At 43.8% G+C, this 119,721-nt stretch overlaps 3 protein-coding genes across 10 annotated transcripts in view; all 3 read left to right on the top strand.

The window, feature by feature from the left end:
* The first annotated feature begins 3,388 nt into the window (after positions 1-3,388).
* CAPN5 (calpain 5) lies at positions 3,389-87,520 on the top strand. Of its 4 annotated transcripts, none has more exons than XM_087895748.1 (13): positions 3,389-3,405; positions 24,846-25,022; positions 43,267-43,398; positions 63,276-63,484; positions 66,016-66,208; positions 66,782-66,975; positions 67,885-67,962; positions 69,957-70,152; positions 71,546-71,668; positions 73,055-73,251; positions 76,723-76,844; positions 79,292-79,428; positions 82,072-85,688. In XM_087895748.1, the coding sequence occupies exons 2-13, from the start codon at positions 24,861-24,863 to the stop codon at positions 82,252-82,254; spliced, it is 1,926 nt and encodes a 641-aa protein (XP_087751874.1). In that variant the 5' UTR covers positions 3,389-3,405; positions 24,846-24,860; the 3' UTR covers positions 82,255-85,688. The 4 variants fall into 4 exon arrangements, with proteins under 4 accessions (XP_087751874.1, XP_087751875.1, XP_087751872.1 ...); XM_087895749.1 differs by lacking the exons at positions 3,389-3,405; positions 82,072-85,688 and adding exons at positions 7,979-8,067; positions 87,399-87,520; XM_087895746.1 differs by lacking the exon at positions 3,389-3,405 and adding an exon at positions 7,979-8,067.
* OMP (olfactory marker protein) lies at positions 51,086-59,545 on the top strand. The gene has a single exon (XM_087894579.1). It carries the CDS (start codon positions 52,950-52,952, stop codon positions 53,604-53,606), a length of 657 nt encoding a protein of 218 aa, XP_087750705.1. The 5' UTR covers positions 51,086-52,949; the 3' UTR covers positions 53,607-59,545.
* An 18,075-nt stretch (positions 87,521-105,595) lies between the features above and the next one.
* MYO7A (myosin VIIA) overlaps positions 105,596-119,721 on the top strand; it is a 113,689-nt gene continuing 99,563 nt past the window's right edge. For 4 of the 5 annotated variants that reach the window (XM_087895744.1, XM_087895742.1, XM_087895743.1 and 1 more), the window contains exon 1: positions 116,569-116,787. In XM_087895744.1, coding sequence (XP_087751870.1) covers positions 116,683-116,787 — 105 coding nt within the window. In that variant the 5' untranslated portion in view covers positions 116,569-116,682. Of the gene's footprint in view, positions 105,913-116,568; positions 116,788-119,721 lie in introns of those variants that run through there. The other variant, XM_087895745.1, reaches the window with a different exon arrangement.

The following is a 119,721-nucleotide window of genomic DNA, read 5'->3' as shown; positions in this document are numbered from 1 at the left end:
GTTTTTTTGGTTCCCAGTGTTTACTTCGGGTTTACGGCCGTGGAGTAAAATGGAGTCACTTAAAGACAACGGCGTTCGCTTAGTAAACCCAGTGTTAGCTTAACAACTGAAGCGTTCATTTAACGGCCACTGCAGAAATGTCCCCCAAAAATTGGATCTGGTTTACGTTATGCTTCAACTTACGACCACAATAATGTATGGCTCAATTATGGTTGTAAATTGAGGACTACCTATATGTACATAAAATATATATCTAGACACAACAGCACGACCGGGGGGGGGGGAGATGGACGGACGGACATGGAGGTTAGTACAGAAAAGCACTACAGATAATGCTCGACTTACAACAGTTCGTTTAATGACTTCGAAGTTACAACGGCACTTAAAAAGGGACTTAACCGTTTTTCAAGTCATAAAACGAGGCAAAATTCACTTAACAAATGTTTCGCTTAACGACAGAACTTTGGGCCACAATTGCAGTCATTAAATCCAGGACTATCTGTATATTCAGTTTCCTGGTTTTACTCCAGGAGTAAAACATTCTTAAGTGAAGGCTGCCATCTGCTGGGAAGAAAGTTTGAATTTTGCCATCCTAAAGGCGTGGTAGTGCCAAGCTTGGATCTGCTCACACCAATGCTGCTAGTCCTCAACATACAGCCTCAACTTCAGTGGTGAAATCTAAAATTTGTTACTACCGGTTCTGTGGGCGTGGCTTGGTGGGGGGGAGGGGTAATGTGACCAGGTGGGCATGGCCAACTTTTTTTTTTTACTTTTAAAAGCATTTTTTTACAATCTCTTCGGCCTTAGAGGTTGTAGAAAAAATGGTTTTAAAAGAAAAAAAGCCTCTGCCGATCTGGCAACTCAGCCGGGATCGTCAGAGGTTTTTAAAAGCATTTTTTTTCCTACAACCTCTTCGGCCGAACGATCCGAGCCGCACGATCATCAGAGGTTTTTTTTTTTACTTTTAAAAGCATTTTTTCTGCTGAAAAGGTTGTAGAAAATATGCTTTTAAAAGCCTCTGACGATCCCAGCTGAGCTGCGTGATCGTCAGAGGCTTTTTTTTTTTTTTTTACTTTTAAAAGCATTTTTTCTGCCGAAGAGGTTGTAGAAAAAATGCTTTTAAAAATAATTTTAAAAAGCTTCTGATGATCGCACGGCTCAGCTGGGCATCGTCAGAGGCTTTTAAAAGCATTTTAAATTTTTTTTAAAATGGGCAGGGATTTTTGCTACTGGTTCTCCGAACCACCTGCCTCCATTGCTACCGGATCGGGCAATCCGGTCCGAACCGGGAGCATTTCACCCCTGCTCAACTTAACACGTGAAGTACTAGTACTGTTTTACAAAACCCTAGTAAGGCCACACCTGGAATACTGCAACCAATTTTGGTCACCATGCTGCAAAAAAAGATGTTGAGACTTTGGAAAAAAGTGCAGAGAAGAGCAACTAAGAGGATCAAAGGCCTGGAAACTAAAACATACGAAGAACGGCTGCAGGATTTGTATTTGGCCGATCTAAAGAAAAGAAGGACAATATTCCAGTATTTGAGGGTCAAAATATTCTCCAAAGCACCTGAGGGCAGGACAAGAAGCAACAGGTGGAAACTAACCAAGGAGAGAAGCAACCTGGAATTAAGGAGAAACTTCCTAACAGTGAGGACAATTAACCAGTGGAACAACTTGCCACCAGAAGTTGTGGGCACTCCTATCACTGGAGGTTTTTAAGAAGAAATTGGACAGCCATTTGTCTTGGAATGGTAGCGGGTTTCCTGCCCGAGCAGGGGGGTTGGACTAGAAGACCTCCAAGGTCCCCTCCAACTCTGGTATTCTGTTCCGTTCTGATTCATATTTATGACGGTCGCAGTGTCCCAAGGGTCATGTGATCCTTGGGACACTGGGGTTGGGCTAGGGGTTTTAAATTGGGGCGGCCGTTTAATTTAATGTATTTTTAATTATTTTAACTTTTATATTGTATGTTATTTTAATTCTCGGCTCTTCACCGCCCTGAGTCCCTTCGGGGAGAAGGGCAGGATATAAATTTAATAAATAATAATAATAATAATAATAATAATAATAATAATAATAATAATAATAATAATAATCCCCTTTTGCGACCTTCTGACAAGCAAAATCAATGGGGAAGCCAGATTCATTTAACAACCGTGTTCCTAACTTAACGACTGCAGAGATTCACTTGTGGCAAGAAATACCGTAAAATGGGACAATAATCCAGTGGTGAAATCTAAAATTTGTTACTACTGGTTCTGTGGCCATGGCTTGGTTGGTGGGGGTGGGTAATGTGACTGGGTGGGCGTGGCCATTTGTTTTTTTACTTTTAAAACCATTTTTTCTACAACCTCTTCGGCGAAGAGGTTGTAGAAAAAATGCTTTTAAAAGCCTCTGACGATCCCAGCTGAGCCGTGAGATCATCAGAGCCTTTTTTTTTACTTTTAAAAGCATTTTTTAAAAGTATTTTAAAAATTTTCAGGGTTGTTTTTGGTGTCATTGATCTGAACTTTGGAAATGGCCGTTCCAAAGAAGTGGCTCTGGTGACCTTCCAGAAACTTCTTATAATAAAGATTTTTTTTTCTAGAGAGTGTTTGGCAGATTGAATTTTAAAAGTTGTAGAAGCTCAAGGCTGCAATTCTTCACCCTGATCAGAATCTCTAGTGGCCAGGAGGGGGCAGTAGGAGATCCTTCATAGCTCTCTATACGGTGCCTTGCATCTTTTCTTTTCTTTTCTTTTCTTTTCTTTTCTTTTTCTTTCTTTTCTTTTCTCTTTTCTTTTCTTTTCTTTTTCTTTCTTTTTTTCTTTCTTTTTCTTTCTTTCTTCCCTCCATCCCTCTCTCCCTTCCTTCCCTTCTTCCCTTCCTTCCTTCTTTTCGTTCTTTCTTCTTTCCCTCCCTTTTTTCTTTCCTTCCAAAATCCACCTCATTTACTTACTTCTTCTCACTTTCTTTAGCTCTTCTTCCCTTCCTTCCTTCCTTCCTTCCTTCCCTTTTATCTCTCTCTTCCACCCATCTCCTTCTTTCCTTTCTCTCTCTCTTTTTCTGTCTTTCCTTCCACTTCTTTCCTTCTTTTGTTCCTCCCTCCCTCCCTCCCTCTTTATCTCTCTTTCCTTCTTTCACCCATCTCCTTCCTCTCTCTCTCACTCCTTTTCTTTTTCTTTTTTTCTGTCTCTTTCATTTTCCTTCCTCCCTCCTCTTCCTTCCTTCTTTCCCTTCTTTCCTTTCTCCCTCCCTCCCTCCCTCCCTCCCTCTGCCTTTTTGCTCATCTGTGATTATTCTGTTTTTTTGTTCAGGTGAGGAAATATCTCTGTAACAATGACCCAATGGCCAGGTAACTGAGCCAGACCCTCCTGCTTATCAGTGATCGTTGCGGGGTAAATACCAGGAGGAAGAAATATTAGGTATGTTTGCTGCCTTGAATTATTTATAAAAATAACTATAAAAATGAATAAATAATACTCACTGATTTTTTTTTTATTTGATTTATATGCCGCCCTTCTCCGGAGACTCAGGGCGGCTTACAATGCGTTAAGCAATAGCCTTCATCCTTTTTGTATATTTATACGAAGTCAGCTTATGGCCCCCACAAACTGGGTCCTCAATTTACCTACCTTAGAAAGGATGGAAGGCTGAGTCAACCTTGAGCCTGGGGAGATTCGAACTTACAGTAATTGCAGACAGCTGGTGTTAATCACAATGCTATCAGTCTGCTGAGCCACCAGGCCCCTTGGATTTGAACCTTATAACTTATCTTTCCTCCCACGAGTATACTTGGGAAAGTGTCTCATCCTGGAATTGTGGCGTTTCCTTCCGAGTAAACACCCAAAAACAGGACTGAGACGAAACTCACTTAAAATTGATTTTTTGCATTGCCAGCTTCTTAAATTCTAGACTTTTTGGTTGTTGTTGGTTGATTTCCTGCAAGAAAATGATAGTTTTCATGCCCCAAAAAGCAAGCATCTTTCCAAGCAGAATTTCTTCAAAACTATCTGGGAACGAGCGGGATTATTTTTCCCCAGTTAATTAGCAAATTCTGGGAATTGGAAGTCCACAAATTATTAAATTGCCAAGTTCAAGACCCCTGATGCCCAACGATGTTTTTCAAGCTTTGTGATTGTAAGATGTCTGAACTTCAACTCCCAGAATTGCCACCTTGGTGTGTAACACAATTTTTTTTTTTCGGAATCTCCCAAGTGTGAGATTTTAAAACATCCAAAATTTATACTCACTAATTCGACAGACAACTCTGATGTTGTCAAACGAAGAAGGTTTATTGAATTGGGTTTGCAAAGCCTTCACGTCCCTTCCTGGTGTGGACTGAAATCGTGAAGCACGCTTTTCAAGTTTCACACCATGCATTTATACATTTCCACACAATATACGTCACGCCTAAGATCCCTTACATTCTGTGTTTATGACAAACGTAATTACCCCTGTCTTGTTACAACAAGATCTGTTTTATCTTGTCTTTTACCATTTGTCCGGAGTGCGGGCTTACTTCCTTGAACATTCAGGTAGAGCTGACACACAGTGATTGTCTCTTTATCATTTGTGGTTTTTAATTTGGCCTTGCTACTGAGGCTTGCAGTAAGAGTTATTGACTTAAAGTCTTTTAGAATTCTTCTGATACATTTTATAAAAGACTAACTTTCCATCCATTCTCACATAAGTGAGCAGTAAATAAAAATTGCACGGTTCAAAAAATTGGCTTAAAAATTTAATTATTTTTTTTTTATTTCATTTATATGCCGCCCTTCTCTGGAGACTCAGGGCGGCTTACAATGCGTTAAGCAATAGCCTTCATCCTTTTGTATATTTATACAAAGTCAGCTTATTGCCCCCACAACTGGGTCCTCAATTTACCTCCCTTAGAAAGGATGGAAGGCTGAGTCAACCTTGAGCCTGGCGAGATTCGATCTTACTTTAATTGCAGACAGCTGGTGTTAAATTACAGTGCTCTGTCTGTTGAGCTATCCAGGCTCTATATTAACTATGGCATCCTCTTATAAAGAGAATATTTATAAGATGCGTTTATCGATGGCACCTACCTCCAGCAAGATTAGCTAAAATGTTCCCCGGGACATCTTCACAGTGCTGGAAATGTGGGCATAGCAATGGAACTTACTTCCACCAATGGTGGACATGCCCGCTAGCAGCTAAATATTGGATGAAAATACGGTGATGGTTATTTGAAATTACATACTGTAGAGTGGAACTGAAACTGGAAACTTTTTTGTTGGGGGTTAGACCCGCAAATATTGCATTGACTAAATGGTATTTGACGCTGCACATAATTACTGAAGGGAGACTGGCATTCGCACAAGAATGGAAGAACGAGGACTTACCAACAGACTCAAAAATAATTTATAAAATCATGGAATGTGCAGAGTCCGACAGACTTACAAAACTGATCAAGGGTAAAAGAGACTTAGACTTTTATGGTAGTTGGAATATGTGGTATGATTGGACCCAGAAACGATGGGAAAGACAAAGGATAATGTTGGATTATAATTATAGATGATGATTCATATTTATGATGGTTGCAACTTCCCAAGATCCCCTCTGGCGATCTTCTGAGAAGCCAAGTCAATGAGGAAGCCAGATTCAATTTAACGACACCACCATTCACTTATGGTAACTGCAGTGATTTATTTAACAACCGTCTTGCTTAGCCACAGATGCTTTGGCCCTAATTGTGTTTGTAAATCAAGCGCTACCTGTACTATGAATTTTTATTGTACTGTATATTTACCAATCCGAGAAAGTTGTCTAGGATATTTTAAGAGTACGTGATCAGTTATTAAAATTATTTATGCCTGTGATGAAGGGAACAATCATTTCTTGATCTGTTTTTCTGTTTCTTTAGCATATTCTTTTTTTCTTCTTTCCTATTTTCCACTTTTTTTTCCTTTTTATTCTTCCCCTTACGTTTCTTTTGTACGAACGTCCATCTTTTTCTTTGTAATTTTTCATAAAATTACTATTGAAACAAGATACAATCTCTACGGTTAATGGCTGTGTTTCTCTCAGTCCACAGTGCAACCAAAAGATAAGAAATGGCAGTTCAAACCACGATAAACTTTACTTCCCGGTGTGCCACAGATTAGAGGAAGGCAAATCCAACATAACATTAACCTGAAACTGCTTGGCAAATCATGCAAGCCATGTAAATAGGATTCCGCCTTGATTTCTCACAGCGATATCTCTACACCACCTCTTGTGCAATGAATATTTGAATACTTAAAACGCTTTTCTTCAATAGCGTCACTTTAGATCAGGAAACTAAAAGTGCTATTAGGCCTAAGGTTAAGTTCATTTCTAACCCCCACACAAGTTATGGGGATTCCCTGTTCATTTATTTGTGCACCACAACTCTCTTTGCAAACTCATGATGTGCAATCGGGTATTTGCAAAGAGAGTTGCAAAGCACCCAATCTATTCTAATTATTATTCTATTCTATTCTCTATTCTATTCTATTCTATTCTATTCTATTCTATTCTCTATTCTATTCTATTCTATTCTATTCTATTCTATTCTATCTTCTCTTCTCTTTTATCTTCTATCTTCTCTACTGTTCTATTCTAATTCTATTCTATATTCTCTTCTCTTCTATATTCTCTTCTATATTCTATATTCTTCTCTTCTCTTCTCTTTTCTCCTCTCTTCTCTTCTCTTCTCTTCTCTTCTACAACTAGACACAAGAACAGTTTTTCCCGAATGCCATCACTCTGCTAAACAAATACTTCCCTCAACACTGTCAAACTATTTACTAAATCTGCACTACTATTAATCTTCTTATCGTTCCCGCCACCCATCTCCTTCCACTTATGACTGTATGACTGTAATTTTGTTGCTTGTATCCTTAAGATTTATATTGATTGTTTCCTGGTATGATTCGATTGCTTCTTTGTACTCTGTGACTATCATTAAGTGTTGTCCCTTATGATTCTTGACAAATGTATCTTTTCTTTTTATGTACACTGAGAGCGTATGCACCAAAGAAAAATTCCTTGTGTGTCCAATCACACTTGGCCAATAAAGTATTCTATTTCTATTCCTATTCCCATTCCCATTCCCATTCCCTTTCCCTTTCCTATCCCATTCCATTCTATTTCTATTTCTATTTCTATTTCTATTTCTATTTCTATTTCTATTCTTCTTGTAATCTATTTTATTCTGTAATCTGTTCTGGATTCAGTATTCTATTCTATTCCTATTCCTATTCCTATTCCTATTCCTATTCCTATTCCTATTCTTATCCTATCCTATCCTATCCTATCCTATCCTATCCTATCCTATCCTATCCTATCCCATTTCTATTTCTATTTCTATTTCTATTTCTATTTCTATTCTTCTTGTAATCTATTTTATTCTGTAATCTGTTCTGGATTCAGTATTCTATTCTATTCCTATTCCTATTCCTATTCCTATTCTTATCCTATCCTATCCTATCCTATCCTATCCTATCCTATCCTATCCTATCCTATCCTATCCTATCCTATCCTATCTCATTTCTATTTCTATTTCTATTCTTCTTGTAATCTATTTTATTCTGTAATCTGTTCTGGATTCAGTATTCTATTCCTATTCCTATTCCTATCCTATTCTATTTCTATTCTTCTTGTAATCTACTTTATTCTGTAATCTGTTTTGGGTTCAGTATTCTATTCTATTCTATTCTATTCTATTCTATTCTATTCTATTCTATTCTATTCTATTCTATTCTATTCCCAATCCCAATCCCAATCCCAATCCCAATCCTATCCTATCCTATCCTATTTCTATTTCTATTTCTATTTCTATTTCTATTTCTATTCTTCTTGTAATCTATTTTATTCTGTAATCTGTTCTGGGTTCACTATCCTATCCTATCCTATTCTATTCTATTCTATTCTATTCTAATTAATTCCTTCCCTCCCACCCCACCCCCAGTGGAAAGAGACGCGCAAGCGCGGGCTCTCGCCCCTCCCTCTGAGCCAAGCCCCTCCCCTTTAAAAATTCACAGCTGGCGGTGGGAACTGTAAGGTGGCTGGGAGCCGGAGAGCGGCTGCTGGCGAGCGAGGTGAGGCTGGGGGGGGAGGCAAGGATCGCCGGAGCAGCGTCGGCCGTGGATGGGTGGGAGGCTTGCGGCGACCGCGGGCGCCGTCTTGCAAAGCCAGAGCTCCCCTCCGCCGTTCCCTGGTGCAGGAGACGCGGGTTTAAAAGCTCGCAGACCGATCGGGGTGTGTGTGTGTGTGTGTGTGTGTGTGTGTGTGCAGGGATCCCCGGAGATCTACTCGATCCTCCTCGCTTTCCTCCTCCTCCTCCCTTGCTTGCTTTTCTTGGGGGGGGGGTCTTTCATCTTGCAACAATGGGGTCTTTTCGTTGCTTCTTTTGAAGGGTCTTTGCTCCGGGCAGAGGTTGGTGCAATTGTGCAATGGTGGCTTGCAAAATCAGGGGCAATCTTGGTTTGCAAAGAAGCCACCTTGGGGCTTCCGGGGCAAAAAGAGGGTGGAGAGATCGCAGCTTGCAGGTGTAAGCGACCCGAGGCTAAAGAAAGAAAACGGGATTTGTGGGGGGGGGGAGAGAGACATTGGCTTCTGCCTTTAGTTTAAAGGAATATGTACCCCCCCCTTTTTTTTTAGCTTCCACTCTTCTCTTTGCCCCTTACTTTTTTTCATTCAAGTTTCTAGTCCCTGGGGCAAAGGAGGTGGGAATGGGGTGCTGTTTGGCCAGGAGGAACAAGGAACCTGTTGGAACTAGCCTCCTCCTCCTCCTCCTGAAGCAGCCTAATTCCAAGAAGTTTCTTCTGGCCAAACTCCTCTTTTCCACACACCCCTTTGCCCCAGGGACTAGAAACTTGAATGAAAAAGTAAGGAAAAGCCAAGAAGTCACTGGATTGGAGCTTGGGGGCGCAGTGGATTTAAGTGCTGTTAAAGTACTACTTAGCTGCCAGCTGACTGCAATTAGTGCGAGTTCAAATCTCACCAGGCTCAAGGTTGACTCAGCCTTCCATCCTTCCGAGGTAGGTAAAATGAGGACCCGGTTTGTGGGGGCAATAAGCTGATTTTGTATTAAAAAGAACACTGCTTGGGGGGGTGGCAAAACCCCTACTAAGCAGGTATATACAAAAAGTATGAAGGCTATTGCTTAACGCATTGTAAGCCGCCCTGAGTCTCCGGAGAAGGGCGGCATATAAATCGAACTAATAAATAAATAATTTTTTTTTTTAAAAAAAAAAGACCCCTTCCTTAAGCTTAGGTCTGGCTTGGGCTGGACTGATTAACAGTAACAGAGTTGGAAGGGACCTTGGAGGTCATTTAGTCCAACCCCCCGCTCACGCAGGAGATCTGCACTAGGGATTCGAACCGCCAAACTGCCCATCTTTCTGATCGACCAGCTCTTTGCACCAATGATAAACTGTGGTTTACGAACCCGTGGTAACCAGCTTTAGCCTTCACACTGTCTCTAAGCCCATAGCTGGAAAGTCACAATGGGGCTTGGTGCGTTGTGTGGAATCAGTTGTGGAGTTGTGTTTTGATGTTAAAACAGGGAGTGGAGTGCCTAACTTCCCAATTCAACTGTTTTTGTAACATAGTTCCTCTTCGACAAAGGCCATTGCTTCGTTGTTTCGTTTCTCTGCCCCTTCCCTAAAATCTTGCCAAGTTCCTAGAACTCATGAGATAAAATATCAAGGATGTAAATAAAAGTCTGTTTGAGCAGGGGAAGTTGGACTATAGAAAACCTCCGAAGTCCCTTCCGATTTTATTATTCTATGTTTTCAGCCTTGGCCACTTGAAGATGGGTGGACTTCAATTCCCAGAATTCCCCAGCCAGCTTTGCTCCCAGGGGAATTCTGGGAGTTGAAGTCCACTCATCTTCAAAATGGCCAAAGTTGAGAAACACTGATGTAGATAAGTGTTAATTATCACTGATGATAATTAAGAAAGACCTTGTAAAAGACTTGTCAATCAAAGGAATGGGAGGTTTTTACACAAAGGTTGGCTATTCAACTGTCAGGGATTCTGTTAGGGAATCCTGTATGCAAGGGGCTGGACTTGATGACCTTTGAGGTCCTTCCCACTCTTGAGTTTCTGGGAGAAATTTGAAAGAGCTTTGCCCAAAAAGTGGTGATGAAAAAAAAAATAGGATCAACCACTCCAGGTATCTGAAGCAGGTGAGAGAGAAAGGAAGATCAAAAGCTAATATCAATATGAAATATAAATAAATAAATTTTATTTTATTTCTGTTGGCAGATTCCAACAATGTTCTTTTCTTCAAAAAAATAAATAAATACTGGCCAAAGGGTGTGGTGGACTGTCCAATTTTTTAATAGATGTCTCTGTGCAGAAGCTGGACAGGGAATTTGATGGGCAGCCATTCAAATTTGATTCCTGTTGAGCAGAAGGGTGGATTAAATGGCCTCTCGGAACCCATTCGGGCTGAAGATTCTGTGTTTCTCAGGCATGCAATCTCTTCTGCATAAAACATCATATTTTGCATTGTTGAATGTGTCTTGGAAGAAGACGGCTGGTGGCACGAATAAATAGGGACACAATTTTGAATAAATTGGGGTTGAAATAGTGCTGCCTCATCCTGAGTTCGCTACAGAAAATCCTTGAGTTGGGACCAGAAGTTTTGACACTAGACAGGGTGGTTATTAAGTGAGCTATGCCTGATTTTACAACCGTTTTGCCATGGTTGTTAAGCGAATCGCTGCACTTAAGTGATTTATGTGCCTGTTAAGCGAGTCCACTTCCCCCATTGACTTTGTTTCAGTAAGTGAATCATCCGGACGTTAACCGAATCTTAATTTTCCCCAATTGATTTTGCTTGTCAGAAGCCAGCTGGGAAGTTCACAAATTGTGATTACAGGACTCCAGGATGTTGCAACCGTTGTGAATATATGTTGGTTTCCAAGCGCCCAAATTTTGGTCACGTGGCTGTGAGGATGAAGAATGGTCATAAGTGCGAGGACTGATGATAAACCCCTTTTTTTCAGTGCCGTTGTAACTTTGAATTGTCACTAAGCAAATAATTATAAGCCAAGGACTACCTGTGCACAGTATGGGGGCTAAAACTTAATTTTTCATTATTATTTTTTAATATAAATCAGCTAAACATATTTCTCTTGGTACATCAAACTCGGTGATAGTTTGTTGATGATACATGTAGGATGTGATGTGACATACAGCTAGTCTTCGACTTACGACCACAGTGGAGCCCAACATTTCTGTTGTTAAGTGAGACATAAGGGCCTTGGTAGTACAGTGGTTTAAAGCACCCTGTTATTAAGAACAGCTGCCTGCAATTACTGCAGGTTTGAATCTCGCCAAGGCTCAAGGTTGACTCAGCCTTCCATCCTTTCTAAGGTAGGTTAAATGAGGACCCAGATTGTGGGGGCAATAAGCTGACTTTGTATAAATATACAAAAGGATGAAGGCTATTGCTTAACGCATTGTAAGCCGCCCTGAGTCTCCGGAGAAGGGCGGCATATAAATCAAATTTAAAAAAAAATAAATTGTTAAGTGAGTTTTGCCCCATTTTACGACCTTTTTTGTCAGCGTCGGTAAGTGAATCACAGCAGTTGATAAGTCAGTAACCTGGTTGTTAAGTGAGTCTGGCTTCCCCATTGGCTTTGCTGGTTACAAGGTCGCAAAAGGGGATCACGTGATCTTAGGACACAAGCCACGGTCATAAGTATGAACCAGTTGCCAAGCATTTTGATTGCACAATCATGGGGATTTTGATCACACAATCATAGGGATGCTACAAAGCTGGTAACTGCGAAAAACGATCATAAATAACTTTTTTTCAGTCCTGTTGTAACTTTGAACTAAATCAGGAGTCAGCAACCTGCAGCTCTGGAGCCGCATGTGGCTCTTTCACCCCTCTGCTGCGGCTCCCTGTGACTCAAAATATGTGTCACAACCGCCAATGTGCAACACCCGCCGGCACGCGATTTATTGAGCTTTTCAACCCCCGGTAGGCCAACCGTGGATAAATCCAAGAAAAGAAAAGTTTCAGAAGAAAACAGAAGGTTTAATTCAACTACATTTGCTCGTTTTGTGGCTGCTCAAGAAATAGTCAGGCACGGGGAGGGTTTTGTGGCTCCCGGAGTTTTCTTTTCTGTGGGAAACGGGTCCAGATGGCTCTTTGAGTGTTTAAGGTTGCAGACCCCAGAACTAAATGAACTGCTGTAAGTGGAGGACTATCTGTAGTCCTTGGTTTTTCTGAAAACTTGACTTTCGTTAGGCTGGGTGAGCTTTTTTGCTTTCCCCTTGGTAAATCCAATTGTCATACAAACGACTTCACAGGTCAGCCCTGTATTTATGGCTGTGGCGTTCGATAAATATTTATGGCTTTAGTAATGGAACAGCAGGGAAATTTATTGTTCCAGCTTATCACATCACATTCAACCTAGTAGTTCCTAATCCTTATTTGTAAATCCTGCTCAGGACATTAGCTTGCAACTGAGAGAAATTGAGCTACAATCGGTGGTAGATTGTATTCAGTGGTATTTTTTATTTTATTTTATTTTATTTTATTTTATTTTATTTTATTTTATTTTATTTTATTTTATTTTATTTTATTTTATTTTATTTTATTTTATTATTTCATTTTATTTTATTTTATTATTTTATTTTATTTTATTATTTTATTTTATTTTATTATTTTATTTTATTTTATTATTTTATTTTATTTTATTTTATTTTATTTTATTTTATTTTATTTTATTTTATTATTTTATTATATTTTATTATATTTTATTTTATTATATTATTATTTATTTTATTTTATTATTTTATTTTATTTTTATACTGCCCTACTCCCGAAGGACTCAGGGCAGTGAACAGCCACAAGATAAAAATACATCATACAAAAGTTAAAAACCATTTAAAAGTACATTAAATAATTTTGGCCCAAAAAACGAATTTAAAAACACCCAATTTGTATAAAACTTAAAAACAAATTAAAAGGGAGAGTCAAGCCAGACCAGCCTGCTGGAATAAAAATGTTTTGAGGGCACGGCGGAAAGTGCGTAAATCTGGGATCCTCCATATCTCTGGGGGGAGCTCATTCCAGATGGCAGGTGCCCCCACAGAGAAGGCTCTCCCCCTGGGGGCCGCCAGTCGACTGTTTGGCTGACGGCACCCTGAGGAGGCCCTCTCTATGGGAGCGTACTGGTCGGTGAGAAGCTACTGGTGGCAGAAAGCGGTCTCGTAAGTACCCGGGTCCTAAGCTATGGAGCGCTCTAAAGGTGGTGACCAAAACCTTGAAGCACGCGGAAGACCACCGGGAGCCAGTGCAGCTCGCGCAGGAGGGGAGTCACATGGGAGCGTCACGTCGCTTCCATAACCACCCGCACGGCTGCATTCTGGACCAGCTGGAGCCTCCGGGTGCTCCTCAAGGGAAGCCCCATGTAGAGAACATTACAGTAGTCCAGGCGCGAGGTGACGAGGGCATGAGTGACCGTACGTAACGAGTCCCGATCCAGAAAGGGACGCAACTGGCGAATCCGGCGGACCTGATAAAAAGTCCGCCTGATTCTGCTGTATTCAGGCTGTTCGTACCGGTTCAGGCAAACCGGTAGTGGAGATTGCAGGTGGGTCCCCGCTCACCCTCCCCGGCTCTATGCCGTCCTATTTAGGCACGGTTTTGAAGCCGGGCGCATACGCGGAAGACGTGCGTGCGAGCAAAGTGCATGCGCGGAAGGCCGATAGCAATAAAATGTGAAACCCACCACTGGCTACAATCTTGAATTACAACCACCTGAGCTCAAAATTTCAGTGGCTAACTGGGTGTTGCTCCATTTTATGACCTTTCTTGCCACAGTTGTTAAGCGAACCACTGCCGTTGTTAAGTTAGTAACATGGTTGTTAAGTGAATCTAGCTTCTCCGTTTTTTATTTTTTGCTCGTCAGAAGGTCTCAAATGGGGATCGTGTGACTCCGGGATGCGACCGTCATAAATACGAGTCAGGTGCCAAGTATCTGGATTTTGATCATGTAACCATGGAGATGATGCAATGGGCATTAAGTATGAAAAACAGAAGTTTTTCAGTGCTGTTGTAACTTGGAACAGTCACTAAACGAATGGTTGTAGGACTACCTCTACAGGGAAAGGACTAATAGGATTAATCTAGATAGTTCTCAATTTACAACGGTCATGTGATTAAAATTTGGATGCTTGGCAACTATATTTATGACAGTCGCAGTGTCCCAGGGTCGTGTGATTCCCTTCTGCGACCTTCTGACAAGAAAAGTCAATAGGTAAGGTGGATTCACTTAACAGCCGTGTTACTATCAATCATTCAAAATAGAGCTGGAAGGGACCTTGGAGGTCTACTAGTCCAACCCTCTGTTCAAGCAGGAGACCCTATACTAGTCTTTTCCAATCTTTTCTTAAAAACCTCCAGTGATTGAGCGCCCACAACTTCTGGTGGCAAGCTGTTCCGCTGGTTAATTGTTCTCACTGTTAGGAAGTTTCTCCTTAATTCCAGATTAATTTAACAACTGCAGTGATTCCCTGAACAACTGTGACAAGAAAGTTCGCAAAATGGGGCAAAAGTTACTTTACAAATGTTTCACTTAGCAACATCAATTTTGGGCTCCATTGTTGTGGTTGTAAGTCGAGGACTACCCGTAATTAAATTCCATTTCCCATAGGAGATGTATCGCGTCCCAGGTATATCTGCGTGAGGATTTTTTTCAACCTTTAATTTAATTTAAGGCATCTGTCGGATTTAATTAGGGCATCCATCAGAACCCAGACACTTGGCAGTTTTAAGATGGATGCACTTCAACTCCCAGAATTGAGTTGGCTGGCGGATTCTGGGTGTTGAAGTGGGCTGGGGGATTCTGGGAGTTGAAGTGGGCTGGGGGATTCTGGGAGTTGAAGTCAGCAGAGGGATTCTGGGCATTGAAGTGGGCTGGGGGATTCTTGGCGTTGAAGTGGGCTGGGGGATTCTGGGAGTTGAAGTCGGCTGGGGGATTCTGGGAGTTGAAGTGGGCTGGGGGATTCTGAGTGCTGAAGTGGGCTGGGGGATTCTGGGCGTTGAAGTGGGCTGGGGGATTCTGGGCGTTGAAGTCAGCAGAGGGATTCTGAGTGCTGAAGTGGGCTGGGGGATTCTGGGCGTTGAAGTGGGCTGGGGGATTCTGAGAATTGAAGTCAGCAGAGGGATTCTGGGTGTTGAAGTGGGCTGGGGGATTCTGGGAGTTGAAGTCGGCTGGGGGATTCTGGGCGTTGAAGTGAGCTGGGGGATTCTGGGAGTTGAAGTCCACCCATTTTAAAGCTGCCCAGGTTGAGCAACCCTGGTGCAGATACTGACGAAACGTGAGCAAGGCAATGAGCTTGACGTCTGGGCAACCTTTACAAGGTCAGATGTGGTCTGCACTTGGACTGGATTCAAATATGCTAGGTTTCTATAACAATGCTTTGTTGAATAAGCCACAGTTGACTGGATTCCCTGGATTCCATTGCATAAGCCATAAGTTACGCTTCGCAAGCCACAAGCGGAAAGCCTGTTTAGACTTTGGAACTAAAACAAAGTCAACCCCAGGAGAGCTGAATGCAGTGTGTGAACGAACTGCCCTATAATTCCTCTTGGTTTGAAAAATCTCACTTGCAAAAGAATAGCATAGAATAACAGAGTTGGAAGGGACCTTGGAGGTCCTCTAGTCCAACCCCCTGTTTAGGCAGGAAACCATTTCAGACTAATGGTTATCCAATCTGTTTTTTAAAAACGTCCAGTTTTTAAAGCTATAAGGACAGGGCAGTTGACATCATGTACAGGTCGTCCTCGACTTTCAACCATTTATTTAGTGACCGCCCAAAGTTATAACGGCACTGAAAAAAGTGACTTACGACCGTTTTTCACACTTAAATCCATTGCAGCATCCCCGTGGTTACATGATCAAAATTCAGTCACATGATCATTGGCAACTGACTTGTATTTATGACGGTTGCAGTGTCCTGGGATCATGTGATCCCCTTTTGCGACCTTTTGACAAACCAAGTCAATATGGAAGCCAGATTCACTTAACAACCCATGCGGCTCACTTAACAACTGCAGTGGTTCACTTAACAGCTATGGTCAAAATTCAGACGCTTGGCAACTGACTCGTATTTATGACGGTTGCAGTGTCCCCGGGGTCACTTGATCCCCTTTTGCGACCTTCGGACAAGCAAAATCAAATGGGGAAGCCTGATTCACTTAACAAGCATGCGACTTGCTTAACAACTGCAGGGATTCACTTAACAGCTGTGGCAAGAAACGTCATAAAATGGGGCAAAACTCACTTAGCCAATTCTCACTTAACAACAGGAATGTTAGGCTCAATTGTGGTCGTAACTTAACAACTGTGGCAAGAAATGCTGTAAAATGGGACACTTCGCGAATGTCTCACTTAGCAACAGGAATGTTGGGCTGTATTGTCATAAGTCAAGGACTAACTTCATTGCATGGTGATGTTATGACCCGTGACATAACAGGCCTGGGTAGATATTTTGAGTGGCTGCTTTTAATAAATGGAATCAGCCTGAAAGCACAATCCTTCTTTTCAACCAAGATAATTTTATTTTTGAGCTTGCGTGCAGCGTTTCCTCCTTAAAATTTCTTTGGGCTGAGTTGATTGATAATGATTTATGTTCACACATTAGGCTAAGATATGTTGGCTTGAATTGGAGTTGAACGCAGCCATTCTGGTTTAGGGATCAAGGCTTATACCTTGGTCGGATTCACACACAGAAGGTGGCTTAATTCAGTAACCAGGTTAAGGGTGTTGTGTGAATGCAGCAGCTAAAATGGGACCAGACTGATGTGTTTTGCTAAAAATTTCCTGACAATGAGAACAATTAAATCAGTGGAACGAGTTGCCTTCAGAAGTTGTGGATCCTCCATCATTTGACGGGGATGGTGCTATAGAGTCTCCTGCTTGAGCAGGGGGTCAGACTAGAGGACCTCTAAGGTCCCTTCCAAACTCTTGATATTGTGTATTCTTTCTGGTTTGCTCAGCTCCCCGTGGTTACTGTCAGGGACTTGTGCAGCGAACGACACAAACTTGTGTTTTTATATAAATAAATGTATTTTTACATTTATATTTTGCATCAAACAAGATAATCAGGGAGATCACTACATTGTGAGGTAAATCACAGAACAGCATACAGAGCGCACGGAAGAAAAAGGCGGGAAAAAAGGGAACCTCCCCCTTTAGACCGTTCAACCAATCAGAACGTAGATTGCCTCATGCAGGAGCCGGCCCTCCCCCATCAATCAACTACAACTTGTGTGTTCTGGCCCATTATACACTTTACTCTTCCAACTATTAAATTAAATATCTTTAACAGTTATTCAAACCCCAGTTAACCTGATTCATCCATTAATATTGAAACCAAGCAAACCATCTTTTGGCCTTGTATGATGTGCAAATTGACCCCAGAGTCAAACCGCTGCCTTGCTGCTTTTTCCTCAGGAGCGTTTTTAAAAATCTGGAGATCATGAGGACTAGAAGCTTTTTTAGCCCAGCTATTGTTTCCTTGTGGTTGAAAACCGATGACAGTTTGTTCAGTGGAGGCTTTTCGTTTACCCGGATCTGCCCTGACACACCTTTGTGTGTGTGCGGTTTTTTTTCTGCCAAAAGAGTTTCTCTAGAATTGTTTGATTCATTGTTTTATTATTTGCAAAGCTTTGCAAAGTATCGGGGAGGAACCTCATCCTTTTTTAGGGAGAAGGAGACACATCCGTGTGCCTCGCCTTTATTGACATGTGTTTACATTTTACACATGTAGTCCTCAATTTACAACTGTTCCATTTAGTGACAGTTCAAAGTGACAGTGGCGCTGAAAAAAAAGGAACATGACCATTTTTCACAGTTACATGTGAAATGTACATGTAGTTACACACAGTTAACATGTGTAGCATCCTCGTGATCACATGATCCACATTCAGACGCTTGACAAGTGACTCATATTTATGGCCATTGCATTGCTGTGTCCCAAGGTCATGAGATCCCTTTTTTGCGACCACCTGACCAGCGATTCACTTAACAACTGTGGCAAGAAAGGTCATAAAATGGAACAAAACTCACATAATGAGTGTCTCGCTTCACAACAGAAATGTTGGGCTCGATTGTGGTTGTACGTCGAGGACACCTGTAGTCCTCCACTTACAACCGTTCATTTAGCGACCGTTCAAAGTGACAATGGCATTGTTAAAAGTGACTTATGACCCTTTTTCACACTTGGGACTGTCACACTTGTGACCGTTTTGTCACACTTGGGACTGTCGCGGCATCCCCACAATCACAAGATCAAAATTCGACACGGATTTATGACTGTTGCAAGTGTTGAGTGATCCCCTTTTGCGACTTTCCGACAGGCAAAGCCATAGTAAGGGGAAGCCGGATTCACTTAACGACTTTGTGCTTCATTTAAGAACTGCAAATGATTTGCTTAACAACAACACTGGCCAAAAGGTCCTAAAATCAGGCGCAACTCACTTAACGACCGTCTTGCTTAGCGATGGAAATTGTGGTTGCAGGTCAAAGACTACCCGTATTCCATAGTGTGAGATACAGGAGAATTATCTTCTCTCTACAGTTTTTTCCGACCAAGTCAGTGTTTTATTATGTTATAAGATGTAAATCAATACATTGCAAAGTTCAGATTTCTCTCTTATCATCGTGACTCGGGAGATTTTTTCTTCTGCTGCTGGAGCAACATTATTTCAGCAAAGTATTTTGATAAAACTGTTGGATTAGAAAGAAGCAAAAGAGCCCCACCGTTTCAGAAACCGGTAGAGCGAGAGGGATTTGCAGACAAAACTATTTTATTTTTTTAGTGCTTATTGCATTTATTTTACAGTGTTTAATGTCCACCCTGTTCCAAAGAGACTCTGGGTGTGGTGCAGGGAAAAGATGCTAACCATCATCGCAAAAATCAACAATGCAAATGTAGGTACTGCAGAAGGAGAGCTGGGTCGCAGATAGTCCTCATTTTACAACCAGAGTTGGGAACAGAATTTCCATGGCTGAGCAGTGCGGTTGTTAAGTGAACGAAAGGCCAGATTTTACAACCTCTTTTTGCCACAGTTAAGCAAATAGCTCACTTGTTAAATCAGTCATCGGGTTGTTAAGTAAATCTGATTTTTGCCAATGATTCTGCTTGTTGGAAGTCAGCTGGGAAGGTGACTGTGGTCTGTCGGCCACCGGCCTCCCCAGCAGCCAAATCAGAGGAGGAAGCGGAGTGGACATGGGAGTCAGGATCAGCATCAGGGCAACCTGAGAGCTCCGAGGAGGAAGAGGGAATGGAGCAGTCACAGAGAGAGAGAGAGACAAAAAGTGGAGCCTAGGCCGTCCGTCAGCCCTCCGATGGAGAGTCAACAGCCCCCAGGTCTGGAGGTGGCTGATGAGGAAGAGGAGGAACAGCTGGGTCCAGTGCCTGACGCATGGATGCACAGAAAGCAGAGGAGAGGAGAGCAGTGGAAATCTATGGGCCGGTCCTTGGTACGGAAGGCCACCGCTGCTAGCAAAGCCCCACCCTAACTCTGGGGATAAAAGGCAGGGGCCGGAGACGAGTAAATGTGGCAGACAACTATTCATCTCCCTGCCGGACGGACTTGTTAGCCTGCGGTGAGAGAGAAACATTTTGCCAGGGGTGCTGGCGCTCCTAATAAAGGAATAATTGAGTTCGTTTCAGAGGGGTTTGTCGTGTTTAGGGAGCGGGATCAGAATAGAAGGTTGCAAATGGCCTCGCATAGCTCTGCAACCACTGTACATGCATGTCGGTTTCCAGACGCCCAAATTATGATCACGTGCTTGTAATGGTTGTAAGTGTGAGGATAAGTCGTAAGTCCCTTTTTTCGGTGCTGCTGTAACTTCGAACAATCGCTAAGGAAATGGTCGTAAGTTAAGAACTACCTCTCTACAGAGTGTCCTGGGCATATAATATAACCACAATGGAACCTGCCCATTATGGTGTACAGGAAGTCTTCAACTTAACAACAGTTCATTTAGTGACCAGTCAAAGTTAACGACGCTGGGGAAAAAAAAGACAACCATTTTTCACACTTATGTCCATTGCAGCATCCCCATGGTCATGTGATCAAAATTTGGCCGCTTTGCAACTGGTTCATATTTATGACGGTTGCAGTGTCCTTTTGCAACCTCCGGACAAGGAAAGTCAATGGGGAAGCCAGATTCACTTAACAACCGTGTTACTAACTTAACAAGTGCAGTGATTCGCTTAACAACCATGGCAAGAAAGGTTGTAAAATGGGGCAAAATTAATTTAACAAACATTTTGCTTAGCAACAGTAATGTTGGGCTCAATTGTGGTCGTAAGTCCAAGGACTGCATGTATGTTTTAATAGTTGTAAGACAGACTGGTCACATGACCAATCTGATGGCTGGCTGGGGTATTGTGGGAGTTGAAGTCCGCACATCTTAACCACACGTCTTAACTCTGCTCTAGGAAGCAATAGAGTGAAGAAATGGGCCACCACATCTATTGTTCATTGTTGCAGGGTGCACATTTTTGGAGTGGGGGGGGGTAGAGAGCAGGGGTGAAATCCAGCAGGTTCTGACAGGTTCTGGAGAACCAGTAGCGGAAATTTTGAGTAGTTCAGAGAACCGGCAAATACCACCTCTGGCTGGCCCCAGAATGGGGTGGGAATGGAGATTTTGCAATATCCTTCCCCCAGGAGTGGGGAGGGAATGGGGATTTTGCAGTATCCTTCCCCTGCCACGCCCACCAAGCCACACCTTGCCCACCAAGCCACGCCCAAAGAACCGGTAGTAAAAAAATTTGGATTTGAAACCCACCGAGAGTTAGAAAGGTGGACCATTGACCACTTAGAAATGGATGGTGCCAGGGCAAACTTAACTCACCCCTGCAACGTTTTAATTAATGTTACTTTTAAAAGTTAACGTAGGCAATTAACAATGAATAATGCCCCAATTATAATTACCTAGCAATTTTTGCAAGGGCCTGCAGCCAACTTTTTTTTAACCATCTGCAAGTAGATAATGAGAGTCCAAAAAAAAATCCATTTAGCTGAGAGTGTCTGCGCAGCTGCTGACAAGGAGATTAACATACATTTTGCATGTATTATTTAGGTTGTCCAATTTTACAAGGATATGGGGTCTGCTTCTATTTTGCCCCCAATATGTAAATTTCCTGGCAGCACAGACCATGTCAGGAGTGAACGGTCTTCTAGAAGATTGCAAATCCTTTTATCGCTTGCACAGGAGACAAAATTCTTTGTAGCTGCATTGAAAATAAAGCCCAGGAATAATTGCTTCTGTTCTGTTCATCTCTTCGCGCTTAATATGTGCTTAGCTACCTTGTTTTAGGTAATATGTATTTTTACTTCATAATGTAATATTTTAAATTTACACGGGCACAGGGAATTAACACTACCTTCCAATTCCATTTTTTCTATTAATAACATTATAGTAACACATGTTACATTTTGTTACTTTATTTTTGTTACATCTTGTTTTATTTCCTCTGTTCCATTACTTTTTTTGTTGCAATTTAAAAAAAAAATATTGCTGGTCATTAACTGAATAAACAGTACAGGTAGTTCTCGACTTAACGACCGGTCGCTTAGCAAAGCATAATTCAGCCCAAAATTTCTGTTGCTAAGCAAGACAGTTGTTAAGTGAGTTGTGCCCAGTTTTACAATTCTTTTTTTGCCACAGATGTTAAACCAATCACTGCCAGTTGTTAATGATCTCACTGAGGGGTGGAGAAAGTTTTACGTGTCCTTGTGAAGCCATTTCCTGCTGGGAAAAAGTAATCTATCAGGAAACCTTTGGCTTAGATCCAAGCAGCCTAATTAATTAAATCAAGGGAAAAGGAAGAGAATTAAATCGCGAAAGAGCTGATTCAATCCTAAAAAATGATGGCAATCTGCAAATTCCCTGAATTTGCCCAGTACTCTTTTCAAATTATCCATATAGGTGGGCAAATCTTTGCCACCCAATGGCGGTCAATCAAATAAATGTTCTGTGCTTTCTGTAAAGAACATATATCAAGAGTGGGAAGGGACCTTGGAGGTCCTGTAGTCTAACCCCTTCTCATAAAAGAAACCCTACATCATTTCAGAGAAATGGCTATCCAGTCTCTTTTTAAGAGCCTCCAGTATTGGAGCACTCACAACTTCTGGTAGCAAGTAGTTCCACTGGTTAATTGTTCTCACTGTCTGGAAATTTCTCCTTAGTTCTAGGTTGCTTCTCTCCTTGATTAGTTTCCACCCGTTGCTTCTTGTCCTGCCTTCAGGTGCTTTGGAGAATAGCTTGACTCCCTCTTCTTTGTGGCAGCCCCTCAAATATTGGAAGACTGCTATCATGTCTCCCCTAGTCCTTTTCATTAGATTATTAGACATAGCATGTATCTGTTAAAACTTATCTGTTTCATCTTCTTTTTCCTTTGTGGTTTTGTCTTGTTGTGATTCCGCTACGAAGGAGGTCCAAGCAAGAAATGGGTTTTTTTCTTCCTTGAAAGGGACATTCTGTCGGCCAACAATTGAGATTGCTGGATTTCATCCAGGATGGGGAAGAAGCGATTAGGAATCACTAATGCCCTTTGTTGAATCAGGAAACATTGCTGATTCCAACTTTTAGAAAAGCAGCTCTTATGTCTTCTAATATTGTTTTGTTCCTTTCTCCTAAATTAGGTTACTGGGAAAGAGCATCATGGCTGCAGGCATAGAACAAAATTAATCATGCAGAGGTAGTCAGAAGGGAAGGGAAGGGAAGGGAAGAGAGAAGAGAAGAGAAGAGAAGAGAAGAGATGAGATGAGATGAGATGAGATGAGATGAGATGAGATGAGATGAGATGAGATGAGATGAGATGAGATGAGATGGTTGGAAGGAACCTTGGAGGTCTTCTCATCCAATCCCCTACTGAAGCCATTTCAGACTGTTAGTTTTGCAAATGAAAGCTTTGTTGTAGCTGTGTTTCTGATATTCTGCCTTCGTTATTTGCCCCTCTTTCCACTTTTTATACTTGTCCTTCTTGTCTTTCAATTTGTCAGAGAGTTCTTTATGCAGCCATGCTGGTTTCTTTTGAGAGCTGTTATTTTTCTTCTTCATTGGTATTGTGCTAGACTGGGCTTTTATAATCTCACTTTTCAAAATTTTCCACTGATTAATTGTTCTAACTGTCAGGAAATTTCTCCTTAGTTCCAGGTTGCTTCTTTCCATGATTAGTTTCCACCCATAGCTTCTTGATCTACCCTCAGGTGCTTTGAAGAATAGTTTGACTCCCTCTTCTTTGTGGCAACCCCTGAGATATTGGAACACTGCTATCATGTCACCCCAGTCCTTCTTTTCATTAAGGTAGACATACCCAATTCCTGCAACCATTCTTTGTATGTTTTATCCCCTAATCATCTTTGTTGCTCTTCTCTGCACTCTTTTTTACATCGTGGCGACCAAAATTGGATGCAGGATTCCAAGTGTGGCCTTACCAAGGCATTATAAAGTGGTATTAATACTTCATGTGATCTTGATTTTATCCCTCTATTTATGCAGCCCAGAACTGTGTTGGCTTTTTTGGCAGCTGCTGCACAGTCCTGGCTCATGTTTGGGAAGGCTTTAGTTGATTTGTGTGCTACAGGTGTTGGCTCTAGCTTAGTTTGCTTAGCTGCTGTGAGAATATCAAAGCATACATGAATGAAAGAATGAGGAAACTATTTGCGGTTTAACAGGAGGGAGGAATTGGTGGTTAAGAAGCTGGCATTGGTCCCTGGAAGTAAGAATTAATGATTTTATTTTGCCAGCATATAAAGTTCAAAGCCCTTATTGTCACTGTACATCATGTACACAACAAAATTGGTTATATGGAGCTCAGGGGTGGGTTCTGCTTACCTTTACTACCGATTCGCTCGCTCGCGCACTTCTGTGCATGCACAGAAGCTTGCTGATGACGTCGGGGTCGGTGGGCGGAGCCTCCCACCAGTTTTACTACCGGTTCTATAGAACCAGTCCGAACTGAGCGCAACCCACCACTGATGGAGCTGTTCTGATAATTCTATCCTCCCAGATGTTTGCTCAGTGGAGATCATCATTTGAAGTCATCGCTGACCAGAGGCCAACTCTGGCAGCCAAAAATCTTCCTGTTTTAAATCAATCTTCTCCAAGCTGGTTCCTCCAGTTGTCATCCTAGCATTTGTGGGCATCATGGCCAGATCCGTGAACTTCTGGCTTGCCTAGCAATACAAATTTTACATGAATAACAGAGTTGGAAGGAACCTTGGAGGTCTTCTAGTCCAACCCCCTGCTGAAGCCATTTCAGACTGTTAGTTTTGCAAATGAAAGCTTTGTTGTAGCTGTGTTACTGGCCATTTTCTTTTATTCTGTTGCAGTCTTAGTTCTCTTTCTGTATCATGCACTTATTTGCTGTAGCCGGCTATGACTGGGCCCATAAGCTGTTAGAAATTCTGCACGAACAGTGCACAGTTCACATATGCTTTCCTTCTCGCAGTTAAGCAGAAAAGCACATGTTGACAGTGCAGTGTTTGTTCTGTAGGCCAAATACAGAATTTCTAACACAGATAAATGGCTGTCCAATCTCTTCTTAAAAACCTCCAGTGTTGGAGCACCCACAACTTCTAGAGGTCCTAGAAGTCCTCTTGATAAATTTTTCTCACTATCAAGAAATTATAACTCTAGTTTGGTGTCCAAAATCGTCTTAACTTAATCGTCTTAATTAATTGTCTTAATTCGTCATGGTTGGCTAGAATCTTCTCCAACCTTCTGGACATGCTTGGAGTGCAGCGTCCAAGGTTGGATCAGGGTTTTTTGTCTGTTGCCTGTGAGTCTTCTTGTTGAGGTTTTGCCTTCTGTCCTTCTAGGGGTGACCGGGAAGAATGTTCTCATCAGTGAAGCCATATGAAAACCAGCGCTACTCAACTTTGAAGAAGGACTGTCAGAGGAAGAAAATCTTGTTTGAAGATCCGCTCTTTCCAGCCAACGATGACTCGCTCTTCTACAAGTCTCGGATTCAGGGGATCCAATGGAAGCGACCCAAAGTAAGGCCAAGTGGGAAGACAGGTCCTGAAATTTATTGGGGTTCTCCGTATTCAGAGATGAATTTGAAAGTTCTACCATGCTTGATGGGATAGTACCACTGAGACATTTAAACTTATCTTCTTTCTCTCCCTCTCTTCTTATTTCTGATTACCTAATCAAAGGGGCTTGATCATAATCAATAGAAGAGAATATTTGTAGCTCAGGGTTGAACTGTGGGGTCCTTGGTGTTCTCTTGCAGACATTTCATGACCCAACTAGGTAACATCATCAGTGTTAGGAGGGAGAGGGGTTTGTAGAGAGGAGGAAGTGAACAGTGGGCTCCGTGGCGCTCTCTGAGCTTCATTACCTGACCAGGCAACACCCATCAGTGATAGAAGGGAGAAGGGTTTATAGAGAGGAGGAAGAAGACTATGGGGTCCGTGTGTTCTGTGCCCGTCCCACACACGCACCCCCACAGACGGCCTGGAGTTAATAAGCCACATGACAAAACTCTTTGAAGATAAAGCTGGCAGCAACCCAGTGGCTAGCTGCCAATTCAGACTTTACTCACACAAAACAAAGATTAGACTGCCAGCATTCCGATAAAGCAGGCAAAGTTTCCGCAATACAGGGATTAGTTCAAATGCAGTCCGACAAGGCAGGCAGAAGTCCAGTAACGCAGAGATCATGGATTATTTCTAGTTTTTGCTCGTCACAAACTGAACTGGCCACCACACCCACATTTATACCCTGTGGGGTGTGGTCCAGTGACTCAGCTAATCTCTGGCACGCCTTCCCCTCTGCTGCGCACGCTTCTCCCTGCGCCTCTGCCGAGGGTCCAGTCAGCACTTATCTCCTTCGTCGCTGTCCACCTGTGGCTGCAGGGACATGCTTGGCTCTGGGCCTATCTCTTGGCCTTCGGTGTCCTCCAGAGGCATTGCCAGAGAGGAGGGTCCTGGAGAGGGAGGCCTTGCCAACTCCTCTCCCTTACTCTCAGAGTCTGCATCTGTCGATAGCCCAGGCTTAGGCAACGGAGACACAACACCGTGGTCTCTCTGAGCTTGGTTGTTTTCCTGCAGTTGTTTCATGACCCAGCTAGGTAACAGCATCAATGCTGGTGAATGTGTGGTTTGCTCCCTGTTTATACCTAGCAGCTTGTCCTGCCCGTGTTGGCAGGGGTGTGGTTTTCTTCTTGGTTGTTTTCTGCTTGATTGTTTGTCTGGTGTTAATCCCTGCTTCTCTGGGCGTTGGCTGCTAGAGAGGACGTGTTCTGGTCTTTTGGTTTCCTTCTTAGCTTGTTCATGATCTGTTTGGAAGGTCGCCAATAGTGATCACCTGATCCCAGGACACTACACCCATTGTAAAAACCATGCCAGTTGCCAAGCGACCCAAATTTTGATCCTGTGACCCTGGGGATGGTACATCAATTGTAAGCGCCAGGAACAGTTGTCAGTAACATTTTCAGTCTCATAGTAACTTTGAACGGTCACTAAACGAGTGGTTGTAAGTCAACAACTACAGAAATTTTCTGCATAGCTATTCAGGTAATCCTCAATTTAATGACCACAGTAGAGGCCAAAATTTCTGTTGCTAAGCAAGTTTTTTTTTAAAAAAATTATTTTTATAGGCCGCCCTTCTCCGGAGACTCAGGGCGGCTTACAATGCGTTAAGCAATAGCCGTCATACTTTTGCATATTTTATACAAAGTCAGCTTATTGTCCCCACAAACCGGGTCCTCATTTTACCCACTTTAGAAAGGACGGAAGGCTGAGTCGACCTTGAGCCTGGTGAGAATTGAACTCGCAGTAATTGCAGGCAGCTGGATGTTAAATGCTGCCTTAGTAGGAGGCATTAGCCTCCTACGCCACTCAGGCTCCTAAATTAAGTGAATTTTGCCCCATTCCTTGCCAAAATTGTTAAGGGAGTCACTGCAGTTGTTAAAAGTCAGTAACACAAATGATTAAGTGACTTTGCTTGTTGGAAGGTCACAAAAGTGTGCCATCAGTTAAGTGTGTTTCGTCCCATTTTACGACCTTCCTGGCCACATTCGTTAAATGAATCACTGCCTTTGATAAGCGAGTAACCTGATTGTTAAGTGAATCTGGCTTCCCCCATTTGATCACATGACCCCAGAACACTGCCACCGTCATAAATATGAGTCAGTTGCCAAGCATCCAAATTTTGATCACATATGACCATGGGGAAGCTGCAACAGTCGTAAATGGGAAGAATGTTTGTAAGTCTCTTCCATGCTGTTGTAGCTTTAAACAGTCACTAAATGAGTCATCGTAAATCGAGGATTCCCTGTAATAGAAGACCATTCCCAGATGCAGGTTATTTTTCAAGCTTCATGGGAGAACTAGATCTCCTCTTACCATGGATCCTGCTGTTCTGATCTTTTTGGGAATCTCCCAGCCTTTGAATTACACAGCATTTCTGTTTCCAAAAAATGATGCAATTGTCCATCTGCAAAGAGAAATGTCATTTATCTCAGCTGCACCCTCCAGACAAAAATCATTTGAATTTCAGAGAGAGAGAACAAAACAGGCCTTGTCTGTTTTTTGTTGGAGAACGTGGGGGAACAGAAAGTCCCCCATGAACAGACCGTGGTTTGATGTCAGTTTTAATTTAAGGAGTTTAATGCATCATTGGAACTGAGAAAGGTTTTCTCTTGTTTGTTTATTGTTCCTGCTATTATCACGTTTTTAGTGTTTTTATATTCTTTTTTTTTTTTTGGAAAAAAGTTTTTATTTTTTTAAAACACAAACATAAAACACATCTTTTCCAAAACGAAGCATTGATCTGGTCACAAATTAGTACAAATCACTAACAATGCTTAACTTCCAATTGACACAACTTAATATTTTACTCGGTTATTTCTCTAAATTCTATCAACTTAACTATGCCATCGTCCCAAAAACCCATTACTTAAACCTTAGATCCTAACCAAATATCATTCCATTTTTCTCTTCCTTTTTGCTTAGATGGATATATTTTAACAATATAAATCATTACAGTTATTGTAATCATTTAAAAAAATATTTTAACTATTATTAGTGTTTTTTATATTCTTGTTCTTAACATATGAAGAACGGATTCAGACTTTTACGTAATATGGGAGAAATGGTATAATTGAAGATAGGAAAAAAAGGGAAATAACAGTGGATTTTGTAAAGTTATATAGAGTATAGGAGAACATTAGTGTGATGATATGTAAATGGTCACAGGCATGCATAAGAATTGAATAAGAATTGTTTAATTGTTAAAACCCAATTAAAACTCAAAGAAAAAAAGAAGAACGGTTGCAGGAACTGGGAATGTCTATTTTAATGAAAAGAAGGATATCGGGTGAAACGATAGCATCTTCCAATAGTTGAGGGGCTGCCACAAAAAAGAGGGGCTCAAGCTATTCTCCAAAGCACCAGAAGGCAGGACAAGAAGCAACGGATGGAAACTAATCAAGGAGAGAAGCAACCTGGAACTAAGGAGTAACTTACTGACAGTGAGAACAATTAACCAGCGGAACAGCTTGCCACCAGAAATTGTGGGTGCTCCATCACTGGAGGATTTAAGGAAAAGACTGGGCAATCATTTGTCTGGAATGGCATAGGGACTCCTGCTTGAGCAGAGGGTTGGACTAGAAGATCTTATTTAATAAATAAATAAAAATGTAATATTTCCTTCCCTTCCACCTCCCCTCCTTCCTATCAGATACTCTCTTGGGAATCCAGAAAACAACCCATCCCTAAGTAGAATGACAATGAGAAAGGGTCTTGATGATGATTTTACAAGATAATTTTGCACCTCCTTAGCTGTCCAAAAGAAATGCAGGAACTCCTCGACTTACAACAGCTCATTTAGTGACCGTTTCAAAGTTACAACGGCACTGGAAAAAAAAAGACTTGTGACTGTTATTCACACTTAATGACTGTTTCGGCATCCCCGTGGTCACATGATCAAAATTCTTGGCTCATATTTATGACGGTCGCAGTGTCCCGAGGTCACGCGATCCACTTCTGCGACCTCCTGTCAAATGGGGGAAGCCAGATTCACTTTAACAACCAGGTTACTTGCTTATCAACGGCAGTGATTCATTTAGCGAACGTGGCCAGAAAGGTCGCAAAGTGGGACGAAACACACTTAACGGACGTCACACTTAACCACGGAAATGTTGGGCTCCCTTGTGATCGTAAGTTGAGGACTACCCGTAGTGGGGAAGAAAAAAACGGGAAGGAGTTCAGAAGGAAGGCTGTATAGAGAGAGATTTCGGATTTTTGTGTTGCTTCTCCGCCTTCACATATCAAATTCCACAACCTCATTAGAGCCCACAATCGTTGGCTGTGATTGTGAGGCACTGTGTGGTTAATGAATGGTGATGGATGCCAGCAGGGAAATTGGCTTGGCAGACAAATAAATACGGAGCGACTTGCCACTGTTACTCCAGAGGCGGCTCTCCAGATGCTCAACAGATGCTACTCTGTTCCAAACCTTTTTATATTTTAAATATTGAATGTCTGAGGCCTGAGGCAAGGTTTCATTTCCCAGGATGGCTTGGTATGAAATTCTAGCAAATGAAAAACATTTTGTAGGCAGATAGAGAGAAAAAGGGAGGGAGGGAGGAGGGAGGGGAAGAAGGAAAGGATTGACGGAGAAAAGGAAAGGAAGGGAGGGAGGGAGAAAAGGAAGGAAGGAAAGGATGGAGAAAAGGACAGGAAGGAAGGAATTGGATGGGAAGAAGGGAGGGAGGGAGGGTAGGAAAAGAGGGAGAAAAGGATGGAGAAGAAGACAGGAAGGAAGGAATTGGATGGGAAGAAGGGAGGGAGGGAAGGAAAAGAGAGAGAAAAGGAAGGAAAGGATAAAGAAGAGGACAGGAAGGAAGGAATTGGATGGGAGGAAGGGAGGGAGGGAAGGAAGGAAGGGAGGGAGGAAGAATAGGAAGGAAAGGATAGAGAAAAGGACAGGAAGGAAGGAATTGGGAAGAAGGGAGGGAGGGTAGGAAAAGAGGAAGAAAAGGAAGGAAGGAAAGGATGGAGAAGAAGACAGGAAGGAAGGAATTGGATGGGAAGAAGGAAGGGAGGGAGGGAAGGAAAAGAGGGAGAAAAGGAAGGAAAGCATGAAGAGGACAGGAAGGAAGGAATTGGATGGGAGGAAGGGAGGGAGGGAAGGAAGGGAGGGAGGGAGGAAGAATAGGAAGGAAAGGATAGAGAAAAGGACAGGAAGGAAGGAATTGGGAAGAAGGGAGGGAGGGTAGGAAAAGAGGGAGAAAAGGAAGGAAGGAAAGGATGGAGAAGAAGACAGAAAGGAAGGAATTGGATGGGAAGTAGGAAGGGAGGGAGGGAGGGAGAAAAGGAAGGAAGGAAGGAATAGGATGGGAATAAGGGAGGGAGGGAGGAAGGAAGGAAGAGAGGGAGTAGGAAGGAAGGACAGGATGGAGAAAAGGACAGGAAGGAAGAAATGAATGGGAAGAAGGGAGGGAGGGAGGGAAGAGAGGGAGAAAAGGAAGGAAGGAATAGATGGGTGGGGGAAGGACAGGAAGGAAGGAATGGATGGGAAGAGGGAAGGAAGTAAAGGAAGAAAGAAAGGAAGGGAAGGAAACAAGGAGTGGATGGACAGAAGGATAAGAAGAGAGGAAGGAAAAGGGAGGGAGGGAAGAAAAGAAGGAATCTACTCTTATTGTATTTGCCAAACAGAAAAGTTTGAATAGACTTCCAGAATGGAAAAAAGAATGCATGGTGAAGTCAAAGAGAGAAGGGGAGGGAAGAGGAGCAGGAAATTTGGATCAAATCAGCAAAATTAAAACCATCTCCAGCTTTGAGACACTCCAGTCTTCCTCCAAACAATCTCGAGAGTCTCCATAGCAGATGCTAGGAAGAGTTTGACACATGGAAAGCTGCCAGTTGCAGGGAGCAGTTTGAAGCTTGGAAGAGCCCAAACAAGGAAATTCAGGGTCGAGTGGAAAAAACAGCCCAGGAACTGTTAACAATTTGCAACAGATTGACTAAAACGTTTGACCTTGTTCCTTTTTTTTTCTAAGAAGGGAACAACGATGCATTCTAAGTAAAGCTGCCTTTAAACCACCTTGGATCCTGATTACTTCTTTCATGCACCCATCTGGGCAGCTTTTCTTCTCAGAATTAGCAAAATTAGTTTCCGTTGGCCAGGATGTTTTTTCCAGCTTGGATGGAAACTCATCAAGGAGAGAAGCAACCGAGAACTAAGGAGAAATTTCCTGACAGTTAGAACAATTAATCAGTGGAACTGCTTGCCACCAGAAGTTGTGAATGCTCCAACACTGGAAGTTTTAAAGACGATGTTGGACAACCATTTGTCTGAAATGGTGTAGAGTTTCCTGCTCAAGCAGAGGGTTGGACTAGAAGACCTCCAAGGTCCTTTCCAATTCTGTTATTCTATTCTGTTACTTGTCCTGTTGTAGCTGCCTCTCTGAGATCTCCTCGTGGTCTCCAGTCCAAATAGTAACCAAATAGTAAAAGTGAAGCCCTGCTTCACTTTTTAAAATCAGTCAAAATCCACTCACACTGAATTAGCCCACAAAATCAACTGCTGACTTCTGTTGTTGAGTTAAAAATCAACAACAATGTAGGTATGGAGTAAATTATTAGTTGGTTAGTACAGAATGCTTTAACCTTTTGAATTACAATTTGCTTTAGAGTGTAATGCAGGTTGTGAATCATGGTTTATGGCTTGGCAGCTGGCTGGGGAATTCTGGGAGTTGAAGTCCACCCATGCTGACTGGAGAATTCTGGGAGTTGAAGTCCACCCATGCTGGGGAATTCTGGGAGTTGAAGTCAACCGTGCTGAGGAATTCTGGGAGTTGAAGTCCATTGCACTAGCTGGTAGATCTAATCAAGAAAAAAAGTGGGTTCAAATTGCTGTGTTTCCTCCAGCAATTTTAGAAAAAGATCCACAGCGGAAGACTTATTATTCTTAAATCCTTTCTTACTACGACAAAAGCAAGGTTGAGTTTTAATGCTGCTTCTTCAACGATTGCTTTAGCTTCACTGTCTCAGGTATGCAGAAAATCCGGTTGGACCTGGAGCCAAAGACTGTAAAGAGAAAATCGATTGCTAGAAACGATCCCCTGGAGAGATTCAGCTGCCTTTCCCAACGGTTGCCAAATCCTTTTTTTCTGAGTTCCAACTAGAAGTAAAGTGCACCTGTTGTCTCTAAGAGATTGCAGTTCTACATTATGTTCAGTAAGGAGTAAACTGGCTCCATTAGACAACAAGGGAGGTTCTCGGATGAAATGTGATGATAAAGTGGCTTCCAAGGGCAGAGTGAGCTTCCTGGAAGTCCCTTCATTTCAGCTGGTTTACCAAATCTAGAATGATCTTCTTGGAAGTGAGTTGAGCTTCTAGCAACTCCTTATTTTAACTGGGCTACCAAATCCAGAATGAGCTTCTAGCAACTCCTTATTTTAACTGGACTACCAAATCCAGAATGAGCTTCTTGGAAGCTCCTTATTTTAGCTGAGCCTTGATAGTACAGTGGTTTAGTGCACCCTGTTATTAACACAGCTGCCTGCAATTTCTGCTGGTTCGAATCTCTCCAAGGCTCAAGGTTGACTCAGCCTTCCATCCTTTCTAAGGTAGGTGAAATGAGGACCCAGTTTGTGGGGGCAATAAGCTGACTTTGTATAAATATACAAAAGAATGAAGGCTATTGCTTAACGCATTGTAAGCCGCCCTGAGTCTCCGGAGAAGGGCGGCATATAAATCAAATAAAAAATAAATAAAAAATAAAAAAAATCCAGAATGAGCTTCTTGGAAGCTCCTTAGTTTAGCTGCGCTACCAAATCCAGAATCAGCTTCTTGGAAGCTCCTTATTGCCAGTCTACCAAGTCCAGAAGGAGCTCCTTGCAAACTGACACTTTTTAGCAGAGTTACCAAAGCCAGAATTTATAGCTTTAATTCAGAAGTTCTGGGGAAAAAAAAGTAATGTAAAGTAAAAAATATATAAAAATAAAACCCGAGTGCGGAATGAAAGCGGAGAAAATATGATTCTGTCTGGCTTCCTCAAATTAGTTTTCTTCTCTCGTTCCAATTTGGGCTGAATTCCAAACAAGGCCTCTTATGGCATTTAAAGCTGTTTATGGATTCAGCTCATTGCTTTAGAGACTGGCAAAGATTTTACTGGTAGAAAACTATGGATAGGGTGTGGTTTTTTGAAGCAAACACACTGCATTTAGTCCTCGGCTTACAACCGTTCGTTTAGCGACCGTTCCCAGTTACAACGGCGCTGGAAAAAAAATGACGGACGATCAGTCCTCGCACTTACGACCGGCGCAGCATCCCCAGGACCACGTGACCAAATTTTGGGTTGCTTGGCAACATGCAGTTATTTATTGCAGGGGGTCCTAAGGTCATGTGGTCACCATTTGTGACCTTCCCAGTCAGTTTCCGACAAGCAGATTGTGTTAACGACTGCGTGATTCACTTAAGAACTGCAGCGGTTCGCTTAACAACCGTGGCACAAAAAGGTCATAAAATAAGTGGCACGAGCCACTGAACCATCTTCGCGCCCCAAATGTATTTATTTTATTTACAAAATTTATCACAGTTGACTCTAGGCGCCTTACCATCTCAGCATAGAATAAAATAATAAAAATAGAAAAGAATATTTTTTTTGGCTGAGTTTTGCCCCATTTTACGACTTTCCTTGACACAGTTGTTAAGTGAATCGTTGCAGTTGTTAAATTAATAACTTAGTTGTTAAGTGAATCTGGCTTCCCCATCGACTTGGCTTGTCCAGAAGGTCGCAGAAGGGCAGCGCGTGTTAGGGGGACACTGCTACCGTCCTAAGTACACGTCAGTTGCCAAGCATTCAACCACGAAGATGCTGCATTGGTCGTAAGTGTGAAAAACGGTCACAAGTCGCTTTTTTTCAGCGACGTCATCACTTCGAACGGTCACTAAATGAACTGTTGCAAGTTGAGGACTACCGGTAGTTTGTGAGTCTGCTTGGCCCAGCGCTTTCTTCAGCAATGTTGGGTTGCCTTCAAACCTGGCTGCTTCCAGGTTTACCTTGAGGCCCCTGAATGGAAAACATCCAGCTCGCTTTGTGGACTTAACTTGGGTGTAGTCAACTTTCCCTTCATTTCTCCTAGCAAATGTTGCTTACGATTTATGATCCGTGAAACCGGTTAGCTGAATGAGGGAGTGACCAGTGTTGTTGTTGTTAGTTGCGAAGTCATGTCCGACCCATCGCAACCCCATGGACAACGTTCCTCCAGGCCTCCCTGTCTCTACCATCCTCTGGAGTCCATTGAAGCTCCCGCCGACTGCTTCAGTGACTCCATCCAGCCACCTCGTTCTCTTCCGTCCCCTTCTTCTTTTGCCCTCCATCGTTCCCAGCATTGGGCTCTTCTCCAGGGAGTCCTTCCTTCTCATCAGGTGGCCAAAGGATTTGAGTTTCCTCTTCAGGATCTGGCCTTTTAAAGAGCAGTCAGGGTTGATCTCCTCTAGGACCGACCAGTTGGATCGCCTTGCAAGTCCAAGGGACTCACAGGAGTCACTTGGTCTATCTATCTATCTATCTATCTATCTATCTATCTATCTATCTATCTATCTGTTGTTGTTGTTGTTATTAGTTGTGAAGTTGTGTCTGATCCATTGTGACCTCATGGACCACGTTCCTCCAGGCCTTCCTGTCCTCTACCATCCTCTGGAGTCCATTTAAGCTCCCGCCGACTGCTTCAGGGACTCCATCCAGCCACCTCGTTCTCTTCCATCCCCTTCTTCTTTTGCCCTCCATCGTTCCCAGCATTTGGCTCTTCTCCAGGGAGTCCTTCCTTCTCATTAGGTGGCCAAAGGATTTTGAGTTTCCTCTTCAGGATCTGGTCTTCTAGAGAGCAGTCAGGGTTGATCTCCTCTAGGACCGACCAGTTGGATCGCCTTGCAAGTCCAAGGGACTCGCAGGAGTCTTCTCCAGCACCAGAGCTCAAAGGCCTCCATTCTTTGGCCTTCTCAGCCTTCCTTATGGTCCAACTTTCACAGCCATCCATTGCAACTGGGAAAACCATCGCCTTGACTATACGCACTTTTGTTGGCAGGGCGATGTCTCTGCTTTTTAGTACGCTGTCTTGATTTGCCATTGCTTTCCTCCCCAGGAGCAAGCGCCTTTTAATTTCTTGGCTGCAGTCCCCATCTGCGGCGATCTTGGAGCCCAGGAAAATAAAATCTGTCACTACCTCCATTTCTTCCCCGTCTATTTGCCAGGAATTGAGAGGGCCGGATGCCACGATCTTAGTTTTCTTGATGTTGAGTTTCAAGCCAATTTTTGCACTCTCCTTCTTCACCCACATCAAGGAAACATCCAGCTCATTTTGTGGACTTAACTTGGATGTAATCAACTTAGCAAATGTTGCTTATGACCCGTGAAACGGATTAGCTCAACGCGGGAGGGACCGACCGACCGACCGTAAGCAAACACAATTGATTGCTTCCAACCAAGTGGAGGGGACCCTAAACAACTCTTTGGAAAGTCAAGGAGACAGATAAGCTGCCTGTCCTTGTAACTTCCTCTTCAAAATAACTTGAGGAAAGCACTGACAGTTATTCATTAATTAAATTTGTTTGCCGCCCAGGGCCGTTTACGGTATTAAAATGAAATCATAAATAAGTTATAAGGTTTTGATAATCTGAACCAAGAAGATCAATAATTGGTCTCTCTCTCTCTCTCTCTCTCTCTCTCTCTCTCTCTCTCTTTCTCTCATTCTCTCTCTCATTCTCTCTCTTTATATATATAATATAATATATGTATTTCTCTTTAGCCAGGTTCTTCCTACGTAAACCAAGATTTTTATGCAGCCCTAGTTCAGTGAAATCACAATCCACAATTCACTGAACTAGGGCTGCATAAAATTCTTGGTTTACGTAGGAAGAACCTGGCTAAAGAGAAATACACATAAAGGCCTACGAAAAGAAAACAAATTTTATATATATATATATATATATTCATTCTCAGGTTTTCACGGGTGTTTGTATGTAGGTCTTTGGTTATTCGGGTCTTCTCCCACGTAAAATTGGAAGTGTCTTGGCGACGTTTCGACGAAGTCTCATTCGTCATCTTCAGGCTGGTGTTTTCGGCTTCGTGCTTCTAGGAGCAATGTGTGATCGCAGCTGTTTCTTCCTTTTAAGCCCCCACCCCCACTGGCAGTTAAAAGGAAGAAACAGCTGCAATCACACATTGCTTCTAGAAGCACGAAGCCGAAAACATCAACCTGAAGATGACGAATGAGACTTCGTCGAAACGTCGCCAAGACACTTCCAATTTTACGTGGGAGAAGACCCGAATAACCAAAGACCTATATATATGTGTGTGTGTGTGTGTTTTCCTCTAGCCAGGTTTTTCCTACGTAACCAAGGTTTTTCTGCAGCCCTAGCTCAGTAGAATCACATCCACTCAATTCTGGGCTTTTTTCTTTCTGGCAGCCAGCAAGTTCTTGCTGCCAGATGAGAGACTTCGAGTGGATGTGATTCTACTGAGCTAGGGCTGCAGAAAAACCTTGGTTACGTAGGAAAAACCTGGCTAGAGGGAAAACACACATAAATCCTACGAAGAAGTAGGAATATATATATTCCTTGACTGACTGACTATCAATAAAGGCTAGCTGTAGATTAAGAGCCAGTTGAGGTAACCAACTTTGGCTGATCTCAGAAAAAAAAAATAGAGGAAAAAAAAATCACATTTTGTGTCCGTGTAATTGCCAAGAAAACAATATGACTAAGGAGGACAGAAGAACCCGGCTTGTCTCAAACAAATGTAATCTTATCATCATGACCCGAGAGATTTGTACTTGAGCGACTCCCGCAGAATAAACAAATACAGCAAAAGAAAAATCATTTCCTGCTTAGGAAAAAAAAACCTGGCTGAAATACAGTCTGGTAGTGGAAAAAGAGTCCCATTTTCCAAGCATCTGGGTTTCATTTGCGTTTTGCATTTTGTTTTTAAATTTTAGGGATTAAGTTACTGGCCCTTATTGGGGTATAGATTTGCTCAAACATGTAAGGGGCTAGAGCCTTGGGTGAGATGTGCAAACCGCCCCTCCCTGTTATGTTAAAATATAATATAATATAAAAGAAGGGGAAATAAGGAGATAATTGCTGATAGATCAAGATAAGAACCACAAAGATTAAACTTCCGCCTCCTTGTTCCTGGTTCAATTTATTTTCTCTTTAACTTTATTCAGGCACTCTTAAAGGCACACCAGTGAGGTCTTGTTATAGATAGTAATGGAGCCTGCATGCACGCTGGGGAATTCTGGGAGTGGAAGTCCATGCAAGCTTGGTTGGGGGATTCTGGGAGTGAAATCCATAAATATTTGTAGCTCAGGGTTGAACTGAGGGCTCCTTGGTGTTCTCTGAGCTTGGTGGTTTTCTTGCAGACGTTTAGCAACCCAACTAGGGAACATCATCAGTGCTAGAAGGGGATGGGGTTTGTGGAGAGGAGGAGGAGGAGGAGAGGAGAGTAAAGGAGAGGAGAGAGGAGAGCGGGAGAACTGTCTTTGGTGCCCTCTGAGCCTGTTTTCTTGCAGAAATTTCATTACCCAACTAGATAAATATCAGTGCTAGAAGGGAGTGGGGTGTGGGGGGGGAGGAGGAGGAGGAGGAGGAGGAAAAGAAGATGACGAGATGGAGGAAAGAAGTAGAAGTAGAAGGAGGAGGAAGAGAAAGAGTGAAGAGGAGAAGCAAGGTCAGAGAAAGGGAAGAAGGGAATGGAGAAGAAGGAGGGAGAAGAGAAGGAGAAGCAAGAGGAGAGGAGGAAGAAAAAGGAAGAGAGAAAGAGGTGGAAGAAAGAAGTAGAAGGAGGAGGAAGAGAAAGAGTGAAGAGGAGAAGCAAGGTCAGAGAAAGGGAAGAATGGAACGGAGAAGGAGGAGGGAGAAGAGGAGGAGGAGCAAGAGGAGAGGAGGAAGAATGAGAGAGGAGGAGGAGGAAGAAGAAAAAAAGAGGAAGATGAGAAGGAGGTGGAGGAAAGAAAACAGGAGGAGGAGAAAAAGAAAAGAGGAGAAGGATACAAAGAAAGCGAAGGAGAAGAGAATGGAGAAGAAGGAGGGAAAAGAAGGGAAAGAAGAGAAGGATGATATAGGAGGAGGAGGAGGATGGATGGAAAGAAGAAAGAAGGAGAAGAAAGAAGAAGTGGAAGGGGAAGAGGAGGAGGAGGACGATGACTCTGGGATCCTTGGTGTTCTCCAAGCTGGGTTGTTTACTTGTAGACGTTTCACGACCCAACTAGGTAACACCATCAGTGCTGCAAGGGAGTGTGGTTTGCTTTTTGTTTATATACAAGTGGCTTCCTTACAGAAAACAAACTCCACTTCCTTCTGGCACTGATGATGTTACCTAGTTGGGTTATGAGACATCTGCAAGAAAACAACCCAGCTCAGAGAGCACCCAATGAAATCCATGCATGCTGGGTGGGGTGGGGGAATTCTGGGAGTTGAAGTCCACCCCCCCTTAACGTTGCTGGGCTGCCCCCAGACTGCCTTTTCCTGATTTATGAGGATCCTGGAGGAGATTTTTAGCTTTGGCACAGCCTCATTTGAAAGATCGTACTCTGCTCATGTGTCTCCTTAATGAAAAACAGACTTTCCTGGCTGAGCCTCCCAAATTGAATTTCTCCTCCACTTGTTTTGCTGTGGGATTTTTTTGGCTTGACGTGAAAACCAGCAAAGCTTTAATCGAATGAAATGGGGAGCTTTTTGGTTATTTTTGCCCAATGGATCCCAGGCCAGGGTGGGATAAAACTCAATGATTTTTTTTTTTTAAAAAATAAAAATAAATAAATCAGATTTTAAAAATTTAAATTGGATTTTTATTTTTTATTTTTAATCAAATTTATTTTAATAAAATGCTTTTGGAGTAAAAAAAAATCTAGCTAAAGATAGTTTTCTATTTAAGATACATTCACAGTTTAGTTTTATTCAGCACGAAATGGAGCTTAGTTCGGTAGCATATCAGGCTGTAGATTCGGCAATATTGGGACTGTCGGTGAGCTAAACAGATGATCAGAGGAGGCGCCGCTGAGGAACAGAGATGATTATTTAAATCAAGTGGATTTAAATCAAGCCTTTTTACGTGATTTGAATCATGGTTTAAATCGTGATTTAAATCATGGTTTAAATTGTGATTTAAATCATGGTTTAAATTGTGATTTAAATCATGGTTTAAATCATGGTTTAAATCTTGATTTAAATCATGATTTAAATCAACTTGATTTAAATCAAATCCACCCTGTCCCAGGCGCAGGAGGACACCTCTTGACAATTAGCATCCACTCCTTTCCATCCCCCCAAAAATAGAGGTAGTCTTCGACTTAACGACCGTTGCAGCATCCCCTTTTGCGACCTTCTCACAAGCAAACTCAATGGGGAAGCCAGATTCACGTAACAACCATGTCCCTAACTTAACTGCAGTGATTCACTTAACAGCTGTGGCAAGGAAGGTTGTAAAATGGGGCCAAATTCACTGCCTCGCTTAGCAGCAGAGATTCTGGGCTCAATTGTGGTCGTATAGTCGAGGACTTCCTGTAGTTAGATTTTTGCTTATTTTAATGGGTTTTAATATATGTTTAAATTATATATTTGTACATTTATGTGTTTTATGTGTGCACGTTTATGTATTTTATGTTTTATTGGGCTTGTTTTTATTTGTTGAGTCCTACGGAGATAGGGCGGCATACAAATTATATTAAATAAATTAAATAAATAAGTTAATTTGGTGGATAGAGGCTGATACTTCTTCACTTGCAGGATATTCTTAAGTGTGGTTGTGTGTCTGGTTGTGTATTTGTGTGTCAGCAATATCCTTCGGTATCTGCCACCACTTCTGTGGTTTTTGCCAAGCTGCCAGTGCTAATTGGTTCGCTGTAAAGTGAATACTTCATTAAGAGGGAATGCACGAACGATTCTATAAGTCCTCCAATTTCTCCTTTTTCCTACTTGCTAAATGTCAGATTCACACGGCAGCAGCGGGAAACCCCGGTTAGCTTTTGCAAAGCGCCGCATTTCTAAACGGAGGACGTTGGTTGGTTTATTTCTCTCCTGAAACACAAAAAGGAAACAAATCCAATAAAACCATCCAGTCCCTTTAATCCGGTTTCATCCTGGTTCGCTTTGCTTCAGATAGTTGGTTTCAGATCCTCCGTGGATTTGGAAGGTGGTTTTCGTGATACATTTCATGATATGAAAGGGACGCGGTGGCTCGGTGGCTAAGACGCTGAGCTTGTCGATCGAAAGGTCGGCAGTTCAGCGGTTCGAATCCCTGGTGCCGTGTAACGGGGTGAGCTCCCGATACCTGTCCCAGCTTCTGCCAATCTAGCAGTTCGAAAGCACGTAAAAAATGCAAGTGGGAAAAATAGGGACCACCTTTGGTGGGAAGGGAACAGCGTTCCGTGTGCCTTTGGCGTTGAGTCATGCCGGCCACATGACCACGGAGATGTCTTCGGACAGCGCTGGCTCTTCGGCTTTGAAATGGAGATGAGCACCGTCCCCTAGAGTCGGGAACGAGTAGCACCATCACTGCCTTATACTATTCTGGCCAAGTGGCTGTTAAATCTCTTCTTAAAAACCTCCAGGGATGTAGCATCTACAACTTCTGGTGGCCAGCCGTTCCACTGGTTAATTGTTCTCACAGTCAGGAAAATCCTCCTTAGTTCTAAGTTGCTTCTCTCCTTGGTTGATTTCCACCCATTGCTTCTTCTCCTGCCCTCAGGTGCTTTGGAGAATAGCTTGACTCCCTCTTCTTTGGGGCAGCCCCTGAGATATTGGAAGACTGCTATCATGTCTCCCCTGGTCCTTCTCTTTTTTAAAAAAAGACATACCTGGTTCCTTTAGCAATTCATCCCACAGTTCCAACCCCCAGACCACTAATTATTTTTGTGGCTCTGCTCTGTGGGTCAAAGTTTGAAGGGCTGAATTAGCAAGAGAAGGACATTTTGGATGACTCACTCGTTTTTGGATGCATCTGGAGAAGTTTGGAAACCTTCGGTGTCCTAGTGAAAAGTGGACTTTCTCAACATTCCTCTCCTAAATGAATGGAGATTTTCCAGATGAGAAAAAACAACAACACAATAACTTGAGATTCTACATTGTCGGTTCCCCCCAAAGCAGATATTCTGCATTCTTGCCAATGCAGTTCATGATTTTCAAAGTGAAGAACAAAATTAGGGGTGTTTTTTTTTTTTTTTTACTGCTATGCAACTTTTCTGAAAAATGATTTATGACAGGACAGAGGTCACTTGGTGTTGGACAGAGAAGGCATTGTTCTCCAGTGCGTCACCAGTCGCTAAATTGCAAAACTGCATTCATTTCTGTTCTCTCTACCCATTTAGCTTCTCTGTATGCGCAATTAATAATTATTCCTCCCTCCCCCATACAACGATAGAAATTTAGAGGAATTTAGGATTTAGGCCATGAAGATGGTTTTAAGGAGGGCTGAGGGGTCTCTGCTAAGGAGAGGGACCCTATTTTTGCAGTGTGCCGAGTCCGAGAAAGAAATAAAAGTCAAAAAAAGCCAACACAATCCTAGGCTGCATTAACAGAGGAATAGAATCAAGATCACGTGAAGTGTTAATACCACTTTATAAGGCCACACTTGGAATCCTGCATCCAGTTTTGGTCGCCACGATGTAAAAAAAACGATGTTGAGACTCTAGAAAGAGTGCAGAGAAGAGCAACAAAGAGGATTAGGGGACTGGAGGCTAAAATATTTGACAAACAATTGCAGAAATTAGGTATATCTAGTCTAAGGAGGGAGGAGAAGGATTAGGGATGATGTGATGGCAGTCTACCACTATTTGAAGGGCTGCCACAGAGAAGAGAGGGCCAAGCTATTTTCCAAAGCACCTGAAGGCAGGACAAGAAGCAACGAATGGAAATGTCTATAGAGGTTCTCCATCATCCAGGTCATGGTTGTCCCATAGGTGTTTTTTTTTCAAGTGGCAACTGGACTTTCTTATTTTTTTCTTTGAACTCGTTTCGCTTCTCATCCAAGAAGCTTTTCCAGCTCTGAGCTGGCAAGACGGAGTTTCTAGCCACCAGCTGGACGTCTCTACAATGCACAAAAACAGAGATGCATCCATTACATCACAGGTTGAGATGGGAGACAGATAATCTGTAGATGTCTGGCTTCAATTTAAATGCAAGACATCATTGATCCAGTTGAGTTCATTTTTGGAACAGGACCATATCTCTTGGCCCAGTTGAGTTGGTTCTTGGAACAGGAGCCAGCATCAACCCAGTTGAGTTGGTTCTTGGAACAGGACCACGTCTCTTGGCCCAGTTGAGTTGGTTGTCGGAACAGGAGCCAGCATTGACTCAGTTGAGTTGGTTCTTGGAACAGGACCATATCTCTTGGCCCAGTTGAGTTGGTTGTCGGAACAGGAGCCAGCATTGACTCAGTTGAGTTGGTTGTTGGAATAGGACCATATCTCTTGGCCCAGTTGAGTTGGTTGTCGGAACAGGAGCCAGCATTGACTCAGTTGAGTTGGTTCTTGGAACAGGACCATATCTCTTGGCCCAGTTGAGTTGGTTGTCGGAACAGGAGCCAGCATTGACTCAGTTGAGTTGGTTGTTGGAACAGGACCATATCTCTTGGCCCAGTTGAGTTGGATGTTGGAACAGAACCACGTCTCTTGGCCCAGTTGAGTTGCTTGTTGGAATAGAACCATGTCATTGATCCACTTGAGTTGCTTGTTGGAGGAGGGCCATATCTCTTGGTCCACTTGAGTTGCTTGTTGGAATAGGACCACATCTCTTGGCCCAGTTGAGTTGGTTGTTGGAATAGGACATGTCATTGATCCAGTTGAGTTGGTTCTTGGAACAGGACCCACCATTAACCCAGTTGAGTTGGTTCTTGGAATAGGATCATGTCTCTTGGCCCAGTTGAGTTGGTTCTTGGAAAAGGACCCAGCATTGACCCAGTTGAGTTGGTTGTTGGAACTGAACCACATTCTTGACTCAGTTGTTTGTGGGAATAGAGCCACAGTCCAATCTTACTTTGCATGGTTGCTGTTGGGAGGGAGTGTTCAAAATTGAGAGGGCTTTTATGTTTCCATGAACCAGAACAAAATCCCGGCACAAACTTCTAGCCAGCAAAGAAATCCATAAGGCTTCTTTCCCAGGTTCACGTACCAAAGATGAAGATTGGGACAGAAACGGCCTTAAGATCGTCTTGAACTTCTGCATCCACATTTTCCCTCCTGGCCTTGACCAAGAAATCTGTTTTGTCTCTCTCTCTCTCTTGCAGGACATCTGTGAAGACCCCCATCTCTTTGTGGATGGAATCAGCTCCCATGACTTACATCAGGGGCAGGTGGGCAACTGCTGGTTCGTGGCTGCCTGCTCAGCGTTGGCATCCAGAGAGGCCCTATGGCAGAAGGTAACCAGTTTGGAAATTGTCAGAAAAAAAATAATCTTATTTGCTCCTATGGCTGTGCTGAAACAACATACAGTAGTGGCCAAAATTATGGAAACCTTTTGGGAAAAGTGTATTTTTGAGGTTTGATGGCTAATAACACCACTTTTTTTTGTGGAGTTTCAAGATTCCACTGCTGGAATGGCCTGGGAATAGCCCAGATCTTCACCCAATGGAAAATCTATGGAGCCGACTAAAGAAACTTGTTAGTCAGAAGCGACCCAGCAATAAAACCCAGTTAACAGAAGCCATCATTCCATCTTGGTTTCACATTAAAACAGCTGCAGAACTCAAAGACTTGGTTCACTCCATGGGAAGACGTTGTAAGGCCGTCATTCATGCTAAAGGTTACCCAACTAAGTATTAACTGACATGATGATAATTTTTGCATATCTCGTGTTTTCCATGGTGATCATTTTTGTATATCTCGTTTTTTCTACGTGTTTCACTTTTCTTCTTTATACTGTAACTGCTATTCTAATAGCAAATCCTTCACAAAACTGATTGCATGACATTCTTGATTAAATTATCTTTCCATTGATATATAATTTTATGGTACTACTACTTCAAAAAAAAGTGGTGTTATTAGCTAGTTTTAGAAAATACACTTTTCCCAAAAGGTTTCCACAATTTTGGCCACTACGGTACTTAGCTGTCGTGTGAACTGGGCTCGTAACAGGTCGTCTTCAACTTACGACCACAATTGAGCCCAGAATCTCTGTTGCTAAGCGAGACAGTTATTAAGTGAGCTTTATCCCATTTTGCAACCGTCGTTAACCGAATCACTGCAATGGTTAAGTTAGTCACACCGTTATTCAGTGAATCTGGCTTCTCCATTGACTTTGCTTGTGAGAAGGTCAACAAAAGTTGGTTCCATGATCCTGGGGACACTGCCACCGTCATAAACATGAGTCGGTTGCCAAGTGTCTGAATTTTGATCACGTGCAGATGCTGTAACGGTCGTAAAGTGTGAAAAACCGTCGTGTGTCACTTTTTTCAGTGACGTCGTAACTTCCAACGGTCAGTAAATGAACTGTTCTACGTCAAGGACTCCCTGTAGAAGTAACTTAAGGTGGCAAATATTCTTAATATTCCTTCCTTCTTCCCCCCCCCACCGCAACAACAACCCAGTGAGGTGGGTTAGGCTGAGAGAGGGGGACTGGCTTAGGATCAATGTGTTCTGTCCCTGTCTCACACATGCACACAAACAGATATCCAGGTGTTAAATAAAACTGGCAGACAACAAATTCTTTCGATAAGAGGATTGGCAGCAACCCAGTAGCTGCTTGCCAAGAACTTTACTCATTGAGGGAGGGGTTGTTCCTCCGACAGATAAACCCGAACAAGATACACACAGTTCAAGAATTGTCAAGTCCAGTCTGTATTAAATCCAAGGCACATAACATTGTTTCAAAGATACAATGTGACTCGCTAGTAGTTAGTTTTGTCCGTCACAGAGTCTGAATGGCCACCTCACCCCCTTTTATCCCCTGTGGGGTGTGGTCCAGTGACTCAGCCTAATCTCTGGCACGCCTCCTTTTCTGCTGCGTGCGCTTGTCTCTCCGACGCTGGCGTGGATCCAGCCAAGACTTATCTCCGTCACTGTCCGACTGTGAGGAGATACCTGGCTCCTGGCTAATCTCTTCTCCCTCGGGAGACACCTGAGGCATTGCCAGAGAGGAGGGTCCTGGAGAGGGAGGCCTGGCCAACTCCTCTCCTTCATGTTCGGAGCCTTCTCCCTCCGATAAGTCTGCCTCGGGGGTCGGAGTCACAACACAATGTGATGCAAACAAAAAACTGCAGGTATATTTTATTTGGGTGTGCACATTTTCTAATATCTATAACATGGCTAACCTTTTTGCCATTGCGTGCCAAAAGTGAGGGGGAAGCATGGGGGGGTAGAGCGTGCACATGCCGACACCCATAATTCAATGCGCCCTGCCCTGTACGACCCCGTTTTTGGCACACAATGGCCCAGTGGGCCCGGTAGGCCCATTTCTTTGCCCTCCCCAGGCTCCAGAGTCTTTCTAGGAGCCTGGGGAGGGCGAAAACAGCCTTCCCCACTCCCCCGGAGGCCCTCTGGAGGCCAGAAACGGCCCGTTTCCAGACTTCCAGTGGGCCCAAAACACCCAAAAATCAGCTGGCTAGCGCACACATGCGGGCTGGAGCTGAGCTAGGGCAATGCTCGCGTGCCCACAGATATGGCTCCGTGAGTCACCTGTGGCTACGCGTGCCATAGGTTCGCCATCACGGATCTATAGATTTGCAAGCAATTTCCCCCCCGTGGGATGCAATTTCGTGCTCCTTTTCCGATTGGGAAGCTTGTTGGAAAAAAAGATGGATAATTAGTTGTATTGTATTTTGCGAGTCAGTTGAGGATCATACCCAGGAGAGAAAAAAATTGCTTTCATTTTACTGTATTCCCTTCCTTACCTGGAGGGAGGTGTCGCCCTCTGGTGGACACCTGGTGAAATTCTACCTCTTCAAAAGAGGGTACCGTTCGTGGTTCTAACTATATCGATATACAGGTAGTAGTCCTCGACTTATGACCACAATTTACGTTGCTAAGAAAGACAGCGGTTAAATGAGTTTTGCTCTGTTTCGTGACCTTTCTCACCGCAGTTGTTAAGTGAGTCACTGCAGTTGTTAAGACAGTATCACGGTCCCTGTTGATTTTGCTTGTCAAAAAGTCGCAAAAGGGGATCACAGGACCCCGTCATAAATATGAGTCCATTGCCAAGCGTCCAAATTTTGATCACCATAGGGATGCTGCAACGGTCATAAGTGTGAAAAACTTGTCACACGTCACTTTTTTTTTTCCAGTGCCGTTGTAAGTTTGAACAGTCACTAAAAGAATGGTTGTAAATCAAGGACCCAGATTGACTCTGTAAACCGCTTAGAGAGGGCTGGAAAAGCACCGTGAAGTGGTATATACAGCGTAATCCTCGATTTACGGCCACAATTGAGTCCAAAATGTTTGTGGTTAAGTGAGACGTTTGTTCAGTGAGTTTTGACCCGTTTTACAATCTTTCTTGCCACGGTTGTTAAGTGAGTGCCTGCAGTTGATAAGTGAGTCACACGGCTGTTGAGCGAATGTGGCTTCCCGCATTGAATTTGTTTGTCAGAGGGTCTCAAAAGGGGATGTCATAAATATGAGCCAGTTGCCGATACTGTCAACGGTTATAAGTGTGAAAAACAATCAAAAGTCACTGTTTTCAGTGCCATTGTAAGTTTGAATTGTCACTAAACAAAACTGTTGTAAGTTGAGGATTACCTGTACCTGTATTTCGTTTCACACAAACACAGAGACACACAACCGACATCCTCAAGCCTCCCTCTTTGCTCCTGTGGGATGTTATTCAAGCCGAGGAGGAAGGCTCACTCGAGTCCTATTATTTGAAATCTTCCTCTTCCTCTCTGGACTCCCAAAATCCCTCCTGGCTTGTTTGCTCAACGCTGATTTTTTTCCACCGTGGCCTTTTGCGCCGAAAGGCGTTTGAAACTTCTCCTTGTGCTCGTCGCCCTGAAAGGAAAAGCTTGCAGAATATTTACAAATATGGATGTTTTAGAAATGGATGGTTAGAACAGGCAGGCCTCCACTTACAAGCGTTCGTTTAGTGACCGTTCAAAGTTACGACGGCACTGGGGGAAAAAAAATAACAAAAAAATGAACATTTGTCACACTTATTTATTTTATTTTTATTTATTTTATTAGTTCAATTTATATGCCGCCCTCCTCGGAAGACTCAGGGCAGCTTAGAATGCATTCATTTATTTATTTATTTATTTATTTATTTATTTATTTATTTATTTATTTATTTATTTATTTATTTATTTGTTTATTTATTTATTTATTTATTTGTTTATTTATTTATTTATTTATTTAAATTTCTATACCGCCCTTCTCCCGAAGGACTCGGGGCGGTGAACAGCCAGAGGATAAAACACAGAAATACAAAAATTTAAAATAGATTAAAAACGAATTAAATAATTTGGCTGAATTTAAAATACCCCATTATACCCACTTATAGCAATAGCCTTCATTCTTTTGTATATACCTGCTTATTAGGGCGTTTGGCCTCCCTTAAGCGGTGTTTCTACAAAGTCAGTTTATTGCCCCCACAATCCGGGTCCTCATTTTACCTACCTCGGAAGGATGGAAGGCTGAGTCAACCTTGAGCCTGGTGAGATTTGAACTCGCAGTAATTGCAGGCAGCTGGTGCTACTTAACAGCACTTTAGTCCGCTGCGCCACCAAGGCTCTTCTAAGGCTATTGCCCTTCCTTCCTTCCTTCCTTCCTTCCTTCCTTCCTTCCTTCCTTCCTTCCTTCCTTCCTTCCTTCCTTCCTTCCTTCCTTCCTTCCTTCTTTCCTTCCTTCTCTCCCAGTGGTTAGAATACAGTATTGCAGGCTAACTCTGCCCATTGCCAGGAGTTGACTTCCATCCTTCCAAGGTTGCTAAAATGAGGACCCAGATTGTTGGGGGAAAGAAGCTGACTCTGTAAACCGCTTAGAGAGGGCTGGAAAGCACTGTGAAGCGGTATATACATCTTAAGTGCTATTTATTGTTTGTTTATTTATTTATTGGTTCGATTTATATGCAGCCCTTCTCCGGAGACTCAGGGCGGCTTACAATGTGTTAAGCAATAGCCTTCATACTTTTGTATATACCTGCTTAGTAGAGCTTTCGGGGCCCCCCTAAGCGATGTTCTTTTTTATACAAAGTCAGCTTATTGCCCCCACAATCCGGGTCCTCATTTTACCTCCCTCGGAAGGATGGAAGGCTGAGTCAACCTTGAGCCTGGTGAGATTTGAACTCGCAGTAATTGCAGGCAGCTGGCAGCTAAGTGCTACTTAACAGCATTTTAATCCGCTGCACCACCAAGGCTCCACCACTTATGACCCTTGCAGCATTCCCAGCATCACGTGATCAAAATTCAGACCCTTGGCAATTGACTCATATTTTGTCATAAATTTTGTCACAGCCGGAGGGCCACATTTTGTGAAATTCTGACAAGCGAAGTCAATGGGGGAAAGCCAGATTCTGAGCTAAAATAGAAACTACCCATTAAAATGCTATTTTAATGGGGGGGTTCTATTTTAGCTCTTTTGGCCAAATTATTTAATATTTTTAAATTGTCTTTTAACTTTCATATAGTTGTGGGTTTTATTTTTGGCTGTACACCGCCCTGAGTCCTTTGGGAGAAGGGCGGTATAAAAATTTAATAAAATAAATAAATAAAATAAATAAATTCATCTAAGAACTGTGTTGCTAACTTTAACAACCGCAATGACTCACTTAACAACTGTGGCGAGAAAGGTCACGAAACAGAGCAAAACTCGCTTAACCACTGTCTTTCTTAGCAACATAAATTGTGGTCCTAAGTCAAGGACTACCTGTATATCGATATAGTTAGAACCACAAACGGGTACCAACTGCAATGGTTCGCTTACCAACTGTGGCAAGAAAAGTTGTAAAGTGGGGCAAAGCTCACTTAACAACCATCTGGCTTAGCGACAGAAATCTTGGGCTCAATGGTGGTCGTAAGACGAGGTCTTCTGTATTTTGAAATGCTGGTATTATTAATATACCTAAATGGAGAAGAGAGGCTGCTGACGTGTTATTATCGAGGGACTTGAAAGGAAAAAGGAGGCCATCTTCGTTGTAAATTGGATGTACTTTGTGGTCACTTTTAAATTGTTTTTCTCTTTTTATGTTAGTTTGAATTTTAACGTTTTCCTTTGAAATTGAATTGAATGAGCCTTGGTGGCGCAGCAGACTGAAGTGCTGTTAAGTAGCACCAGCTGCCTGCAATTACTGCAAGTTCGAATCTCACCAGGCTCAAGGTTGACTCAGCCTTCCATCCTTCCGAGGTAGGTAAAATGAGGACCCAGATTGTGGGGGCAATAAACTGACTTTGTATAAAAAAGAACATTGCTTTGGGGGGGGCCCAAAAAGCCCTACTAAGCAAGTATATACAAAAGTATGAAGGCTATTGCTTAACGCATTGTAAGCAGCCCTGAGTCTCCGGAGAAGGGCGGCATATAAAATTGAACCAATAAATAAACAATAAATAAATAAATTCAAATTATATTAAAGGGAGGAAAAAAGAGGTTGGAATTCGGACACTAGTTCCGTAGACATATCTGAATTCTCTATACAGCCCCGAATAACACAAAAGTGTGAAACAATTTTCTCAACTGAACAAGCACTAAAAAAAGTGCTTAAAGTTTAGTCTTAAAGTTGCTGAACTTGAGAAATTCAACTTTAATGCAAAGGTTGTCCTCTACGTACGACCACAACTGAGCCCAAAATTCCCACTGCTAAGCAAGACACTTGGTTAAATGCATTTTGCCCCATTTTATGACCGTTCTGGCCACGGGTTGCTAAGTGAATCATTGTTGCTAAGTGAATCACTGCAGTTGTTAAGATAAGCAACACGGTTGTTAAGTGAATCTGGCTCCCCCTTTGACTTTTGCTTGTCAGAAGGTCGCAAAAGGGGGACACTGGGACCGTCATAAATATGAGCCAGTTGCCAAGCGTCCACATTTTGATCACGTGACTTATGGGGATGCAACGGTCGTAAGTGGGAGGACGGGTCTCAAGTCACTTTTTTCAGTGCCATTGTCATTTCAAACGGTCACTACATGAACGGTTGCAAATCGAGGGCGACTTGTGATTAAAATCATCATAAATAACCAAATTCCGGAGCTTCCAGGTTTCCTAAATATCAGGGAAGTTTGACTAGATGCCACTGACTAGCTGGAACCGCAACATCCATTGTGTCCCATGCAACTTAGAATGCGTTGTTGTGGTGCTACAGCTGTGTTGTAATCCTCCGTTCGACGCCATTGCCTACATCTCCAGAGAACCTCCTAATGAATGAAACTCGGAAGGTGGCACACCGAGGGACTGTCCTCTTTCCATGATCACATTCGCCGTGGGCTGCGTCACATGCCCTCCATTCATGAGATCCTTAACCAGATTAACAAATTAACACAGTTGGAAGGGACCTTGGAGGTCATCTAGTCCAACCCCCCCCACCCAAGCAGGAGACCCTACACCATTTCTGACAGATGGCAGTCCAGTCTCTTCTTGAAAGCCTCCAGGGATGAAGTTCCCACAACTTCTGAAGGCAACTTCTGTTCCATGGGTTGATTGTTCTCACTGTCAGAAAATTTCTCCTTATTTCCAGGTTGAATCAGTTTCCTTGATCAGTTTCCATCCATTATTCCTTGTCTGGCGTTCGGGGACCTTGGAAAATAGCTTGACCCCCTTCCTCCTCTCTGTGGCAGCCCCTCAAATATTGGAAGACTGCTATCCTGTCTCCCCTGGTCCTTCTCTTCACTAGACTAGCCATGCCCAGTTCCTGCAACCGTTCATCGTATGTTTTAGCCTCCAGTCAGAGAACCGAGTTCTGCTTTTCCTAAGGGAAGGTTTAGAACATAGAATAATAGAGTTGGAAGGGACTTTGGAGATCTTCTAGTCCAACCCTCTGCTCGAGCAGAGCCGTGGATCAAAGCATCCAATCCTGACCCCCCATTTTGGCAAAGCCGAAAGCGTTTTTGCCAGTCAAATCCCAGAGTGGAATTGCAAAGTGCATTGTTTTCTGTAAACCATCTTTAAATCCTGAAAGAATCTGGAACCCAGAATCATTTGGCAGACTTCCTGAATGGAATCACCATTAGGAAAAAGGTTTGCAATTAACCCTTATAAAAAGCCTTCTTCAACATCTCTCCTTTCCCTCCACCCTTTGACCACAAAGTTGAATTTTAGCCCATCTTGGGAATGCTATTCAGTTGGACGGCTCTTCCGAGAGATAGGATCAAGATCACAGGAAGTGTTTAGTGCTGCTTTATAACATCCTTGGAATCCTACATCCAGTTTTGGTCATCACACTATAAAAAAGATGTCGAGACTCTGGAAAAGAGCGCAGAGAAGAGCAACCAGGATAAATAGAGAGGACTGGAGGCTAAAACATACGATGAACAGTTGCAGGAACTGGGTATGCCTAGTTTAATAAAAAGAAAGACTAGGGGAGACATGATGGCAGTCTTCTAATATTTAAGGGGTGCCACAGAGAAGAACGGGGGTCAACCTATTCTCCAAAGCCCCTGAAGCTAGGACAAGAAGCAATGGATGGAAACTAATCATGGAGCCTTGGTAGTACAGTGGTTTAAAGCACCCTGTTATTAACACAGCTGCCTCAATTACTGCAGGTTCGAATCTTACCAGGCTCAAGGTTGACTCAGCCTTCCATCCTTTCTAAGGTAGGTGAAATGAGGACCCAGTTTGTAGGGGCAATAAGCTGACTTTGTATAAATATACAAAAGGATGAAGGCTATTGCTTAACGCATTGTAAGCCGCCCTGAGTCTCCGGAGAAGGGCGGCATATAAATCAAATAAAAAATAAAAAATAAAATAAAAAAATGGAGAGAAGTAAGACCACACCTAGAATACTGCATCCAGTTTTGGTCACCACACTATAAAAAAGGATGTGGAGACTCTGGAAAGAGTGCAGAGAAGAGCAACCAAGATGATGAGGGGACTGGAGGCTAAAACATACGATGAACGGTTGCAGGAACTGGGCATGGCTAGTCTAGTGAAGAGAAGGACCAGGGGAGACATGAGAGCATCTTCCAATATTTGAGGGGCTGCTACAGAGAGGAGGAAGGGGGTCAAGCTATTCTCCAAAGCACCTGAAGGCCAGACAAGGAATAATGGATGGAAACTGACCAAGGAGAGATTCAACCTGGAAATAAGGAGAAACTTTCTAACAGTGAGAACAATCAACCAGTGGAACAGAAGTTGCCTTTGGAAGTTGTAGGAGCTTCATCCCTGGAGGCTTTCAAGAAGAGACTGGACTGCCATCTGTCAAAAATAGTGTAGGGTCTCCTGCTTGGGAGGGCGGGGGTTGGACTAGATGGCCTCCAAGGTCCCTTCCAACTCTGTTCATCTGTATCATCTGTAGAAGCAACTGAGAACTAAGGTAGAAATTTCCTGACAGGGAGAACAATTAATCCGTGGAACGGCTTGTCTCCAGAAGTTGTAAAGCAGCATTTAACATCCAGCTGCCTGCAATTACTGCGAGTTCAATTCTCACCAGGCTCAAGGTCGACTCAGCCTTCCATCCTTTCTAAGGTGGGTAAAATGAGGACCCGGTTTGTGGGGGGCAATAAGCTGACTTTGTATAAAATATGCAAAAAGTATGAAGGCTATTGCTTAACGCATTGTAAGCCTCCCTGAGTCTCCGGAGAAGGGCGGCATATAAAAATAAATAAATTTTAAAAAATGCTCCATCACTTTTAATAAGAGACTGGACAGACTAATCCAGAATGGTAGAGGGTCTGCTATTTAAGCAGGGGGTTGGACTAGAAGACCTCCAAGGTCCCTTCCAACTCTGTTATTCTGTTAAACGTGTTCTTGCTTGGGAACGGTTGTTAACCCAGGTTGTTAAGGCAGCCGATATCAAGAGACTTGTACCATCGATGATCGTGTCCCTCCCTGGAAAATGAGATGCCCAGAGGAAAACCCCCTCGGGCTTCCCGCTTCCCCAGGCCAGGTTGCTTAGCATCACTGGGGTACCAGCCAGCGAGCGAAGACACACACAAGGAAGTTTCCTTTTGCCTGCCAGACAACCTCGGTCGCTCGTCAAACCGTGCAGAATCTCCCCCCAAAGAAAGGAGAATTATGAGTTCCGAGGAAGCCGAGTTGGAGCTGCATTTGGTCCAAGATGTCCAGCTGACGGAGGTGATGAGGATTCGAGTGACGACCCTCCAGCAGAAAAACGAGAAGCCTCAAGACGGCGAGAAGCTCCTTCAGGATAACGAATTCGTGTTCCGTCTGGACTTCTCCCATCAACACGGTCTCTGTTTCCAGAACTGGAAAGTGATTCTGGACCAGCCGGGCAAGGCCACCATTATCGGGACATCTCAACACTGGACGCCGGACTTGACTAACCTCATGAGAAGGCAGCTCTTAGATCCGGTGGGAGTGTTTTGGAAGAAGCCGGACGCGCCCGATGTGGTAGACTGCAACGAAGCCGATGCCCTGGAGTTTGGAGAAAGGTTGGTGGAGCTGGCCAAAATCCGGAAAGTGATGTATTTCCTAGTGGCCTTCAGCGAGGGTCTGGAGCCAGCTCACCTGAAATGCTCCGTGATATTCAAAATCTGAATTCTGGTGGTCCTACCACGTCTCCTCGGTGGCTTTTTTCCCCTCCCTCTGAAATAGTCTTTTCTTTTGTTTTGGGCTCTGCAACACCAACTGTGACTTTAGTTTTGAAACCAGACACGCTTTCAAAATGCAAAATTCACGTTGACCTTCCTTGACCTTCAGCTTGTCCTTAGATTGGCTCTAAGGAGGACTTAAGCAACACCACTTCCCCTCGCTAGGCTGGGAAATCTGCTGTTTGAAACGTTGAAGATGTTCTCCAAAAGTTTTTCATTTTAAAAAAATTCAATGTATATAGGCCATCCGTTTCTCTATCGCCTCTCCAAACAAAAACCGAGCTGGCTTGTGTAGAAGGAGCCTTTGAAAATTTGGAGCGATTCCCCTCCGCACTCAAGACCTCCAGAAAAGAAGATTATTAGGCTCATGGACTGTCTCAGAAGCCTACCTAGCAGGGCTGGATGTGAAAAAAAAGGCATATCTTGATATTCCTTCGATCCAATTTATTGCAGTAATCTGTGCACTTCTCAAAAGGGGCAGCATCGCCTAAATCCAGGCGCCTGATTATTTAAAACTTACTTTCTTTCGAAGTAAGCCCTAATTTTCACGGAGGCTGTGAAAAACATTGATTTTTCTTAATCAAAAGTTTTCCTAACTTATTTTATGATCTCCAGCACTACCAACCCACCATCGATCAGAGCACGTTAAGCATGCAAGTATTAAAACAGGTGCCCTCTTTTCCCCTCTTTTGCAAAATTGGCACATTTTCCTAAACTGGGACCTGAAGACCAGAGGTAAACAGCTTGACTTTCTGGTAGATCCGTAGCTAGATTTGGATCTGAACTTCAGGATCTCGAGATCACTTCCATCCCCTTGCTTGCTTTTCCAGGAAAATAAAAGATTTGCCACCACTCAAAACCGAGTGCCTTGCTACACAGTGCATTAAATTCCTTTAAATGACAAGCAGTGATTCCCACCCACCCCCTTTGTGCGAATCTGAGGTTTGGAAAGAAGCTTTTAAAACATTTTCTGCTTGATTGACGGAGGTAGAACGAAAAGCTCAACACAGCATCTTTTGCTTGATCGGAGAAATCTTTTCGCTTGGAGGCACCCAAAATTGACTGGTTTGATTGAGGCACTTTGAATACAGAATAAACAGAGTTGGAAGGGATTTTGGACGTCTTTAGTTCTATTAATCACGTGAAGTATTGGTGCCACTTAATAAAACCTTAATAAGACCCCACCTGGACTACAGGGTCCAGTTTTGGTCAAAAAGATGTCGAGACTTTGGAAAAAGTGCAGAGAAGAGCAACTAGGATGATGAAGGGCTTGGAGACTAAAGTATACGAAGAATGTTTGCAGGAATTGGGTATGTCTAGTTTAATGAAAGGAAGGATTAGGAGTGATGTGAGAACAGTATTCTGGTATTTGAGGGGCTGCCCCAAAGAAGAGGGGGGTCAAATTATTCTCCAAAGCACCTTGAAAGCAGGACAAGAAACAACGGATGGAAACTTAATCAAGGAGAGAAGCAACCTGGAATTAAGGAGAAACTTCCTGACAGTGAGGACAATTAACCAGCGGAACAGCTTGCCACCAGAAGTTGTGGGTTTTCCAGTTTTTAAGAAGAAACTGGACAAACATTTGTCTGCAATGGTATTGGGGTTTGACTAGAAGACCTCCAAGGTCCCTTCCACCTCTATCCTGATTGATTGATTGATAGTTCAACCCCCTATGAGGTCAATGTTTTTTTTTCTTTTCTTTTTTATTTTTTGCCCCTCTGAATTTGGCCAAGTGCTTTGGCCTTTTGATGGCTCTTCCTTCTCACCCAAACTTTGGGAAGCCTTTCCAGACGGGGAGAATCACGAACGCCGGAATCCATTGGGAGTTGTTTTTCTGGGACTTTCTGAGAAGTTTTCTGCTTATGAGCAAGTTCTCCTGTCTTACCACTGATGATGTTATCTCGTTGGGTCATAAAACGTCTGCAGAAAAACCACCACGCTGAGACCACCAAGGACTCCAGTCCTCTTTGTCAACAGGGTGTGAACGAGACCGAAAGGGAGGTGTTGTGTTCTTGTGTACCTCCCGCATTGTGGCTGCGGGAATAAGCCGGCGGTTTTCGAATCGCAGTGGGGGGAGAGAGTATTAATTCTGTATGGGTTGGATCCCTAGCTGCTTAAGGACACATTGAATGTAAAGGAGAGAAGAGAGAGAGGGAGGAAGGGAGGAAAGAAGGGAGGGAGGGGGGGGGAGATAATCTGAGTGTGTTGTGTGTCTAGGGAGCGGTGCAGTGGCCTAGAGGTGGAGCTCTGGCCTCACAATCAGGAGGCTGTGAGTTCGATCCTAGGTAGAGGCAGATATTTCTCTCTCTGGGCCACAATGAGAATATATCTGCTGAACAAAACTCCGTACTGGCGACAGGAAAGGCATCCGGCCAGTAAAACACTCTGCTAGCTCCATTTAGTCGCCCAGACTCCATCCTACAAGGGATTATGGGGTCATTGAAAGAAGAAGAAAGTTGTGTGTATAGAGTTCTTTGAAACATTCCTTCCTTCCAGAAAATTGCTGGGTTGTTATCCTAGCGTGGATGGAGTCCATCATACGGGGGAATTGCCGGGAGCCGGAAGCGTATTCCTTTACGTGTGGCTTTCTACTTAAAATTACAGGTAGTCCTCGGCTTACAACCACAAGCAAGGTGATTGTTAAGTGAGTCGTGCCTGATTTTACACTCTATTTTACTGCGGTCATTAAGTGAATCTCGGGTCGTTAAGTGGATCGTGTGATGGATAAGTGAATCCAGCTTCCCCCATTGACTTTGCTGGTTGGGTGGCAATTGCGTGACCCTGGGATGTTGCAACCGTCATAAATACATGCTTGTTGCCAGCTGCCCGAATTTTGCAATGGTCGTAAGTGCAAGGACCAGCCGTAAGTTGCTTTTTTCAGGGCCCATTGTGACTTTGAACCGTTGCTAAATGACTGGTCATACTGTAAGTTGAGGACTATCTGTAAAGGAATAGTTTTCAATCCTCTCTTAATGCCTCTTAAGAAACCAGGGATAATTTCTTCCTGCTCTGTAACCCCCATCTAGGTTGAATATTGGCAGTTGCCTCGTATTAGATCTTCCTTCCTTCCTTCCTTCCTTCCTTCCTTCCTTCCTTCCTTCCTTCCTTCCTTCCTTCCTTCCTTCCTTCCTTCCTCTACTCCCTCCTGTCTCTCCTTCCTTCCTTCCCTCCCTCCCTTTTCCTTCATTTTCTCCCTCCTCCCCCCCCTCTCTGCCATCTTCCTGGCTTCCCTCCCTCCTTTCCTCCCTGCCTTTTTCCCTCCCTCTCTGGCATCTCCTTCCTTCCATCCCTTCCTCCCTCCTCTTTTCCTTCCTTTCCTCCCTCCCTCTCTGCCATCTCCTTCCTTCCTTCCTTCCTTCCTTCCTTCCTTCCTTCCTTCCTTCCTTCCTTCCTTCTTTCTTTCCTTTCCTCCCTGGCTCTTTCCCTCCCTCTCTGCCATCTCATTCCTTCCTTCCTTCCCTCCCTCCCTTTCCTTTGTTTTCTCCCTCCCTCTCTGCCATTTTCCTTCCTGCCTGCCTTCCCTCCCTCCCTCCCTCTTCCTTTCCTTCCTTTCCTCCCTCCCTCTCTGGCATCTCCTTCCTTCCTTCCTTCCTTCCTTCCTTCCTTCCTTCCTTCCTTCCTTCCTTCCTTCCTTCCTTCCCTTCTTCTTTCTTTCCTTTCCTCCCTGCCTCTTTCCCTCCCTCTCTGCCATCTCCTTCCTTCCTTCCCTCCCTCCCTTTGCGTTGTTTTCTCCCTCCCTCTCTGCCATTTTCCTTCCTGCCTGCCTTCCCTCCCTCCCTCCCTCCTCCTTTCCTTCCTTTCCTCCCTCCCTCTCTGCCATCTCCTTCCTTCCTTCCTTCCTTCCTTCCTTCCTTCCTTCCTTCCTTCCTTCCTTCCTCCTTCCCTTCTTCTTTCTTTCCTTTCCTCCCTGCCTCTTTCCCTCCCTCCCTGCCATCTCATTCCTTCCTTCCTTTCCTCCCTCCCTCCTCCTTTCCTTCTTTCCTTTCCTTTCCTTTCCTTTCCTTTCCTTTCCTTTCCTTTCCTTTCCTTTCCTTTCCTTTCCTTTCCTTTCCTTTCCTCCCTGCTTCTTTCCCTCCCTCTCTGCCATCTCCTTCCTTCCTTTCCTCCCTCCCTCCCTCCCTCCCTCCCTCCCTCCCTCCCTTCCTTCCTTCCTTCCTTCCTTCCTTCCTGTTCTTTCTCCTACTCTTTCTCCTTTCCATCCTCCCTCCTTCTCTCCCTCCCTCAGGTGCATGGTGCTAAGACCTGAGATGCTCCTATAGATGCTGTTCCAAAAATGAACTTTTTCAAGAGACGAAGCGATGTCTCCCTTAGGAGAAAAGTCAAGCTTTAAAGCGCTGGACATTTCAGTTGTTGGAGTGGCAAGGAAAGGTTGTTTTTTTTAGCTATGTGAGCTGCGGTGGCTTTTTTAGAATATGCTTAGGAATACAGTATTAATTGCTGCTTGCAGTGTTTCTCAGCCCTAGCAATTTGAAGACGCGTCGTGGGGGAATTCTGAGAATTGAAGTCCACACCTCTTAAAGGTAGTCCTCGACTTATGGCCAGACTTGAGTCCAACATTTCGGTTGTTAAGCGAATTTTGCCCCATTTTATGACTTTTCTTTTCACAGTTGTTAAGCGAATCACTGAAGTTCTTAAATTTGTCACCCGGTTGTTAAGTGAATCTGGCTTCCCCCATTGACTTTGCTAATCAGAAGGCCGCAAGAAGAGATCACGTGACTCCGGGACATTGCGACCGTCATAAATGTGAATCGGTTCCCAAGTGTCTGAATTTTAATCATGTGATCCTGCGGATGCTACAACGGTCATTAGTGCGAAAAATGGTCATAAATCACTTTTTTCAATCCCGTTGTAACTTTGAGCGGTCACTAAATGAACTGTTGTAAGTCGAGGACTACTTGTAAATGCGTGGTGTTATAAACTAGGGTGCTTGCCTTCAGCTCGCGATGTTGGGTTTTCTGTGTTCGCTTTCCTTTAAAAATGTTTTATTGCAATTTTTAATTTTAAAAAATCAGATTTTTGAAAAGTAATCTGCAGATGCCTTAGGAGATAATATAATTTAGCATAAATATTAAAATTATTAGATTTATTACTGAAATAAAACAGAAAACAATCCTCCCAAGAATGAATATATTAATCACCTGCATGTATCTTTCATATATATATATGAAAAAATATCAAATTAGCCATAACAATGATATATTCTTGTACAATATTATAAAATGAATCTATACCAAAGGAAAACATTGTGTCATATTTTGATTGATAGGAAAAAAAAAATAGCCTTTTTGATAATTGATAAATTACAGGTAGTCCTCGACTTACGACCACAATTGAACCCAACTTTTCTATGGCTAAGCAAAACAGTTAAGTGAATTTTGCCCCATTTTACAACCTTTCTTTTGTCACAGTTGTTAAGTGAGTCACGTGTTTGTTAAGTCAATCTGGCTTCCCTATTTGACTTCGCTTGCCAAAAGGTCGCAAAACAGGACCACATGACCCCGGGACACTGCAACCGTCATAAATATGAGTCGGTTGCCGAGTCTGAATTTTGATCACATGATACGGGGATGTTGCAACGGTCGTAAGTGTGAAAAACAATGATAAGTCACATTTTTCTGTGCCTTTGTAACCTTGAACAGTCACTAAATGATCTGTTGTAAGTCAAGGACTACCTGTAAAGATTTCTTCCGTCCTCATCTTAACGTCCGAACTGAAATTTACAATCTTAAACTCTCCTCCTGGATCATAACAAAGTCACAGTCTTCTCTTTAATTTAAGAGGTTCTTTTCTTCTGGACTGGAAAATAAAAATCGTTAATGACTACTTGTACTCTTCAAATGTACTTTCCAAAAAGAACTCTATTAATAAAAACAGGAAAAAAGATCACATATTTCTGATTTGTGTTTCATTGCCGTGTTCGAATGACGGCGAATGTGGCCTGTTGGCCGCCAGCCCCTCCAGCAGCCGAATCAGAGGAGGAGGAGGAGGGGGCGTGGGAGTCGGGGTCAGCATCAGGGAAACCTAAGAGCTTGGAGTGGGAAGAGAGAATGGAGCTGTCAAAAAGGGAAACAGAGGCAGAGCCTGGGCCGTCCGTCAGCCCTCAGATGGAGAGTCAACAGCCCCCAGGTCTGGAGGTGGCTGATGAGGAGGAGGAGGAACAGCTGGGTCCTGTGCCTGATATGCGGATGTGCAGAAGGCAGAGGAGAGGAGAGCAGTGGAAATGTATGGGCCAGTCCTCGGGATGGAAGAGCCACCGCTGCTAGTGAAGCCCCACTCTACCTCTGGAGATAAAAGGCAGAGGGCGCAGATGTGTGCGAATATAGGTTATCTACAGATGCAAAATATATTAGCAATAGCAATAGACTTATATACCGCTTCACGGTGCTTTCCAGCCCTCTCTAAGCGGTTTATAGAGTCAGTCTTTTGCCCCCAACCATCTGGGTCCTCATTTTACCCACCTTGGAAGGCTGAATCAACCTTGAGCTTGGTGAGATTCGAACTGCCAAACTGCTGGCAGCCGGCAGTCAGCAGAAGTAGCCTGCAGTACTGCACTCTCACCACTGAGAGAGGGAGGGAGGGAGAGAGAGAGAGGGAGGGGGAGAGAGAAGGAGAAGGGAGGGAGAAAGAGAGAAGGAGAGAGGGAGGGAGGGAGGGAGAGAGAAGGAGGGGGGGAGATAGATAGATAGATAGATAGATAGATAGATAGATAGATAGATAGATAGATAGATAGATCGATGATAGATAGATAGATAGATAGATAGATAGATAGATAGATAGAGAAAGAAAGAGAATGAGCAAGAGAATTAGAAAGAGAATGAGAGAGTGAGAGAATGAGAGCGAAAGAAAGAGAATGAGAAAGAGAAAGAATGAGAGAGAGAGAAAAAGAGAGAGAATGATTAATATATTAAAATATATTAAAATATACCTAACCTTAACTAGTAGTCTTGGTGAGTTTTAACTATTATGGATGCTAAAATTCTGCCATGAATCAGATTTCTTTTATTAAAAAAAACCCCCAGTTTTTAATTTACTTTTTTCATCTGGCACCACCGGCAAAGGAGAAGGTAAAAATTATAGCATGTACTTCTAATCATTCCACAAATCATTGTAAGAGGCTTTTTTTTCCCTACCTCTATCAAAAGGGCAAATCATATCGATTTTTTTTTTAATGGAAGAAAAAATCCTTTTGAAATTTATTCCCTGTTTGCCCCTACTTATTGTGACAGCTCTTAAGTGAAAAGAGATCAGCGTGAATATTAATATTGGTATTTTTTTTAATGGATCGCTCTGTTCCACTGAGTGGTTTCAATCGTTTTTTCTTTCTTTAAAGGGTGTCAATAACTAATGGATTTTTAAAGAAGGATATTTGAACAGTTTGTCCTGTTTTTTTTTTCCAGCCACGAAAAAGGATTAATATTTGTGTGTTTCCCTTCATTCAACTTGAAAAGAAAATACTGAGGGGTGTGGTCAGGGGTGGGATTGAAAAATTTCAGCAACCGGTTCGCTGCCTGGTTGCTGGGTGGGCGTGGCCATGGGGTGTGTGGCCTACTCGGCCTCCTGCACCACAGCGGGGGTGGGGGCTTTTCGCCCTCCCCAGGCTCTAGAGGTTTTCCTTGAGCCTCCGGGAGGCCAAAAACAGCCTCCCCTGCACACTGGAGGCCCTCTGGAGGCTGGAAATGGGTCTGTTTCCAGACTTCCGGTACTTCCGGTAAGCCTGTTTTTTGCCCTCCCCAGGCTCTGGAGGCTTTTCTGGAGCATCCAGGAGGGCAAAAGCAGCCTCCCCCAGGCACTGGAGGCCCTCCGGAAGCCAGAAATGTGTCTGTTTCCAGACTTCCGATAGGCCCGTTTTTTGCCCTCCCCAGGCTCTGGAGGCTTTCCTGGAGCATCCAGGAGGGCAAAAACAGCCTCCCCCAGGCACCGGAGGCCCTCTGGAGGCCGGAAATGGGCCCGTTTTCAGACTTCCGGTACTTCCGGTAGATCCATTTTTCGCCCTCTCAGAGCCTCTGCGTGCGCCCTGCACTTACCTGGCATCCAAAATGGGCTGCGTGGAGACTCCTGGGAGGGGCGTGGTGGGCAGGGTCAGCCAGTCCTTGGAACAACCGGTTCGGCGAACCAGATTAAAATTAACATGCGGTTCGCCCGAACCGGTCTGAACCAGGTGAATACCACGCCTGTGTGCGGTTGTGTTATACATAGTCTGGATTCTTAGAATCGGTAACTGGATTCAGACAGCACATTAATTAATTACAGGTAGTTGTCAACTTACGGCCGCAATTGAGATCAAACTTTCCATTGCTAAGCGAGACAGTTGTTAAGTGAGCTTTGTGTCCCATTTTACGACCTTCCTTCCCACAGCTGTTAAGTGAATCACCGCAGCTGTTATGTTAATAACATGCTTAAGTGAATCTGGCTTCCCCGTGGCTTGTCAGAAGGTCGCAAAAGGGGATCAACTGACCCCGTGACACTGCAAGCGTCATAAAGATGAGTCAGTTGCCAAGCATCCGAATTTTGATTGTGTGACCACAGGGATGCTACAAGGATCATAAGTGTGAAAAACAATCCTAGAATTGCTTGTAACTTCGAACGGTCACTAAATGAAAATGTTGTAAATTGAGGACTACCTGCGTTGTTGGGTTTTTAAAAAATTTTTATTTATACATTTTTCTGGGTTAGGGTTAGGGTTGCTGAGCCAATTTACTTATTCATAATAATAGTAGTAGTAGTAGTAGTAGTAGTAGTAGTAGTAGTAGTAGTAATAATAATAATAATAATAATAATAATAATAATAATAATAATAATAATATTTACTTGTATATAGTGGTATTCTTCCAACTTCTAATTTGGGGTAAAGCAAATCCCATGTTAAAAATATTCTGTATCTTCTTTATCCTTTATCCTTAATGTTAACCTATCCATTTCCGCACCATTTAATATTTTTTAAAATCATATTTTCATCTGTAGGAATTTCCTCATTTTTCCAGTGTTCTGCAAATACAATTCTCGCTGCTGTCAAAACAGGTGGTATTAAGTATACATCCCCTTTGTCATATTTTTCTGGCAATATACCTACCGTGTTTCCCTGAAAATAAGACCTCCCTGGATAATAAGGCTTCCCCCAAAAATAAACCTTCCCCGAAAATAAAGCCTCCCCGAAAATATTTAACTCCATGAGCAGCTGGTCCCACTATTTCCTCTGGTTAGGATTAGTGAGACAGAGTCCCTCGGGAGTTGGGCGGCATAGAAATGTGATAAATTAAATTAAATTAAATCAGGAAAGCCGGCAAGAGGAGCCCCATCTTGCTCCACACGCCCCAAAATAATAAGACCTTACCGAAAATAAGGCCAAGCGCTTATTTCGGGGTTCAAAAAAATATAAGATGGGATCTTATTTTCAGGGAAACACGGTAACAAAAATATTTCTAGCTTTAAATGTATGTATTGCTTTATCATTTTCTCTAACCATGTACGTATTTTCATCCAGAAATGTTGGAAATGCAATCAGAAAACGGGTTCATACCATCATATGTGGTGGACATGCCCCAAGGCAAAAGAAAATCTGGACTACCTGTGTTTGTTAAACATTCTTTCTCTCGTCTGTTCCCATCAATTCCACCAGGTAATTCCGGATTGGAAAGAGCAAGAATGGTCCTCGGAGAAGCCGCAAAATTATGCCGGGATTTTCCATTTCCAGTTCTGGCGTTTTGGCCGGTGGATCGACGTGGTGATCGACGACCGGCTGCCAACCCTCCACAACCAACTCATCTATTGCCATTCCAACTCCAAGAACGAACTGTGGTGCGCCTTGGTGGAAAAAGCGTACGCGAAGTAAGGAGACCCCGGGGATTCCGTATCTTATCAGCTTTTCCTGACCTAGGGGGTCCCACAGATCTTATCTGGCAAAAGGTGGATCCGGCCCCTCGGGGTGCTTAAATGTGGCTTGTGGGGCCGGCCTGCGGTGCCTCTAGCAGCCAAAATGGGGCATGGGGGGGGGCACGTGAGCCCCCCCCCGTGTGCTATTTTGGCTGGCAGGGTGCTGCAGGAGGCCATCCAGGCTGAAATGGGACACGAGGGGACTTCACACGCCCCCCCGCACCCTGTTTTCACCAGCAGGGTGCTGCGGGAGGCCATGCAGGCTGAAAATGGGGCACGAGGGGACTTCATGCGCCCCCCCTGCACCCCGTTTTGGCCGGCAGGGTGCTGCAGGAGACCATGCAGGCTGAAATGGGACACGAGGGGACTTCACACAGCCCCCCGCACCCTGTTTTCACCAGCAGGGTGCTGCGGGAGGCCATGCAGGCTGAAAATGGGGCACGAGGGGACTTCATGCGCCCCCCCTGCACCCCGTTTTGGCCGGCAGGGTGCTGCAGGAGACCATGCAGGCTGAAAACGGGGCACGAGAATTACAACGCTGATCCCGCCCTCGAAGAAATCCAGTTTGACACCCCTAACCTAAATGAATTCGTCAGCGAGGCTTATTGGGTTTCCAAGATTCTTCAGCTCAATTTCTTGATGTTCAACCTGATTAATATAATCCTACGCGGTTCTGGCTCCCTGGTTATGCGCTGATGTCAGGAGCTCTAAACAAGCTGTTGGTGCAAACCTTGGTTCTCTCTGGGCTTGGTTCTCGGCTTGCAGACGTCTCATTACCGAATTAGGTAACACCATCAGTGCTAGAAGGAAGAGGGGCATGCTGTTTTTTATACTATATATGAGTGGCTTACCCTGTCGGTGTTGGTGGGAATGTTCTTAGTGGTTCTTGGTGGGGGTTCTTAGTGGTCCCTCGTGTAGCTGATTGCTATATAAACAGAGAAAAAACCCCACTCCCTTCTAGCACTGATGATGTTCCCTAGCTGGGTAACGAAACATCTGCAAGCAAACAACCAGATCCAGGGAGCACCAAGAATGGCATAGTTCAACCCTGAATTACAGATATTTTCTTCTGTTGAAGTGCCTCTTGTTTTTTTCAATCTTTTGCCTAACCTCCTGCTGACACCTGTCAAATATGTTCGCTGTAAGGAGCATTGATGCCCGTACAGACAGTCCTCAACTTAACAACCGCAACTGAGCCCCAAATCTCCCTTGCTAAGGGAGACAGTCACTAAGCGAATCTGGCTTCCCCACTGATTTTGCTTCTCAGAAGAAAAACAAAATGTAATGGGTACAATATAGTTGGTACCTCGCTCAATAGTAGTAACTGTGAGAGGGATCTTGGAGTCCTAGTGGAAAACCATTTAGGTAGGAGCCAGCCGTGTGCAGCAGCTGCCAAAAAGGCCAACACAGTTCTAGGCTGCATAAACAGAGGGATAGAATCAAGATCACGGGAAGAGTTAATGCCACTTTATAAGGCCTTGGTAAGGCCACACTTGGAATTTGGCATCCAGTTTTGGTCGCCACGATGTAAAAAAGATGTGGAGACTCTAGAAAGAGTGCAGAGAAGAGCAGAGAAGATTAGGAGGGGACTGGAGGCTTAAAACATATGAAGAACGGTTGCAGGAATTGAGTGTGTCTAGTTTGATGAAAAGAAGGACTAGGGGAGACATGATAACAATCTTCCAATATCTCAGGGGCTGCCCGAAAGAAGAGGGAGTCAAGCTATTCTCCAAAGCACCAGAAGACAAGACAAAAATGGATGGAAACTAATCAAGGAGAGAAACAACCTAGAACTAAGGAGAAATTTCCTGACAGTGAGAACAATTCATCAGTGGAACAATTTGCCTCCAGAAGTTGTGAATGCTCCAACACTGGAGATTTTTAAGAAGATGTTGGAGAACCACATGTCTGAAGTGGCGTAGGGTTTCCTGCCTAAGCAGGGGGTTGGACTAGAAGACCTCCAAGGTCCCTTCCAACTCCGCTATTCTATTCTATTCTATTCTATTCTATTCTATTCTATTCTATTCTATTCTATTCTACTCTACTCTACTCTACTCTACTCTACTCTACTCTACTCTACTCTACTCTACTCTACTCTACTCTACTCTATTCTATTCTATTCCTATTATTTTTTCTATTCTATTCTACTCTACTCTGCTCTGCTCTACTCTATTCTATTCCTATTATTTCTTTCATTCTATTCTATTCTATTCTATTCTACTCTACTCTACTCTACTCTACTCTACTCTACTCTACTCTACTCTACTCTACTCTACTCTACTCTACTCTACTCTATTCTATTCTATTCTATTCAGATTGCTATTCAGTTGATCCCGGGGTCATTGCAACCATCCTTAAGAACATGCCCATTGCCAACCCATGATCTCATGACCATGAGGATGGGGCAATGGTTTTAAGTGTGAGGAACGGTCATAAGTGTGAGGAACAGTTCTGAATGGGAAATCTTTTTCTTATTCCACCCGTAGACTCTCGGGATGCTACGAAGCCTTAGACGGAGGCAACACGGGCGATGCCTTGGTGGATTTTACTGGGGGGGTCTCGGAACCGATTGACCTGGTCGAAGGAGGCTACGCCAATGATGAAGCCAAACGAAATCTCCTTTTTGAGCGGGTGTTGAAGGTTCATAACCGAGGAGGTCTCATCAGCTGCTCCATCAAAGTAAGCAGGTCTGGTCAGGAGCAGAATAAAGAAGAATGTTATTGATCTCACCAGATTGAGGTGTGGAAATTTTGAGGTGGGCTTTCCCTTACTCTTCTACCCCAGGGGTGGAGAAACAATGGCGCCTTTTATGACTTGTGGACTTCAACTCACAGAATTCCTGAGGAGAGTCAGCATAAAAAGTTTGCAGCCATGGTTGGCTCAGGGATTCTGGGAGTTGAAGTCCACAAGTCATAAAATGGCCATAGTTCCCCTCCTGGCTGAGGGATTCTGGGAGTTGAAGTCCACAAGTCATAAAATGGCTGTAATTCCCCTTGCTTGTTCAGGGATTCTGGGAGTTGAAGTCCACAAGTTATAAAATGGCTGTAATTCCCCTTGCTCGTTCAGGGATTCTGGGAGTTGAAGTCCACAAATCATAAAATGGCCACAGTTCCCCTCCTGGTTCAGGGATTCTGGGAGTATTTCACCAACTTGAGCATCCTTGCCAGAATTTCTTGACCAGGGTCTCAAAAATCAATTTTTAAATCAAGTGTTCTACCCTAAAACACCAAATTCATGCTTTCTCTTTTCAAGGCCGTGTCAGCCGCCGATATGGAAGCCCGGCTGGGCTGTGGCCTGGTCAAAGGCCACGCCTATGCAGTCACCGACGTCCGGAAAGTCCGCCTTGGCCACGGCTTGCTGGCCTTCTTCAAGTCCGAAAAGCTGGACTTGATCCGGTTGAGGAACCCTTGGGGGGAGCGAGAGTGGAACGGCCCCTGGAGTGACACGTAAGTCCGGCTGGGGCACTGTCCGTCCACATGCGCCCATATTTTCTTCTGTCTCATGCAGGGACAAACGCAGGTTGGGGAATGTTGTTCTTGCTTATTAAGAAGGTTTATTTTAATTTTGTTTATTTATCATCATCCTCATCCTCTTTTAACGCCTCCCATAATCCCTTGCGGGATGGAGTCTGGGCAGCTGAATGGAGCTGAGTGTTTACTGGCCGGATGCCCTTCTTGACGCCAGTGCGGAGTTTTGTTCAGCAGATATTCTGCCCAGAGAGATAAATATCAGCCTCTACTTAGGATCGAACTCACAGCCTTCTGATTGTGAGGCGAGAGCTCCACCTCTAGGCCACCGCAACACTCAATTTTATTTATTTATAACCTGTCTTTATTATTTTTATAATAATAAAATAATAAATAAAAAAAATATTCTATTATTCTGTTTTTACAAACAGCTCAAGGCGGCAAATATATGTAAGATATATGCCTATTTTCTTCACAATAACCCTGTGAGGTGGGATGGGCTGAGAGAGACGGACTGGCCCAAAGTCAACCAGATGGCTTTTATGATTTGGGCGGGATTAGAACTCACTGTCTCCTGATGATAGGCCCAGAGTCACCCAGTTGGCTTTCATAGCAAAGGCAGCACTAGAACTCACCATCTCCTGGTGATAGTCAGCTGGCTTCCATGACTAGGGTGGGACTAGAACTCACCGTCTTCTGGACTTCCGGTCTGGAGCCGCGGCCTGTTTTTGCTCTGAGGGTGGTGCAGGAGGCCGACTAGGCCATGCCCACCATGGCTACGCTCTTCCAGCAATTGGGCAGAGAACCGGTTGTTAAATTATTTGAAGCCCGCCCTTCATGGTCCCGATGTGTTCTCACCATCCCAAAATCTTATTTTTCTTTTTCCAGCTCAGAGGAATGGCAGAAAGTCAGCAGCAGTGAACGAGAGAAACTCGGAATGACCGTGGAGGACGATGGAGAGTTTTGGTGAGCATCCCTGGTGGGCAAAGAAAATTAAAGGGGGATGGTTTGGTAAATCGATCTTAGGCAATATTCTGGCAGAGCTTTCCACCGTGAAAAATAAAATGTTGTTCTAATCAAATTCAGCTGTCAACTCGCAAAGCATCCCTGGCCTGCTTTCGAGTTGCCATAAGCCTCTTCTTGAAAACTTCAGGTGTTTGGAGCACCCATAACTTCTGGAGACAAGGTGCTCCACCGGTTAATTGTTTTCACTGTCAGGAAATTCCTCCTTAGTTGTAGGTTGCTTCTCTCCCTTGATGAGTTTCCATCTGTTGCTTCTTGTCCTGCCTTCAGAGGAGAACAGCTTGTCCTGCTTTGGAGAACAGCTTGACTCCCTCTTCTTTGTGGCAGCCCCAGAGATATTGGAAGACTCTGCTATCATGTCTCCCCTAGTCCTTCTTTTCATTAAACTAGACATACACAGTTCCTGCAACCGTTCATTGTATGTTTTAGTTTTAGCAATAGCAATAGCACTTAGACTTACATACCACTTCATAGTGTTTTACAGCCCTCTCTAAGCAGTTTACAGAGCCAGCCCATAGCCCCCAACAATCTGGGTCCCCATTTTTTTTTTTTAATTTGATTTATATGCCGCCCTTCTCTGGAGACTCAGGGCGGCTTACAATGCGTTAAGCAATAGCCTTCATACTTTTGTATATTTATACAAAGTCAGCTTATTGCCCCCACAATCTGGGTCCTCATTTCACCCACCTTAGAAAGGATGGAAGGCTGAGTCAACCTTGAGCCTTGGCGAGATTCAAACCTGCAGTAATTGCAGGCAGCTGGTCTTAATAACTAGTTTAATAACAGGGTGCCTTAGACCACTGAACTACCAAGGCTCTTTACCCACCTTGGAAGGATGGAAGGCTGAGTCAACCTGGAGCTGGTCAGGATCGAATTGCCAACAGATATAGATAGGTAGGTAGGTAGGTAGCAGTGGTGAAATCCAAATTTTTTTACTACAGGTTCTGTGGGCGTGGCTTGGTGGGCGTGGCAGGGGAAGGATACTGCAAAATATCCATTCCTACCCCACTCCAGGGGAAGGATATTGCAAAATCCCCATTCCCTCCCCACTCTGGGGTCAGCCAGAGCCGGTAATTGCCGGTTCTCCAAACAACTCAAAATTTCTGCTACCGGTTCTCCAGAACCTGTCAGAACCTGCTGGATTTCACCCCTGGTAGGTAGGTAGGTAGGTAGGTAGGTAGATAGGTAGATAGATAGATAGATAGATAGCAACAGCACTTAGACTTATATACCGCTTCATAGTGCTTTTACAGCCCTCTCTAAGCGGTTTACAGAGTCAGCCTCTTGTCCCCCAACCATCTGGTCCTCTTTTTACCCACCTTGGAAGGAGGGAAGGCTGAATCAACCTTGAGCTGGTTAAGATCGAATTGTTGGCAGCGGGCAAAGTTAGCCTGCAAGACTGCATTCTAACCACTGTGCACCATGGATGGATGGATGGATGGAGGGAGGGGAGGGAGGGAGGGGAGGAAGGAAGGAAGGAAGGAAGGAAGGAAGGAAGGAAGGAAGGAAGGAAGGAAGGAAGGAAGGAAGGAAGGAAGAGCAATAGCACTTACATACCGCTTCATAGTGTTTTACAGCCCTCTCTATGCGATTTACAGAGTCAGCCTTTGCCCCCAACAATCTGGGTCCTCATTTTACCCATCTCGGAAGGATGGAAGGCTGAGTCAACCTTGTGCCTGGTGGGATTTGAACTGCCAAATCGCAGGCAAATTTCAGTACATTTTAGATGAGTTGTGTGTTTAAAATAAATCCAACTGGAGTATTTCTTAGGGAAAGCACAGGAAAAATGTGTGCTTTCCTTCTGGGCCGACGGAAGAAGATAACTGCAAGCTTTTGAATACAAGATCCGCTTTGGGTAGCCAAGGAAAGATGACCTGTATAGAGCAATGAAAGGTGAGATATTCCAGAATCGGATGTCCGGTCCTCCTTTTTCCTAGGATGGCCTTTGATGACTTCTGTACATACTTCACCGACATCATCAAATGCCGCCTGATCAACACATCCTACCTGAGCATCCATAAGACGTGGGAAGAAGCCGTCTTGAAGGGCTCCTGGACGCAGCACGAAGACCCCTTGAAGAACCGTTGCGGAGGCTGCGTCAACAACCGGGATACTTTCTTGCAAAACCCCCAGGTAGGAAGGTCAAGAGGGAGATGGAAAAAGGCATTAGAGCTGGGGGGGTGGGGTGTCAAACCGGATTTCTTCGAAGGCCAGATCAGCATTGTAGTTCTCCTCCGTGGGCTGGCGGGAGCAGTGGGAGGGGAGTGGTGGGGGGAGAGATGGGACGGATGTCTCCGGCAGCATCCTGCTAGCCAAAATGGGATGCATGGAAGCCCCCACAAGGCATGTTTTCACCCTCCATGGCCTCCTGCAGCACTCCGTCGGCCAAACAATGTCGGCTGACGGCCCCCAGGAGGAGGGCGTTCTCCGTGGGAGCCCCGACCCTCTGGAATGGATTGCCCACCGAGCTCAGGATAGCCCCCAACCTTCTTTCCTTCCATCGCGAGCTGAAGACTTGGTTCTTCCGTCAACTCAACTGATCCGTTTGGGGATACACTGTCATAATTTTAAACTGTTTTAATAGGGTTGCTGATTTTAATTTTATTTCATTGTGATTTGGATTGGAATTTGTCATTTTGTAAGCCGCCTTGAGTCCCCCACAGAGAAAGGCGGCATATAAATTGCAATAATAAATAAATAAATAAAAAATGGGCGGCCCATTTTTGGCCGGCAGAGCAGGGGTGAAATGCTCCCGGTTCGGACCGGATTACCCAATCCGGTAGCGATGGCGGCGGGTGGTTCGGAGAACTGGTAGCAAAAATCCCTGCCCCTCCCCACTCCCATGCCCAGCTGAGCCACGCAATCATCAGAGGCTTTTTTTTTTTTTACTTTTAAAAGCATTTTTTCTACAACCTCTTCGGCCGAAAAAATGCTTTTAAAAGTAAAAAAAAAAAAAAAAGCCTCTGACGATCAGGCAACTCAGCTGGGATCGTCAGAGGCTTTTAAAAGCATTTTTTTCACAACTCTTCAGCCAAAGAGGTTGTAGAAAAAAATAGTTTTAAAAGTTTTTTTAAAAAAAGTTGGCCACGCCCACTCAGTCACATTAACCCCCCCAAGCCACGCCCACAGAACCGGTAGTAACAAATTTTACATTTCACCGCTGCGGCAGAGTGCTGCAAGAGGCCTTGGAGGCCAAAAACGGGCCACAGGGGGAGTCACACGCGGCCTCCCCATGGCCCGTTTTAGCCAGCAGAATCACCGCGGGCCGGTTCTTTGGTATTTCCAGGCCAGCTCCACGGGCCAGATTTAAGCACCCTGTGGCCAGATCCGGCTCCCGGGCGTTGAGTTTGATACCCCTGCATTAGAGCGATGTTTTCCAACCTTGGCAAGTTTAAGATATGTGGACTTCAACTCCCAGAATTCCCCAGCCATGTTGTTATACCTTCTAACATTTTTTTCCTCCTCGTTTTGTTGACCTGACTGACTTCAAAGATCTGATCGTTGTGTGCCTCTCTTTTTCACCCAGTATATTTTTGATGTGAAGAAAGCAGAGGACGAAGTGTTGGTCTGCATCCAGCAAAAGCCCAAACGGACCAGCCAGAAGGAAGGGAAGGGAGAAAACCTCGCCATAGGATTCGACATCTTCAAGGTAAGCTTTGATGACCAACTTCTTGTTAGATGTTTGGAGGTGGCCAGAATGGACCGTTCTGGTTCTAAGTGGAGAGCAGTGTTTCTCAAACATGGCCACTTGAAGATGGGTGGACTTCAACTCCCAGAATTGAGAAAGGTTGAGAAGGTTGAGAATTCTGGGAGTGGAGAATTCTGGGACCATCTTCAAGTCGCCAAGGTCAAGAAAGGTTGGGAAGGTGAGAATTCTGGGAGTTGAAATCGTCCCATCTTCAACTCATCAAGGTTGACAAAGGTTGAGAATTCTGGGAGTTGAAGTCCTCCCATTTTCAAGTAACCAAGGTCAAGAAAGGTTGAGAAATTTGAGAATTCTGGGAGATGAAGTCCTCCCAACTTCAAGTCACCAAGGTTGAGAAAAGTTGAGAAGGTGAGAATTCTGGGAGTTGAAGTCCACCCATTTTCAAGTCATCAAGGTTGAGAAAGTTTGAGAAAGTCGGGAATTCTGGGAGATGAAGTCCTCCCAACTTCAAGTCACTAAGGTTGAGAAAAGTTGAGAAGGTGAGAATTCTGGGAGTTGAAGTCCACCCATTTTCAAGTCATCAAGGTTGAGAAAGTTTGAGAAAGTTGGGAATTCTGGGAGTTGAAGTCCTCCCAACTTCAAGTCACTAAGGTTGAGAAAAGTTGAGAAGGTGAGAATTCTGGGAGTTGAAGTCCACCCGTCTTCAAGTCACTGAGGTTGAGAAAGTTGAGAATTCTGGGAGATGAAGTCCACCCAACTTCAAGTCGTCAAGATTGAGAAAGGTTGAGAATTCTGGGAGTTGAAGTCCTCCCAAGTTCAAGTCACCAAGGTTGAGAAAAGTTGAGAAGGTGAGAATTCTGGGAGTTGAAGTCCACCCATTTTCAAGTCATCAAGGTTGAGAAAGTTTGAGAAAGTTGGGAATTCTGGGAGTTGAAGTCCTCCCAACTTCAAGTCACTAAGGTTGAGAAAAGTTGAGAAGGTGAGAATTCTGGGAGTTGAAGTCCACCCGTCTTCAAGTCACTGAGGTTGAGAAAGTTGAGAATTCTGGGAGATGAAGTCCACCCAACTTCAAATCGTCAAGATTGAGAAAGGTTGAGAATTCTGGGAGTTGAAGTCCTCCCAAGTTCAAGTCACCAAGGTTGAGAAAAATTGAGAAGGTGAGAATTCTGGGAGTTGAAGTCCACCCAACTTCAAGTCGTCAAGGTTGAGAAAGGTTGAGGTGGTGAGAATTCTGGGAGTTGAAGTCCTCCCATCTTCCAGTCGTCTAGGTTGAGAAGGTTGAGAATTCAGAGAGTTGAAGTCCACCCATCTTCAAGCCACCGAGGTTGAGAAACCCAGACACAATCCTTTTCCCAATTCCTTCTCTGATTTTTTTTTTATTACACCCAGGTGGAACTCAACCGGACGTATCGAATGCACGCCCTACAGTCCAAGGTCGCCGGCTCCATCTACATCAACTCTCGAAGTGTCTTCCTGAGGACGGACCTGAAAGAGGGTCGCTATGTCGTCATACCGACCACTTTCGAGGCTGGCCACGTGGCCGAGTTCCTGCTCAGGCAGTTCACAGACGTGCCTTCGGACTTCCAGTAAGGACCAGGGGGCTCCCCTCGGTCTTCCCTTCGAAAGAGGTTGGGTGGGAGCAGATCAGGGGAATCAGAAAAAGGGGCTACTTGGCACAGTGTAGAAATCTCCTTTGGAATTCACTGCCTCATGATGTTTTCCTACCATCTGGGAGGCATTTGATCTTCCCTTCCCTTCCCCTCATATTCTCTTCCTTCCTTCCTTCCTTCCTTCCTTCCTTCCTTCCTTCCTTCCTTCCTTCCTTCCTCCCTGACTCTTTCCTTCCTTCCTCCCTCTTTCCCTTCTTCCCCCTTCTATTTCTTTCCTTCCCCCTTTCCTTCCTTCCCTTCTTCCTTCTTTCTTTCTTTCCCTCACCTTCTTTCCTTCTTCCCCTTCTATTTCTTTCCTTCCCACTTTTTTCTTCTTTCCTTCCCTCCCTCCATTCTTCCCCTTCTATTTCTTTCCTTCTTTCCTTCCTTCCTTCCCTCCCTCCCTTCTTCTCCTTCTATTTCTTTCCTTTCCCCCTTTTCCTTCCTTCCTTCCCTCCCTTCCTTCTTCCCCTTCTATTTCCTTCCTTTCCCCCTTTTATTCCTTCCTTCCTCCCTTCCTCCTCCCCTCCCTTCTTCCTTTCCTTCTTCCCCCTTCTATTTCTTTCCTTCCCCCTTTCTTTCCTTCCTTCTCTTCTTCCTTCCTTCTTTCTTTCTTTCCCTCCCTTCTTCCCCTTCTATTTCTTTCCTTCCCCCTTTTCTTCCTTCCTTTCTTCCCTCTCTCCCTCCCTTCTTCCGCTTCTATTTCTTTCCTTCTTTCCTTCCTTCCTTCCCTCCCTCCTTCCCTTCTTCTTCTATTTCTTTCCTTTCCCCCTTTTCCTTCCTTCCCTCCCTCCCTCCCTTCTTCTCCTTCTATTTCTTTCCTTCCCCCCTTTTCCTTCCTTCCTTCCTTCCTTCCTATCTCATGCAAGAAAATTTTTATACCTATGTATGAATATCTTTACCTACTGTACTTCTATTTTTTTTTTCTTGCTAAATTGTACAGCAATGAAGCCTTTCTAGAAACAGCTCAAGACTAGAAACCAGGTGGGGTGGGGGGTGGGTTTCATGGGGGTCCAAAAATGTTAAGATGCCAGGCACAGGTTGTACCCATCACCTCAACCTTTTTGACCTTCCTGTGGATATTCCCTGAGATGGTGCCACAAAGTTGGGTATTAATAATAGGGTTTTAGAAGATCCGAATGTTCAAAGAGCAGTATTTAAAATTGTGTCGGCTTCGTGCAATCCAGCAAGCTTGTAGTACAGTGGACTAAAGCACTGTTATTAACATCAGCTGCCTGCAATTACTTTAAGTTCAAATCTCACCAGGCTCAAGGTTGACTCAGCCTTCCATCCTTTCTAAGGTAGGTAAATTGAGGACCCAGTTTGTGGGGGCAATAAGCTGACTTTGTATAAATATACAAAAGTATGAAGGCTATTGCTTAACGCATTGTAAGCCGCCCTGAGTCTCCGGAGAAGGGCGGCATATAAATTAAAAAAAAAAAAAGCTTGCATCAGCTGAAATTTGTAAATCTTACTTGGAGGCATGTCACAGCCATCAATATACAATTAACACATAATTGTGTCAGAGTTTGTTGCAAAAATCAAATCCAGAAAGCACACAAAGCACAATTCAGCAGGATTCATTAACTTTTTATATATAAAATAACACATACAATGCCAGCAGCAGAGGAAAGAACAGTTTTCAGTTTCATTTCAGCAATCTAGTTAGTTTACTTTTAGAGCTCAGAGCTTAATACAGACAAAAAGAATCTCTTCTATACAGGGCAGTTAAGCTAAGCCCGTGATGGGGAACCTATGGCACGCGTGCCACAGGTGGCACGGGAGCCATATCTTCAGGCACGGGAGCCGTTGCCCTAGCTCAGCTCCAGCGTGCATGCGTGCATCGGCCAGCTGATTTTCGGCTGGCCCCGCCCACGCCACCCCTCCCAGGAATCTCCACGCAGCCCGTTTTGGATGCCAGGTAAGGGCTCGCGTGGAGGGTCTGCGAGGGTGTTTTCAGCCTCTGGAGGGCCTCTGAGGGGTGGGGGAGGCTGTTTTTGCCCTCCCCAGACTCCAAGAAAGCCTCAAGCGTGGGGAGGATGAAAAACGGGCCTTCCAGGTGTCAGGAAACAGGCCGTTCCTGGCCTCCGGAGGCTTCAGGTAGGCCTGCTAGGGCCAAAACGGAATGCGGGGGGTGCACGCGCGCATGTGCAGGGGGGCAGGGTGGGGGGGCATTGAATTATGAGTGTGGGCATGCGCGCGCGCAACCCCCCCTGTGCTCCTCCCGCTTTTGACACGCGACGGCAAAAAGGTTAGCCATCACTGAGCTAAGCCTAAGCCACCCCCAGGCTCCTAGCTGTCTCCAGCAAATACTGTTTCAGTTTCCAAACAGTCCCCATTGGCTGACCCAGTTGCTATGCCTATTCATTGACTGACCTTGTTACTATGTCTCTGCCAGTCATGAATTCTCTTGACATATTGACTCAGGACCTTCACAACATTCACAAAACAGAATTAACCGGTTCTCCAAATTCACCTAAATTATTGTCTACGTGCAAACGTAGGTTTGGTTAGAATTTGGATAAGCCGCAAAAACCTAACCAGGGTTAAAACTACGCGTGTCATGCGAATGCAGTCCCTCGGTCTTTCATTGATCCGGTTACGCATGTTGTGTTAAGCCCACCACAGGGCCTCTTTGCATTTTACAGTGTCTTATCTTGTTTAGCTACAATTCAGAGCTGCTTTTCGTTTGATTGTTGGCCTGGTTGGCGTTGTGACGTAGGCTTCCTGAGTCCTTAAAACAGACGAGTAGTCCCAAAAAACCTCTTTTATTGCAACAGCTGTGAATTACGTTCATTCACAGCTGAGTCCCAATTAGTTGCAAAAAGTCCTTTGGGAGAAGTCCTTCGGGATAATCGCCCACCGTTATCTTCCTTGACACGCTGCCAAAAACCTACTTGGCAAAGCCCCACGGAGTCCAGAAACAAACAGAGCTTCAGGCTTTAAACTGCCCAGAATGAACAAACGTTGCTTCCTGCAAAGGCACATGTGCCTTTGCTCCTCTTTTAAGTCTTATGGGAGGGGCCAATCATCTCCAAGCCTTACTCCCGAGTTGTCCCTTTTGTTTTAGCTGTTCTTACCTTCTGGCAGCTTTGCGCATGTGTGCACTGGGAACATGCTCCTCCTGTTCCTCTGCCTCTCTGATGTCCAACTCTGGAGGCTCCGGAGGCAGCACATACCTCCCAGATGGCCTTTTCTCTGGCTCCGACACAGAGCCCTCATCTGAGCCTTCCCCAGACTCCAGGACTGGCCCATGGTCCTCCCCAGCCTCCTCACTGTCCGACTCTGCTACCAGCTCTGCAGGCTGCTGGCGGACCACAACAGTTGGGTCCTTGCTTCTAAAGGAGGTTCTTTTCCTGGTCTTCGAAATATCTGATATCTCTTGGGTTTTTCATCTTCTTTCTCCAGAGAACTGACCTTGGACGAGCCCCCTCACACCTGCTGGAGTGGAATATGTGGCTATCCCCAATTGGTGTCCCAGGTCCATGTCATCTCGGCTTCCGGGCTGAAGAACCAAAGCGCTGAAGAAGGTGTCAATATTGGTTTCACTCCAACCCGATCAAAGAGAAGGGAAATAGGTGTCTTCTTCTAAGTCAGTGTTTCTCAAACTTGGTGACCTGAAGATGGGTGGGCTTCAACTCCCAGAATTCTCAACCTTCTTGACTTGAAGATGAGAGGCCTTAAACTCCCAGAGTTTGGGAGTCCTCCCATCTTCAACTCAAGAAGGTTGAGAATTCAGGGAGTTGAAGTCCACCCATCTTCAAGTTGTTCAGGTTGAGAAGGTAGAGAATTCAGGGAGTTGAAGTCCACCCATCTTCAAGTTGTTCAGGTTGAGAAGGTTGAGAATTCAGGGAGTTGAAGTCTACCCATCTTCAAGTTGTTAAAGTTGAGAATTCGGAGAGTTGAAGTCCACCCATCTTCAAGTTGTTCAGGTTGAGAAGGTTGAGAATTCAGGGAGTTGAAGTCTACCCATCTTCAAGTTGTTCAGGTTGAGAAGGTGGAGAATTCGGGGAGTTGAAGTCCACCCATCTTCAAGTTGTTCAGGTTGAGAAGGTTGAGAATTCAGGGAGTTGAAGTCTACCCATCTTCAAGTTGTTAAGGTTGAGAAGGTGGAGAATTCGGGGAGTTGAAGTCTACCCATCTTCAAGTTCTTAAGGTTGAGAAGGTGGAGAATTCGGGGAGTTGAAGTCCACCCATCTTCAAGTTGTTCAGGTTGAGAAGGTTGAGAATTCAGGGAGTTGAAGTCTACCCATCTTCAAGTTGTTAAGGTTGAGAAGGTTGAGAATTCTGGGAGTTGAAGTCTACCCATCTTCAAGTTGTTCAGGTTGAGAAGGTTGAGAATTCGGGGAGTTGAAGTCCACCCATCTTCAAGTTCTTAAGGTTGAGAAGGTTGAGAATTCGGGGAGTTGAAGTCCACCCATCTTCAAATTGTTCAGGTCGAGAAGGTTGAGAATTCGGGGAGTTGAAGTCTACCCATCTTCAAATTGTTAAGGTTGAGAATTCAGGGAGTTGAAGTCTACCCATCTTCAAGTTGTTAAAGTTGAGAATTCGGAGAGTTGAAGTCCACCCATCTTCAAGTTGTTCAGGTTGAGAAGGTTGAGAATTCAGGGAGTTGAAGTCTACCCATCTTCAAGTTGTTCAGGTTGAGAAGGTGGAGAATTCGGGGAGTTGAAGTCCACCCATCTTCAAGTTGTTCAGGTTGAGAAGGTTGAGAATTCAGGGAGTTGAAGTCTACCCATCTTCAAGTTGTTCAGGTTGAGAAGGTGGAGAATTCGGGGAGTTGAAGTCTACCCATCTTCAAGTTCTTAAGGTTGAGAAGGTGGAGAATTCGGGGAGTTGAAGTCCACTCATCTTCAAGTTGTTCAGGTTGAGAAGGTTGAGAATTCAGGGAGTTGAAGTCTACCCATCTTCAAGTTGTTAAGGTTGAGAAGGTTGAGAATTCTGGGAGTTGAAGTCTACCCATCTTCAAGTTGTTCAGGTTGAGAAGGTTGAGAATTCGGGGAGTTGAAGTCCACCCATCTTCAAGTTCTTAAGGTTGAGAAGGTTGAGAATTCGGGGAGTTGAAGTCCACCCATCTTCAAATTGTTCAGGTCGAGAAGGTTGAGAATTCGGGGAGTTGAAGTCTACCCATCTTCAAATTGTTAAGGTTGAGAATTCATGGAGTTGAAGTCCACCCATCTTCAAATTGTTAAGGTTGAGAAGGTGGAGAATTCAGGGCGTTGAAGTCCACCCATCTTCAAGTTGTTAAGGTTGAGAAGGTTGAGAATTCGGGGAGTTGAAGTCCACCCATCTTCAAGTTGTTAAGGTTGAGAAGGTTGAGAATTCAGGAGCTGAAGTCCACCCATCTTCAAGTTGTTAAGGTTGAGAAGGTTGAGAATTCAGGAGCTGAAGTCCACCCATCTTCAAGTCACCAAGGTTGAGAAACACTGTTCTAAGTAGTTGAAACATCTGGTGGAAGAAGAAGACAACAACTATGGAGTCCTTGATGCTCTCTGAGGTTGGTTGTTTTCTTGAAGACGTCTCATGACCCAACTAGGTAACATCCTCAATGCTAGAAGGGAGTGAGGTTTGCTCTTTGCAAGCAAGCTTCTTGCATATAAACAGAGAGCAAACCCCATACCCTTCTAGCATTGAGGATGTTACCTAGGTGGGTCATGAGAGGTCTTCAAGAAAACAACCAAGCTCAGAGAGCACCAAGGACCCCACAGTTCAATCCCCAGGTATAAATTATTTTTCTATTAGTGGAATTTCTCCTTCACCTCTTACGTTCCTCATAGTGGTAGACGAAGTTTGGCCGAAGGGCATACAGAGATATTTGGAGGATTTTGGAAACTGGTCATACAATTATCGTGCGAATTTTAAGGAAGGAATTTAAGAATCAACGAATTTAAGAATCAAGAAGACAGGACAGGCTTACTTACTTAAGAGGAACAGGAAACATGAGGTGACAATTCCTTTTGTTTCACCTTGTCCTCAGGAGTGGATCCTTATGTGATCATAAAGTGTGAAGGGGAGAAAATCCGATCACCGGTGCTAAAAAACACCCTGACGCCGGAATTTGATGTTAAAGGACTTTTCTACCGCAAGAAACCGAGGCAGCCGGTCATAATTCAGGTAAAGCTGAAAGAGTTGCTTTGGACAGCGAGATGGGCAACATAAAATAAAATATAAAGCAACTTTATATATAAAGTTATATAAAGGGAGCCTGGATAGCTCAACAGACAGAGCTCTGTAATTCAACACCAGCTGTCTGCAATTAAAGTAAGATCGAATCTCGCCAGGCTCAAGGTTGACTCAGCCTTCCATCCTTTCTAAGGTAGGTAAATTGAGGACCGAGTTTGTGGGGGCAATAAGCTGACTTTGTATAAATATACAAAAGGATGAAGGCTATTGCTTAGCGCATTGTAAGCCGCCTTGAGTCTCCGGAGAAGGGCAGCATATAAATCAAATTTTTAAAAAAACAAAAAAACTTAAACAAAATATAAAATAACTTAAATAAAATGTATAAAATAAATAAAATATAAAATAACTTTAACAAAATATAAAATAACAAATAAAATATAAAATAACTTAAATAAAATATAAAATAATTTAAATAAAATGTAAAATAACTTAAATAAAATATAAAATAACTTAAATATAATGTAAAATAACAAATAAAATATAAAATAACAAATAAAATGTAAAATAACTTAAATAAAATGTAAAATAACAAATAAAATGTAAAATAACTTCAATATAATGTAAAATAACTTAAATAAAATATAAAATAAATTAAATTAAATATAAAATAATTTAAATAAAATGTAAAATAAATAAAATAAAATATAAAATAACTTAAATAAAATGTAAAATAACAAATAAAATATAAAATAACAAATATAATGTAAAATAACTTAAATAAAATATAAAATAAATTAAATATAAAATAATTTAAATAAAATGTAAAATAAATAAAATAAAATATAAAATAACTTAAATAAAATATAACTTAAATAAAATATAACTTAAACAAAATATAAAATAACTTAAATAAAATATCCTGTTTCCCCCAAAATAAGACATTCCCCTGATAATAAGCCCAATCCGGCTTTTGAGCGCATGGCAATAAGGCCAAGCGCTCATTTCAGGGTTCAAAAAAATATAAGACTGGGTATTATTTTCAGGAAAACACTGTATAAAATAACTTAAATAAAATATAAAATAAAATAAATAACATACAAAATAAATAAAATAGCTTCGGTGATCTTCATCCTCTAATACCCAGAATCCCCCAGCAGGTCACAGTTGCACCCATGTGAAGACGAGGCTCAAATACATTCCATTTTCTTAAATTTCCAGTGTTTACTTTCTTTCTTTCCCCTGTCGAAATGCCAATCACTCAATCAATCACGGAGCTTTTCTGCAGCTCTCACCGACACAAGTTTTAAAATGTCTCCAGCTATGCTGGCTGGAGAATTCTGGGAGTTGAAGTCCACAAGTCTTAAAGCTGCCAAGTTTGGGGACTCTTGCTCTAGAGCAACTCCCGAGTTGGAGGCCAACGAGTCACGGCACATAAAGGACCAAAAAGCCAACGCAGTCCTAGGCTGCATCAACAGAGGGATAGAATCAAGATCAGGTGAAGTATTAATACCACTTTATAAGGCCTTGGTAAGGCCACGCTTGGAATACGGCATCCGGTTTTGGTCGCCACGGTGTAAAAAAGATGTTGAGATTTTGGAAAGAGTGCAGAGAAGAGCGACAAAGAGGATGAGGGGACTGGAGGCTAAAACATACAAAGAACGGTATGTCTAATCTAACGAAGGCTGGCTTGATAGCAGTGTTCCAATATTTGAGGGGCTGCCACAAAAAAAAAGAGGGGGGGTCAATCAGCGGTAAAATGCACTTACCTTCACTACCGGTTCAGGAGTATGACCGCTCACGCGTGCCTCTTCTGCATATGTGCAGAGGCTCAAAAATAGGAACGTAATGACATCCCAGCGGGTGGGTGGAGCTGGCGCTACCAGTTCGCGCGAGCCAGAGAGATCCGGACGGATTTCACCGCTGGGGTCAACCTATTGTCCAAGGACTCTGAAGGCAGGACAAGAAGCAACGGACGGAAACTAAATCAAGGAGAGAAGCAACCTAGAACTAAGGAGACACTTCCTGACAGTGAGGACAGTTAACCAGTGGAACTGCTTGCCACCAGAAAGTTGTGAATGCTCCAACGCTGGAGGTTTTTAAGAAGAGACTGGACAGCCACTTGTCTGAAATGGGATAGGGCTGTGATGGCTAACCTTTTTGCCATCGCGTGCCAAAAGCGGGGGGAAGCATGGCGGGGTCGAGCGCGCACGTGCCCACACCTATAATTCGATGCCCCCTGCCCTGTACGACCCCGCTTTTTTGGCACATGGCCCATTTTTTGCCCTCCCCAGGCTCCAGAGGCTTTCTAGGAGCCTGGGGAGGACGAAAACAGCCTTCCCCACTCCCCTGGAGGCCAGAAACGGCCCGTTTCCAGACTTACAGTGGGCCCCAAAGGCCCAAAAATCAGCTGGTCAGCGCACACATGCGGGCTGGAGCTGAGCTAGGGCAATGCTCGCGTGCCCAAAGATATGGCTCCATGTGCCACCTGTGACACGCATGCCATAGGTTCGCCATCACAGGTGTAGGGTTTCCTGCTTGAGCAGGGGGCTGGACTAGAAGACCTCCAGGGTCCCTTCCAACTCTGTGATTCGGTGATTTCTCCCCTGAACCTCCTTCCTCTTTCTCTCCCTCCAGATCTGGAACCACAACCTGATCACAGATGAGTTTTTGGGTCAAGTCGCCTTGGTCGGAGACCCCAACGAGCTTCAGCCTTTGCACATTCTCCACCTCCAAGACAGAGGGAACAAACGGGTTTCGGATCTGCCCGGCCTTCTTAAGGTGCAGTTGTTGAGTAGCCAAGTTCTCACGAGCATCTGAGGCCTTCTCTCGCTCTGCGCCACCTTCCACGATTCCTCTACGTACGTCACTGTGTGTGCTTGTCGGTTGTCTCCATAGACTGTGCATGTCTTCCCTTTTGAAATGGGACCAGCCCTTCTAAGTTCCACCTGGGTTGTTTTTCACAGTTTGACACTAAAAGGTGCCTTTTTTCCAAGAAGCCAAAATGCCACGTCTTCCTCCTCTCCTCCTCCTCCTCCTCCCCTTTTTCTTTTTCTTTTTCTTTTTCTTCTTCTTCCTCTTCTTCTTCTTCTTCTCCTCTTCCTCCTCTCCTTCTTCCCTTCTTCTTTTTCTCCTCCTCCTCTTCTTCTCTTCTTCTTCTTCTCCTCCTCCTCCTCCTCTTCTTCTTTTCTCCTCCTCCTCTTCCTCTCTTCTTCTTTTCTCCTCCTCCTCTTCTTCTTTTCTTCTTTTCTTCTTTTCTCCTCCTCTTCCTCCTCCTCTTCTTTTCTTCTTCTTCTCTTCTTCTTTCTTCCTCCTCCTCTTCTTCTTTTCTTCTTTTCTCTTCCTCTTCCTCCTCTTCTTCTTCTCTTCTTCTTCTCTTCTTCTTCTTCTCCTCCTCCTCCTTCTCCTCTTCCTCCTCTTCTTTTCTTCTTTTCTCCTCTTCCTCCTCTTCCTCTTCTCTTCTTTTCTCCTCCTCCTCTTCTTCTTCTTTTCTTCTTTTCTCCTCCTCTTCCTCTTCCTCTTCTTCATCTCTTCTTTTTTCTCCTCCTCCTCTTCTTCTTCATCTTCTTTTCTTCTTTTTCTTCTTTTCCTCTTCTTCTCTTCTTTTCTCCTCCTCCTCCTCTTCTTCTTCATCTTTTCTTCTTCTTTTTTTCTTCTCCTCTTCTCCTCCTTTTCTTCTTCTTTTTCTTCTCCTCCTCCTCCTCCTCCTTCTTCTCCTCCTCCTCCACCTTCTCCTCCTCCTCCTCCTCCTCCTCCTCCTCTTTCCTGGGACATCATCAGTAACCAGAGTTGGAAGGTCGACTCACACAGACAAATTTCCAAGCCAACACTCTGTGCAAAAACTGACGGAGGGACACAACTCCCCTCTGGGCACACGTGTGTGTGACCAGCCTGGGAGTCGCATCGCCATATTTGCCAAAGGGCACATTCTTCACCGATGCACCATGGGTGGTGCTGTCGACATCCTTGGAGGGCAAAGCTAGGGAACGCGAGACGGACAGCCTCATCGGACATGATGTATGATATCTGTGTTGCGTTGTGGCGCCTCTGCAGGAATTGCATAATCTCTAAGCTTAGCCACGGAAGTCTTCACAGCTTAGTTTGCATTTCATTAACCATTCCAGTCCTTCAAATGTCTTCCGCTGTCATCAAAAGAGTTTTTTTTAATTATTTCAACAGGAATTGCTTTCGTCTTCCTGGGTTTTTAAAAGAAAATTTTAAAATGAATAACGAAGTTGAGTGTTTCAGAAGCTGAATCCCATCTCCAGTATCCGATAGAACAGTGTTTCTCAAATTCAAGAACTTTTAAGCCTTGTGGACTTCAACTCCCAGAATTCCCCAAGCTGGTTGGGGAATTCTGGGAGTTGAAGTCCACCCGGTTTAAACTACTGAGATTAAGAAACTCTGCCCTAGATTTACGATTCACTAACCAACCAGTGGATCTTTCCAACTTGCCATAAGTCCTTGAAACAGAGCAGGGAAATATATATATATATATATATATATATATAAATAACAGTATTGCAATAAGGAAAAATTTTCCAGATCGGAGGTCTTCCCCAAACATTGTGGTGATTGTTAAATTCACACACACCCCATTTGTAAGTCTGTGGGTGCACAATAGGAAAATGAAATGATTTGTCTTTTGGCCATATTTTTCAAGAGTATTTTCCATAAAAATGTCCAGGTGCCACAGAACATTTTTGAGTCGTTGAAGTGCCACTGGCTTGTTTTATTTTTACTCTTGGTTTGTTCGTTTGTTTTCTTTAACTCTTCCTGTAGAAATTTCCCATGTAAAATAAACCAACTTTTTTTTTGAAAAGTTAGATGGAGTTGAATTTCCATTATGGAACAGTCTTTATCCGTAGCATCATCCAAGAGCATTTTTTTCGGGTTTTTTTACAGAACACCCCAAATTCATTTGAAGCTTTTTCAATTTACATTCTGAAGAAACAGCTTCCTTTAAGTCACTAAATGAACTGTTGTAAGTCAAGGGCTGCCTTCCCTGTACCTTTTGGGCTTCTGCTAATCCAAAGGGGTGGAAAAAAGTCATATTTGTGTTAGAATCAAGCTTCAATTTTGGGGGCTTGGGGATCAAACTGTAGAGAAATAAGCTTTCAACGAGAGATGACAAATTTTGAAAGTACCGTGTTTTGCCAAGGACCAAAAGTGTTTTCATTTCTTCTGTTTTATCCCTCTTTTAAAAGAGCAGTGAATGCTTAATATTGTAGTAAAATTAATGTGATCTGTATCCCTGCAAACAAGGATCGATGACAAAGATTCGGACTAAGGGCAGTTGTGCTAAACCGTAACAATTCACATGTTTTCCGTCATCCTGAGAAATCAACCACCATCCTATCACCTTGTTTCCACTACAGTCCAAACTCCTTATTCCTTTTGCGTGCCAAATGAAATAAATCTACAAATGAAAGCATTACAGGTAGTCCTCAACTTAACAACCACAATCGAAGCCATACATTGTCGTTGCTCAGCGAGACAAGTTGCAGAGTGAGTTTTGCCCCGTCCAAAAATTGGATAGTCGCTTAATCTTCTGTTTAATTCAGTCTCCTCAAACCTTAGCATAAACCCATCTCCTTTTGAAATTCCAAATTGTGGATCAGACATCTGGTACCCTCAAAGTGCACGTTGCGTCCTTTTTAACTGCTCTTTATTGTCACACACAATTTTATGACCTTCGTTGAATTATTCTTTATTAATAGTCTTTCTCAACGTTAACAACTTTCGGATAGGTGGACTTCAACTCCCAGCATTCCCAGTCGGCATCCCGGCTGGGGAATGCTGGGAGTTGAAGTCTGTAGATATCAGCTACGGCATTATGGGAGTTGAAGTCCACCCAACATAAATTGAGAAACTCTGCTTTACAATACATCTGTTTTTGTATCTTTTTTTTTGTGGTTTTGTCACTCGGTGTGTCTTTTTTGAATGCATTTTCCTTCCTTGCATTTCTAATAACTTGAAGAAAAAGTTATTGAACTCGGGAACATATTAACATTATGACTGTCCTTGCAATTACGATGTCAGGTAAATCCGAAGAGTTTGATTTCTGATTTCGCTGGTTCTATCAGCCATTTTTATAAGTTATGAAGTCTTGTGTCACTTGCACTTTATTCAGCTTCGTGAAATATATGAATGCAGATTTGGGGGAGAAATGTCTTGATTATATGGGATTTTAAACGCATTGAAATAAGCCGGCTGTACGAGATTTGTAATTAAAAGCCAAAACTGAACCAACATTTGGACTGTTAACAACTGTTTAATTTTGACTGCTGTTTGTGCCTGACCTTCTTTTCAAGAACCTGTGCCCCATTTTTTTTTTCTCGCCTACATTGAAAGTCACTGCACAAGAATGGGAATAAGAGAATAAATATGTTTGCATGAAAGATCGGATAGAAATTGCAAAACTTTTTTAAAAATTAAAAGAGCAAGACTGGGCCCAAACAAAATCATAGACACACATCAGGTTCGGAGCCTTCTTGATTGGTGACTTATTCAATTATAGTTATTTTGAATTGTAAATATAATTTTCAAAATAATATAAAATCATTTTAACAGACTATAACAAAGAAACAGTTGGAAGCAGTGGTGGGATTAAAGTAATTATAACAACCGGTTCTAATGATTTAGAATGATTTCTTCCAACAACCAGTTTGCCAAACTGCTCAAAAAGTTAACAACCGGTTCTAACGAATTGGTGCGAACTGGCTGAATCCCACTACTAGTTGGAAGGGACCTTGGAGGTCTTCTAGTCCAACCTCCTGCTCAGGCAGGAAATCCTATGCCATTTCAGACAAATGGTTGTCCAACCTCTTCTTAAAACCCCCCTGTGATGGAGCACCCACAACTTCTGGTGGCAAGTAGTTGCACTGGTTAATTGTTCTCACTGTCAGGAAGTTTCTCCTTAGTTCCACATTGTTTCTCTCCTTGATTAATATCCATCCATTGCTTCTTGTCCTGCCTTCGGGTGCTTTGGAGAATAGCTTGATGCCCTCTTCTCTGTGGCAGCACCTGTTCTGTCCCCGTCTCACACATGCACACAAACAGACAGCCGGGGGTTAAATAAACTGGCAGACAACCAATTCTTCCAATAAGAAGCTTGGCAGCAACCCAGTAGCTGCTTGCCAAGAACTTTACTCATAAACAAAATACACACAGTTCAATAATTGTCCAGTTCGTAAAATAAATCCAAGGCCGATAGTGTTGTTTCCAAAGATGCAATGTGACTCGATAGTAGTTAGTTTTGTCCGTCACAGAGTCTGAATGGCCACCAAGCTCCCTTTTATATCCTGTGGGGTGTGGTTCAGTGACTCAGCTTAATCTCTGGCACGCCTTTTCTTCTGTTGTGTGCGCTTATCTCTGTGACGCTGGCGTAGATCCAGCCAAGACTCATTACCCTCATCACTGTCCATCTGTGGCTGCGTGGACGTGCTTGGCCCCGGCCCTATCTTTTGCCCTTCGGTGGACACCGAAGGCATTGCCAGAGAGGAGGGGTCCTGGAGAGGGAGGCCTTGCCAACTCCTCTCCTTCACTCTCGGAGTCCTCTTCTGCCGATGACACAGGCTCAGGTAACGGAGCCACAACAGCACCTCAAATATTGGAAGACTGCTATCATGTCACCCCTAGTCCTTCTTTTCATTCAACTAGACCTACCCAATTCCATCAACCATTCTGTTTTAGCCTCCAATCCCCTAATCATCCTGGTTGCTCTTCTCTGCACTCTTTCCAGCGTCTCCACATCTTTTTTTATATCATGGCGACCAAAACTGGATGCAGGATTCCAAGCGTGGCCTTACCAAGGCCTTATAAAGCGGTGTTAACACTTCATATGATTAATGAATTCGAAATATTTCAAACACGAATTAGTTGAGCTTTTATGTGATTCTACAATTCTTTTTCATAAGAATTGGAATTTCTGACAGCTATACCTTCATTCTTCTCCCCTGAAGAACGTGGACATGGAAATCAGCAAGCGTTGTGTCGAAACACATCTGGAGAACATCGGGGAGAAGAAAGGTATACTACAAAAAGCAGAAACCTGATTTTGAAACAGCTGCATTTGCACAAAAATCTTTAAGTCAAAAAGGAGCACAGCAGGGTTGGGAACATCTTAAAAATAAAGCAGTGGAGTTATTATAGACTGTACCGTTTCATTAAGGAATTAAAAGTTGTGAGGTCGGTTTAAGAAATCCTTCCTTCCTTCCTTCCTTCCTTCCTTCCTTCCTTCCTTCCTTCCTTCCTTCCTTCCTTCCTTCCTTCCTTCCTCAATATTAATTGCAATTAATAATAACTTCCTGCTTGCGACCACAAGGTGGCGCTGACATCACTTCTGGCTTTCAATTTGAAAAATTCTTTTTCCAATTCTATTATTGTGCACTATACAATGGTCCTCGGCTTACGATCATAATTAAGGCTGGAAATACAGTTGTTAAGCGAGCCAGCGCATGGCTGTGCCTGATTTTACGACCTTATTTGCGGCTGTCATTAAGTGAACCAATTTTCACCAATGGGCATTTTTTCCCCAGACAGTGGAAATCAACCCCAGAAACCAGCAAAAACTACTGAAAATATTTATCATATAACTGGGGGACACTGCAAACAGTGGTAAATAGAAGTTGATTGATAAGTGCCCAAGATATAATCAATCCTGTGACCACAGGGGTGGTTGTAAATTGAGGATTACCCTTATTGGGGCAAGTTAGGCGATGATACATGTAGTCCTTGCTTAACGACCATTCAAAGTTACGACGCACCTCCCCAGGGCTATTATGACCTGTTTTTGATGTGTGGACATCAAAAACAGATCATAACTAGCCTTGGGCAGGTGTGTCGTAACTTTGAATGGTCATTAAGCAAGGACTACATCACATGAGGACCCGGATTGTGGAGGCAATAAGCTACTTTGTGTAGAAAGAACACCGCTTAGGGGGGCCAAAAGCCCTACTAAGCAGGTATATACAAAAGTATGAAGGCTATTGCTTAACGTATTGTAAGCCACCCTGAGTCTCCGGAAAACGGCGGCATATAAATCGAACCAATAAACAATAAATAAAATGTAACTTGTCCTCATACAGGCAATCCTCAATTTACCACCACAATTTATCCCAAAATTTCTGTAGCTAACCAAGACAGTTAATTGAGTTTTGCCCTTTAGCTATTACGTGATTGATGGTCTATTGCTGGAGGTTTTCAAAAAATACTGGATAATCATTTGACCGAGATAGTATAAAGTCTCCTGCCTTGAGTGGGTTGGACTAGATGACCTCCGAAGGTCCCTTCCATAGATTCTATGTTCTATGATTCTACGTCCTAAGTATGGTTTGCTGAAACCTGTTTTCCTGAATAAACAGTAATTGTCTTGGTTTGCCACCCCTTTCTGCAGGGGGGGGGATAATTATACACATTTAATCACGACGCTAAATGCATAAATCAAGAGTTTATCCGGGTCCCTAATTCAGAATAATTCAGAGTTCGGAAGAGACCTTGGAGCTTTACTCTTGCAGTTTATTTATTATAACCAGCGGTCAAAACATTAACCAATTGGTTGATTGTTTTTTTTAAAGCACCTTTTAAAATGAACACATTTTACCGAAAGGCAGAAATCTCTTGTGAATAATATCCTGCTTCATTAAATGCACTGCTTGTGATTCTTTGCAGTTCATAAAACCTTCTGCTATTTTAACAAAAATAGTTACCCTTCAAAAGTGGCACCAGATTCTTTTCTGAATTCTGGTTGCTTCGTTCGCATTTTGCTTGCCAGAAGGGAACGTGGAATCACAGGTTTGGGAGGGACCTTTGAGGTCTTCTAGTCCAACCCTTTGCCTAAGCCGGAGACCCTGGCCTATGCCATTTCAGAAAAGTGGCTGTCCAGTCTCTTCTTGGAAACTTCCAGTGATGGAGCAGCCACAATTTCTGGAGGCAAGTCGTTCCGCTGATTTATTTTTCTCACTGGCAGGAAATTTCTTTTTAATTCTAGATTAGATCACTTTTTCTTCCGCTGATTACTCCTTGTCTTGCCCTCAGATGCTTTTTCTAACATAAGAACCTCTCTGGCTTGATTTCAGAAATCCTCTGAAAACCTAATCCTTCCCTCCCTCCCTCCCTCCTTCCTTCCTTCCTTCCTTCCTTCCTTCCTTCCTTCCTTCCTCTCTCTCCCTCCCCGTCCAAAATTCCTCTCTCCAGAATGGGCTGCTAAGATAAAAAGCTTTCTTTCTTTCTTTCTTTCTTTCTTTCTTTCTTTCTTTCTTTCTTTCTTTCTTTCTTTCTTCCTTCCTTCCTTCCTTCCTTCCTTCCTTCCTTCCTTCCTTCCTTCCTTCCTTCCCCTTCTCCTTCCTTCCTTCCTTCTTTATAATTTCATAAGTAACTCAAGGAGGTGAACATAATTAAAACACCTCCCTCCTATTTTTCCCAAAACAAGGACCCTGTGAGGTGGGTTGGGTTGAGAGAGAGGGAGTGGCCAAAAGCCACCCAGCTGGTTTTCATACCTAAGGCGGGACTAGAACTCACTGTCTCCTGGTGATTGGCCCAAAGTCACCCAGCAGGCTTTCACGCCTAAGGCAGGACTAGAACTCACAGTCTCCTGGTGATTGGCCCAAAGTCACCCAGCAGGCTTTCATGGCTAAGGCAGGACTAGAACTCACAGTCTCCTGGTGATTGGCCCAAAGTCACCCAGCTGGCTTTCATACCTAAGGCAGGACTAGAACTCACAGTCTCCTGGTGATTGGCCCAAAGTCACCCAGCTGGCTTTCATGGCTAAGGCAGGACTAGAACTCACAGTCTCCTGGTGATTGGCCCAAAGTCACCCAGCAGGCTTTCATGGCTAAGGCAGGACTAGAACTCACAGTCTCCTGGTGATTGGCCCAAAGTCACCCAGCTGGCTTTCATACCTAAGGCAGGACTAGAACTCACAGTCTCCTGGTGATTGGCCCAAAGTCACCCAGCTGGCTTTCATGGCTAAGGCAGGACTAGAATTCTCAGTCTCCTGGTGATTGGCCCAAAGTCATTCTAGTAGGCTGCCATGACTAAGTTGAAACTAGAACTCACTGTCTCCTGATGATTGGCCCAAAAGCCACTCAGCCGGCTGTCATGCTTAAAGGAGGACTAGAACTCACCGTCTCCTAGTCATTGGCACAAAGTCATCGTCCAGCCGGCTTTCGCGACTGGGGTGTGACTTGAACTCAATGGCATCCCTTTGCTTGGTTAGCTTGGTCCCTTTGCCACTCGACCCAACGGGCTCCTCCCGCCAAGTTGCCATCTTTCTGAGTCTTCGTTCTCCAAGGGTGCCCTTAACTCCTCCCCTCCCTCTGAGCAGGATCAGCCTGGTATGAATGGGCGGCTATTGAAGCGAAACAGGTGCTGAATGCCAACGGGGAGCGGAAGGGATCCGGGCAGGACAGAGAAATGGAGATCGGAGCGACGACGATGGTGCCTTCGTTTCCCCTCCGGATCACGGCTGCTGCTCACCTCTGCTTGGCTCGTGGCCCAACTGCTTTCTGAAGCTGCTTTGAAAGAACCCAAAGAATCCCCAGATTTTGAGTAAGGAATTAAAAACCCCAAAAAAAAAGAGAGAGGAAAATTGCAGCTGTTTCTAAGGTAAGGAGGGGCAAAAGGTGGGCGATTCCAGTTGCTTTGAGATGCGTTTGGATTCATGTGCATTTGCTCAAAAACGTTTGGATTTTATCGCTTGTTTTTCTTGAACCCGGATGGATATTTAAGTTATTTTTTTTAATACTTACTTAGCTGGAGGGTGGAAGGGCTGCTTTGAACAAAGATCATTGTCAAAAGGAAAATAACTTTATTGAAACCCTGGCAGCCTAGTCAGAAGATTTTGCAGTAATGCTTCGAGAAAAGGATGAGTCGTCTTTGGATCCCCTGTTACGATTCATCTCCGTTCAGGACATCCAAATACACAAATCGGATGAGACTTTTTTTTTCTTACCTGCCTCTGAATTTCCAGGGTTGTTTTTTTTTTTTCCTTTTCTTCTTGCATTTGCAAAGCTTTTAGGAATGTGCAGAGTGAAGGCACGTGCTTCGTTTTGAAAGGATGCCAGGATTTTTTGTGATAGGCATCGCCCAGGTCTGGCCTCTTCGATGGAATAAAGGTGAACCAGGTTTTTTTTTGAGTGAGGATCCGTGAGGTGGAGGGTTTTAGGTATTTGGGCAAACCATCGGCTGAAAAATATAACAGCATTTTCTTTTCTTTTCTTTTCTTTCTTTCTTTCTTTCTTTCTTTCTTTCGTTCTTTTTTCTTCCTCCCTTCCTTTTTTCCTATCTGCCTTCCTTCTCTCTCTCTCTCTCTTTCTTTCTTCTTCCTTTCTTCCCTCTTTCCTTGCTGCCTTTCTTCTCTTTCTTTTCTTTTTCTTTCTCTTCTTCTTTTTGTTTTTCTCTTTCTTCCTTCCTTCCTTCCTTCTTTTCTATCTGCCTTCTCTTTCTCTCTCTCTCTCTTTCTTTCTTCTTCCTTTCTTCCCTCTTTCCTTGCTGCCTTTCTTCTCTTTCTTTTCTCTTTCTTTCTCTTCTTCTCTTTGTTTTTCTTTCTTTCTTCCTTCCTTCCTTCCTTCTTTCCTATCTGCCTTCCTTTTCTTTCTCTCTCTCTCTCTCTCTTTCTTTCTTCTTCCCTCTTCCCTTGCTGCCTTTCTTCCTTTCTTTTCTCTCTTTCTTTCTCTTCTTTGTTTTTCTTTTTTTTCTTTCTCTTTCTTTCTTCCTTTCTTCCTTCTTTCCTTCCTGCCTTCCTTGTCTTTCTTTTCTCTCTCTCTCTCATTCTTTCTCTCTCTCGCTCTCCCTCTTCCGTCCTTCCTTCACTTTCTCTTCTTTCTCTCCTTTCTTTTGTATTTCTTCTTCCTTCCTTCCTCCCTCCCTTCTTTCCTCCCTTCCTCTCTCTCCCTCTCCCGCCGCTTATCTCAGCAAGTGACATTTTAGCCCAATATTTATTACATAAAAAGCAAATGATGCTTTTTATGGACTTTTATGGACTTTTGGACCAAATGATGCTTTCAGGCTGCTGAAAGCACAGTTTCCACCTGCAATAATTTGACTGCTGTCATACCAAGCCATAGTTTGCTGTATAATAAGCCAAAATTGACTGCCTACTTGTACAGTAATAAGCTAAGCCCAAAGATCTGGCTTCTCAGTCATGATGTCTGAGTTTATTTGAAATGTTAAGCCCCAAACGTCAAGTAGATTATGGCTTTGTAGAACTCTAGCCAGAGAAGAGGAGTAAAAGCAAATATTCAGAGGGTTGCATTGTGTTTGTATCGCATGATTAGAGACTGTCCATGCTCAATTTTTGTAGGTCTGCATTGAACCGTAGAGAAAGCACTCCGGTAGATTTCCACAAGAGGCGAAAGACGTCTTTACAGGCGGTCCTCGACTTACGACCACAACTGAGACCAACATTTCTGTTGTTAAGTAAGGCAGTCGTTAAGTGAGTCTTGCCCCATTTTACGACCTTTCTTGCTAATACAAATTAGTAACACAGTTGTTAAACGAATCCAGCTTCCCCCTTGACTTTGCTTGTCAGAAGTTCACCAAAGGGGGGGGAATCACACATGACCCCGGGACATTGCAACCGTCATAAATATGAGCCAGTTGCCAAGCATCCGAATGTAGTATCAGGTGATCATGGGAAGGCTGCAACGGTCGTAAGTGTGGGAAACAGTCATAAGTCACTTTTTTTCAGTGCCACTGTAACTTGGAATGGTCGCTAAAGAAACGGTTTTAAGTTGAGGACTACTTATTTTTATTTTTTTTATTTTATTTCAAATTTATATACCGCACCTTCTCCCGAGGGACTCAGGGCAGTGTACAGCCAGATAAAAACATACAATACAAACATTAAAAACAATTAAGAGAATATATATATTAATTTGGCCCCAGTTTAAAAAGACAAACCAATTAAAATATTTAAAAATATGTTAAGCGGATATGTTAATATGTTATAAGTGGAGATTCAGTTGTCATGCAATCACAACTGTTTCTCCTAGAACAGGAATGAACATTGAGGCCGTGCGGTCCATCCCCTTTTGAATGCGTTAATCCAAATTACAGCATCCCAGACGGCACGCGATATTAATTAGACGCAGTCCAGGGTAGCTGGATAATTATTTTGATGTGTTTGGGGAAAACTCAGCTATTGTTTTCCCTGTTGTGGAATAAGCCATCCTGACAGTATAATAGGGCGTGATCGCCGAACATAATTTTTATTAAACGTTTTGTGTCTGAACCCAACTAGATTTGTGATTTGACCTGGCTGCAGAAGTTAGGTTAAAAGAGACGGATTGTGTGAATATTGTGCCCTCTGGATGCATTAGGTGTCATCTTCCATAAACTGGGGGATTTTGTAAACTCAACTCCACTGTGTTTTGAGAAAATTTGAGAAAAGTCGCATTCTACAGAACAAGATTTTTCAATCTTGACAACTTTAAAATGGGTGCACTTGAATTCCCAGAATTGCCCAGCCGGCATAGTTTAAGATATGTGGACTTGAATTCCCAGAATTCCCCAGCTAACACGTTTTAAGATGTGTGACTCAACTCCCAGAATTCCCCAGCCAGCATCTTTAAGATGCGTGGACTTTAGTTCCCAGAATTCCCCAGCCAACATATTTTAAGTGGACTTCAACTCCCAGAATTCCTCAGCCAACATGCTTTAAGATGCGTGGACTTCAACTCCAAGAATTCCCTAGTGAACATGCTTTAAGATGTGTAGACTTCAGTTCCCAGAATTCCCTAGTGAACATGCTTTAAGATGTGTGGACTTCAACTCCCAGAGTTCTCTAGTGAATATGCTTTAAGGTGTGTGGACTTCAGTTCCCAGAATTCCTCAGCCAACATGCTTTAAGATGCGTGGACTTCAACTCCAAGAATTCCCTAGTGAACATGCTTTAAGATGTGTAGACTTCAGTTCCCAGAATTCCCTAGTGAACATGCTTTAAGATGTGTGGACTTCAACTCCCAGAGTTCTCTAGTGAACATGCTTTAAGATGTGTGGACTTCAGTTCCCAGAATTCCTCAGCCAACATGCTTTAAGATGTGTGGACTTCAACTCCCAGAGTTCTCTAGTGAATATGCTTTAAGATGTGTGGACTTCAGTTCCCAGAATTCCTCAGCCAACATGCTTTATATTGTGCAGACTTCAATTCCCAGAATTCCCCAGCCAGCAATAGATCTTAAAGTCATGAAGGCTAAAAAAAATTGCTACAGAGGCTAGCTAAAATCACAGAATATAAGGATTTGGAAGGGATTTCAGAGATCATATAGTCTAACCTTTTAATCAGTACAGAAATCTACTGCAAACATTTCTGAGATATCCTCCTCCCTTCATGTAAGCCTCAGTTAAATGTTATTTTGTCCGCAGAACAAATTAAGAACAAAACCCTGGAAAAAGTGATTTGTGACCATTTTCCACACTTACGACCATTGCATTGAATCAAAATTCAGGGGCTTGGCAGCTGACTCGTATTTATGACGGTTGCATTGTCCCGGAGTCACCTGATCCCCTTTTTGCGACCTTCTGACCATCAATGGGGAAGCCAGATTCACTTAACAACCATATTACTAATATAACAACAGCAGTGATTCACTTAACAACCGTGGCAAGAGAGGTCGTAAAATGGCAAAACTCACTTAACAACTGTCTCGCTCAGCAAGGGCTCAACTGTGGTCGTCAGTTGAGGACTACCTGTATTCCTTTTGTGAGGAACACTTTTGAAATAACTTTTTCATGAGGGACTACTCATTAAATAAATTATTATTATTATTAAATAAATTATTATTATTATTATTATTATTATTATTATTATTATTATTATTATTATTATTATTATTATTATCCCCCCCTTCTTTCCTTCGTGAGAATCAGGCATCCTTGGGTCTCCTGTCAATTGTTTAATTTCCCCCAACCAACAAGCTTGTGACAAGGAGTTCCAAAGTCCCATCGGCAGCTGCCCTCTTCTGCCACCCTCAAAGGGAATTCACAGAATACAGAAAAAGAGAGTTGGAAGGGTCCTTCGAGGTCTTCTAGTCCAACCCCCTGCTGCTCAAACAGGAATCTTCGATAAGATCAGTCCTGCATCGGCTGCCCCGTCTGGCCTGTTTTCCCCTTTTATATTTTATAGCTTGTGATCTGGCCGTGGCCAGGTTGCCATGGAAAGGATTAGTCTAGCATGAATGAACGCAGCATTTATAAAGGCCTTTCAGGAGCCCGAAGTGGTTTCGGAGGACTCAAAAAAGAAAAGAAAAGAAAGAAAAGCAGACAAAAACAATGCGAACACAAGCCGACACCAGAAGCTGCCCTCTTCTGCCACCCTCAAAGGGAATTCGCAGGTTCAGAGAACCCTGGGAATACAGAATAACAGAATAAGTGAGTTGGGAGGGACCTTGGAGGTCATCTAGTCCAACCCCCCTGCTCAAGCAGGAGACCCTAGGCCCGTGATGGCAAACCTATGGCACGCGTGCCACATGTGGCACCTGGAGCCTTGTCTCCTGGCACGCCAGCTCAGCTCCGGCGCTAGGAGTCTCTGGAGGCTGGATGGGCCGTTTCGGGCCTCCGAAGGGCCTCCGAGAGGGTGGGGAAGGCTGTTTTTGTCCTCCCCAGATGCATACAGAGGATCTGGAGCCAGGTGAGAAAGAAAAATGGGCCTACCGGGGCATCGCGTGCCAGGAGTGGGCGGAAGGGGGGTTCACGCTCACATGCGTGGGGCGCGGCACATAGAATTATGGGTGTGAGCACACACGCGCGTGAACCTCCCCCGTCCCCCCGCTTCCTGGCGCGCGATGGCAAAAAGGTTAGCCATCACTGCCCTAGGCCGTTTCAGACAAACCGCTTCTCCAGTCTCTTTTTAAAAACCTCCAGGGTTGGAGCAGACACAACTTCTGGTGGCAAGCAGTTCCACTGTCAGGAAATTCTAGGAAATTTCTCCTTCGTTCCCTCAGAGAAATTGGGAAGGGAATTCTTAAGCTCCCTGAATAAAGTAGAAAAACAGAAGCCGCTTTTTCAGAAAAAAAGAAAAAAAAAACCATAATTGAGGCCCAAAGTCACCCAGCTGGCTTTCATGCCTAAGGCGGAACTAGAATTCCCTGTCTCCTGGTGATTGGCTCCAACTCATCCAGCTGGTTTTTGGGCCTAAAGTGCAACTAGAACTCCCCGTCGCCTGGTGATTGGCTCCAACTCATCCAGCTGGTTTTTGGGCCTAAAGTGGAACTAGAACTCCCCGCCTAAAGTGGAACTAGAAAGTCACCCAGCTGGCTTTCATGCCTAAGGCGGGACTAGAATTCCCTGTCTCCTGGTGATTGGCTCCAACTCATCCAGCTGGTTTTCGGGCCTAAAGTGGAACTAGAACTCCCCGTCGCCTGGTGGTTGGCCCAAAGTCACCCACCTGGCTTTCATGCCTAAGGCGGGACTAGAATTCCCTGCCTCCTGGTGATTGGCTCCAACTCACCTAGCTGGCTTTCATGCCTAAAGTGGAACTAGAACTCCCTGTCGCCTGATGGTTGGCTCCAACTCATCCAGCTGGTTTTCGGGCCTAAAGTGGAACTAGAACTCCCCGTCGCCTGGTGGTTGGCCCAAAATCACCCAGCTGGCTTTCATGCCTAAGGCGGGACTAGAATTCCCTGTCTCCTGGTGATTGGCTCCAACTCATCCAGCTGGTTTTCGTGCCTAAAGTGGGACTAGAACTCCCTGTCTCCTGGTGATTGGCCCAAAATCACCCAGCTATCTTGGTGCCTAAGGTAGGATTCGAACTCATGGTCTCCTGCGTTCTAATCTGGGGCCATAACCATTAGACCAGACTGGCTCCTTTTTTGAGATAGCCCAGCTCTGAGGTATGAAAGCTTTTATAGAAGTACAGCGTTAATGCACTAATACAACTATCTACAGCTAGTCCTTGATTTACGAAAGTCCTTCATGGTGCTATGTTGTGACAGTCGTAAAACGAGTCGGTCATATGACCAACCTCCGAAGCACATGCGGGAGATCTCCCATTCTCTCTATTCAGTGTTTCTTCGGCCTTTGCTGCGGTCGAGTGCGGTCACCACGCCTCCCCTGTGTTGTTTACAGTGCCATGCCAAATCTGCACTGCAATATTCCCCATCACCACTAGGGGGCAGCAAGACGATAGTAAAACACCTGGCTGCCCCCTAGTGGTTGTCCCGATTTGTACAGCCCAGATCCGAGAGGACTCGTGCGTCTTGCTATACGTTCCTGGTGGCCGAGAGGCTCTTAATACAGGGTTCTCCAACTTTAAAAGTTTGTGGACTTCAACTCCCAGAATTCCTCAGTTGCTGGCTGAGGAATTCTGGGAGTTGAAGTCCACAACGAGTCTTAAAGGGGCCATGTTTGGAGACCCCTTGCTCTAATATAATGCTTTATACTCATGTAAGGACCAAACAACTAGCTAGACTCTTAAAATGGAGGTCAGGCCTGCCAATCACACAGCCTGATGTGACACACACACAACTTGATCTTACACGCTGCTATTCCATTCAGTGCCTATTGAGGGCAGCAGAGAGCCAAGTGCTCATTTTTAATTGCAATGGTTTTTGCCTCTATGCTGGGGGAAATTCGCAAAAGAAGCAAAGAATTACGAATATTTCCATTGTATCAGGAACAGAGAAGAAATTACTCATCAGAAGGTCGCAAAAGGGGGGGGGCGGTCATATGACCCCCCCGTTACTGCGACCGTCAGAAACACGAGTCAGTTGCCAAGCCTCCAAATTTTGATCATATCGTCACGGGGAGGCTGCAACAGTCATAAGTGTGAAACATGGTCGCCAGTCACTTGCTTCAGGGCCGTTGTACGTCTGAACACTCACTAAATGAACTGTTGTTGTAAGTCGACCCAAAGGTGCTTTTTTAAGGAGGCAACTGGACTTTCTTGTTGTTGTTTTTTCTTTTGAAGACGTTTCCCTTCTCATCCCAGAAGCTTCTTCAACTCTGACTGGATGGTGAGGAATGGAAGGATTGATGCTCCTTGCAGACAGTTAGTCATTTGCAGCAGCAGTCGTCAAACGATTTCATTGAGGGCCACATCAGGGTTGTGTTTGACTGGGGGGGGGAGAGTTATGGTGGGCCGTGGCCAGCTCGACGTCACTCATGTCGGGAGGGGGGGCACCAGTGGCGGCCCGAGCGCTTTGCCAGCGAAACCGGGCTCACGAGCTCCGTTTCCGGCTGCGACGGCCTCCTGCAACCCTCTGCCAGTGAAAACGGAGCTCAGGAGGGGCGCACGCAGCCCTCCCAAGCTCCGTTTTCGCTGGCAGAGGCATTGCGGGCCGGTCCTTCACTGTTTCCAGGGCAGCCCCACCGGCCAGATCTAAGCACCCCGCAGGCCGGATCAGGCCTCTAGGCCTTGAGTTTGACACCCCTGTTTTAGAGGGTCGTTGAGGCCACTTGGAGATTTACCTGTGTCCTCAGAATCACCTGAGTGGTGCAAATGTACAGGGGTGGGTTCTAATTTTTTTTACTAACGGTTCTGTGGGCGTGGCTTATTTTGTGGGTGTGGCTTGGAGGTCATGTGACTAGGTGGGCGTGGCTAGCTGGTCAGAGTCATTTCTGGAAGGTCCTCGCACTTACGACCAGTCCTCGCACTTACGACCCGACTCATTTGTTTGCTTTTAACACTGATCAGCTGTAGGGCGGCCCTTTGACGCCACGCGGCAAGAGTTTAAACAGTTTTTTTCCCGCTAGTCATCAGCTGGGACTCAGGAGGCAGCAATAGATTGGGGGTGGGACCAAATAAAAGGTAAGAATAACGTGGGGAGGGGGGGAGAACCGGTTCAGTGACGTCATATCGTCACCGCTACCGGCTCAGCCGAACCGGACTGAACCGGGAGGAACCCACTACTGTTCCTGTAGTCTGCAATTTTTCCCCTCTGGAAATCCCTTCCTCCTCCCACCCCATTCTAAAAAGTCTGTAGAGATTCTCAGTCCTCCAGGTCAGAGTTTTCCCAAAAGTGTATTTATTAATTATTATTATTGTTTATTAATTCAATTTGTATGCCACCCCTCTCCGAAGACTCAGGGCATTTTTTCAGGTGGCAACTGGACTTTCCGTTTTTTTTCTTTTGAAGACGTTTCGCTTCTCCTCCAAGAAGCTTCTTCAACTCCGGTGCTGACTTGACTGTTGGTCTGAAGTTAACCTTTTTTTAAAAAAAAATTAATTATTTTTTTATTATTATTTTTTATTTGATTTATATGCTGCCCTTCTCCGGAGACTCAGGGCGGCTTACAATGCGTTAAACAATAGCCTTCATACTTTTGTATATTTTATACAAAGTCAGCTTATTGCCCCCACAAACTGGGTCCTCATTTTACCCACCTTAGAAAGGATGGAAGGCTGAGTCGACCTTGAGCCTGGTGAGATTCGAACTCGCAGTAATTGCAGGCAGCTGGAAGCTAAATAAACCTTGGAGTTAATCTATGCTGATCTGAGTTCTAATTACTGGTGGAGAGGTACTGAAGGGGTTTTTTTTTTTTAATCCTTTTTTGGGCTGGGTAATAGTCTCTTTTGCATACTCTGTAGATTTTGTGAATGCCTATAGTCTATAGATATTGTTAAGAAATTAACAACTTGTATTGGAATTTGTCATTTTGTAAGCCGCCTTGAGTCCCTAGGGAGAAAGGCGGCATATATATCGCAATAATAAAATAAAATAAATAAATAAATCAACCAGGCCAATCAACCAACCAAAAAACCTGATGGGGAATGGAAGGATTTGCACTTCTTGCAGACAGCTGGTCATTTGCATCCTTTCAGAGGGTCATTGAGGCCACTTGGAGATTTACCTGTGTCCTCAGAATCACCTGAGGGGTGCAAATGGTTCCTGTAGTCTCCATTTTTTTCCCCTCTGGAAATCCGTTCCTCCTCCCACCCCATTCCAAGGGCCTTCATCCCAGATTGGATAGCTCAAAGTCTGTAGAGTTTCTCCATCATCTAGGTCAAAAGGTGTTTTTTCAGGAGGCAACTGGACTTCCTGGTTACCATAAAAGCACCTTTATGACCTGGATGACGGAGAATCTCTACAGACGGTTGTAAGTCGAGGACTACCTGTGTCTCACATGGATGCCCCCCAAACATGGAAAGGGCCCATACCGTCTTGCCCCCAATGCCTCCCCTAGTGAAATTATACCTGTGCAAGGTGCAGAATTATCCTCTCTTGGATTCGGACAGTTAACGGTATCCAGGGAGACCTTTGCAAAACCTGTATCGGATTTCCCAGGACTGCAAACAGCTAGATAGATAGTCGAGAAGCCTGGACAATTATCTCTGAGCCTATTGTTTGAAGGCATAAATTCGGGGGGTGGGAGGAAGGGGGAAGGTTTCCGGTGCCTGGCTTTGACAGAGTAGCCCTATCCACAAGCCTATTAAACATTCAACAAGATGATGAGGGGACCGGAGGCTGAAACATAGGATGAACGGTTGCAGGAACTGGGCACGGCTAGTCTAGTGAAGAGAAGGACCAAGGGAGACAGGATAGCCATCTTCCAATATTTGAGGGGCTGCCACAGAGAGGAGGAAGGGGGTCAAGCTATTCTCCAAAGCCCCCCGAAGGCCAGACAAGGAATAATGGATGGAAACTGAACAAGGAGAGATTCAACCTAGAAATAAGGAGGAATTTTATGACTCTGGGAACTCTTAACCAGTGGAATGGTGTAGGAAGTTAGCACCCGCCCCTTTCCTAGAAGAATGAAATATTTTGGGAAATATTAAAAAGGCAGAATATTATGCTTCCCTGGATGAGAAATGGAGAAGCATGTTTTAAAGACGAAGCAGCTCCCACCTTCCTGCCCCCTCCACCCTTTGTCAATACGGTCACTCATGCCCTCGTCACTTCCCGCCTGGACTACTGCAATGCTCTCTACATGGGGCTCCCCTTGAGGAGCACCCGGAGGCTCCAGTTGGTCCAGAATGCGGCCGCGTGGGTGGTTATGGGAGCGACGTGGCGCTCCCATGTGACCCCCCTCCTGCGTGAGCTGCACTGGCTCCCGGTGGTCTTCCGGGTGCGCTTCAAGGCTCTGGTTACCACCTTTAGAGCGCTCCATGGCTTAGGACCCGGGTATTTACGAGACCGCCTTCTGCCCCAGTAGCCTCTCACCGACCAGTACGCTCCCATAGAGAGGGGCTCCTCAGGATACCGTCGGCCAAACAGTGTCGACTGGCGGACCCCAGGGGGAGAGCCTTCTCTGTGGGGGCACCCATCATCTGGAACGAGCTCCCCCCGGAGATACGGAGGATCCCGGACCTACGCGCTTTCCGCCGTGCCATCAAAACATTTCTATTTCAGCAGGCCGCCCTGGCCTAACCTCTCTTTTAAATTGTTTTTTAAATTTTTTTAAATTTTTAAATTTTAAACTTGTCTTATGAATTTGGGGTGTTTTAAATTTTGTTTTCCGGGCCAATTATTTAATTGTATTTTACTGGTTTTTTAACATTTATATTATATGTATTTTATTCGGCTGTTCACCGCCCTGAGTCCTTCGGGAGTAGGGCGGTATACAAATTCAATTAATAATAATAATAATAATAATAATAATAATAATAATAATAATAATAATAATAAGCCAGAGGCAGAAACTCAATTCCCTCCCATCTTTGTCAATAGACCATCATCTGCAACACAACCAGGAGGCTGGAATAGAAGACCTCTGAGGTACCCTTCCAAGCCCTACGATTCCAGCTTCTACGACACCTCCCTTTGCTAAGTTCTTCTTCCTAAGCTCCGAGTAATAAATGAGTATCTTAAGCCCCCACTCGGTTTGCCTTTGTGAACAAGTTGGCAGCCGGGCTCGTCACGAGTTTGGAGATCACCCAACGGAGCCCGTATTTTGCCCACCTGCCAGGGATTTCCAACCATAGAGGGTGGATTTTCTTCGTGAAAACGTCAAATAATAAAGCCTCTTTCTCTGTGGCTCAGCTGTTTGAGACAAGCCGGGTCAGGAAATAAGCACCCCCAGAGAGAGAGAGAGACTGCTGGGATTCGGATTTATTATTGTAGGGTGCAGAAATTTTGAAAGGATCCCATCGGTTTTTTTTTCTCTGATGCCGCAGATGAGATAATATATATATATATTTGTTTTCTGAGGTTTTCGCGGGTGTTTGTATGTAAGCAGACTCAAACCCACACTGAGGATGAGGCACGACCACGGACCAGAAGCCAGACCACAGCTGCATCATTAGCCCCTTTAACCCCCCCCCCAATCCATACATGAAGCAGACTGACACCCACCACGAAGAGGTAGCACGGCCACGAACACGAAGCCAAACAACAGCAACACAGCTCACCAGCTCAAATCCCCCTGCTACTCAGACTAACCCGAGCACAACCAAGCCCCCACCTAAACAGAACACACACCCATCCAATCAGAGCACAGCCAACCCCCCATCCAATCAGAGCACAGCCAAACCCCCAACCAATCAGAACACACCTCCACCCAATCAGAACACAGCCAAGCTCCCACCCAATCAGTTCACACCCCCACTGGCAGTTAAAAGGAAGAAACAACTGCGATCACACACATTGCCCCTAGAAGCACGAAGCCGAAGACACCAGCCTGAAGATGACGAATGAGACTTTGTCGAAACATTGCCAAGAAACCTCCAATTTTACGCGGGAGAAAACCCTAATAACCAAAGACCTATACACACACACACACATATATATTTAATTTGATTTATATGCCGCCCTTCTCGGGAGACTCAGGGTGGTTTATAGTGCGTTAAGCAATATATTTATCATTTAAGGAGAGATTCAACCTGGAAGTAAGGAGAAATTTTCTGACAGCGAGAGCAATCAATCCGTGGAACAGAAGTTGCCATCGGAAGTTGTGGGAGCTTCATCACCGGAGGCTTTCGAGAAGAGACTGGGCTGCCATGGTGTAGGGCAGTGATGACTAATCTTTTTGCCATCGTGTGCCAAAAGCATGGGGAGCGTGAGGGGGCACATAATTCTATGCGCCCTGCCCCTCCATGTCCCCCCTGCTTTTGGCACAGGATGACACGGTGGGCCTGGTAGGCCCATTTTTCACTCTCCCCAGGCTCCAGAGCCTTCCTAGGAGCCTGGGGAGGGCAAAAACAGCCTTCCTCATCTCCCCAGAGGCCCTCTGGAGGCTGGAAACAGCGTGTTTCCTGACTTCTGGTGGGCCCAGAAGGCCTGAAAATCAACTGGCCGTGTCCCCCCTGCTTTTGGCACGTGATGGCCCGGTGGGCCCGGTAGGCCCATTTTTCACTCTCCCCAGGCTCCAGAGCCTTCCTAGGAGCCTGGGGAGGGCAAAAACGGCCTTCCTCATCTCCCCAGAGGCCCTCTGGAGGCTGGAAACAGCGTGTTTCCTGACTTCTGGTGGGCCCAGAAGGCCTGAAAATCAACTGGCCGTGTCCCCCCTGCTTTTGGCACGTGATGGCCCGGTGGGCCCGGTAGGCCCATTTTTCGCCCTCCCCAGGCTCCAGAGCCTTCCTAGGAGCCTGGGGAGGGCAAAAACAGCCTTCCCCACCTCCCCAGAGGCCCTCTGGAGGCTGGAAACAGTGTGTTTCCTGACTTCTGGTGGGCCCAGAAGGCCTGAAAATCAACTGGCCGGCGCACGCATGCGTGCCGGAGCTGAGCTCGCATACCCACCAATATGGCTCCACGTGCCACCTGTGGCACCCGTGCCATAGGTTCGCCATCACGGGTGTAGGGTCTCCTGCTTCGACCGGGGGTTGGACTAGATGACCTACAAGGTCCCTTCCTACTCTGTCAATCTGTTAAAATCTTTTAATCTGTTAAAAGATGTCATATACTTTCTGCAGGTAGTCCTCGACCTACGACCATGATTGAGCCCAAAATTTCCTGTGGCTAGGGGAAACGTGCTCCTCGGTGAATTTTGTCCCGTTTTACTGACCATTCTTGCCACAGTTATTAAGTGAATCACTGCAGCTCTGGCTTCCCCGTTGACTTTGCTTGTCGGAAGTTTGCGAAAGGGGATCGCTCACATGACCCTGGGACACTGGAGCCGTCATAAAATTGAGTCAGTTGCCAAGGGCCTGAATTTTGATGAGGTGACTGCGGAGATGGTGAAATAGTCGTAAGCGTGGAAAAAAAGCATGGTCATATGTCACTTTTTCCGGTGCCGTTGTAACTTTGAACAGTCACTAAATGAGCTGTTGTAAGTGGAGGACTTCCTGTCTTTTATTTGGGAATGGTTCACTTGATCTTCCTTTGCAGCATCGACCATCCCAAAAGTATTCGGATTCAGTTTTCTTCATGCGCACTGAATTAAAATCCAACTTTCTTCTTGGCGACGTTTCGACGAAGTCTCATTCATCATCTTCAGGCTGGTGTTTTCGGCTTCGTGCTTCTAGGAGCAATGTGTGATCGCAGCTGTTTCTTCCTTTTAACTGCCAGTGGGGGTGGGGGCTTAAAAGGAAGAAACAGCTGTGATCACACATTGCTCCTAGAAGCACGAAGCCGAAAACACCAGCCTGAAGATGACAAATGAGACTTCGTCGAAACGTCGCCAAGACTCTTCCAATTTTACGCGGGAGAAAACCCGAATAACCAAAGACCTACCTACAAACACTCGCGAAAACCTCAGAAAACACACACACACACACACACACACACACACACACACACACACACACATATAGCATTCCTCGTGACTTCTCAGCCTATCTTTTGAATCATGAGGACTAGAAACATGCTTGTTTTTTTTTTTAATTTAAAAAGCCAAAGTTCCCAGGATGCCAATTTCCCAGTCTAATCTTTCTTTCTTTCTTCTTCTTTTTTTTTGCCTTTCTTTGTTCAAACCCCCCCCCCAAAAAACAAATCCAACTCTTTCCGAATTCAACCCCTTCCATATAATTAGCAAGTCGATTCCTCGTGTGCCTTAACAATTTCCCCGTTTGACACGTGTCCACATACAAATCGTTAGGAGGTTTTCTATATAGTTAAACCACTTTTCTGGCTCCCGAGATTATTTTCGTTGAGCATTCCTGACGCCTTCCCAACCTGTCTTCTGAACCATGAGGACTAGAAACATGCTGGAGTTTTTTGTTGTTTTTTTTGTTTTAATTTTTTAAAAAAGCTGAGAGCTTTCCAGGTTGCCCAGGAATTTCCTCAGGTCTGGTTTCTCTTATTCTTCTTCTTCTTTTTTTTTTCCTTTCCTTTGTTCCCAGCAGACAAGGAATCCTTACCGGCTTATCTCCTGAGGGATTCTGTCAACTAAAGTCTTAACCTGAATTGCGTGGATTATCTTTTTCCCGTCTCTAACTAAATGGTCCACGCTGCCTGTGTACCATTTATAGCCACCTACCCACCAGAATAGAAGCGTGCGCTTTAACCAAATAATATATCTCTCTATATATCTATATATCTCCTGCAATTGCTGCGGTTTGACACCTACAAATTGATTTATCCTTCTTTTTGCTTTCTTTCGTCACTCAGGTTTCCTGCTAGCGACAGCCGATGCGTTTCTGGAACAATGGTCATCCTACAGCAGGTAAGGTGGCTTTTACCTGCGGTTTGCAATCCGGGTTAATAATGTGAGAAAGTAGCTCTTTCTCGCCAGGTGGATGGGTGTTGTGCGTGCATTTGTGTGAACAGTCTACACCGCTTGGTAGAGAGAGGGGAGGGGGTTGGCTGAGGTCAAGCTATTTGGACACGGCTCCCGTTTCGGGAAAGAAAGAAAGGGAAAAAAAGGGGGGGAGGGTTTTTTGATGAAAATGTTTACATTTTGTACCCTGCCTCGGCTTAAGAGGTACAATCGGAACACGTTGCACAGATTAAACAGATTAGTCGAGCCAAAGGAGCCGTTGTAAGTCTCTTTGCCGGTCAGTTGCGAGAGAAAAGCTGCCAAGGGGCCGATGTGAAATCGTGGGAATTGAACGCACTTGCCTTTTTTTTTTTTATTTAATTAAAGAAGTTTGATGTTTTGTAATGATCCAAGTATATACTGTATATATATAAATATGTGTGTGTGTCTGTGTGTATATGTATATGTATTACAAACTATTCTAAAAATACGAGTTCTGGGTATATTTGTAAAGAGAGAAGCAGACATTCTGCGAACTCCGGAACTAAAATAATAAAAATTTTATTCTACTAAGAATCAACTGGCTGACGAAAGCTTAGTAGAATGTCTGCTTCTCTCTTTACATGTATATGTATATGTATATGTATATGTATATGTATATGTATATGTATATGTATATGTATATGTATATGTATATGTATTACAAACTATTCTAAAAATACGAGTTCCGGGTATATTTGTAAAGAGAGAAGGAGACATTCTGCGAACTCCAGATCTAAAATAATGAAAATTTTATTCTACTAAGAATCAACTGGCTGACGAAAGCTTAGTAGAATGTCTGCTTCTCTCTTTACATGTATATGTATATGTATATGTATATGTATATGTATATGTATATGTATATGTATATGTATATGTATATGTATTACAAACTATTCTAAAAATATGAGTTCCAGGTATATTTGTAAAGAGAGAAGCAGACATTCTGCGAACTCCGGATCTAAAATAATGAAAATTTTATTCTACTAAGAATAAACTGGCTGACAAAAGCATAGTAGAGTGTCTGCTTCTCTCTTTACATGTAAAGAGAGAGAGAGAGAGAGAGAGAGAGAGAGAGAGAAAAAGAGAAGGAGAGAGAGAGAAAGGAAGGAAGAAAGGGGAGAAGATGAAAGAGACAGGAAGGAAGGAAGGGGAGAAGAAGAAGAAGAAAGGGAAAGAAAGAAAGAAAGAAAGAAAGAAAGAAAGAAAGAAAGAAAGAAAGAAAGAAAGAAAGAGGGAGACAGGAAGGAAGGGGAGAAAAAGAAGAAGAAAGAGAGAGAGGGACAGGAAGGAAGGAAGGATCGAAGGGGAGAAGAAGAAGAAGAGAGAGAAAGAAAGACAGGAAGGAAGGAGAGAAGAAGAAGAAAGAGAAAAAAGAAAGAAAGAAAGGTAGGGGAGAAAAAGAAGAAAGAGAAAGAATGACAGGAAGGAAGGAAGGAGAGAAGAAGAAGAAAGAGAGAAAGAAAAGCAGGAAAGAAAGAGACAGGAAGGAAGGAAGGGGAAAAGAAGAAAGAATGAGAGAGAGAAGGAAAGAAAGAGAAAGAAAGAAGAAAAAAGGAAGGGAGGAAGAATAAGGAAGGAAGGAAGAGAAAGAAAGAAAGAAAGGAAAGAAAGAAAGAGAAAGAAAGAAGGAAAAATTCCACATGCAGGGAATTAGAAAAGTGTGGTTAGATGCAGACAAATCTCTGTGTTTCTTTGGGGGTAATTTTAATTCCAAACCAGATTAAGGATTAGTTTGAAATCAGCAGGTTTGTGTGTGTGTGTGTGTGTGTGTCTTAATGAGTTCAACACACTGGTGATTGCATTCTCACAACCCACTTAACCTGAGCTGTGTCCAGCTGTCCACCAGATGGGAGCAGAGTCACCTAGGTGTTTGCAGCCCAGATGTGGTGGCCCTGCTAAACTTGTTCTGTGTGTCATTTGTGGTTTACTTCTTTGTGGATAAGCATGTTGTGGGATTCCACCACACTGGATTAATATATGGAGCAATTCAGTAACCAGGTTAAAAACAGACCCTGGTTGTCAAAAGTGCCAATTTTGGATTAAATTGACAACGTGTCTAGTTAAAGTATCCATATCTTTCAAAAAGGCAACTGGACTTTGTGTTTCCTTGAAGACATTTCGCTTCTCACCCAAGAAGCTTCCTCAGTTCTGACTGAATGACCATGAAGCTTCTTGAATGAGAAGCGAAACGTCTTCAGGGAAAAACGAAGGCCGTTCAGTCAGAACTGAAGAAGCTTCTTATTTTATTTTTATTTTTATTTATTTTGTCGAGTACGTATTAGTTAATATATATAAGTATAAGCCTGAATTGAATACATAAAATGAATAGAATTAAAGGGAACATTGAAGTGAAGCGAAACGTCTTCAGAGAAAAATGAAGGCCGTTTAGTCAGAACTGAAGAAGCTTCTTGGACGAGAAGCGAAACGTCTTCGGGGAAAAACGAAGGCCGTTCAGTCAGAACTGAAGAAGCTTCTTGGATGAGAAGCGAAACGTCTTCAGAGAAAAACGAAGGCCATTCAGTCAGAACTGAAGAAGCTTCTTGGACGAGAAGCGAAACGTCTTCGGGGAAAAACGAAGGCCGTTCAGTCAGAACTGAAGAAGCTTCTTATTTTATTTTTATTTTATTTATTTTGTCGAGTACATATTAGTTAATATATATAAGTATAAGCCTGAATTGAATACATAAAATGAATAGAATTAAAGGGAACATTGAAGTGAAGCGAAACGTCTTCAGAGAAAAATGAAGGCCGTTCAGTCAGAACTGAAGAAGCTTCTTGGATGTGAAGCGAAACGTCTTCGGGGAAAAACGAAGGCCGTTCAGTCAGAACTGAAGAAGCTTCTTGGACGAGAAGCGAAACGTCTTTGGGGAAAAACGAAGGCCGTTCAGTCAGAACTGAAGAAGCTTCTTGGATGTGAAGCGAAACGTCTTCTGGGAAAAACGAAGGCCGTTCAGTCAGAACTGAAGAAGCTTCTTATTTTATTTTTATTTTATTTATTTTGTCGAGTACATATTAGTTAATATATATAAGTATAAGCCTAAATTGAATACATAAAATGAATAAAATTAAAGGGAACATTGATGTGAAGCGAAACGTCTTCAGGGAAAAACGAAGGCCGATCAGTCAGAACTGAAGAAGCTTCTTGGACGAGAAGCGAAACGTCTTCGGGGAAAAACGAAGGCCGTTCAGTCAGAACTGAAGAAGCTTCTTGGACGAGAAGCGAAACGTCTTCGGGGAAAAACGAAGGCCGTTCAGTCAGAACTGAAGAAGCTTCTTGGACGAGAAGCAAAACGTCTTCGGGGAAAAACGAAGGCCGTTCAGTCAGAACTGAAGAAGCTTTTTATTTTATTTTTATTTTATTTATTTTGTCGAGTACATATTAGTTAATATATATAAGTATAAGCCTAAATTGAATACATAAAATGAATAAAATTAAAGGGAACATTGATGTGAAGCGAAACGTCTTCAGGGAAAAACGAAGGCCGATCAGTCAGAACTGAAGAAGCTTCTTGGACGAGAAGCAAAACGTCTTCGGGGAAAAACGAAGGCCGTTCAGTCAGAACTGAAGAAGCTTTTTATTTTATTTTTATTTTATTTATTTTGTCGAGTACATATTAGTTAATATATATAAGTATAAGCCTAAATTGAATACATAAAATGAATAGAATTAAAGGGAACATTGATGTGAAGCGAAATGTCTTCAGGGAAAAACGAAGGCCATTCAGTCAGAACTGAAGAAGCTTCTTGGACGAGAAGCGAAACGTCTTCGGGGAAAAACGAAGGCCGTTCAGTCAGAACTGAAGAAGCTTCTTGGACGAGAAGCGAAACGTCTTCAGGGAAAAACGAAGGCCGTTCAGTCAGAACTGAAGAAGCTTCTTGGACGAGAAGCGAAACGTCTTCGGGGAAAAACGAAGGCCGTTCAGTCAGAACTGAAGAAGCTTCTTGGACGAGAAGCGAAACATCTTCCGGGAAAAACGAAACGAAGAAACTAATCAAGGAGAGAAGCAACCTGGAATTAAGGAGAAAATGATTGACAGTGGAAACGATCAGTGGAACAACTGGCCACCAGAAGTTGTGGGTGGCCTCCAACACTGGAGGTTTTCAAGAAGAGACTGGACAACCACTTGTCTGAAATGGGGAAGGATCCCCTGCTTGACCAGAGGGGTCAGACTAGAAGACCCCAAGGTCCCTTCCAACTTTTGATATTCTTTGTTGGACTTCTCATTCAGGACCTTCGCTCATGAGCCTCGTGGACCAATTTTTCAGCAAGCTTCCTGTCTCATGTGGCATTGATGGGCTGCCCCCAAACTCCTTGCAACCGTAATAACAAGGGCGATGAGAAACCCCCCCTTCCCACATTCATCTGAAAACCTATTTGCATATAGATGAAAATGCGGTCCGTTGGCCTGCTCTGGATGGACCCATTTAGCATCCTAATGGCTCCCGCTGTCAAAATCCCTGCCCTCAAATGAAGGAAGGAAGTCATGCGTGCTCTTCCAGAGGTTGGGCTTGGATAATGAAGGAGGGAGGGGGGGCAAACAAGGTTGCACATGGAGCTGCAGGTTAGAAACATCTGGAAATCTATCTCAGCATCTACTTCTGTCCTACTATCGCAGCATCATTGAGAGTGTCCTGACATACGGCATTCTTGCATGGTATGGGAGCAGCTCTGTAGCGGACAGAAAAGCTCTACAGAGAATCATTAAAACCTTCCAGAATATCATCGGACTCCAGCTATCAGCCCTGGATGACATCTTTGAATCTCAGTGTTTGAGAAAGTTGCATAACATTCTCTGAGACTCTTCCCAATCCTGCTTACAATCTTTTTGGACTGTTGCCTTCTGGCAGAAGATACAGAAGAATTAAAACTGGGACCACACGTTTTCTGAATAGTTTTTATCTCTGAGCTATCATTATTTATTCATTCATTCATTCATTCATTCATTCATTCATTCATTCATTCATTCATTTATTTATTTATTTATTTATTTATTGAATTTCTATACCGCCCTTCTCCCGAAGGACTCAGGGCGGTGAACAGCCACAAGATAAAACACATAAATACAAAAATTTAAAATAAATTAAAAATGAATTAAATAATTTGGCTGAATTTAAAATACCCCATAATTTAAAAACAGATTAAAATTTATATAAAAATTAAAAGCAATTTAAAACAATTAAATAAATTGGCCAAAAAAACTCTAATAAAACAACCCATTAAAATAGTAAAATGTTATTATTATTTAGGCCAGCCCTGCTTTTTTTTTTTTTTTAATTTGATTTATATGCCGCCCTTCTCCGGAGACTCAGGGTGGCTTACAATGCGTTAAGCAATAGCCTTCATCCTTTTGTATATTTTATACAAAGTCAGCTTATTGCCCCCACAAACTGGGTCCTCATTTTACCTACCTTGATTCTCACCTTTAAAGCGCTCCATGGCTTAGGGCCACGATATTTACGAGACCGCCTTCTGCTACCGATAACCTCCCACCGGCCAATTCGCTCTCACAGAGAGGGCCTCCTCAGGGTGCCGTCAGTCAAGCAATGTCAGCTGGCGGCCCCAGGGGGAGAGCCTTCTCTGTGGGGGCACCCGCCCTCTGGAACGAACTACCTCCCGGAATACGACTGATCCCGGATCTCCGCGCTTTCCGTAAGGCCCTGAAGACGTTTTTATTTCAGCAAGCCGGCCTGGCCTGAATAGGTTTTATGGGTTAGTTTTTTAATTGTATAGCTTGGGGTTTTAAATTGGGGGGCCGATTAATTTAATTTATTTTTAGTTATTTTAACTTTTATATTGCATGTTATTTTAATTCTCAGCTGTTCACCGCCCTGAGTCCCTTTGGGGAGAAGGGCAGGATATAAATTTAATAAATAAATAAATAAATAAATAATACTGTGTATATATGTACAATGACAATAAAGTTATTTATTTATTTATTTATTTAAAAGCCATCGGTGGCGTTTTTCACACTGGCTGGCACTGTCAAATGAAGCTCAGCTTTGGGCGGAATTCGATTCTGCTTAGTTCCCGGAGATTTTATTGGAGGTTTTAAAGAAGAGATTGGACAACCATTTGTCTGAAACGTTGTAGACAGGTTCGGTGGGATTCAGCCGGTTCGGTGTTAATTTTAAAATGCTAATTTTACATCTGATTCGCCAAACCGGTAGTTGCAAGGACTGGCTGGCCCCTCCTACCCTGCCCCGCCCCTCCCAGTAGTCTCCATGCGGCCCGTTTTGGATGCCAGGTAAGTGCAGAGCCTGTGCGGAGCCTCTGGAAGGGCAAAAAAATGGGCCTCCCAGAAGTTTCGGAAGTCCAGAAAAAGGCCCGTTTCCGGCCTCCGGAGGGCCTCCAGAGCAGGCCGTTTTCGTCCTCGAAGAAAGCCTCTGGAGCTTGGGGAGGGCGAAAACGCACCACCCCTCTCCCGTGGTGCAGGAGGCCAAGTAGGCCACGCCCACCATGGCCACGCCCGCCCAGCAACCGGGCAGAGAACCGGTTGCTAAAATTTTTGAATCCCACACCTGGTTTTAGAGCAGTTGTGCACAGGTCTATTATGTGTATCAACCCAGAAGCAAGTACAGCCAACAGTGGTTTGTATCAAATAGTGATTTTTATGTACAATAGGAATATAGGAGTACTATACATACATGTGCTACAAGCAGTATCTAAACAAACAGCAATTACAGCAGGGAAGAAACTCGACGGACTAACAAGCACTCTAGCAGGGCTTCTTCTTATTACACAGGCTCTTAAAGGGATAACAGCCAAAGATCCTGCTCACTCATCCCCCATCATTGCATCAGCTGGTCAGCTCTTAAATTAAATTATCACCTTGACAGCAGTGTTTCTCAAGCTTGGCAACTTTAAAACGTGGGGATTTCGACTCTCAGAATGCCCCACAGCCAGCCATCTAATCGAGGAGAGAAGCAACCTGGAAATAAGGAGAAACTTCCTAACAATGAGAACAATTAACCAGTGGAACGACTTGCCACCAGAAGTTATGGGTGCTCCATCACTTTTTTTTTTAATTTTTTTTTTAATTTGATTTATATGCCGCCCTTCTCCGGAGACTCAGGGCGGCTTACAGTGCGTTAAGCAATAGCCTTCATTCTTTTGTATATTTTATACAAAGTCAGCTTATTGCCCCCACAAACTGGGTCCTCATTTCACCTACCTTAGAAAGGATGGAAGGCTGAGTCAACCTTGAGCCTTGGAGAGATTCGAACCAGCAGAAATTGCAGGCAGCTGTGTTAATAACAGGGTTCACTAAACCACTGTACTATCAAGGCTCTTAGTTTTTAAAGAAGAGATTGGACAGCCACTTGTCTGGAATGGTATAGGGTCTCCTGCTTGAGTAAGGGGGTGGACTAGAAGACCTCCAAGCTCCCTCCCAGCTCTTTTCTAATTCTGATTCATCGAATTTGGTACTCAGAGCATTTTGACATGAAAACTTTGTTCTCGTACTCATCGTTTGTTTGGTACTCAACACATAAGCTAGGAGGTTTTGATGCCAGCTGCCTTGTGACTCGCGACATTACTCCTTATGGGAAATATATGTTTGGTACTCATCGTTTCTGGTACAGGAAGTCCTCGACGTATGACCATAACTGAACCCAAAATTTATCTTGCTAAGTGAGACATTTGTTCAGTGAGTTTCGCCCCATTTTACGACTTTTCTTGCCACCTTTGTTAAGTGAATCACTGCACTTGTGAAGTTAGTAACACGGTTCTTAAGTCAGAACAGAACTGGAAAAGCTTCTTGTTTCAAACTAATCCTTAATCTGGTTTGGAATTAAATTTATGCCTAAAGAAACACAGAAATTTGTTTGCATCTAACCATACTTTTCTAATTCATTCATTCTTTCTTTCTTTCTCTCTCTCTCGCTCTGTGTGTCTCTCCCTCTGTCTCCCTCTTTCTTTCTTTCTTTCTTTCTTTCTTTCTTTCTTTCTTTCTTTCTCTCTCTCTCTCTTCCTCTCCCTCTCCCTCTCTCTTTCTCTTTCTCTCTTTCTCTCTCTCTCTGTCTGTCTGTCTGTCTCTCTGTTTCCCTCTTTCTTTCTTTCTTTCTTTCTTTCTTTCTTTCTTTCTTTCTTTCTTTCTTTCTTTCTCTCTCTTCCTTTCCCTCTCCCTCTCTCTTTCTCTTTCTCTCTTTCTCTCTGTCTCTCTCTTTCTTTCTTTCTTTCTTCCTTTCCCTCTCCCTCTCTCTTTCTCTTTCTCTCTTTCTCTCTCTCTTTCTGTCTGTCTGTCTCTCTCTGTCTATCCCTCTGTCTCTTTCTTTCCTTCTTTCTTTCTTTCTTTCTTTCTTTCTTTCTTTCTTTCTTTCTTTCTTTCTTTCTCTGTCTTTCTCTCTCTGTCTCTCTGCCCCTTTCTTTTTTCTTTCTTTCTTTCTCTCTCTCTCTTTGTGTGTGTGTCTCTGTCTCTCTGCCTCTTTCTTTCTCTGTCTGTCTGTCTCTCTTTCTCTCTCTCTCTCTCTTTCTCCCCCTTTCTTTCTTTCTTTCTCTTTCTCTCTCTTTGTGTGTGTATGTCTCTCTCTCTGCCTCTTTGTTTCTTTCTCTGTCTCTCTTTTTCTCTCTGTGTGTCTCTCTCTCTGTGTCTCTTTCTCTCCTTCTTTCTTTCTTTCTTTCTTTCCTTCCTTCCTTCCTTCCTTCCTTCCTTCCTTCCTTCCTTCCTTCCTTCCCTCTTTCTTTCTTTCTTTCTTTCTTTCTTTCTTTCTTTCTTTCTTTCTTTCTTTCCCTCCCAAGAAGCAAAACCTCTTCAAGGAAAAACCTGGTGCCTTTTGAAAAAGCATTTTTGGGATAACCGTGACCTGGATGACTGAGAATCTCCATAGACATTTCGAATTCCAGGCCTAGAGGATTCTGCTTCCTGATCTGTCTGCCTCGAAGGGCTGAAAGTTGAGTCTGAAAATTGAAAACACGAGACCGCAATGTATAACAGCAGCCCAAAAAGCTATTACCGTCCTTGGTCTTTGTCTAAACAGAGGCACAGAATCAAAATCACGTGAAGTATTAGTACAGCTTTATAAATCCTTAGTTAGGACCCAACTTGGAATACTGCAACCTGTTTTGGTCCCCACATTACAAAAAAGATGTTGAGATTTTGGAAAAATTGCAACCAAGAGGAACAAAGATGATTAAGGGCCTGGAGACAAAAAAAAAAACCTATGAAGAACGATTGCTGGATTTGGGTTTGGCTAGTCTGGAGAAAAGAAGGATTAGAGGGAAGTATTCCAGTATTTGAGGGGCTGCCACAAAGAAGAGGAGGGGGTCAAGTTATTTTCCAAAGCCCCTGAAGGCAGGACAAGAAACAATGGATGGAAACTAATCAAGGAGCCTGGATAGCTCAGCAGACTAATGCACTGTAATTTAACACCAGCTGTCTGCAATTAAAGTAAGTTCGAATCTCACCAGGCTCAAGGTTGACTCAGCCTTCCATCCTTTCTAAGGTAGGTGAAATGAGGACCCAGTTTGTGGGGGCAATAAGCTGACTTTGTATAAATATACAAAAGGATGAAGGCTATTGCTTAATGCACTGTAAGCCGCCCTGAGTCTCCGGAGAAGGGCGGCATATAAATCAATTTTTTTTTTAAAAAAGGAAAGAAGCAACCTGGAATTCAGGAGAAACTTCCTAACAGTGAGAACAATTAACCAGCGAAATAGTTTGTCTTCAGAAGTTGTGGGTGCTTCATCATTGGAGGTTTTTTTAAAAAAAGTTTAAAACTTTTGCAAGTTTTTAAGACTGGACAGCCTCTTGTCTGAAATTTTATAGGATCTCCTGCTTGAGCAAGGAGTTGGACTAGAAGACTTCCAAGCTCCCTTCCCAGTTCTATCCTGATTGATTGCCTGAATTCCTGGAGACCGGGCCAGGTAGATATCTAATATCATTTCTATCCTTTGGGAATTTAAGATGCTGCTAGCTGGGCACGATACCACGGACTTAATTATTGAAAAGTTGGTTGCTATGGCTTTCCGGGCCCTGCGATCGGTGAAATGGCTTCTGGTGGTGTACGATTCCTTCTTGTGCATTGGTTAACTTGGCGCTGAAAGGTATTAAGTTAATTAAAAGCCAGTTGTTGAAAGAGGAATTTGCCGATCTATCTGGCTTAATAATTGGCCCAAAAAGTCCACAGGGGACTCACGGTTGAAAGACGTAAAGCTCAAAGGAAACTTCAAAAGAAACGAAGAAAGGAAAACCCCCAGGAAGGTGTGAAACACGTCTTGCAGACCTGAAAATTGGAATTTCGTCTGGTTTTTGACAGTGCCCAAAACTCCAGGAGGATCTTAGGAATTGGGGGTGGACCGCCGTAAATCGTTTACCCCCACCCCCTCAAAAAGATGCAAACTTTTGTATGAAGCAAAAGGGGGTCAGGAGAGGAGGAGACATCTTATGGATTAAGACAGGAGAGATCTAGAAGAAGAAGAGGAAGAGGAAGAGGAAGAAGAAGAAGAAGAAGAAGAAGAAGAAGAAGAAGAAGAAGAAGAAGAAGAAGAAGAGGAGGAGGAGGAGGAGGAGGAGGAGGAGGAGGAGGAGGAGGAGGAGGAGGAGGAGGAGGAGGAGGAAGAAGAAGCAGAAGCAGCTGGAGAAGGATTTATGTTCACACCAGAAAGTAGACTGACAGCAAGCTTCATGGTGCATAGGAAGAAGACCAGGAGTTAGTTGGCTGTCGGGAGGGTACGTTAAGGGAAGCTGAAATGCCACCATGTTCCAGTACCACAGTGAGATGGGGGTCCATGAGAGGGATCAGAAAAAATGGGCGCTGATCCGAAACGTCAACCAAGCATTGAAAGTCCACACGCTTCTGTCGGTAAGACAAAGTCAAGTCTTTGTTCTTTGGAAGAAATAGAAAATTGTCCGTCCTGTTGCACGCTTTATCAGGAAGGAAGATGGAGTGAAAGAGGCATTAGTTACTTCTGAGTATGCAGCCTGCAGAAGATTTGGGGAAAGAAAGGGTGCCTTTAAGGGTCTTCTGGGGTGGGAGGAGATGGTACTTTTCCCAACTGAGTACTTTTTAAAGCCAGGCGCGATGGCATTTCCTTGGCTTCTGAGCTGGTTGGGAAAGCTGCCAGAAGTAATTGAAGTTTTTCATAACATTTGAAAGTATTAGTTGATGTATTAAGAATGAGCTCTGGGTCTTGAAGTAGAATGTCTCAAATCTTAGGGGAGGGGGAGAGAGAGAGAGAGAAAGGGAGAAAGAGAAAAGAGAAGGAGAAAGAGATAAGAGAGAGAAAAGTGGAGAGAGAGAGAAACAGGAGAGAGAAAGAGAAAGAAAGAGAAAGAGAAAAGAGAGAGTAGGAAAGAAAGAGAGAGAAGAAAAGGAGTAAGAGAGAGAGAAAATAGGAGAGAGAAAGAGAAACAGAAGGAAAGAGAGAGAAGGGGAAAGAAAGAGAAAAGAGTAGGGAGAAAGAGAGAGAAAAGAGGAGAAAGAAAGAGAAGAGAGGCAAAGAAAATGAGAAAAAAGAGAGAGAATAAAAGGAGAGAAAAAGAGAAACAAGTTCAAATCCCACCAGGCTCAAGGTCGACTCAGCCTTCCATCCTTTCTAAGGTAGGTAAAATGAGGACCCAGTTTGTGGGGGCCATAAGCTGACTTTGTATAAATATACAAAAGTATGAAGGCTATTGCTGAGCACATTGTAAGCCGCCCTGAGTCTCCAGAGAAGGGCGGCATATAAATCAAATTAAAAAAAAAAAAACAGAAGGAAAGAGAGAGAAGGGGAAAGAAAGAGAAAAGAGTAGGGAGAAAGAGAGACAAAAGAGGAGAAAGAAAGAGAAGAGAGGCAAAGAAAATGAGAAAAAAGAGAGAGAATAAAAGGAGAGAGAAAGAGAAACAGAAGGAAAGAGAGAGAAGGGGAAAGAAAAAGAGTAGGGAGAAAGAGAGGGAAAAGAGGAGAAAGAAAGAGAAGAGAGGCAAAGAATATGAGAAAGAAAAGAGAGAATGAAAGGAGAGAAAGAGAAACAGAAGGAAAGAGAAAGAAAGAGAAAATAGGAGAGAGAAGGAAACAGAAGGAAAGAGAGAGAAGGGGAAAGAAAGAAAATGAGAGAAAGAAAATGAGAAAGAAAATAGGAGAGAAAGAGAAACAGAAGGAAAGAGAGGGAGAAAGAGAGAGAGAAGAGAGAGAGAAAAGGAGAGAGAAAGAGAGAAAAGATAAGGAGAGAAACAGAAGGAGAGAGAGAGTCAGTTAATGCAATATTTTCAGTTTCTCTGCTTTTATAATATTGGGGTTGGAAGAGTCCCTTGACCTTTTTCAACCTTTTTCCAGAATGTAGGTTAAAGACTGCTCAGGGAGTTGGGTGATTTTAATTAACATTTATTTTTATTTTATTTATTTTTATTTTATTATTATTTTTTGACATTTAACGTGTTTTTTTCTGTGTCTGTCTTTCTGTACCTGAAATTCTTTTTTTCTTTTTTTCTTTTTTTTTTTTTGTATCTTGCAAATCGGAAGGGTTGAGAACAGGCCCAAATTTAGAATTTAGAATAACAAGAGTTGGAAGGGACCCTGGGAGGTCTTCTAGTCCAACCCCCTGCTTTAGGCAGAAAAGCCCTACACCACTTCAGACAAAATTGTTTTCTCTGTGAATTCCCCTTGAAAAAGGATCGTGGTTTCCTCACCTCTCTCTTCTCAAGATTGTAGAAACATGATTCCTTCTTGAAGTACACCGAGCGTCCCCAACTTACAACAGTTCATTTAGTGACTGTTCGAAGTTGCAAACGGCACTGACAATTCCGAAGCTTTGGAATCGGAATCTTTTTCCAGAAATGTTGGGGCTATCCAGCACGGGGAGAGAGAAGCGTTACCTCTAGAGGCAGACGGTGTGTTCCTATCCTATAGGAAGTCCTCGACTTACGACCTCCGTGGAGCCCAAAACTTCTGTTTGCAAAGCAAGACAGTCGTTAAGGGACTTTTGCACCATTTTACGACTGGCTTCTGGCTGCCCCGTTGACTTTGCTTGTTCAGACGGTCGCCAAAGGTGAAATCACGTGGCCCCGGGGACGCTGCGACCGTCGTAAATCTGAACCGGTCATCAAGCGGCCGAATGTAAATCGCGTGACCCTGGGGTGAGGGGAATGCTGCAACGGTCGTTAAGTGTGAAAAAGGGTGCTCAGTCACTTTTTTCAGCGCCGTTGTAACTTCGAAAAGTCACTAAACGAATGGTTGTAACTCAAGGACTACCTGTATTAAGAGGTGAATCCAGTGGTGGTATTCGGTTCTGGTTCAGACCGATTTGGGCCCGCCCCCCCACCTCCCCAGCCCCCCCCCGCCCCGGCGCTATGCCATCCTATTTAGCCATGTTTTCTAAGCCGCGTGCATGCGTGCATGTATGCAAGCCACGCGTGTCCACATTTTCAACGCGGGGCGAACCAGTGGTAAAATTATGTGAAACCTACCTCTGGGTCGGATGTCAGCAACCTGTGGCTCTGGAGCCGCATGCGGCTCTTTGGGCCCTCTGCTGTGGCTCCCTGTTGGATGATCCCACCACTGGCTGGCCCCGCCCCTCGCCCTCCCCTCCAAGTCACTTCTCGCCTGGTCTGAGAAGGTAAGGGCGATGGCGGGGGATGGAAAAGCAGCCGGGGCAGAGACATAGAGAGATACAGAGAGAGGGGGTGGGGAAGAGAGACAGACATAGAGAGATACAGAGAGGGGGGAGAGAGGGAGAGAGAGACATAGAGAGATAGAGAGGGGGGAGAGAGAGAGACATAGAGAGATAGAGAGGGGAGAGGGAGAGAGACATAGAGAGA

This window comes from Pantherophis guttatus, chromosome 5 (genome assembly GCF_059756535.1).
Source record: "Pantherophis guttatus breed Tessera chromosome 5, ASM5975653v1, whole genome shotgun sequence".
Lineage (NCBI taxonomy): Eukaryota > Metazoa > Chordata > Lepidosauria > Squamata > Colubridae > Pantherophis > Pantherophis guttatus.
The sequence above is the reverse complement of the archived record's forward strand: the minus strand, read 5'-3'. Positions and strand labels throughout refer to the sequence as shown.

What these genes read in the sequence shown, in the direction of transcription:
- OMP (XM_087894579.1), top strand. Translation starts at nt 52,950, where the DNA reads ATGCCCAGAGGAAAACCCCCTCGGGCTTCCCGCTTCCCCAGGCCAGGT.
- CAPN5 (XM_087895748.1), top strand. Translation starts at nt 24,861, where the DNA reads ATGTTCTCATCAGTGAAGCCATATGAAAACCAGCGCTACTCAACTTTG. An exon ending in GAGAGGCCCTATGGCAGAAG is followed by an intron (nt 43,399 to 63,275) that starts GTAACCAGTTTG and finishes CAATTCCACCAG; the next exon opens with GTAATTCCGGATTGGAAAGA. An exon ending in GAGGACGATGGAGAGTTTTG is followed by an intron (nt 67,963 to 69,956) that starts GTGAGCATCCCT and finishes CCTTTTTCCTAG; the next exon opens with GATGGCCTTTGATGACTTCT.